The sequence below is a fragment of the Adiantum capillus-veneris genome, chromosome 21 (genome assembly GCF_014529385.1).
Source record: "Adiantum capillus-veneris isolate H3 chromosome 21, ASM1452938v2, whole genome shotgun sequence".
Classification (NCBI taxonomy): Eukaryota; Viridiplantae; Streptophyta; class Polypodiopsida; order Polypodiales; family Pteridaceae; genus Adiantum; species Adiantum capillus-veneris.
Window position 1 is genome coordinate 14,708,222 of NC_140951.1, and position 144,179 is coordinate 14,852,400.

Consider the following 144,179-nt stretch of genomic DNA (forward strand, 5'->3'; position numbering starts at 1 on the left):
AAGGTTGATCTTTTCTTGCTGTTTGCTTTGTGCGTGCATCCTCCTCACCCCTCTCCTTTTGCATCTCTGGTTTCTTGAAAAACCTACGTGCTTTCACACCATTCATAGATACTTTTTGTGGCACTTCATGCATATTTTGCACCTCACCGATGATAGAAACATTGCCACCATGACATCCAAGCGAATTTAGAATTGCTTCAACTATTCCAATGGCTTCCACAGATCTGGAAAGTGGTTTCATTGTGAAAGTGTACTCTATGTGAAGCTTTAACAAGCGATCAAACATACGCATAAAGGCATGCAAAGTGCAAAAGTGTACATTTGTAAGTGGAAAATTGATAATGGGATGCCATGTTTTATCTTTTGTCAACCGATTGGGGACCTCCATGATAGGACACTTCAACACCGAGCACACCCAATCCCTTCCATCATCATCCATTGACCCTGCTGCCTGACTTCCCTTGACACTTTTCTTTGAAGACGTGGAGCCACGAGTACTCTCATTGTATCCTCATACACAATATGGACAAGGAAGAAGTGATGAAGCACCTTGTTTACACCCAAGTATACATTTGATTGTTTTTAGATCTCCTCCTAAGTGCCACTCAACATCAAATGTACCTACTCCATCTACTTCTAGCTTTTCTCCCTCTAGTTGTGCTTTAATAACCTCTGTGATCCACGGGATCATAGGGAAGACCCATGCCAACATCTCATGAGTCTCTTTTGGAACTTCAAAAGCTCCTAACCACCATATTTCTTTTTTCGATTGTACACTAAATGATGGTTTTTGAGAATGATCACCGATAGCATCGACTTTTGCAAAAAACATTGCCTCATTCATGAGTATCACACTCATACATTCCAATCTCCGTCCTTTGACAATTTGACATTCATCTAGCTTAAGAATAAATATGAGCTTCTCTCCAAGTACTGAAACAACACAGGAATTGAATTGTTATACTAAATGAATTCAATACAAATAAAAAATGACATTACAAATTGTATTACCTTGTGGAGACAAAGCATAAAATTTAACCATAGCTCGTTGTAGTCGTTTCAACTCACCAAAAATATTGTTGAATTGATGATAACCAAAAGACTTTGCCCCATTAGGAATAGTATGCCTCTCTTTATATTACCACGTGACTTGGCACTCGTGAAAGAGTACATCATGGATCCTTCAATGTGTTTGTATTCGCCAAGGGATTCCCAAACGAGATCATTGTTTGCTTTTTTTGTAAGTCGGACCCTATGTGGAATAGGAAATAAATTCTCGGTGATGCCTTGCTCTCGTAATGCATCTTTCATCAATCCATGAAGTGCATGGTATGCATTTGTGCTGATCCCAACCTCATCACAAGCTCTCTGGACATCATCCTCAGACACAAGGTTAGAGATATTTTTTAGGATCTCCTTTGTGATGACATCTTTCATGTGTTTGGCCTTTTCACAACCTACGATGTAAAGTATATCTTCCTTTGAGATGCATCCTAGGAGAAGATTGCAACGGTCCTCTTGTCTAAAACTTCCACACACATCTTGTATATATGTCCTATTTCAAAAGGTGAACCGAGTTACAAATTGATGAAAATTATTTGAGAGTTATGAACACTGTGAATTAAAAAAAATACCTGGTTGCCGTGATCTGCTTCTTACGTGCCCCTCCATTAGAGGCTAAGTTTTCAATGGAAGAGAACTCCCTCTTACGCTCACGCATGCCAAATGGAGTGGCTTTTAGGTACATCATTGCAATCTGTAGCTTAGTTACCTCTGTTTCTGTAGCTTTCATCTCCTCTTTAAGATCTTTGAGTTGTTTCTCTGTGGAATGTAGTTGTTGTTGGAGATTTGTGGAATGAATGTGTAACACTTGACATTGTTGTCGAACATATGCCGACGCACCTGCGTGATTGGAGTCCAATCTCTTACAATACCCAAGTTTCTTCTCTCACATATTTGATTAAGCTTGGGAGTGTACGGAATGTTGAATGACAGCCCACGAGCGGATCTTTTGGATACAACCCTCCATCAAGCCACAAGTCAACATTGGTTTCTCCTTGAAACCGTCGTACGCATGCCGGTTGAGATGCTTTCTCGTCGTTTTTTTTGTGGGAGCAAATTCGATCGGTAAACGTAGACTGACATTAGTTGACCTAGTAGATGACGACGCAAGTGATTCATTGGTTATGTCGCGAAGAGACATGGTGGAAAGTTATGATGGGGAAAAAAATTGATAAGATATACTTTTTGGGATAAAAAGACTTAAAAATATATTTTTTCATATATAGGTTCAATTTTTTAGCTCAAAGGAGGGAAATGTTTAAATTTTAAAATTTTCAATTTTTAGGCAAGGTCTCCTCTATGGACATGCCTTTGAAAGATGGCCCTTCTGTCTACAAATGAAGCATTGATTTGGGAGCTCGAATACCCCACGCTCTCACGGATCCCACAACCACATTCCCGAGGTAGTAGAACGACCTTCGAGAGGGTGTGGGTGCCTCGGACAAGAACACGTATTGTATGTATGCCTGTTGCCTTAACAACAATATAAGCTATCATGGCATGGTGTCTCCAAAATGATCCCAATCTTGAAACCTATCCTGGAAAGCAACGGGAGGTACTCTCTGCTCACACAAGGAAAGCATACCGAAATATGAAGGTCTTCCTCTTCAACAAGAACATCAGTGGCACACGGCAAAACCATGGTGCCACTATAAAAATTGAGTTCTAACTGCTCGGACGGCTAGGAGGCTCATCACAATGACCTTGGATGTCATCTCAAAAGTCTCAAACACTATCTGGTAGTAGCCACACCTGAGAAGCTGAACATCAATGATCTTTCCCACCTTTGATAGAAGGTGATCCTAGAGGACGTTGCAAACCTCTCCTCTGCTAGGTTGGGTGCCAATTAGCTTGCCCTGATGTTTACACTTGCAATGCCCTTCTGCATGCCATTCTTGGCTGCAGGCCTACTCGTACTCTCGTCAGCACATCATCGCCAATGTCATTAGCAGAGTTGCTAGTCCAGGCTTTGGCTCTCTTTGACCACATGGATGGAATGGGAATCCAGCGAGATGTCATTACTTGCACTATTCTTATAAATGGCCTCCTAAGGGCTACTCAGCTGAATCCAGCCTTTCAAGTTTTCTTCTCCCTGGTGCATGACATAGGAGCGAACACCATATCCAACACCGGCATGGATGGAATGGGAATCCAGCGAGATGTCATTACTTGCACTATTCTTATAAATGGCCTCCTAAGGGCTACTCGGCTGAATCCAGCCTTTCAAGTTTTCTTCTCCCTGGTGCATGACATAGGAGCGAACACCATATCCAACACCGGCATTATGGATGCCTTGACAAAGGCTAATGAAGTTAGCAAAGACCTTGTCAAACTGATTACTTATTTGAAAAATTGAAAATGCATCCCAAACGTGTGATCACCTACAGCAGCCTGATGGATGGCCTGATGAAGGCCAAGGAAGTCGACAAGGCTCTTGCCGTATTGACTCAAGTGGATGCATCCCAAACGTGGTCACCCAGTACAGCCTGATGGATGGCGTGATGAAGGCCAAGGAAGTTGACAAGGCTCTTGCCGTTCTGACTCAGATGGAGAATATGGGATGCATCCCAGATGTGGTCACCTACAACCGCATGATGGATGGCCTGATGAAGGCCAAGGAAGTCGACAAGGCTCTTGCCGTACAATGTAACAAAATGTTCAAAGGGTAATGTGAATGGGGAGGGAGTAATGGCAGGTGGCAGCAAACCGAGCAGGGAAAGGGCAAGAAGGAGCTCGCCAGGAGCAGCACATAGCTTGGATGAGATCGCCGAAGAAACGAAAGATGCTCAGCAGGCCTTGGCGCTACAATTTGGCCCCGTTCTCATCGGGTTTCATGCAGGTGTCCAGCATTCCCATGCCACATCAGCAAGGGGTATTTCCTGCCCTAAACGAGGAGATAAAATTAGAAGTGGGTATTGCATGCACAAGAGGGGAAAACGGGCACTCTTAAAAAGGAAAGGAGGGGGGGATAAGCCTATGTTAGGGGATCTCTCTCACCATTGAGAAAAAAGACATCATATCTGAAGGGCTAAGCTCCCATAACTCTGGGGCAAGGCCACACCCTCCATAGCCCACTCTAATCCCAAGCTCTCTCACAGGAGAAAATCCATCAAGCTCTATTTCCCCCCCTCAAACTCAAGTCTTGGAGATTTATCTCCCTCCCACTGTCACGACCATCTCTCACTCTTTTCCAATAGCTTTGAAGTCCATCAAGTTAAGGCCAATCTGATTAGCTTGATCTGAATTAAGCCATAACCCAAGGTGTAATCTCTCATGCTCTTGTTGAACCCAAACTTATCAGCCTAAACCTAATTATTCCTATCTAATTTATGTCATCTAAGCCAAGCTCGCGATAGTTTGAAGATCATTAAGCCTTACTTAATCCTTAGACCTTCCTTGACCTTGAAGAAACAAAGGAGGACAACCATATCTCTTGCTCTCTCCTGCTTGGAAGCCACCGGTAAGAAAGAAAAATTGAGAAGGGAATCTCTCTTGCCAGATCTTTGACACCTTGAGGCAACCTTGGCCTTGGGAATCAAGCAGTACATAGTAGAATTTGAGGTTTCTTGCTATCTCTTGACAAAAATTGAGCAAGCAACGAGGGAAATTGAAGCAAGAAGAACAACATAGAGGGAAGCCTTATCATCATCATTAGCTTAAAAACCTTGTTAATCTTGTTGATAAATATTGATGCTATTGACGGCCCACTTTGGTTATAATTGAATTTGTACTCAAGGTTCATTTATGTTTATGATGATTGTTGAAGCATGCTTCTGTTGTTCTCTCTCTCACACACCTCTCACAGCCAGAGGCCCCGCGCCGTCCCGGCTCACGTTTTGAACACAAATCCCTCGACATCTTTGGTGAACCCAACGCGAAACAGGCCGGTTTGGGAGGTGAAGATGGAGATGCTATAACAACTGATGCGGTTTATTGAAGATTTCAATTTAAATGGATTTTATGGGAGCCGAACAATTCTAGATTTGTCAAAGATGATGCAATTGGTTTAGGGATGTTTGCAAGAAGTGAAATCCATGAAGATGAGAAAGAAAATTGATGATGCAGTGGAGATGACACTTGATGCCGTACATGAACAGTGTGGTATTTTTCAAGGGTATATCTAGATGGACTCCTTGCATGCTATAAAGAGGAGATGAAGAGCCGAGGAAGTCTAGCAGATCGGATGATTTTGACTTTTGAAGAAGTTGTAACCTCTGAATTTAAAGATAAGGTTTGGAACTGGCAAAAACATATCCCACACAGTGGGACTATTTTGTAGATGGGTTTTTTCATGAAAGCTGAAGGATTATCCAATTGGCAATGAAGGAGATTATCGAACAAATCCGGATTGTCTTATGCAAAGGTGAAGGGGATCAGATGCAGTTCCTTAACTACTATGATGAATTTTGAGAACACATTTCTGCAAGAGGTAAAGCCAAGGCAAATACGGGTTTGAAAGTAGAAGATTCAGCTTCAAAGGACCATATTTTGAGCAACCTAGCAAAGGTAAACAATGAATTTAATGTTGAAACAAAAATTTATGATTTTTTTTCAAAGATTTCTCGCATGGAAGTTACCTCCAATACTGGTTCCAGTGAAGATGTAGAATGTACATCAAGTGTTTTTTCAAGCTATTGACCTTGGCATGGGATGTTCTCAAAAAGTATATCCAGAAGATGAGCCACTGCAGACTCCTAATGGATCTATCGGCATCGTAGCTGATCAGGACAACATGTTTACTGCAGATGATTGCATCAATAAAGCTATTATATTATACACAATACCTGAAAAAGTGCAAGAGGTTGAAGAGACCACACAAGATCTGCTTAAGGGTATCCCATCAGAAGGGGTGCCAAATGAACCTTTGCAGTGTTATGCTGGGATGTTAATGTCAGGACAAGGGCAAGTCCGGGCTAGGCAGTGTGGAAAGGGAGTCCAACTAGGGCAAAGGGCTAGGAGCCATGCTATATAGTGGGTGGTTGGGAGGTGGACTCTAAGGCACTAGTTTCCCTTGTCTCACATTGGTATCAGAGCCAAGTTCCTATTTTTGGAAAAAGAGAGGCGTGGTGCTTTAGAGCCACAAAAATCTTTGCATGAGTTGCATGCCATGGTCAAGAGAACCATGGAGCTCATTTCCTAGAAGTGGACGACGAAGACGGGACTGCGTGGGCAAGCGCCCTTGGCAAGGAGAGCCACCGGGTGAAGGGAGCTCAAACTGAGCACTCAAGGGCTCAACGGCATCGCGTCGGGCTGCTGGGCAATTCACGACACAGGGCCGAAGCCCGCTTCGTAGCGTATCAACCACCATCTCCTTTCCCACGCTCTCGCGTGCTACTGCTCACGCCATGGCGTTTTTGGAGCTCTGAGTTGACATTTAAAATGCCTAAGGCCCTTGGCCTTAAGACTTTAAATTGGGTACTAGAGGTGATACACACCCCGCAACAAGTAAAGAGCTCCGACCTCCGGAGTTCGTAAGCATAGATCCGAGTGGATCAAAGGCAAGACCGGCGAGTACACGACACACACACAAATTTTCTGCGTACTATCAGCAGAAAATTAGAAAATTGATAAAGCTTCTCAAGGGGATTCATACATGACGTTATTTCTCAAAATTGATTTCAATCGAAAGCAATACCACTCATACACGATTCGGCTACAACGGGTTCAAAGCGAGCACGGCTGAAATTTTGGATCGATTTGGACTTGGACAATATTGATTTTGACGTGATTAGCAAGGCTACTTAACCTTTGCGGTGCTCTCAACATCAGGTATTTTTTTTTACTATTCCTTCCACTACACTGTGTTGCCATGGATTCCAATATCAATATGACTTTTGATTTTGAGCAAAATACACCTGATCCTGTCCGTAATGGCTTGGGGCCGGATGCTCTCAAGGAGAGTGCCCGTGATGCTACGGCAGGTGATGACACTTATAAACTGCTTGATATTCAAGAATTTCGTGCACTTCAAACACGCATACCAGTCATGGAAGGAAATTTTGCATCTTTAAATGAAAACATCACTAAATTATCCACGTTAGTGATACAATTATTGCAACAGCAGTCCAAAGGTCCTGCTGACACGCACATGCACGAGCACATTGCTACACAAGGGCAAGGCCCTTCTAATCAGGGACAAGGTCCATCTGCCGATGCTTTGCACACTCTCACTCCAAAAGAGGTGGATGAGTTGTTGAAAAACACCAAACCACCGACTTTTAAAGGAGAGGACCGAGATCGCAATAAGGATGCAGTGAATATATTTCTCAACAAGTGGGATGGAATTTACGCCTTACGGTGTACCCCAGACACAGTCAGAGCACTGCAAACAATCTTAACTTTGGAAGGCAACGCCTACAAATGGTGGATGTCTCTCAAGGAGAAGAATATCATACCACAGAGTTGGACAGATTTTGAAGCTATGTTTTGCAAAGAATTTTTGCCTACAAATGAGGTAGATTGGAATTGGACGGCTTGGGACGCGTGTTCCATGCGCCAATACTCATCATTACTTGAATATATATCTCACTATCGTGATGTTATCCTCAAGTTGGAAGGCCTAGATAACTTTCAGCAAGTACGTGGGTTTATACGTGGTCTGACACCAGAGCTTAAGAAGCACGTCAAGACTAAAGACCCTAAAACATTTGAGGAAGCCATAGTGAAAACACATATTCACGATGATCCAGATGAAAAGAAATCACATCATAATCATGTTCCTGCTAATACACATGGTAATACACGCACACACTACGGGCATAATAAAAGGAAATTTATAGTAGCCAATTCAGAAGCATCTAAAAAACCCAAGGGGTCCAGAGGTCCTCTCTCTCCTGAGGACTTTGATGAAGCTAAGAAAGAGAAGTTATTTTTTCAATGTTTAGGAAGCGGTCATCGCAAAACGGATTGTCCCAAGGGGAAATCTGCTACTCATGGCAAGGAGAAAGCAATGTACACGGTGCAACTGCTACCTCTTGAGTCTTCCTCACGATTCTCTAGAGTGGAAGTAACACACACCGAGGTGGTGCATGAATGCTGTCTCATAACTTCCATGTGGCAACAGACCTTCGGACCACATGAGTTAGTACGTATGCACGGATCTCTGCAACGGCACAAGGTGTGCATCTTGGTAGATGACGGTGCTACTCACAATTTTATGAATTACGGATTGGTGAAAAAACTCAAATTGCCTCAAACTCCGAGTACCCACCGCTACAAGGTAGCAATGATGAATGGACATGATATCGAAATCTGGGATACTCAAGTTCGAGCTGTTCCGTTGGAAGTACAAGGCTAATCCACATCCTTGGATTTTCAGGTTATGAACATGGAGAGGGCAGATGTGGTCCTTGGTAGGGAATGGTTGCATAGCCTAGGACCATCACTGAAGCATAGCTATGAGCACAACAGCTTGATGTTGAAATCCCATTGCGCACATCTGTTGTTGTTAGGAGAGAAGAATGTACCTTCTTCACCATTAATATGTATAGTTGAGCTTATGCAGCTCGTTTCTGATAATAAAATAGATCAAGTTTTATTGTGTTACTCATTGTCTCATTTTCTCTCTAACATTAAATCTGTTGAACATTCTTCAACACCGCATGCTTCTCTCTCATCTCTTCCACCAATGGCTCCTTCCAAACAAGCACAGGTTGCTAGTGAGTTACAAAATTTATTAAAGGAATTTCACAATGTTTTTCCTAATGATTTGCCACCAGGATTACCGTCGACACGATCGGTGCAACATAGCATCGATGTGGTTGCAGGTAGTAAACATGTCAGTAAACCTCCCTACCGTATGAGTTGCTCTGAAGCTTCTGAGGTGGAACATCAGCTTGCTGACTACCTAGCAGAGGGTTTATCCAACCCAGTTCTTCACCATGGGCTTCTCCTATCCTATTAGTGAAGAAAAAAGACGGCAATATGCGCATGTGCGTAGACTACCATGGCTTAAATGCGGTTACTGTTAAGAACAAGTACCCATTGCCACACGTGGATGAGTTGTTCGACAAACTCACTCATGCTCGTATTTTTACGAAAATAGACTTGCGGTCAAGTTATCACCAAGTCCGTATTCGACTTGCTGATATACCCAAAACTGCATTCCGAACAAGGTTTGGACACTACGAGTTTTTGTTCATGCCCTTTGGGTTAATCAATGCGCCCGCAACATTCATGACACTTATGGATAGTGTCTTGAAGCCATATTTGGGCAAATTTGTCATCATTTTTCTTGGTGACATTCTAGTCTACAGTGCTTCTGAAGAAGAACACTTACAACATCTGAGGCAGGCGTTCGAATTGTTACGAACAAGTAAATTATATGCCAAGGAATCTAAGTGTGATTTTCTGAAAGAAGAAATTCACTATCTTGGGTATGTTATTTCAGCTAATGGGCTATATATGGATCAATCCAAAGTGGATAAAATCCGGCATTGGCCTTCTCCTAAAAATCTGGAGGAGTTACACATTTTTTAAGGATTTGCAGGTTTTTATCGAAGGTTCATTAAAAACTATGCTAATATTGTTGTTCCCATGATGGACCAACTGAAAGGTAAAGGCAAAGCTTTTGAGTGGGGACCCGCTCAACATCACAATTTCGATACGCTTAAGGATGCACTAGCTACAGCTCCCATACTAGCTATTGTAGATCCTTTGAAACCATTCGTTTTGAAAACGGATGCCAGTGGCCATGCTATTGGAGCAGTCATGTTACAAGATGGACGGCCAATTGCATTTGAAAGCAAGAAGCTTGATGCAACACAGCAAAACTACTCTGCTTATGAGCGCGAACTCTATGCAATAGTGTCTGCCTTAAAAACATGGCGGCATTATTTGTATGGTGCTCAATTTGAAATTGTGTTTGACCATGAAAGCATCAAATGATTTACACAACAAACGAATTTGAAGCCGTCAAAAATCCAGGTGGACTAAGATCCTTCAGGAATATGACGCCAAACTCTAGTATCGTAAAGGACGATATAATGTGGTGGCTGACGCTCTATGTCGTATGCTGGAGATCAATTCTCTCTTGTTTACGGAACTTCGTAGTGAATTTTTGGATTCTCTAAAGGAAAAATATGAGCATGATGAAGCATATTCCAAAGTGTGGAGCCATGTACAAATGAGGAATCCTTCTTACTCCAATGATGATAGTATAACGTTAACCTCCACACGTAGTTCTCCTCTATCGAGTGATGAACTACAGCGATGGAAGCACTTCACCATCGACAATGGGTACCTACTTCATAAGGGGAGAGTTTGTGTACCGACGGACACAGACATTCGGCGCCAAATTCTTTATGAATGTCATGATAGTCCAAGTGCAGGGCACCCGGGTATTAGAAAGCCTTATGCTCTCGTATGACAATAATTTTACTGGCCAGGTTTACATGGCTTTGTTCAAGCTTATGTCTTGCATTGCCAAAAATGTCAAGCTAAAAAAGCAGAGCGCCTGAAAGCAAGAGGACTCTTACATCCTTTGGAGATTTCCAATGGTAAATGGAAAAGTATCTGTATGGATTTTACTGTAGGTTTACCAACCACTGTACCAGGTCATGACTCAGTATGGGTGGTCGTAGATCGGTTGACTAACTATGTAAGTTTATTCCAACCAAATCAATGATCAAGACTCCAGAACTAGCCAAGTTATTTGTGGACAACCTATACAAGTTGTATGTTTTGCCAAGCAACATTGTCAATGATCATGATCCTAAGTTTAACAATCATTTTTGGAGGGCTGTGTTCAAACGATTGGGTACACAACTAAACCTCAGTACAGCCGATCATCCAAAAACAGATAGTCAGACTAAACGAGTGAACCAAGTGTTAGAGGATATGCTAAGAGCATACGTCAGCAAGAAACAGTCAGACTGGGAAGAATATTTACCTATTCTCGAGTTTGCCTACAATAGTGCTAAGCATGTCTCAAGTGGATTTAGTCCTTTCATGCTCATGTATGGTTTTCAACCTAGGTCACCTGTTACGGTGGGGTTGGCAACCGAAAAGCTCCAAGAGGTTAAGGATTTTCTCCAAGACCACATGGATATGCTGAAACTCGCTCATCAGAATGTCCGACAAGTGCAGGATCGGTATAAGAAGTAAGCTGATGAGAAACGTCAGCAAGTTACCTTTGAGAAAGGGGAGGAAGTATTTTTACGTGTGCCAGAACATTCAGAAAGTCTGTTGGCCAACACCTAAATTATCTCCACGATATTGTGGCCCTTTCAAAATACTCAAGCAAGTTGGTGATCGTGCCTACAAATTATTGCTACCTACACATTCTCGTATTCATCCGGTGTTTCATGTAAGCCGTTTACGTAAGCGGTTACATGGGGACGACAATGTCATTGACCAACAGATTTTGGTTGATTTCGTTGAACCTCCTACCTTACCGCATGAACCTGAACGCATTCTCGACTATCATGATTTACGTATGCATCATCATGTATGTCAACAAGCCTTAATCAAGTGGAAAGATCGACCTGAGGAAGGCGACACTTGGGAAAACATTAGTATTCTTAAGAAGAAGTTCCCTACTTTTGTTTTCAAGGACGAAAACTCTTCTTTAAGGGGGGAGTAATGTCAGGACAAGAGCAAGGCCAGGCTAGGCAGTGTGGAAAGGGAGTCCAACTAGGGCAAAGGGCTAGGAGCCATGCTATATATTGGGTGGTTGGGAGGTGGACTCTAAGGCACTAGTTCCGCTTGTCTCACAATTAAGTAGCATGGATGCAAATGAGGAAGCAGAGGACGATATTGATGAGTTTGAAGATTTTTTAGATCATGTCGGTTGTGAGCAGGTTATCCATGGGGATTCTACTTCTATGCTTATACAAGGGCTTCATGAGGAGGTAACTCCTACAAATCTGATGAATGGTGAGGCTTTGAAGAGTGTTTTTCCTAAGGGTTCTATGGATGAAGATTATAGGCTAAATTTGATTTCCATAATCAATCTCGAATCCCAAGTAAAGATGCCTCTGATGATATAGGTCCAATTGTCACAAGGTTCTTCATGATGGAAATGAAGCTAGAGGGGACGATGATACTAAATACCCATGGGTACTGAAAAAGGTGTACAGGTTTCTTCATTTCTTGGATAGTATGCCAATTATGGTAGGATTTTGATGCTATTTTTCCTAATGATGCTTATGTCAGTGATGGTTTGGCTGCCAATAAAAGGGAGTCAATGCTCTTTAATGCTTATTGGTAACAAGCTTAAGGTTCCAAGAGTTTATGGGATATGGGTATTGCACAAAGCTTTAGTGATGCTCTAGTATATTGTGGGGCCCATCAATGTTATGTTCTCTTAATGGTATTTGATCCAGGAGATTCTAATGATCTTCAAAAGCAAGTTCAATATGGATGGGTGTTTTTGGGTATACATTGTGGTTTCTTTCTACTGGATCCAAGAATAGCATTTCTGGAGCAAAACTGCTTGAAGTTGATTGATACAGGAACTGTATGCTCATGTGAATATTATGTTGCTCCACTATTGGGGAAATCTATTTTTATCCCATTTGATCCTGGGGGCTACTGAAGTGCAACTTGCAGATTCAAGGATATCAGTTATTTTCTTGTAGCAGGTTACTTGGCACTAGGTTTTGTTTTTGGATTTATGCTATGAAGAAAATCATTTTGGGTTTTGTGGTCAATAAGCTTACATGGCTAGCTTCCAATTGACTTCTTTCGTTAATTGATGAAGTATCTTCATATCTTTTGAGTTGGTTTTGTTGCCAGAACTTGATAAGAAGGACTTGACGGTCATTCTGTGTGCAGATAGACTAAGGCATACTTGAGATTGATAGAGTTTCCTAAATCAAGCTTGATGGTCAAGTCATGTGCATAATTAATTGGAGCACTTGAGTCTGGTGGGGTTCACTAAACAGATTTTTCCTAATTGAGTGCTTTGGAGATAAGACCAATACGGTTCAAAGATTTGTGATGGGATAGCTACCAAATAATTGAACATTGATGATATGGTTTAAGCCTTATTTTGTTTTACATGTACTTACCAGTTATGTGAGCTTGATGTCAAGCAGCTTAAGGTGTTTATAGCAAATACAGATTGAAGACCAGTTGGCACAGACCGGAGGCTCTGTAGGTTCAGAGGGGGTGGATATCGTGCGGCTCCGCTTCCATGATAAGAAGATAAGCAAAGGGATGCAGATAAGGTTTATTTGAATCCTGTATGATTATTCAGTAGTAATAAGGGCTTGACAACTACCCAATTTTAAAGTAAAAGTATGCCAGATGCGGCTTAAAAGGGCCAAAGGTTGTCTCGGTAATGCTAACAAAGAGTATGATTGAAGTGTTCATAGCTGGGAGTTTATTGATTAGAATTGAAATAATTTAAGTTCTCTACAAGCTTATCTTTGCGGCTCGTCAATTGGAGCTACAGATAAGAATTTATGCCAGTTTGAATTTTGAGTTGATAGCAGATTCGTCCCGGATTGGGCAGCTGCTGATGAAGGGTCAAAGTTGATACAAATGCATAGGCATGAAGTGCTCATTTTGAGGAGCGTGTTGGTCTTTTCAATTTGCCAATCAAAGTTTTGATTCTCAAGATATGGACATTTAAGTTTCACCAAGGGCCAGTTCCGTACCACTTTGGTTGCCTCGGTCAGTTCATTATCTGGGAATTTGGAGATTCAACTAGGCTCTGGAATACGTTAGCATAGGTGCTCAAGGAGTATCTTGTTTAGAATTTCAACTCTTGCAGTGTATTCATCGCTAGGTGTGCTTGGCATCACCGCAGTCAAGATGTAAACCAAATAAAATGATCATCAATGTTAAAGCCAAGATGTATGCCAAATGTGTTTTGACATGCAATGCTTTGGTTGATATGCCATGTGGAGCAGTGATTTGGATGATTAATAAACCGAAAGTGGTGACTTTACGCAAGCATATTCAGTCCTTGATGAACTTGAGTCTGGAAATTTTAGCTAGCAGTGCCTTGATCGACAATACATGCTACATATGGTGTGCCTCAAGCTTGTAAAAAAGGGGCCGACCGCCCATAATCACCAAAGGCCAAGGGGGCATGGCCTCCCAAGGAAGAATGGCCACCCAAGGTAACAAAATGTTCAAAGGTTAATGTGAATGGGGAGGGAGTAATAGAGGGCGTCAGCGAACCGAGTAGCGAAAGTGCAAGAAGAAGCTCTCGAGAAGCAACACAGGGCTTGGATGACGTCACCTAAGAAACGAAAGATGCTCAGCATGCCTTGGCGCTACAGTTTGGCCCCGTTCTTGCCGGGGTTTCATGCAGGTCCACCATTGCCATGCCACATCATCAAGGGCTATTCTCCACTAGCGATATCGCTAGTGATAGGGGAAGGAAAACGAGGAGATAAAATAAGAAGTGGGTATTGCATGCACAAGAGGGGAAAACAGGCACTCTCAAAAAGGAAAGAAGGAGGGGGGGATAAGCCTATGCTAGGGGACCACTCTCCTAACCAAAACCCCATCTCCAAAAAATCCTCCCCCTAACATCCTCAAACTCCCTTTTTCACCAGAAACTTGTAGACTAAACCCTACCCTAATAATTGGTAAGCCTATCCATACGGCTTGCAGCCTCTCCCCCACCCTTGCTCATCTTGACCAACCCACCGTATATTGGACCAATGGCCAAAACTTAGGCACTCTTCTAACTAAATCCAAAAACAAGATTTGAATCTAATTTTACAAATGAATACTCTTTATACCCTACCCTAACTCTCACTGCTCATTTTGCAGGTTGATTATCAAAGCCCAAAGTTCATTGGCAACATAGACTCCTATCCAAAAAAACCCCTTTCCTTTTTTGATCTTGCATTCCAAATTTTGTCCCTTTGAATTGTACTCCTGGAACACCATTTTGTGAATCAAACTACTCCCCCTTGCTCCTTTATACTCTCAAATCACCCCCCCCCCCCCCCCCCCCCCCCCGATGTGCACCTTACACCCAGTCTTGTACACTATACACCAGGTTCTGGATCACAAACTCTTTTGGAATCTAATTCAACACTTTTCTTTGTGTTATTCTTAAACCCCTCCCTACCCTCTATCCCCTCCTTTGTTGTTATTTAAGTTCCCCTAAAATTTAACCCCTCCAATACACTTTTTGCTAACCATACAACCCTCAATATCAGTCCACCGATACATTTTTTGAGAGATACAACCCCCTTATTTTGAACTCGACCCCCCCCCCCCCCCCCCCCCCCCCTTCTCTCTCTCTCTCTCTCTCTCTCTCTCTCTCTCTCTCTCTCTCTCTCTCTCTCTCTCTCTCTCTCTCTCTCTCTCTCTCTCATATAAAGAGCATCCTCTTTCCCTTTTTTCTATTCATAATCTTCCCTACTACTACCACTGATGAGCTCCTCAAAGAAGCAAAATGCATTTGGTACCCCATAGCCCACCCCACCTCCCCATAGCCCACCCCCACCGCACCTCCCCTCCTTTTTTCTCAAGAACATAGTGCTTCGAACTCTTAAATATCGTTATGAGCTAAGCTCCCACAACTCTGGGTGAGGCCACACCCTCCATAGCCCACTCTAATCCCAAGCTCTCTCTCAGAAGAAAATCCATCAAGCTCTCTTTTTCCCCCTCATACTCAAGCCTTGGAGATTTATTTCCCTTCCACTGTCATGGCCATCTCTCGCTCTTTCCCAAAAGCTTTGAAATCCATCAAGTCTATATTGTTAAGGCCAATCTTATTAGCATGATCTTATTAAGCCATAACCCAAGCTGTAATCTCTTGTGCTCTTGTTAAACCCAAACTTATTAGCCTAAACCTAATTATTCCTATCTGATCTATGTCATCTAAGCTAAGCTCGTGATAGTTTGAAGATCATTAAGCCTTACTTAATCATTAAGCCTTCCTTGGCCTTGAAGAAACAAAGGAGGACAATCATATCTCTTGCTCTCTCCTGCTTGGAAGCCACCGGTAAGAAAGCAAAATCGGGAAGGGAATCTCTTTGCCAGATCTTTGACACCTTGAGGTGACCTTGGCCGTGGGAAACACGCCTAGGAAGAAAATGGATCCTACCGCTTAACTTTAACTCAATGAAATTTTTCTGCCCTAGATTCCTCACACTAACCTCGTAAGTCTTGACCAAATATTTTGAACTAGAGTGTAGGCAATGTGTGCATACATTCCTTGTCTACTAATACTTGCCACCAAAGACAATCAATTCATTCTTGCATGGCATTCTCATGCCAAAAATGTTCATGGTTGAATTGAGCAATGCCACTCAAAAGCCATTATGAGAATGGTTTGATGGTCCAATGGTATGACTTTGAGGCCCGTTGGCCAAGTGTAAAACTCTTTATGTGATACATGATGGGTTTAGAGAGTAGTATATAGTCAATCACACTATCCCCATTGTGTTTTTCTACATGTAAATCCATCAGTTCCACTCCACGAAGATACACCATTAGCAATGAGCATACCTGTGCTATTGCATGTAAAAGAAACTTTGCATAGTGATCCAGCTCTTTCTCAGCCATTGAAGTACAATCATACAAGTGAACTTCTTCCAATGAACTTCCTCCCACTCCCTTGAAACGTATGGCATATCAAATTGTTGAGTATCATGTTGTAATGTTTTTGTGCACCTGAGCAGTTTGACTTTGCAATTGGATCTCTACAAGCGGTAAGTATAGCTAATGTACTAATCTCTTTGAGTTATTGATTTATCTAATTTGGTTTTGATTGTTGTAGAGTTAGAGCAATCAAACTTATGTAACTCTCAACTATGAAGAGGAAAATGAGGAAGATGAGGACTTAGATTGATACCTTTTTGTTAGTCCTCTTTTACTAGTGCAAATATGGCACGACAAACCCTCATTTGTACATAAAGCTCCTTTCAAAATATTTGTAATTAAATTTTAGGATTGTTCTTTTGTGCTTCAAGTTTGCAAGTAAGGTGTGACATGTAATTTAAAGTATGTTGTTTCAAAGTGAATTTTTATGTACACTGCAAGTGATATTTGATATGTTTTATGCAAGTCAAAAATAAAGTGCTTGTTTGGGATGGCCCAAATGAGCATCTTTATTTTTGAAAAGCCGTGTGGCGACAATATACATTGTCGGAGTGTGTGGTTCTCTAGGGTTGATCGGGAAAGTGCCAGGCTTCTAGCTATGAGACAGTTGATAGAGGACAGAAGCAAAAATAGAATTAAAGGTACAGGGTGTGGCATTATATATCAGATAGTTAATATGAGAGCATGAGTACCATTAGATGCTAATTTTCAAGAGATAAGATTAATAGCATAGATTTAGTAAATATCATAAGATTAATAACAACACATACTGAGTTCCATTAGAGGCTAATTTGTAGGAGATAATATAGATTTAGTACATATCATAAGAACAACACATATTGAGAAACAATGCAAGAGGAGCACAATCCGTTGGATTTTTTGAATCTTATAAACCTATACAATGAAGTGATCAAAACTGACCTGATAACACGAAAACATTAGAAACCTATGGAAAATCCCCACATGAGCTATGGTTTACATTTAGAATTGGCAGTAGCTTCCATTATAGATTATGAAAACCTCAATTGCAATTTGATTGCATACACCATCATTGTATGAACCTCAATTTGTGAACCTAAAATTGCTAGATAAGTAGATTGAGCTTGTCAAAGTAAATACAAATGACAACCCTCTGGATGCTCTTATGAAGAGCTAAACCATGAAGTGACTTTGACATTGCATAAAATTGATGGGTGTGGGGTGAACGAGTTGTTACGGTAACAGTCAAGTAGCCGGTCGGACAACCCATACACACATTTACTAGCACTAAATCTATTCTTCCTTATCAATAGAATAATGAGTCATCGAGAGATGGCTCACTACTCAAATCCACCCACATTGTGTGTCTCTTGCTTCTCCATTGCACACACTACACGCACGCTCTCCAGTATCAAATCAAAAATCAAGTTTTATAAAAATCCTAAGCTTCTATTATGTCATTTTTATTCATGGTGTAAGTCACATTCTTTTGAATTGAAGTAGCAGTTATGCTGCATTTGCACCAATATTATTTTACTTACTAGCTTTGCTTGCATGCTTCAACCCAATGCAATCATGTCATGGAATTCCTTTATGAATATTGACCTCCATGTCACATGTTTTCCATCTCTAAACTTAGCACAAAAAGAAGTAGGCTATATTCCACTTTGCCTTGAAGGATGGATTCTTGTAGGTGTTGCTACCATGTAGAACAAATCCAAGTTTTCAGCATCTCAACCTCCCATGATAGAAGGTAAGTTCCTTCATGCACAATCCATGTCCAGGGGTAGGCCCAGGAGGTCCTACAATTTTTTCATCCTTGTGTTTTCCTCCCTTATGAAGGGGGTATTATTACGAGGCTATCAATAGCTCATGTACCTTCAAACACCCTCCCCCCTCTAACTCATAAACTTGTGTAAATTTCAAAATTCCTCTCTCCTACACTTACGCCGTTGGATAAGTCTCCCATGGGGGTCAATCCCCCAAGAATGGCAATTGCAAGGATGGAGGTGTTTCTAGCCTCACTTTAGCAATCCCATGAATAACAATGCTCTTGAAACATCTTTTTTATTCTTTCAATGCATGTGCATCCACATTCTTTGTTTGAACGAAAACTTGCACGATAGATTAATGGAAAACCGCATTACCCCATTATTTTTTTCCATTTAGAGCTTCATGAGTAGCCAGCTGTGAGTGTGTTGTTGTATTAAACTTATCACATATACAAAAAAGAACATAATGTCCAAAAGACAATTGGCTTTAGATAACTAGACAATGATTTGTACAAAAATGACTTAGTATTAGATTCATTTTTTTACAATATAGTAAGAATGAGGCATCATTTTAATAATCCTATACAAAAGTAATAGAGCTGTGGAGGTCATCGAGGTTGAAGTTAGCAGGGATCTTTAAAGTCAAACAGCAGCTAAGCTAACCATTTTAAGTAAAGATGGCATTCTCACCTATATCCATATAAACAAGACAACAGATTTGTTAGCTTTGAATACGTATTACAAGTGTCAGAGAACCTATCAGTTGTTATCGTTGTCTTATTTAAAATTTTTAACTTAAACTACTATCCAAAAAGTTTTATTTGTATATAGGTTTACAGTATATAAAATGTCATCGGAAGGCCATCACCCCTTCTGATGCAAGTGGCAAAACTTGTCTTAATTGTGTGATAAAACAGTAAGATTTATTTATTGTCTAGAAAGTAAGAGCTAATCTCAAGTAATTTTCCTTATGTTAAAGTTTCTAAGTTAAAACACAATCTCCAAGTAGCATCCTCAAGATCTTTGCAAGCCTTATCCAAAAGTAACCATTTATTCAAACCAAGAAATCTAATTTTGTTTTACCTTAATTATGTTTTCAAAGTGATCTGTGAAGCTATTTCGGTTACTATAACCATTTTGAAGAAACTTTACATTTTTCTTGTAATTCGAGCCATGAACTAGGCCCAAACATTTGCAAATCAATCAATGAAAGCCCACATAAATCTTTCAAAGTTTTAGTAAACCTAATGAACGCCTAATCATTCAAGGTGATTAAGACTAGTCCGAAATATTCCTATATGCATTTATCCTTAGTTTAAGATTCAAGTTTTGGGTAGCACATGCGTGGTTTACAAATTACAAGTTTTAGGCAAAAATTGAAGGTATTTAATATTTGCCACAAATCAAAAAAGAGTACAAGAGTAGTGGTTTTCCCTAGAACAAAACAATCGACTAAGCTTGAATAATATCTATGTCTAAAATAACAACATGTTAAGATCTTAAATGGACTACACTTATGCCAACAATTTTTAGTACGACACTAGCATATTTAAAAGTTAATATCCTTTTTCAAAGTCAACAAATATTTTCATAGTGCATCATACCAGATGAGCAAAACATTATGTGGATAATATCAGAGCTGCAAGCCAGACTTCAAATTTTATTTTCCTTAACAAGAAAAAATATTAACCTAGTAGAACCATTTTTAAGATCACTAGAGTAGAAAGATGTTAGCATATTAGGAAGGTCGGCTTGCACAACATAAGCTAGTTGGAACCAGTCAATCATATCATAAACTTGAGAGACCCAAAATATAGTGTTTCTAGCTGAGAAATATACCCCAAAATAATCCACAATCTAAAGACCAGCACCCAAAAAGTTACATTACCTCAATTTAGTATCAATATAAAAACCTTCAGTTTAGCATCCAGCCAATCAATCAAAAGATCAGATATCCTCAATCGGATTTTAAAGTTCCAGGCGTAGAGTATAAACACAAAACCCCAAGTATAGCACACTATTCAACATTACCATTGACCATAATAGACCACAAAGTATTGCCTGCCAATACCATCAACTTGATCAACCCTCAAGTTGTCAAAGTGGTGCCTGTCACATTAGAGATCAACCTCCCGGTTATCAAAGTCATGCAAGTGATATAGTCAACGAATAGTGAGACTAATATTCACTCCTTAAAACTAGTATAATCATCGCGGCTTATAAGCCCTATTAGCAACACAAAACCATTATGTGACAGTCAAAAACGACAGTCAATAACAGTAAGTGTTGTGCAAACATCATCAGCACGCAGAAAAAGTCACATATATCAGTAACATGAGAGGCATGATAGTGGTTACCATCGTTTTTTTAGAATTTTAGGCTGTAATATATCCAAATCACTATTATTGACAAAGAAATCGCAAGAAATGTCAATGGAATTTGTAGAGGCAGAGGTGGAGCAAGATTTCTCCAGTGAGACACAACAAGTATTGTCGCAGTCTATACTGACAAAGGTAGAGCAGGTATGCAGATCCCTAGAGACACAGGTAGAGATGACAGACATGGAGTTCTTTAATATTTTCATGCTAGAGGCTGATGAGGTTATGCCAGGAAATAGGCATTGAGTCCCTATGGGTGAGGGGGAGGTGGTCCACCAAGAGTCGACACATCCATATGTGACTAGTAGTCCTGATGGTGCACAGTATGCACATAGCGTTGAGGAGGCTAGCACAACCAGAATTGCATGGATTTCGTCAACATTTGGGCGTCTCATGTTCAACATGTTAGTGTCGAGGCCCCGACTAAGCAGTTGTCATGGGAGCATTTACAACTGGTATTGTCAATTCTACGATGATTGACGATGGCATGATGCTTTGTGGAGCCATGCAAGACATACAAAGATGTTTGTGGGATTTGCATGCAAGTTATAGCTTGGATTTTCACGCTTGCCTATCACTAGAGCCGATACAGTTGCATGTAGATCGAGCTTGTGAGCCAGTGGGCGTAGGATGAGAGAGTCTCTTATCTATTTTCTTGTACATAATAGTAGTTTAGCTACTAGGATCCACTTATCGGCACATTCACCTTTAAGTGGGAGTTTGTTGGGGTTAAAGGCAGATGTGCCTTTGCCCTGGGCCAGACATCCAAGGCAAAGGCACATCGGCACATTCACCTTTAAGTGGGATTTTGTTAGGGTTAAAGGCAGATGTGCCTTTGCCCCAAGTCAGACGTTCGATGTCCGACCGTCCACTAACTGCACTAAACATAATAGAATAAGAAGATAGTACTTGCTACTCTATTCCCCACCCACATAGAGTGTCTCTCCTCTTCCCCTTCTTGCATCACGCGTGCACGCATCATGCACTCACAGTCTTGCAGTCAAGTTTGTGGACGGTAGATGTATTATACATGATCTCACTTTTGATGATACTATTTTGACATTTGGTACTTTGTTCCATGGGTTTATAATCTCAATATAGAATTTTTTTCTTATGGGTGAAAACATGTCTGGTTGTAGTGTGGCATCCCCGTTTTGATCGAGGGGGGGAGTTCAATTCAATTATGGATAGTCAAGGGATAAATAGCCAATGTGCATTGCCATATTTCCCTCAGCATAATGGCTTTGCAAAGGTCACTTTAGAAGTTTTCATGCCCTAGCTACATCTATGCTAGGGTATTCAAACATACGGAATAAACATCAATGTAAGAACACATGAGGTAGGTTCAAGGTATCTACAATGTGCAATGCAAGTGAGAGCTTTTATGTGGGTACCTTGACTTTTCTATAAGACATATTGATGTGTATACACCACAAGACATGTAATCATGCACATGAAATGTAGTTTCATATATGCAACAATAAACTCCATACACATCGCATACTCATTACAAGCATATAGACACACATATAGACACACATAAAAGTTTTGCTAACAATAATTTCTACATTCTAATTGTTTTAATAAAAAATTGTTGAAATTACTAACGTCTACATTTGTTTCTAGCCACTATGTAGTTGCATTTTTTGTGGCCAATCGCATGAATCTTTTGGTGATAAGGTCTCTCTCTCTCTCTCTCTCTCTCTCTCTCTCTCTCTCTCTCTCTCTCTCTCTCTCTCTCTCTCTCTCTCTCTCTCTCTCTCTCTCTCTCTACCCTAGCTTTTCCATCACTCGATCCTTCCCCCTCGGAGAGACGTTGCCCTATGGGGAGGCGTTAGCTTCAATGCAAGCCTCCTGTCCCGCAGTAGACAAGGCATCTAAGCAGCGCGCTGGCACTTCCCTGCTCTATGCGACATCACCTCCTTGACCTGTGTGGGCTCCTTGAGTGGTGTGGTGACAGTCCCTCCTTAAGTGGAGCTCCCTTGAGTGGCGCGGCGACTCCAGCGACCTACGCAACATCTAGGGAATCTCTTGGCCTCTAGGGACAATCCCCGTAGGGCACTTGGCCGCACTCTTTTCAACCCTAAGTCAAAATTCAAAAAGGCTTTCCCACCTGAACAATAGAATTTCTTCTACGTCAATCTCCCGCACCCCCAAGATCTTTCTTGTGGTAGCAGCTACACCAAAGAAGGACCCCATCACCCGCCAGGATGCAAGGATCACCAGGCAAAGACACTCTTGAAGAAGCAATCTCCAAGCTCAATGATATTCTCCAACCAGTCAATATCAAGCCAAAAACCGTCTCTTGGATCAACGACACACATAGGAATGTACCATCTGAGCATTGTATTCTCACTCTCAAGGAAAAAGAGGAGCGGTAGAAGCTACTACGTCAATCTCGTCTCCTCAAGGGAAAGAAGCTTTGGATCGCTGAAGAACTGACTCCGAACCAACTCAAGACCAAACCAAGTGGGCTTAAGAAGATGCCTGAAGCCCGCAAATAGGGTAAATGGGCAATCTATCAAGGTGGTAAAGCCGTCATCCAATATTTCCGAACTCCCAAACTGGTTCATGCTCACCTGACCCCCCTTAGGTTTTTTTTCATTTCCATTACCCTCTTGATGGACCCTCATTTCTTAATTGATATGTACATATGCTTCACCTGAAAGCAATCATTGTAATGTTTTGTTTTCGGTCCCATGGGTCATATATGACCTCCATGGACGATAATTCTCTCTCTCTCTCTCTCTCTCTCTCTCTCTCTCTCTCTCTCTCTCTCTCTCTCTCTCTCTCTCTCTCTCTCTCTCTGTGGCTCACAAATCCTAGATTTCTTCTCCATAGTCTCCCCCTAGGAGGTGAGGGGCAACCCTGTGGGCGAGTCTCAAGGTGCAGCCTCATCCTCCATCTAAGCTCAAGCGCATGTTCGGCACTTGCTGCAAAAATATTAAATTTGACCTCCCTCTAGAGAGTCACAAAGAGACAAGAAAATTGTGGTGCATCGGGACAGGATAAGCATAGCCAATCAGAAGCATGACATCCAAGGGGAACACCCCAAGGACTCTCGCAAGAACATGGACATGCTTCACCGCCAGCCTAGCTGGCGCCGCCAAGCAAATTTGATCAAATGGAGCAACTACGAAGCAGCCCTCAATTAGGCCATGGAAGAAACCCATGACCTCAAAGCTCATCTTAGCAAGCTCGAGGGTCGATTTGATTCCATGGTCGACCTTGTTGCCACCAAGGTGAAGGAAGTCAAAGCAAAGGTCAACCAAGCCCATTCAGTGATGCTTGCTGAAGTAAAGACCTACTAGTGATAATGGAGCTTCAAGAACAACGACTCCAAGAAGATAATGCTCTCAAGGTTCGCATTGGTGGGCTACCCTCAACATGGGAAATAACCAAAAATGATTTCTCAGAGCGCTTGAACTTCCTCAACGAGACCCTCAAGCCTGTCGATCTAGACTTCAATGTGATAGAATATAGCAATCATGCCATTCGTTAAGGAACAAGAAAGGTCTTCTTACTCCAACAATCATGTCTTCTGAAAGACACCAAGCTCTAGATGGCAGAGGAACTCACCCCACTACAACTCAAACACCAATGTGAAGAGATTAAGAAAGTACATGCCACACAAGCCAAAGGCAAGTGGGCAGTCTACTACGAAGGGAAGGCAATCAATCATATAGGAGTTTCACTTTCCCAAGCCTTCTACGACACCGCCGAACACCACCCCTTAGTTGTTCAACTTCTTTTCCCTATTCTCCCCTTTGTTCTATTTTGTAATTTTGTAATTTTGAGGTGGTTTCCATCCAGTAACTAAGGATTGCCTAGTTGTAGCAACCTTTGGGTCATTGCCCCAATGTAACAACCATCTCCCTCTCCATGTCGAGAGGAGGTACTCGTTTGTATGGATGTTTTGGTCCCGTGGGTCATATGTGAAATGAACACAAAAGTAATTGAAGATTATGTAAATTCTTGAAGTTTATTGTATTATCCGACTAAAATACACAATTTGAAGTAAATAATCTCTTAAAAGAGGAGTTCAAAGAGGTGCTACTTGACACTCTCACAATGCTTTGAACAATCCATTCACTATCACATTTGAGTTGACAAGGGTAAGGTAGGGTGTAGGATAGTGTTAGGTAATGTGCTTGCAAAGAATGTATGCTAAGTATGATGTTCTTTCTAAGTGCAAAGTGTCCTAGCATAACTCTCTTTCTCATGATATTGCATCATGGAATACTATACTTGTCGGATAAGCTCAAAATATGCAAGGCAAACAAGCTTCAGATTGTTGTCAACAAATATAATGTGAGGGCATTCCTCTATATGTATTGACCTATGTCTGTATCCTGAAGCATGTGTTAGGATGGGATGGTTGACAAGGGAAAGCAAACTCATTATCAAACCTCAAAGGAAGGCTTGTTATATCATATCGTAGTGTTAGTGGATAGTTGGCTTAGCTTTTGTGATGTTGATCCACCTAACACACGGAGGATAAGCAACAACATAGCATCCAAGGTTGCGTTAAGTTAAAGGCATTGAATTACTCTTCCTTGTGCACCTATAGTATTTTCATAATAAGAAGTCCCTCCACCAATGGAGGAGAACCATAAGTACCTCTTCAACACTAGAGGGGATAAAAGCGACACAAAAAGAGCATGTTCTCCACGTGACTATTGATAACATGGACTATGGTGCCAAGTCCACGATATACATGTGTATGGTTTGTATACATGAGGTGTTAATGAAGCATTGAACTCTTGCAAGCAATTGTAGACCCTTGGATAAAGCTCTTGCTTTTTGCCAGATGGCAAGTTAATGATGGCAAACTTGTTTTCTTCCTAAATCTTATATGAGGGGCATTAACTAAGCATCATGTGTTGTACGCGGAGGCATTTGTTCCATTCAACATTTCTTTTCCTATTTCTATAAAGAGGAGGATTAGGTGGTGTGTCACACACACACTCTTTTTCATCTTCTTGTGTAGGCCATCGTGACACTTCACCTTGTTATTTTCTTTAAAAGAGCACAAGCATCATCATTCATGAAATGCATCTCTTTGCACCTAATAAGATTACAATGAACAAAATGCATATATCTACACCTTAAAAGATTATAATATGCAAGTTCTTTTACTTCATACATCCGTTTAATACACATTAAAATAGTGCAGAAAGATCGTAAAGGCTGAAATACATATCTCTACAACTTATAAGATTATAATATGCAAGTTATTTTCCTTCATGCATCCCCTTACTCCACATAACAATAGTGAGAAAGGTCATGGCAGCTTTGGGGAAAGCTTCGAGGAGAGATGCATCTACGCCTCAAGCTATGACACTAGTAGGGTTGGACCCATGTCTCATTAGGTGGAATGTTAGGAGATTCCCTTGATTTAGAGGAGGGAAAGACTACTAGGGAGCAAAAATTGAAATGCAATTCGGGAGTCAACTTATGCTAGGAGAACAAAAAATCTCATTGGGAAGTTGTCGGGTGGCAGCAAGGATGGGGAAGGCGCACACGAGGAAGCTCGCACCGCATCTTGGCGATGACGCGATGGATAGTTGGCAGCAAGGATGATGATCGGTGGGTCCGAGCTGCTCATTTCCTTTTCTTTTTTTTGAGTTGGACCTCTCATGTATTGAGCACGCGAGCTCTAGGAATGCAGTGGTCTAGAGTCTAGACCAAGGACTAGATCTGAAGCGAGGGGGGTATCTCTGAAGATTCTGCCTTGCACCTCATCATAGCAACGGACACAACATGCAAAAATGATCGCGGGTTTGTATGCTTGCAGAGGCCTTGAATGTATGACAAAATGATCAATTGCAATTGCAAGACGGTAGAAGTATATGGCATCTTTGCTGCGGCGAAAATTTGCACTGAATGTATATGCTTCGAGGCATGGTCACGTGAGGTTTGATTAGTAGTAAGCCTCGACCGGGTCTAACCATGGCAAGTACGGCGCTCAGAGTATGACGGGCACCACCGGGTAGAGAGAGAGAGAGAGAGAGAGAGAGAGAGAACGAGGCACAGCAGGTGAGCGAATGCTTGAGCTGACCGGCAACTAACCGGCATAGTTTGAAAACCGTGCCTTTTTTTGGTTTGACATAATGACACAACTTTGCCTGTGGAGCGTGCGCCGCCGTCAGAGGTGGTCGGCCGTTGCAACTGAAAACTAAGCCTCGCGTGACCATAGCCTTACTTCTGTGGATGAGAGTGGGTGCTCCCTGAACACGGAGCCTTCATGGACCCCTGCTCGGGAGTCGAACCTTACCCACGTTCTCTCATTATGCTGCTCTCATGGTTCTGTCGCAGGTGCTTCTCCCGTCTCTTTCAGTGGGCCTGCAGCTCTTCGCTCTTCTTGGCTCGTGACCTCTCCATCTTAAAAGCCTCCCTTACCTGCCCAGCTCGGCTTCCGCACCTGTGGCCTGCCCTGCGCTCTCTGGAGTTGTCACCTCTCCCAGTACCAAGCCACCTTTTCACTACCTTGATTAGGCAACTGGGTGAGACAGGCTTGCCTCTTCCTTTCCACGCCAAGCACCTCTTCCTTTCCATGCCTTTGCTGTCCTGTGCCTGCCCTGATGTTTACACTGGCAATGCCCTTCTGCATGCCATTCATCGCTGCAGGCGTGCTCGTACTCTCGTCAGCACATCATCGCCAATGTCATTAGCAGAGTTGCTAGGCCAGGCTTTGGCTCTCTTTGACTACATGGATGGAATGGGAAATCAGCCAGATGTCATCACTTGCAATATTCTTATAAATGGCCTCCTAAGGGCTGGTCAGCTGAAGCCAGCCTTTCAAGTTTTCTTCCTTCTGGTACATGACATAGGAGCGAACACTATATCCAGCACCGGCATTATGGATGCCCTGCCAAAGGCTAATGAAGCTAGCAAAGATCTTGTCAAATTGATCACTTACTTGAAGAATTGGAAATGCATCCCAAACGTGGTCACCTACGGCACTCCTTGTGTACTAATACTTGCCACCAAAGACAATCAATTCATTCTTGCACGGCATTCCCATGCTAAAACGTTCATGGTCCATTGAATTGAGCAATGCCACTCAAAAGCCATTATGAGAACGCATGACATTTGTTGATTGTATCATTTTCAAGGGCAATGTGCTCGTACCTGCACATTCTAGTAGCCTATAGGAATGCCAATAGTGTGGGTGATGTATACCATGTAAACGCTTTTACATGCACATGGAAGACACGAGTGTGTGCAAGTGGCTATGTCTTTGAACTTTGCGACTAACTCGAGTATTGTAACGAAGAAAAAATTGAAAAGGTGCAAATAAACATGTTATTTAAGTTTGCAAGGAGAGGAAGAAGCAGAATTTAAACATTGTAGGAACATTCCGAAGAGGAGTCATAAATAGGATCGACAAAAACTGATTTATTTTTACAAATAGAAATATACACATGCACTTAAAACATTACTTGTAGCTCGACCATTTGATCATCTTGCAGCTACCCTCAAGAACTTGCCGTCTACGACCTTGTCTACCTTGTTGCATCCAACGAGAGATGCTCAACATAACTCACAATGTCACCCCTTCGGTAAACAACCTCAAGCTTGCAACTACCGTCAGCGACCTTCTTGTCTACCTTGGCGCATCCGAGAAATGCTCAATATAACTCACAATGTCACCCCTTCGGCAAATCAACCTCAAGCTTTAAGTCCACTAAGGCCTACCTATTCATTGTTAACAAAAACACACACACACACAGAGTACACACCTAAAGTCGGTCATTCATACCTCTCACGGTACTAAGCTTTCTTTTGATGGCTCGCTTGCCATCATGTTTACCGTGATAGTTATTGCTTTTGCAAATGACGTGGGCCCTTGGGACATGTATCATGCTAGCACCCACCAAATGCATGCCTGTGTTGATTGCTTCCCAACTCCTTGGTTTTTTCCATCATTGAGACCACTTCCATCTTTTGTACTTGTTCTTTGATGGAGCTAAAATGCCTGCTGTAATTGTACGTATTGCTTCAAGCTTACAAGGATCCACTACCCACTTCACAAAAAAAGGGATAGCTTGCTTTCTCAACTCTCTTGTAGTGTATTTATTTATGGTATGCTACTATATATCTATTGTATGGTTTGTAGGTGGAAAGAATATCTATTGTTATAGAGAGAGATAAATGAAATGAATGAAATGAAATGTTATATTAACGTCTTCAAAAGGCCAAAGTGACCTATGAGACCAGAAAGTTACAATGTGGTGGATCTGATACAAAGTCAGAGTAACAAGATGACAGAATGACAAAATAAAATACTATGGAATCCTAAACTGCTAGGTGTAAACTAAGCAGCTAAACAAGTAGCTGGGATAGCTAGATCACAAGAAATCAAGCATCGATCGCTGGCGAATCTCATCAATCTCCTCCATGGTAAGTAGTCTAACCAGGCGTCGTGCATGTCGAACCAAAGTAATCCGAATCCTCTGATGCAGCCTCCATCGATGCTGTGTAGTCCTCCGCAATCGTGGGCGTCTAGATCTCCCCAGCTCAATCGCTCGGTCGATCAATATGCCTCTAGTGTAAAGCGACGAGCTCTGTTGTGGTAGTAACTCCCCCGGGTGTCCAATGGCAGCTCTAAAGAAGTCTGTGATCTGTCTCTGAGACTGGCTAGCCTCTCCTCTCATCATGCTCTCTCTGTGTCTGTGCAGCTCGAGCAAAAACAAACCCAGGCATCTCTGATCCTCGTACCGCATGACTCTAGAGAATGGTCCAAATTCTTCTCTGAACAAGCATCGGAAGCGACCTCGTATCTCGTAGTAGACGGGGCAATGGCACGTTTAGTGCAACTCTGTCTCAGTCTCGATGTCGCACAAGGAGCATGTCCTGGCTTCTGCTGGTACTCCGTTGTATCTCCCAATCTCGATCCGCAACTGGTGTGAAGATGTGCGTATCTGGCCATTAGCACATCGTATCCCATGAGATAAGTGGGTATCCATGTATTTGGGCCTCGTCACGAAACCATCCTCCGTAAGCTGAAGGAGATGCTCTCTGTAGAAAGCCATCTTCGTGCCCAGCTCCTGTGCTGGCTGTATCCATGTCCTCTTGGTGTCTAGCTGAGTCAAGTCCAAGCGAATGAGCATGGTAATCTCGGACTATGTAAGAGTCAGAGAGGGCGCATCCAATGAGTACTAGAAGGGAGGCAACCCATGCGCCTGAAACCATGATGTCATCTCCCCATACCAACATGCTGTATCTCCCTGCATGGCTAACTGTTGAGAGGACTCAAGTGCAAGGCGTGCATATCTGTCTCTGGGAAGTTCCCACATGCGGTGTATGAAGGAGACAGATCTAGTGAGCGCCTCAACCACCAGGGGGGACAGCTAGCTCTGCTCGTACAATAGCACATGGTACTGAAGCCTTGGCTCTAATGAGCCGCAAGATCATAGAGACCAGAGGCTTCTCCATGTCCCCCCATCCATCACTGCGGCCTGTCCTTCCGTGATGATCCAGTGAAGGTCCCCAAATCTCAGCTCCATAAAGCAATGCAAAAGCCACCAAAGTGTCAAAGTGTCAAAGAGAGAGAGAGAGAGAGAGAGAGAGAGAGAGAGAGAGAAGTAGAAGAGAAGTTTTTAACATCGTAGGAACATTTCCAAGAGATCTCAAACATATATCCAGCAAGTGTTGAACTACGATAGAAAGGTTATTTCAATTTCCTTTTCCTATTAACAGGGGAAAAAAGAAAGAAAGATCTGTTTACGTCTATGAGAGGTCAAAATCCGCCTATAAGACAAAAGATACAAAACAACCACATGATAGTTGAAGGGTAAGGGGGTGGGTAGAGGAGGATGGGGGTTGTGATACAGGGGGAGGGGGATGGAGTTCTATCACTATGGCCACACACACACACACACACACACACAGAGAGAGAGAGAGAGAGAATGAAATGAAATGAAATGTTAATAGTAAACGTCTTCAAAAGGCCAAAATGACCTATGAGACCAAACTGATACAATCTTGGTGGATCTAATGCAATGTCTGGGTACAAAAATAAAATGTGTGTGTGAGTGTGTGCGCGCGCGCGAGCGTGAGAGAGAGAGAGAGAGAGAGAGAGAGAGTCCCGTGGAACCAGATCTCTGACACGTTTTCTAGTCCTGCAACATTCATACACCGCAATTGTGAATGAGTCGTCGAATGACAACCAACCAGCTTTGTCCAGTGACCAGTGTAAATCTTAACAATGAATACTAAAAACATTGTCCGATGAGAAACAAGGTGACTACCTGCATGGAGGAAGGTGGAGCCATTACATACAAAAGATCACTAGCTAACAAGGAGCCATAAAACCATTTTGGAGCTTTCACCTTTTATACACTTGAAGGTTTGTTGCACTTATGCAGCCAAGCATGGCACGCTCACCAATATTCATGCTCTTCACATCCAAAATGGGAGAGCCATGAGCTTTCAAGCGATCCGTGACTGTGAGAGTCTTCACATCCCAAAGCATCAATGCATGAGTCTCCTCATCACCAAACGCAAATACACTTTGAGAATCAGAAGAGCATCCGATGTGTGAGCTAAAAATAAGAGCAGACCTATGCATCCCAACAGGACTGGCATTCCCAAACATGGGATTTCCATACTTCCACCCACAATCCATGCTCGATCCCGCTTCACATTGCAATGTACCATGCGTGGTTTGCAAGTCCGGCCCTGAAGTGGGCGTACATCCACTTTTCACAAGAGGATAATGAGAAGCTCGAAGAGGGTGGAAACCCAAGTTTAGCTGTGTATTGGGTTGAAAGGATGTATGGTTTGGTTCAGAGAATGCGGCATCAGCAGTATGATTCATGCTTCCTGCTTGGTGCACAGATGGCTTATCTCGGAAAGTGGCAACTGCCATGTTTGCAAGATGATTATATGCAACAGCCACACAGATGCCTGAATTATCTGAGCATGCTATTGCACGTGGCCTGTGTAAGAAGATTGTGTGTTAAAAGAATCATTACTCCCTGCAATTCTACTGCCTAGAGATGAATGCAAGACTTGAATAGTACGTACAACCTGCTGTTGTCAAGATCCCGTATGGATGAGTCCCAGAAATAGACTCCACTTGAGCAAGCAGTTAAAACTCCATTCCTTTGTCTGCCTTGTGGCAAGTTACATTCGTTTATCGGGTGAAGCGTATGGACAGGCTGACGACAAAAGCTTTGCAGAGACCTCAAAGGTGATGAAGTTTGCCTCAGGTCAAAGATAGTCAAGGCTCCATCCTGAATTGAACACACCTCAATAACATAAATAACCATACAACAAACTATCCAAGCAAAACCTCAATAACATGAACAAACAAAGAATAAACATTTCAAGCACTTCAACGATGAGCCCATGTACCTGCGAGCCGGCAAACACATAATTCGGCTCATCCGGATCCCAAGCACATGACCAACAAGGGCTCTGCTAATTACAAGGCACATCCATAAAATCTCCAACAACCAGAACACGTGTAGCAAGAAATGGTTGAGGCACCACTCACCTGAAGTTTATACGTCAGAACCACATTATTGCTTTCCAAACTGCAGAAGCATACAAAGACTTAGCAAAAGCATATTGCTTACTCTGTTTTCATGCAACCCTCTAGCCTCGAAATGGATTCAAAACATATTTCCAAAACCTGAAGAGAGAAACCGTCTTTCCCAACGAGGCAACCAGTGCAAGCCTTCCAGGAAGCTTCCCACTGGGTGGGGCAACACGTATATCTCTGACTGCCCCAGTACATGGTGGTAAAGGCATCATCAGTGTGTCAGTTAATGATAGCAAGCTTATCTGCCACAACAATATATCAACGTAATAAGACAGATCAAGAAATGTTTGTTTCAACCTATTTTCAACAAAAGCACTTTGTGGAATTAACAGTCTCGACAACAGAATTTTTGCATGAGTATATTTTGGCCCAAAGTGAAAATGCAGCACTCATATTTTCAGTAATTTTTTGTCACCACTTGATTAAGTTGACAAACCTTTTTATGCTCTGATTATTTGTAATAGTAAAACAGAGTCCTCTCTTTTAAGATACTTGGGCCACTTAAAATCGAAATTAAAATTACCACTTTAAATCATTATTGAATTGTCAAATTAGAACATACAAACCTTCAAAAGTTTCAAGATTATGCAGCATTGGTGCATATCTTGAAATTCACATCTGTTTAAGGCTTTAGTTTGAATGTTAAGCAAAGCTAGCAATAGACGAGAAGGAAAATAGCATGTAAAATCTTATCTTGTCACAAAAATAAGAAACTAGGACAGTAAAAAAGTAACAGCAACAGCCATGGGATTGGTGAAAGTTTCACATGAAAGTTGTTTCCTGCTAACTAGTCAATTCATCAGAAGCTGGCTAACCTCGATATTTGCCAACTTCAACATATAAGAGTTAATCAAATTAATGATCTGGTTATTGGCTTACACTCTGATTTCTCCAAATTCAGCCCTAAGATTCTATATAAATAATAAAAAAATGTTATTTCTGTTTTGTTAGCTTTCACTTCTCTTTTTGTCGTCAGAGGTGCGATCAGGTGACACACGAGACAACGGGGAGAGGGTGCTAAAATGCAGCTCATCCCCTTATCCATCAACAATTTTCGAAAATCGTGCTGAAAGATGCTGCAGCTCATCATCAACAATTCCCAAAAATAATAGACTGTCCATGTCAATGCAGAAAACTAATGCATCACCTTGTGGAGACATGTCACACCATTAACAAGCAAACCGAATACCTTGTTTAAGATGAAAGCTCCATTCACAGCTGTTGACTTTTGAGCAACTAGAAGCATTTGGGAATAAGCATCCATGTCAAAAACTTTTGCTCCTAGAAGGGAAAATTCTTCCTGATAGTCGAGACACATTAGTTAAGTAAATACAATTGCAATTTGAAGTGGGAGAATAAATTAAGAAAAGATTGGTGTTTGACTCAAGCTATGAAAAAATCTGTACTGTACCAATACTTGCCACACGACATATTTACTGTGCGATAAACATAGGGAAATGTATAATTTTGGTGCTTGTGTTTTTGCATTGTGCAACTGAGTAAAACCTGAAACCTTAATTGGTCTGATATGAGCATTTTTTTCAAGGAGATCATCATCCACCCCCTTTGGTGGTGCCTCACTCAATGTAATTCTAGACAGAAGGAGAAATCTACAGTACTAGCCTTTCACTCTGCAAGACAGCCAGCAACAGAATCCTAGCCCTTATTTGGTCCTTAACATATCATTTCTCAAATCCACATTTACAAATTACGGTGTAGGCAGCACGGCGCTGAGCTCGCTGCTGCTGTTCGCTGCCCCCCGCCATCGCTGAACACTGCCCCCTCCTGCCCTCACACTCCCCTCTTCCCTTTGTGCAGCCCCCCTCAGCGCCACTGCCCTCCTCTGCCCGCCTCCTGCACCCCTGTCCTCCTGCCCCTTGGCGGCCTTGCCTGCCCGCCCGCCTCCGCTTCAGGCGGAGGAGGACAACTTGCCTATTTCAGTATGCTTCCCAGGCCAAAGGAGAGAGTATCTCCCCTTACTTCCCAAGATCGGTTCCATGTTCGGGACGGTTGTGGAGTCACCGCGCACTGCAGCTTCAGTTGTGGCCAAGGCCGCAGGTTTGTCTACTGTGCAAGTTCTTGTTCGAGACACACACTCCCTCCCGAAGGTGATACTGTTGCCTCGGGTGATTGGAGGTTGGATTAGGCAAAGTGGAGTATTCGGTTCTCCCGAACCAATGTTTCGTTTGCGGACAGATGGGCCACTTAGCGAAGGCCTGACCTCGCAAGAGATCTCGACCCACAGCGCCTGCACAGCACAAGCCTAGCAGACAGATACAAGGACCTATACGCTGGTACCTCGACAAAGGCCAGCAATCAGCCGGCTAATGGTTGGCAGCAGGTGCCTGGCCGCCGCCGACAGGGACGGGCTCACCACACTGCATCCCTTGGCGGCCGACCTCCTGCAGCTCAGCAGCATTGGGTTCTGACAGAGAACCGTTTTGACCCCCTTCATCAGGACCCCCCTGAGGAGGCTCCCACCACCTCAACTTCGTCGCCTCCCACCCCACCCCCCCTCCCTCCAACCTCAAACGCCTCCGTTCCACCTCCCCCTCCTCTACCCCCACCCCCTCCTCTCGCTCGTCTCTCCCCGATGGGGCCATTAGCCTCATCGCCCGACCCATCCCGCTCTCCTCCTCGGGCGCAGGGGAATGGACACACTTCTGCAATGCGACGTTCTCTTGGTGGTGCTTTCGCTACGAGTCGCATGGCTCAAGAGGGACAGCCCCATCTGAGACCGTCACTTTTGATTCAGACCTCTCCTTTCGCAGCAGTTCCTCGGGGTTGACCAGTTTCGGCATTCACAGGCGTTGGGACTTCTTCAATTACAGCTTCACACGCTTCCTAGGTGATTCTTCTCCCGACCTGAAGGAGGCTTGCTTTTGAGTCCACATCCTCTTTCTTGCAGCCCGAGGCACTGAGGCTTTGAATACAGCGGTAGGTTTCTCCTTCCCGTTGTGCGGCAAGGATCCTACGGAGTGGACCCCGCACACAGTTCTTGACTGGCTTCAGGTCCAGGCCACTGAGTTCTCACACCACACAGGGGACTTAGGGGTGACAGATCTGGTACACACACTTTGGCCTCTGGCCAAGTTCAGTGTGACGCCACCGGATGCAGCAAGTGGCAGCCACATTGGTGCATTTGTTTGCTGACACCCAGAGCCTCCCTTGCTATGTATTTGTACAGAGGATTCTTGGACAAACGATGTAGCCCTACAGGCTACACGCTCTGCCTGGGCCTGTGTAGGACAGTCACTTCAGACACACTTGTCTAGAGGTCGCTCGGATGCGAATTACTCCCCATCCAAACCGGCCGCAAAGATAGCGAGGTTGGCTGATGTGGCAACATCTGTCTTTTCTCACTGGCCCCATGAGGATCGTCTCATGGAATGTACAGGGACTAGGAGAGCCCCAGTTTTAGCGTCAGAGGGGTCAGTTGCGTCAGGAGCTTCAGCGATGCCTTGTGGGAGGTGAGATTGATATTCTTATGCTACAGGAGCATCATCTGTGTGAGAGCCGCATTAGACGTTGTGGTCAGATTTTGTGTGGTCGCTATGAGACGTTTTGGTTGGCTGCATTTGGACCTGGAGGTATCTAGGGAGGGGTATGTATGACTATTGCGGATTCTTGGCAGCAAGCCATTGTGGGCAGAGGTATTATTGTGCCAGGCAGAGCTTAGTGGATTACTATGCAGGTTTAGGGATGCCTCATGGGTTTCCTGAACATATATGCGCCCAATGTGGCAAGTGCACAAGCAGAGTTTTGGTCTCATGTTGTTGAGTCTTTACCGCATGCAGAGCAGTGGTGTGTTGGGAGGGACTTCAAACATGTTGGAGGACCCCTCGGATAGGATTGCAGGTGGCCATGCTACGGTGTATGGGGCTGAGTTGGCAGCCTGGGAGCGGCTACGTATGACTATGAGGGTTTCTGATATTTGGCAGCACTCAGGTTTTGTGAGACCCCAGACAACCTGTCTTTCTCTCATTCTAACCACAGGATAGGAGGAGTGAATCTATCTCAGATAGATCGCTTCTATGCCAGTGACCACATTTGTAACATGGGGGGATCTGTTTGCATCCTGGCAGGGACTACTTTTTCCGACCACACGCCAGTGATTCTCATTGTGACAAACAGATAGAGGAGGGGGGGTGTGATGCTACGCATCCCCGAGAGAATCTTGCTGAATCCAAATCTTAGAGAGCGAGTGGAGGCAGAGAGTCTGGACACACAAGACACCCCTGCTGGTAGAGTGGCCTCTGGACTGGCAGAGCTTAGTCGCTTCTTCCTTCAGGAGTCTGCAGCTCACTCGGATGCAGCCAGAGAGGAGGAGAAGCGTCTTCGACAGGGCATTGTCTCCTTACAGAGGATGCAGGAGCAACATCCAGACAGTCCTTGGTTGGAGGAGCAGATGCGGCAAGCTAGGCAAAAGTTGACTAGCATTGAGGAGCGGCGTCATGAGTTTTCCTTCCATCGACAGGCATCTTGATGGACCCAGGTGGGTGACAGAGTTATTGGAGAGTTTTTTGAGACAGTGGGGCCATGCCATCCCACACCAGTGTTAGTCAGTTGAGGAGACCTTACGGATCAGTTGCTTCAGAGCAGAATATGCGTGCAATTGATACTGACTTCTACCGCGATTTGTTGTCAGCTGAGCCTCAGTCAGAGCACCAGGATGCATGCAGAGAGCAGGTTTGGGCACAGATGCCTTGCCTTGTTACAGAGGAGATGAGACAGCGACTTGAGCTTCCCCTTGAGCTAGAGGAGCTCCATGAGGCCCTCAGAGCACTCCCCCGAGGTAGCTGTCTATGGGAGGATAGCTTGACTCCTAATTTTTTCTTGGAGTACCGGGACTTTCTTGGTTCTGATCTTGCAGCGCATTCCAGTACGTTCTGCACACTGGCGAGATGCCTAACAGCATGAGTGAGGGCTTGATCTACCTGATTCCCAAGAAGGGCGGCTCCTTGGATGAGATTCAACAGTGGCGACCCATTACCATCCTCAACTCATCCTACAAAATTCTAGCAAAGGCTCTGAGCTTGAGGATCCAGCCACTACTAGAGAGCATTATACATGGAACTCAGACAGGTTTTGTCAAGGAGCATAGTATCCTTAACAATATCTTCACTTTCCGTGGAGAGGATTTGATCATACTCCTAGATTTTGAGAAGGCCTACGACAGAGTTCACTAGGACTTCCTGGAGGGCACTCTACGCAGGATGGGCTTCACAGATGCTTGGATCAAGGGTGTGTCAGCTCTCTACAGGCGTGCACATAGTCAAGTGCTTTTGGCACGGGGAAGAGGGGAGCGTTTCTTGCTCACACGTTCGATTTGACAAGCTGCCCTCTTGCCCCCTTCCTCTTTCAGTTCTATGCTGAGGCAATGAGCAAATTTTTGACTTCTCAGCAGGTTGGCTTGCGTGGTCTTGAGCTCCCTATTAGGGCAGATGGGCTTCTAGACACTGAGTTTGTTGATGACTCAGGTTTATACTTGGAAGGCCAGGAGGCCAATCTGCACAGATGTGAGCAGGCTCTTGAGGTTATCCGTTGTGCATCAGGCGCACTGATCAACTAGAGGAAGACAGTAGCTTTTTGGGTTGGCTCCTACGCCTGATTGTCACCATGTGAGGGTTTTCGGTGGATTCCCCCAGGGACTGCAGTTCGTTACTTGGGTTGTCAGGTTGGCTTGGAGTTGTTCCCTGAGCAACAAGCTGCTCCCTCCTTCTGTCCATTCACAGAAAGTTGCTACACTGGAGTTTGGCACGCCTCTCTTTTGCAGGCAGAGTGGTAGTGGCCAACCAGGTGTTGTTGGCTACTATGTGGTACATCATGTCTTGCTGGATCTTCTCGAGCTCCTGTATCAGCCAGTTAGAGAGGCTGATCAGGGACTTTCTTTAGTCAACGACACTCGGTTAGCCCGGGTCAAAGTAGCCTGGCAGGTCATCACTCTACCATGTTCTCGGGGGGGCTGGGGGTCATAGACCCAGCACAACAGATCAGAGCCCACCTTGGGAAGTTTGTTGTCAGAGGACTGCTTCCAGGGGAGGAGCCTGGAAGGAGTTGTTGCTTTAGCGGCTTAGAGCTCGAGTGCCTCATGTAGGAGGTCCTTGGAGTCCTTCCATCAGGTGGATTTTTACAGAGATACGCAGAGTTGGTATGAGCAGGAGACTGGAGGATCGATTTGCTACAAGCCTGCTTCTCTCTTGGGAGCAGCTAGGAGTGGCCTGGAGCAGCACTAGCCCACTTGCACAAAGGAGCGCTTGAGACAGTCCCTTGTTTGGAACCCCATGTTTAGTACTCGGAGAAACTTGGTTGGTAGTCGGCCTCACGTTTCTTGGGGTCCCATGGCAGAGGTCCCAGCCCGCATTCTAGCCGACTTGCTTTAGTTCTGGCAGACCCAGTTGCGCAGTACCCTATGAATGCAGTTATCTTGTTTTCCCTAGGGAAAATGCCTACTGCGCAAGATGTCGGGCAATGGGTTGATTTTCTCCTTAAGCGACAAGCTATCCGTGGTGTCTATTTCGGGGTGCGTGGACTTTATGAAGTTTTGCTCGTAGATATGGAAGCTAGAAATCTTTTGCTTGAGATGTCTTCCCTCTTCTTTAATACGCAGATGACACATGTTCTCCCGTGGGCACTCGCTAAAGACTACCAGAGTCTTATTCGTCACAAATGCCCGGTGTGTCCCCCAAAATTGGATGCGAATACCAACAGGTTTTGCATTCTCTGGGACACTGACAAGATTACCCCTAAAGGTATTATGGTTGATTCAGGAGATCCATGGGTAGGCAAGCGCCCCTTTAAACTTAAATGGGGGAAATTTGCGAATTCATGCATTCGATGTGGAAAATTTGGCCATATGCAATCCGAATGTCCAGAGTCGGGCTTGCAACCTCTTCCTTCTGATGTTCCTTCGTCCACCTCTATCCCTACAGGAAAACCCACAAGTGAAGTCAAGCAGAGTGGAGCCTCTACTGCTAAGGTGGCTTCGAATGTGGAAAAAGAGAAAGGCAAGGTACAGCAACTCACTGATCCTTGGAATGGGGCTGTTGGTAAAAGTAAAAATGTTGGACCTGCTGATGTCAATTCATGGGTGGTGCCAAAAAAATCAGTGAAGATTCACACACCACTTTCTTCTCGTAATTACATTCCTTCTGTTAATGCCAACAAGAATGCATCATTTAAGCAACTTCCATGTAGTGACAATCGCACGTTGATTGATGCATGGGTAAAAGCGATGCACTCTTACAAAGATGTAATCTTTGGTGAGACTTCCACCTCGCCTGTGGACACATTTCCTGCTTTGACTCAGAGGCTGGGTCCTCATATGGATGTGGTAGATGGAGACGTGTCCATGGGCACCTCCACTTGATTATTATGTTTGTTGCTTCTTGTACATATGTTTCCAAATGCAAAGCCACATTAAATGCATCTCATACAATGTGCGTGGGTTATGCAACCTTGACAAATGGCGTCTGACCTGGCACTATGTACATACATGTAGGGTAGACATAGTTATATTGCAAGAGCATAATAACCACGAGTTTGTTGGTCAATGTTCCTATTTTGCCGGTTATTGGATTGCGTACACTGGCTTGTAAGATTTCTCGGGTTTATTGATGTTGGTTCGCCATGAGCTTCAGCTTGTTCTGCTATACAACGATCCATATGGCCGGTGGATGGTTGTACAGTGTTTGTTGAATGGTCGAGTTCATGAATTTGGAGGTACCTATGCATACACGGCCTCTGGGCAAAGAGCTGCTTTATGGCAAGAAATTTCGTCTCACCCCTGGACCTCGAATGCATTTCTTGGTGGAGATTTCAATAATACCCCTAATTTTCTTGACAGGACCACAAAAAATTCGTATATGTTGCTTGCGGAGAAACACGAATGGGATCTTCTTTTTACCTGTGCTCAAATGATTGATATATGGCGTTGTTTGCATCCTGATGCTTCTGGTTTTACCTTTCAGCATGCTGCTCATTCTTCTTATAGAGCACAATTGGATCGTTGGTACTTGCTTAATGGGCAACAATATGAAGAATTGGTATGTGACATGAGGATGGATTATGCCCTGCAGCTATCGGATCATTATCCTCTTTTGTTGTCTTTGTATTTTGAACAGTCTCTTTGTGATCGGCCTCTTCACACGAGACGCTTGTTGCATGTTAATAATGCCTATCTTACTCATGAAGTTTTTCATCACATGATTACCGATATTATTCCCCCGCTGCTGGCTCAAATGCATATTGATTTGGACGCTGCCTGGTATTGTTTTATCATGAGAGTACAAAGTGTAATTTGCGACTATGACACGCAGTATATGCAGTTCATTGGGGGGAATGTCCTTGATGCGAAACGGGTTAGTCAACGACTACAACAGTTGGCTGATTTCCGACCCCTGTCTGACTCTGAAATGATGGAGCTATGCGAAGCTAAAGTGTATTCAGCAAAATAATGAGAGGAAAATTGCTAAATGGCAGACGCGTGCACGTCAACAGGCTTTTATGGATAAAGGTTGTGCTTCGAAGAAATTTTTTAAGCATCTGCATCATTTAAGGGTCTCACAGTCAATTAAGCACGTTATGCTTCCCTCCGGTGCTTGGACTTCTTCGAAGCGGGAACTTGCTGAGGTTATGGTTTCGCATTATCGTCACGTGTTTGCTGCCCCATCTCAGCCATCTTCGGCAGCTTGTCGAGCACTTGAATTGTTGCTTTCTTATGTTCGTCCGATCATGTCTTCCAGGAGGCACAATGCCTTGAGGATCCTTTCTCTGTTTCCGAATTGCATGGTGCCTTGCTTGCATTGGGCCGTTGGAGATCTTCCAGCTAGGACGGACTTACTGTGGAATTTTTCCTCTCCTTTTGGGATGCTCTTAAACAGCCCCTGCTTTTCATGTTTAATGCGGCATGGGAGAAACAGGATCTTCCAGTCTCATGGAAAGAGGGCTTACTTAAATTGTTGCCCAAGCAAGCGCTTCGCGAGCAGTTCTCTCATTGGCGGCCCATAACTTTGATGCCGGTGGTTTACAAGATTTTGGCTAAAATGTTGGTCCACCGCATCAAGGACTGTCTGTTTACAGGCCTTCATCAAGCTCAATATGGTTTCATTCCTCGTCATTAAATCATAGACAATGTGGCTAATGTTATGATTGGCATGGAGTATGCTAAGTACACGCAACAAGATGTGTTCGTCACGCAAGTTGATATTGAAAAGGCCTTTGACACTGTGCAATGGGACTTCATTGTTGCCACAATGAGGTGTCTAGGATTTGGTCCTAAATTGGCCAATGTGGTTTATTTCTTGTAAATGTAATCACCAGGCATTTGGGTTATCCAATTGGATGGAACGTCACTCACACGCAAAAAGTGGACTGGGTTATGCATCGCTTGAATGTTAAACTGCCTTACTAGAAGCTTTCTACTTGGCCACTGCATGTTCGCCTGCGAATTGTTCAGAGTATCCTCATGGCTTATGTTCAGTTCTTTTTGCCATTGTCGCATTGGCCTCGCCATTGTCTTGATTCTCTCATGTCGGCCATTTTGTCTCATTTGTGGCGAACTCATGCTCACAAAACAGGCATGCGTATGATGTCAATGGCAAAACTTTGTACACCGAAGCGCTTTGGTGGTCTGAATATTTTGGACCTGCGTAGGCATGTCCTTGCTAGGAAGGCTATGCTTTTGCCTACACTCACGCAACAATCTCAACCTCGGACTCTTATATTTGCACACTTGAGAAACATGTGGTTACATCCTCATTTGGTCACTAGCAATCATCCATTTGGGAGGTGGTATTTGGCAAGATGGATGGTCATATTCCTGGATGCCCGCTTTCTTCCACCTTGCTCTCTGCCTAGAAACAGGTTATGATTCATCTATGGTGGAATGCTCGGAGGGAAGGAAATTCACTTCGCTTGGAGAGCCTTCATTGGAGTCGGGCCTTTTCTCTTACTTTGGTTGACCGGCGTATTTCCTCTCCTGCTGTGGCATTCGAGTGGTTGAGGATGTGGTGGATGCAGTTGGTTTCACTTTGGAGTTTCCATTTGCCACTTGACGCTTTGGATTAGGCATGCATTATCGCCAATTCTGGAGAGAATTGCAGCAATTTGTTGATCGGTTTTTTGCCCGTTTCAACTTTGGCTAATGGTGATCGCATGTCTCACTGGAATCTTCGAGAAATGCCTTTTTAAGATATTTCTGTCGGCCGGGCATATGCTCTTCTTCTTCCTCAACCATGGCTTGCTGATCATTGCAACGCTATTATGCATATGCAACGCTATTTGGCATATGCATAAATCCGATATTTGGTGGAGAGGGCTTCTATCTGCCTTATGGGAAAGCCATTTGCCATTGAAGGAGCGTTTGTTTCTTTGGCGTTGTTTACTTTGGTGTGGGTACCTTTCTTAGGATGCGCCATATCCGCCCTTCATCCTGTGTCCGTTGCTTATTTGCTGAAGAGCATGTTTGTCACCTCTTGTGGGATTGCTCTGTTACTCGAGATTTCCTTCGTCGGGTATTTGCGTGTATGCGGCTACGTTTTCCCACGACGGTCTTCCATAAGCGGTTTTGGGTTTTTGGTATCTTCTCACCGGCGTTGCAGCGCTTTGCAGTCTTCTTCATGTGGGTCAGGTTTTGGGCGTACCGGAGCCTGTGGCGACAACGTAATGGCTATATGTTCCATCGCATTCATGCAGATCCCATGCCTTTCTTCAAGCTTTCCCTTAGGCAGTCTTTACGGTTCGCCTTGGAAGTTGGTGATATCACTGCTGAGATACATCCGCTTTCCTATGAATGCTTTTAGCTATTTTGTAAAGCCGAACACTTTTGTGTTCCTTTTCTTGTACATCTTTTTGGTGGGTTTTCCAAATTTCCTCTCTTTGAGGTTTCCCACTGATAGATAAATCAAATTGATTTACGAAAAAAGTATGTGGGACTGTCCCATGGCACAGCAGATTTGGGTTCGGGTTCTTCAGCTGATGCCAGCTCTTTCCACAGCACGACAAAACACTTGGGGAGCTGCTGCCTGGTCCACCCTCACGGGCCCGGCGCTACAATTTGAGCTATCATCCACCAGCAGGATGATAGTGATCCACGGGGTCGACCTACACCTCAGCTTGCTACAGAGCTTATCCCCCAAGAGTGGAGCAGTGAGAGAGAGGTGTGTTGGGAGCTCATCTACGGCCTGATACTCTGTTCATTTGGCGGGCCCGTAGCTTCTGCATCCTCAAGGCTCGCCCTGTCCCACCGGCGGAGACTATTCGCGACTTTTGGCTTGAGTTGGTCCATACTCTCAGGGACCAGTTCGAGAGGCTTCGGGCCAGCTCCGAACGCATGCATGAGCGCAGAGAGGCTTTTCTGTGGCTCTAGCGCCCTGGGCCCTTCTTCACCATGGTCCAGGGTGCACCCAGATGGCACTACCGCCCACCTGTGTGGCTTTTCCCCCCTCCCATCTCGTGATTTAGGCCCCATTGTACATATTTTGTTTTCTCATTGGGAGAGTCTCCCCTTGTCTTTGATGTAGCCCTCTCTAGTAGAGGTGGTTGTAGCCCTATGGGCAGTTTTAGTAACTAATGGAAGGATCTTCTTCTCGGGGAAAAAAAATTTACGGTAAGCAAAAGACCTCTAGTGTTCTTTGCCCGTAATAACTACGACCACATGGCGACCATCGGAGGCCGGGAGCCATGGTGGGAGCCGTTATTACAGGGGAAAGAAAGGACACTAGAGGTCCTTTCTCGGCCGTTAAGAGTCCACGGCAGGGGGGTTAAAACAGAGTCCTCCGTTGTCGCCATCATACTTCTTGCTGCTGATGTATCGCGCCATGATGAACTGTAGGCCTGAAGACATTCCAACTGCTGACTTGGCAAAAACCTGAGCCACTGCAGTGGAATTACTGTCTTGAATGGACAGGAGATGTACAACCAAGATCTACTCGCCCCCCTGATCGTGGACCTTGATGGAAAAGAAGAGTCCCAATGTACAGAGCTATCCGGAACAAATCACGGAAAAGAGATGTTCCGAGGTACAGAGCTATCCATAATCCAAAAAGCCCAGGGCTTTAGTGTGCAATCCTGATTGTACAGGCTGACACGCACACAACTCGAATCTTTAAGGGGACTTTCCTGGAGCCCTATACAACTGAGTCTTGCATGCTAACTTGGACATACCTCTTGCCTTTATGGAGCCTGTGAAATTCCTTATTGGACACATCATTTTAATCTTCATTGAAGCTATACTAGATCACCTAACAAGTGCTAAACAATAGAGTAACCACAGAAAATCAATCACAATGATATTTGGTTCAACAAGTCAGATACGTTTATAAAATGCATAATTTGTTATTTGCTTGTCAAGCCATCCGCTAGTTAATATGGTCTTCCCATATTGCAGGCACTTGCAAATCAGAGGTCCCCTAGAGAACATTAAACAGAGATGATTTTCTCAGCCGCCTTGGTTCATCCAAAAATCAAGAAGTCTTTATTTACAAATGTCAAAGAATGCACTAAACGTGGGCACCTTCCTTTGAATCATGCAAATGAACAGAAAAGTTTCAGAATATCTTGAGCTTGCCTGCAATTGGAATTGCTCTGGCAAATTGTTGTCATTAACAGTTACAGTCTTCTGCAATTTGTGGGTGTCCATGCCATAAGTTTGACCAAAGTTGCGCCTCTTTGTTTGATTCTCTACAATGTAAGATTGTCTGCTTGAGCATCCTGAGACATGCTTTAATCAATAAACAGTCAGGAGCAAGTTTCGAACATGCTCAAAACCATACCCACAGTGGCTTAGCAAAGATGCATTCCATCAATTATATGGTCCTTACAACACCTTGTAGGGTGTGAAGAGAACGTTTTGTAAAAAAGTTTTCCTTGCTTCTCGACATATCCTGCGGACGAGCTGCCACCACTGCCTGTAATTGAGAAAGCAGAGTAAAATTCACCTTACTAAAGAGAACCAATTGCCTTGTCCAAGAATAAATTCGTCTTCAGATTGTCACTGATGAACTACACCAGAACTTTTTGTTTGAGAAGGGAAAAAATAAGAACAACTCACATAACACAGCCCAGAGAAACATTCATCGCACCAGCTAAAACACACTACATACTCGTGTACATGAAATCTAGCTTCCTAGAAAGTCATAGACTTAGCTATCTCAAAGAATTACTAAGGAAAGAGAGACTACAATTTTGAAAACTGACCCGGAAACAACCCCCCCTCCCCCCCCTCTCTCTCTCTCTCTCTCTCTCTCTCTCTCTCAACCCTAGCCTAGCCTTGCTCTGCGTTCTTCTGAGTCGGCGAAACCTCTCCAACCCCCCCAAGCCTTCCCATGGGCGAGGGGCTGCCCCTGGGGGGGCGTTAGCCATAGCCCCGCCCCTCCCCTCAACCAGCCTCGTCAAACCACTGCAGACTTCACCTATGCACAGTCGACCTACACAGTTTTTGCTCGCCTCGGCTGCAGACTTCGACTCGGCTGTGCTTGGCCTGCAGATTTTGAACCCGCCACTGTCGAGCCTCTGCAGACTTTTCCTCCTGCTTTGGCCTCGCCTCTGTTCACAGGTCGATGTCCTTGATTCAAACCGACTTTCCAGAGTAAGGCATTTTCGGTGCACCCCTCGAGTAAAGGCATGGCCACACAAGCCTCATCCCGCAATAAACCCACTTTTGCTGGGGTAGTGGCAACACCTCCCAAAACAGACAGCATCAGCCGCCTTCAAGGTGAGGTTGACAAACTTCGCAAAGAGAATGAAGAGTTGCAACGCAAACTCGTCGCCATCGAGAGCCGGCTTACCGCAATGGAGAACCACAAGAAAGAAGAAATGGAAGAAATGGAAACCAAGTTCAACAAAACCAAAGAGGAAGTAGAGACCACGCTCGCAAAGGCAATCAAAAATCAAATGCAAGAGGACATCCTCCACAAGGTTGAAGACCGGGTGGCGTCTACGCTACGAGAACGGCAACGACAACAGGCTATCGCCCTCAATGTTCGCATTGGCGGGCTTCCAAGTGATTGGAAAGGAGAGGGCGACGTCAAGTTCCATGAATCGTTTGCTCGCATCCAAGCAACCACCCACATGATACAGTGGGATCCAACAACAATCTCCTACCTTGAATACGAACCCCGCACCAACCATGCGATCCTCACTTTCAAAACCAAAGTGGACCGAATCAAACTCCTTGAGCAATCAAAGCTTCTCAAGGACACTAAAATCTGGTTTGCAAAAGACCTCACACCAGCCCAACTCAAACAGAAGAAGGCAAAACTACAAAAGGTGCGAGAAGCACGCAATGCAGAAAAATGGGCAATTTATCGAGGAGGTAAAGCCATCATCCAAGAGTTTCGAACTCTCAAAATGGATATCCCCTTATCTACCCCTCCCTAGGCTTTGTTTATTTTATCTTCTCTTTTGTTCATCCCTCGTTGGACCCTCAGTCCTTAACTGAGATGTATTTGACGACCCCTTCGCTTAGAAGGAACCCTCTTGTACTGTGTTGTTTTTCAGTCCCATAGGTCATATCTGACCTCCGCGGACGAGAATTCAATCTATCTATCTATCTATCTCTCTCTCTCATGACGGTGCAAGACCTATGGGACCACACTAAAGATGGCAACCTGGAATTGTAACGGTTCACTTCGTCTTGATGTAGGGGCCTTTGAGGATAGCTTCACAAGGAGAGACATCATCTTCTACTCTAAGACGCATCAAGCCCCTGGGCAATCCATGCCACAGGTGAGCAGATATAGATGGGAGACAGCCTGCAGACAAGAGACCAAATCGGAGCATCGAGGACGAGGCTCAGGGGGAGTGGTAGTTCTATTCAAGGAGGAGTTGCAGCCATTGATATATATAGCATGCAAGGATGAGCATGCCAGGTACATGCGGGTGAGGCTCAAGGCAGAGACGGGCAGATACCTCTACATTGCTATCTGTTACTTTCCTCCTAGTACGTCTGTATATGCATCACCTAGGGGACAATCCCCCTTTGCTATTTTGGATAATGACATATGGAAGTTTTCTAAGGATGGTGACATTATCATACTAGGGGATTTCAATGCTAGGATTGCCCACCACCAGACAATATTTTATGATACTTCCGAGGAAATGCTTAGGGAGCTGCACATTACAAAGATGGGTCTATCCAAATTATCACAAGATGAGGAATACACGGAATATGGCAGATACTTGATAGATATGGGAACCGCACATAGATTGGCCATTTTCAATGGCCTACAAAGATTTTCAATAACTGGAGGTTTTACTTGCTTTCCACACCGACATGGTGCCAGCACAGTGGATTATGTTATGGCCCAGCCAGGTCTCATTCCATTCTTTCAAGATTTCATGGTGGGCAATAGGCCAGTTGGAGTAGCAGTTGATCATGCTATCTTGTCCTTCACCTTGATGTTTCAGTTCAGCACAGCTCCATTAGGAGAGGTCCCTACACACATCCGGTACACCTTCATGAGGGAGACGGACTCTGTGTATATGGATGAGATATACAGGAAGCTATGCACCCAAGAGCCAGGACGGCCACTAGATGAACTCATTCAGATACTGACAGAGACGCTCCATGATGCAGCATCAGAAGTATACCCCCACAGCCAGCCTACATGGAGACGATCTGGAAATATTCCCCAGAACATTTGGTATGATGAGGAGTGTAGAGAGATGAGGATCAAGTTACAGAGGGAAGTGCTCATGGGTATTACCACACATAGACAGTCACGGATTATCTTTCGCCGCCTAGTGCGACGAAAGAAAAGGGCTTATTTATCCCAGCTAGAGCAAGATCTGTATCAGTTATTTATAAGATGGGACTCAGGCGAAGCATGGAGGCTATTCCACGAACATTCACCACCACCAGCGATCACCTCCACTGAGACATGGGGGGAATATGCCACATCTCTCTACACAGCATCACGACAACCACCTCTACCAGACCCACTAGAGCCATGCCCGGAGACATGTTCTTTCTTTACTGCCGAGAGGGTAAGGAAAGCTATTGACAGGATGAAGACAAGGAGAGCACATGATCATGATGGTCTGGTAGCAGAGCACTTCATCCATGCCAGAGATATGCTCGCAGAGCTCCTGGCTATGATGTTTAATCGAGCCATGTATGAAGGCTTCCCTGAGACCTGGAGTATGTCCACGATTGTGCCTATTTTCAAGTCAAGAGATCCCATGATACCCGGGAATCATCGCACCATCATGGTTGGTCACACATTAGCTGGGCTGTATGCATCCATTCTTGAACAAGAGCTGAGTAGATGGGCAGAGCGAGAGGGCATAAGAGCACCAGGGCAAGCAGGTTTCAAGAGAGGTTTCTCCACTCTTGACCAGATTCTGACACTCAGAGCTATTATTGAGGAGAATAGACACCATGGCAAGAGGATCTATTGTAGCTTTGTGGATTTCTGCAAAGCTTTCGACACAGTGTTGAGAGCCAGACTTATACGCAGATTACAGGGCATGGGTGTGCCTACAGAGCTGATTTGGGGGATTCTGGCTCTATACATGACAGTGATGAGGCGGGTACGCACCACTGAGGGAATGTCGGACATGGTCCTCTCCACTATTGGAGTAAAGCAGGGATGCCCCCTATCCCCGACGCTTTTTGGGATGTATGTGGATGAGTTTTCGGACTATGTAGAGAGTCAGGGGGACAGGGGGGCTCAGCTAGCAAGGACATGGATTCCGCCTTTACTATATGCTGATGATATTGTGTTGATTTCTGACTCTCCAGAGGGGATGCAGCGTCAATTGGATGCTCTGCATACATTTGCTCGTGACAGTGGATTGTCTGTCAATCTGGGGAAAACCAAGGTTATGGTGTTCAACACCACACCACAGTGGGTTAGGAGGTCGGCACCCACATTTATGTATGGCCAGGAGACTGTGGAGTACACAAATGCATATACTTATCTTGGGGTAGTCTTCGGTGGACCAGTGTTTTCCCTAATGAGAGCATCAAAGACTAGACTCATGAGAGCATATGCAGCTTTGGAAGGACTGGAGAGGATGTGTTCGAAGGTTCAGTTTCAGGAACCGCAAACAAAGCTTTGGCTTTTTGACACTCTAGTGACTCCAGCTATGCTCTATGGAGTTCAGGTATGGGGACCCTCAGTAGACCACCATGGGAGATCTGGCAACACAGATGGATGGAGGTGTATGGAGAGGCCTCTGGTCTCTATGATCGCTCGGATGATTCGGGCTAAGGCCTCAGTACCACATGAGATTATCCGAGCAGAGCTAGCCCCCCCCCCCTCGTGGTGGAGCCATTGACGAGATCAGTTTCCTTTATGCACGGTCTATGGGATCTCCCCAGGGACAGATACGCTCGGCTTGCCTTGGATGTCATCTCGACAACTAGCTCTACAAGGCGATACAGTATGTTGGTATGGACAGATGACAGCATGGTTTCAGTCGCATGGTCTCAAGATGGATAGATTACCTCCGCTTCAATACTCCCTGGATGCACCCTCCCTGTCTCTCACACGGACAGAGATCACCAGACTCATACGTCAGGATATGATTCAACTAAATACCAGGAGCACATGAATACAGCCGACACAGGAGTTAGGCATGAAGATGGCCTTTTACAGAGAGCATCTTCTCCAACTCACGGTTGACGTCTTTGTGACTAGGCCTGCATACATGGATACACACTTATCTCATGGGATAAGATGCGCTATTGGACAGATATGCACATCCTCACAGCAGCTCCAAATCGAGACTAGCACATTTCGGTGCCGGCGGCAGGAGCTAGGATATGTCACCTATGCAACTTAGAGCCAGAGACAGAGCTGCACTACACATGTCACTGCCCGGCATACTATGAGATACGTAGCCGCTTCCACTGCCTATTCAGAGAAGGGTTCGGACCTTTTTCTAGAGTCATGAGATACAAGGATCAGAGGTGTCTTGGATTGTTCCTGCTAGAGCTGCGCAAACTCAGGGAGAGCTTGCTGAGAACATCAGAGGAAAGATAGTCTCAGAGACGAATCATAGATTTCTTTACACCAGCCAGAGGAGAGCCAACGGAGCAGTCATTACAACAGATCTCAGAGCCTATTCATACTAGAGGTACACTGCCTGATCGAGCCACGAAACTTGGCAAATGTCTCATAGGTCATTTTGGCCTTTTTGAAGACGTTAATATAACATTTCATTTCTCTCTCTACGTCCAAAGTGCAGATGAGGATGGATCTCTACCATATCTCCCCCCCCCCTTTCTCTCATTGTACTACACATTATACTGGGCACCTTTTGTATTAGCTGGCACATCCATACAGTCCCAGCGTGTAGTAGTTGCATTTTATTTCAGTTCTTTTTTATTTCGGACATGGTATTAGATTCACTATGGTGTAACAGCTTGGTCTCTAGGTCATTTTGGCCTTTTGAAGACGTTAATATATCATTTCATCTCTCTCTCTCTCTCTCTCTCTCTCTCTCTCTCTCTCTCTCTCTCTCTCTCTCTCTCTCTCTCTCTCTGTATATATATATATATATATATATATATATATATATATATATATATATATATATATATATATATATATATCAACTCCTCGTCGGCTAGATCTTTACGGTCGCTTGGGACAGTTTCCTACGACGTTAAAACTCTCTTCTGCTTCTTCTTCTCTCCTCTCTGGCACGACACAGGAGCCTTCCTTTTGGATACTGATGTATATGTATATGATGCCCCTACTATCAGAGATCTCCATTGTATCAGCTCCCCCCCCTCGCCCCCCCCGTGTCCCCTTTGTATCAGCTTTCACTTCACCCCTACCCCCCTTTTTCTTTTCAATTCTTTGTACCTTGTGTACCCAGCCCTAGTATTAGATTCACCACATGTAACCTTTTGGTCTCATAGGTCATTTTGGCCTTTTGAAGACGTTAATATTACATTTTATTTCGTCTCTCTCTCTCTCTCTCTCTCTCTCTCTCTCTCTCTCTCTCTCTCTCTCTCTCTCTCTCTCTCTCTCTCTCTCTCTCTCTCATACTAGTGGTATACTAGTGGACAAAGCCACTGAGCTCGAGAGAGCTAGACACCCATGTCTACAAGGGTGACCACGACATCGATGGAGGCTCCATCAGAGGATCAGGACTATTCTAGCACGATATGGGAGACGCCTGGTAGGACTATTTACAGAGGCGAACATTGACGAAGCTCTTCAGTGACCGATACAATACTTTCTTGGACGGCATTGATGATGATGATGACGATTTTAGTCTTTCACTTTACTTTGATTTTTGTACCCAAACATTGGATTAGTTCCACAAGGATTGTATCAATTTGGTCTCATAGGTCATTTTGGCCTTTTGAAGACGTTTAACATTTCATTTCATCTCTCTCTCTCTCTCTCTCTCTCTCTCTCTCTCTCTCTCTCTCTCTCTCTCTCTCTCTCTCTCTCACACACACATCAGTATCCAAAAGGCTATAGAGATTCAATGTCCTCCAAGGTAGGCACTCTATCGGGACGGCTCCTTTGTTGCGCAGTATGGTATGGATCCTCTGCCGCAATCTGCGTCGATGTCGAGAGGGCCCCCTCATCCGTGGCCGACGGGACCGCCCCAGCTCTATCGCCCGATCACGTATTGTGCCTCTAGTGCCTCTCGTGTTGTTATGCTGTGGGGGCTACTCTAACTCCTCTATCTGTGACTGAAAGAAATCTGTAATCTTCCGCTATGGCTGGATCTCTCTCATTGTGCCCCTTTTCAAGAGGTCCTCTCTGTGTTTGCGAATCTGGAGTAAGTATAATCCAAGGCATCTCTAATCTTGCTCGAACTCGTCTGTCTGTGACTGTCCCCTAGTGCTCATTGAAAAGCCTCCATGTCTCACTACAGTCCTGACTCATAAACAACTCATACAGATCATGCTCTAATTGAGATAGGTAAGCCCTCTTCTTTCGTCGCACTAGGCGGCGGAAGATAATACGTGATTGTCTATGTGTAGTAGTACCCAAGAGCACCTCTCTCTGTAATCTGATCCTCGTCTCTCCACACTCCTCATCATACCAACTGTTGTGAGGCATGCTCCCAGATCGTCTACGTGTAGGCTGGCTGTGGGGATATGCCTCTGATGCTGCATCATGCAACGTCTCTGTCAGAATCTGGGTGAGCTCATCTAGTGGTCGTCCTGGCTCCTGAGTGCATAGCTGCCTGTATATCTCATCAGTGTACACGTGATCCGTCTCCCTCGTGAAGGTATACCAAGTATGTGTGGAGGCCTCTCCCAATGGAGTTGTGTTGAACTGGAACGATAGAGTGAAAGACAAGATAGAATGATCGATTGCTACCCCAACCCGTCTAGTTCCCACCACGAAATCTTGAAAGGAAGGAAGGAGTCCTGGCGGAGCCATAACATAATCCATTGTACTAGCACCATGCTGATGTGGAAAGCATGTAAAACCACCAGCTGCAGGGAATCTCTGTAGAGAGAGAGAGAGAGAGAGAAATGAAATGAAATGAAATGAGATGAAATGATATATTAACGTCTACAGAAGACCAAACTGACCTTTGAGACCAAAAAAGTTAAGTGGTGAATCTAGTACAATGTCCAAGTACAACTTTAAAAAAAGGGGGAAGGGGGGGGGGGGGATGAGAGCTGACACAACGGTACAATGGGTGATAAAAAGAGAGAGAGAGAGAGAGAGAGAGAGAGAGAGAGAGAGAGAGAGAGAGAGAGAGAGAGAGAGAGAGAGAGAGAGAAATGAAATGAAATGAAATGTAATATTAACGTCTCCAAAAGGCCAAAATCACTTATGAGACCAAAAGGTTACATGTGGTGAATCTAATACCAGGTCTGGGTATAAAAAGTACAAAGAACTGAAAAGAAAATAGTGGGTAGGGGTGGGGTGAAAGCTGTTACAAAGGGAATACAAAGGGTGAGCTAATATAATGGAGCTCTCTTACAATCGAGGCTCCTCCATTGGTAGTGGAGGCACTCACTCGATCAGTTTCATTTATGCATAGCACCTGGGCTCTCCCTAGAGACAAATATGCTCGATTAGCACTAGAGTCTTCAGCGACAGTTGGCAATGCACGGAGATAGATCATGTTGGTATGCAGAGATGGCATCTTGGTTTCAATTACATGGCTTTAGTATGGACCGGCTACCCCCATTTCAGTACTCTCTGGATGCACCCTCCATCTCCCTCACTAGGACAGAGATTACCAGGCTCATCAGACAGGACTTGATTGAGTTGGATACGAAAGAGGACATGGATACAGCCTACACATGAGCTAGGTACGAAGATGACTTTCTATAGAGAGCATCTTCTCGAGCTCACGGAGGATGGTTTTGTGATCAGACCAGGATACATGGATACTCATCTATCCCACGCGATACGATGTGCTATTGGTTAGATACGCACATCCTCACATCAACTAGAGATTGAGACAGCACATTTAAAGGAGTACCCGTTGAGTCGAGGATTTGTCAGGTGTGCCAAATAGAGCCCGAGACAGAGCTACATTACATATGTCACTGCCCAATATACTATGAGATACGACTCACGAGGCCGCTTTCACTGTCTTTTCAGAGAGGGTTTTGGGCCACTTTCTAGAGTCCTGAGATACCAAGATTAGAGATGCCTTGGATTATACTTACTGGAGATTCGCAAACACAGAGAGGACCTCTTGAAAAGGGGCACAATGAGAGAGATCCAGTGATAGCGGAAGATTACAGATTTCTTTCAATCACAAATAGACGAGTTCGAGCAGCCCCCACAGCATAACAACACCAGAGGTACCAAAGGCATACTGCTTGATCGAGCGATAGAGTTGGGGCGGTCCCGTCGCCCACGGATGAGAGGGCCCTCTCGATGACAGAGGATCCATACCATACTAGCGCGACATAGGAGTCGTCCCGGATACTGATGTATATGTATATGATGCCTCGACTGTCCCCAAGTGAGAAATCCATGCTGAACACCAGCTCTGCTAAGTAAAAAGCAAACTGCTAGCCACACTACATGAGGAGACGAGCATGACCAAAGACAATGTGCAGGTGACTCAGGTAGGCGCAAAGAACAGCGAGTACATAACGGATCATGACCCATAGAAGCTAACCAAGTCCCAACTGGAAGTTCTGTATGTGCAATCATCCACAGGAAAAAAGAAATACGACGAGCCACATGTAAATCCCAAATGGCTGACCAAAACTGTTGTAGATAGGCATGGGAGAGACCTGAATGTAACTAGAAACGCATATGAGTGGGCTGCTCTGGGTGTTGTCTCATCAATGCGAATCTTCCAATTCTGACAATGTACTCAAAGAATGATACATGTGCACCGGTGGGGTTAGAGTGAGGCCAATGCCACTCACCTGGGTCCCGATAAAGCTGAGATAGGGCACGACCCTCCCACACCCAAAGCCTCCAAAGTGCAGCATCAGCGGAAGCGAAACGAGGGTCAACACAACGACGCTTCCCGCGGGAGCCAACTACTCGTATGGCCTCCCATCGAGCGCCGGGGTAGACAAGGTGAGGAGAGGTAGTAGCATATGTCAATCTAGCATGCATCCCCGGAGAGTAGTCAGTATCAACTGTGAACAGCATGGTGTCTAAACGAACTAATAAGAGAGTGCTCTGAGCAAAGAGGCCTTCCCAGCCACAATGTGGAGGCATCTGAACCGTGCCTCGCATGACTGCATCCCAGTGTGAAGGAATGGCAGAGTCAATCTCAAGCAGTCTGTCTATTACCCCGCGACCAATGTCATAATGTTCTGCCACAAAATCTGCATCCAGCATACGTGTCTCATGAAACAACCGCATAGAGGCAGCAGGGCCAGTGTCCCAAGCAGCCCAATCAATGTGAGTCCTCTCTCCAAGCTGACGGGGTGGATTAACCGAAGAATCAAGAACTGCATCATTCCAAATGAGAGGCTGGCGCTCAATCTCCTCACGGCATGAGGGAGGTGAGCGTATGATAGCTCGTCGCATGGATACCCAAAGTTGAAGGAGCGATCGGATGAAGGGTGAGAGAGTGCTGGTGCACAAGGGGGCATCCGTAAAGAGAAAACGATACCCTGTTTGCCAAGTATGGCCATCTCTAGTGCCGAGGCGTGGAGTCGCTGTGGAAAGCGCGGCCTAAAGAAGCATCTTCCAAGGTTCTTGGCTGGGAAAAAGACCCCGAACAATAAGCTTGGTAAGAAGGGCGCGGCTCTGTAATTCTGGATCAATAATGCCAAGGCCACCCGCTGACCTAGGACGAATAATCGTGGACCAGCGAACTCGAGCACGAGTATCAGTAGTCCCATCTGTGCCGCTCCATAAAAAGTTCCGCACGAGTCTGCGGAGCTGAGCTATCACACCAAAATGTAGCATCCAACAGGAGGCCGTATACCATACTGTAGCCAGAATGACCTGGTTGGCGACCAATGCACGGCCAGCCAACGACAGATGACGTGAAGACCAATGACATAGCTTCCTGCGAATAGAGTACGGGTGCAAACTGCTGCTGTGAGGAAACATCAAATCCAACCTGGAAGCCCAGATATCTACATGTCTAACCTGGCTGTAGCCATGTGAAACCATCAGTTACCTCCCAAGTAGGTATGTCATCACTGCCAACCAGTAACCCATAGGATTTATGCCAGTTAATGCGTGCACCACTGGCAATGCAAAAAACCTCCAGGGCTCCCCGCATGGCATCAAGAGCTGCTAGCAAATAGCGCAACATTAGCATAGTGTCATCAGCAAACTCCTGATCGATAAGGTCCGGAGCTGAAGGTACTGGCATGGTCAAGCCACAGAATGCATGACTCTGAGCACGAAGAAAGTCGGACATAGTCTCGCCTACAAACAGATACAGATATGCTGCTAAAGGACATCCCTGACGGACAGATCGAGAGAGCTCAAAACTGCGACTGACACGACCACCAATAGTAATAGCACTGCTCGCACTCCTGAAGAGAGCGGAAATGCCTGAGATCCATCTCAAAGGGAAACCCATCCTGGCTAATGATCCTTCGAGAAACTCCCACTCAACACGATCGTATGCTTTCTCGAAGTCAAGGATGAAAAAAGCGAGGGGTTCAGAAGATGATCTGGCCCACTCTACTGTCTCATAAAAAGTAAAGATATTATCCAGTATGCATCGATCCATGACAAAGCCTGTCTGAGAAGTATGAATAATATCTGGTAAGAACGGTCGCAAGTGATGGCTGATCAGTAACGCTAATATCTTATAGACCGAAGGGAGTAGGGTAATAGGTCTCCACTGGCGGAGCTGAGTGGTGTCACCCCCTTTCGGAATAAGAGATATAAGACCTGAACAAAGATCCGGATGCATATATCCTGATGCAAAGATATCCTGACAACCACGAAGCAGTGGTATATGTAATACATCCCAATAGGTCAAAAAGAAAGCTCTAGTGAGGCCATCCTTGCCTGGACAGGAAGATGGATCTAGACTCTCGATAGCAGCATGAAGCTCTGCAAGTGTGACTGGAGCCAACAAGATCTCTGCCATAGTGTCTGTACAACGACGTCGGGTGTGATGCCAGATCTGCTCACGGGCAAGTAAAACCTCAATAGTGCATACATCAGCAGTGAACAATGCCTCAAAATAATCTGCAGACATATCAAGAATAACATCAGGATGCATATGAAGTGTTCCTTGAGCATCGCACAAAGTCCTGAGGGTGGTGCCAGGAGGGCGCTCTTTATGTGCAGCGAAGAAGTCCTTATTCATTCGATCAGCTTTAGCTATCCAATGAGATATTGAAGCATGATGAGTGAACTCAGACCTAGGCTCCTGTACGCGACGAATTTCCTGTGTGAGCTCTGTCTGTCTAGCAGCGAGATAAGCATCCTGAGGCCACTCCTCAAGCAAGCGCTGTGTGGAACCAAGAGGAATGTGGAGGTCAGACTCACGTACTCTCAACTGACGATGAATATTAGCAGTCTGATCACGGCAGTAAATACTAGACTGAGTAATGCAATGGGCAAGGAACTCTCCAGGGGGACCACAATAAGAAGCACCCGTGGACCACAAGACTCGAATCTGCTGCTGCAAAACATCAGTGGTGAGAACATTGTCAGGGATGCGGCAGCCTTGTCTCTGTGCAGCGGATCTCGTGAAAGAGATAAACAATGAGATGGGTAAATGATCTGAGAGGCTGGTCCCTCGCCAAATAGTAGTAAATCCACCTAGAGCTGCTGCCCAAGGGCCAATGTAAAAACGATCAAGTCGCTTTAATAATCTTCCCTGCTGTCTCTGAAACCCCCACGAGTAATGAAGTGTAGCAGGGTGGTGACCAAAAGAGGGTATGTGCCAGGCATCAACACCTTGAATAGCTAGAAGAAATCGATCCCAAGCTGGCTGCTCATCTGGAGAAATGGATGATAGAACTGGAGGAGTGATCGATCGCCAGTCAGAGTCGCTCTCGACGTTGTTGAAGTCGCCTCCAACAACCCAAGAGTCGACAGCAGGTAGAGCAGCAACCAAGGAGGACCAAAAAGTAGCTCTCTCCCGAGGAGTAGTGGGTGCATATACTGACATAAAACCAATGATAGAGTCCCGAATCCGGATAGAAACATAGACTGCTCTGCCAGCGACAAGGGTGCCATGCTGCTGAACTAATGCCAAGTATCGTGGCCCCACTGAAATGCATACACCGCAACTTTGTCCATGAATGCCCAGAGCACGCTCCCAAAACGTGTGAGCGCCCGAGGGCATGAGATTACCAAAGGGAGTGGCAATCTTATGCTCCTGTACTAGTAATATATCCACAGTGCCTACTACATGAGCGTGTAAATCTCGGCGAAGTAAAAGCTTACGTGAACCTCTTACCCGAGAAGTCTGTAAACCATTAGCATTCCAAGAAACTACATGTAAATCCATAGTCTGCATGAAAGAATTGGTAAAGCATCTAAGTAACTGCGCATCTTCTTGGAGGCAGCTGGGCCATCCAAGGGATGAGCTTCTTGCGGGAGGAAAGCAACCCGCAAGCCCTCTCTAAAATATGGTGTCTCATTGCACCAACTGCGAACCTCAGCTTGTTTACATTGCATTACCGATGCTGCAGCTTTGACACCCCAAATGCACATAGACATAGGAAGCACCACATCTGAGGATACATGAATGATCATAGGCAATGAATAGCAAGCATAAGCATCACTCCATTCCATTGCACCAATAAATGAAGGGAAGTGTGGAGACAATACATCTGGAGCGGAAGTAGACAACCATAAATTAAGCTGAGTCATAGTTTGTGCATGCACAAAATGCAGAACCTGATCCTCGGACCATTCCTGAGCTGCATGGAATGAAAGGAAAAAGGAATGGGTAGGCTGAGAGCGACTGCCTATTAAAGAGGGAACACAACCTGGCTTGTGATGCATAAGGTAGAGCTGTACCCGCAATGGTCCTTCTGAGTCACCGCACATTTCAGCCCGATGAGTGCCCCAGGAAAGAGGGCAAGAGCTGAGAAAACTGCGTGGGACGTAAGTATGAGCGGCTGAGGGAGGGGGTGGACCAGAAGGTGGAGGGGGGGGAATAAGGGCGAGAGGGAGAGGAGGAAAAGGGAGAGGTAGTAGCGGTGAATGATCCATCTGCATGGGAATAGGGACCTCGGGGATAGGGGAAGGAGCGGGCAGGGGAATGGCAAGTGAAGGAGGAGCTGGTAGCAGAGGTAAGTGATCCTGGGCTGAAGAAGAAGAATGGCGAGGAGAAGCTGGGGGTAAGGGAGTGGCGGAAACTTGAGAGGGAGCAGGAGAGTTAACACTGGGGGTTGCATGCGAGGTGGGTTGCTGACGAGGACGGAAGGAATGGTTACGACCTACTGTCTGCCATGCAGTCTCAGTAGGAACTAAAGCTCTGGGAGCACCCTTAGGCTGCTGAGGTGCTCGAGTAGTAGTAGTAGGAACCGTCGGCTGTGGATGCTGACCACGTGGCTGAGCATGGGTGCCACGAGCTGGCTGTTATTGTCGCCAATGGTGTGGCTGAGTAGGGCAATCGCGTGCCAAGTGTATCATCTCGTGACAACGTAAGCACTGTCCTGGGCGGCCAGTGACTACCATTCGGCAAGAATAGTCTCGATCACGCACAGCCACAGTAACTCTATCTGGTAATGAAGTATCCCCAAACACCAGGACCTGAATGCGAGGTGGACCAGATGAGAAGATGCAGGATCCTGGAACTACTGTGCCAAAATGAGCAGCAATCATCTGAAGGAGATGCTCATCAATAAAATGGACAGGAATATCCGGGAAGGAAAGTGTTAGAGGGAATCTGGGAATAAGATGCCGACTGTCAAACTCCTCAGTAGTAAACTCGGGATACCACCTCGTCAAGTATATCATTCTGCGATCAGAGAGTATCGGAGAGCGAGCCAGGAGAGCTGAGGCAATGACGGGATCTGAAAGACGTACCATGAATATGTCTCTGCCAAGTAATGTAAGTTCCGAGACCCGTCCCTGAGTAGTGCCCAATGCACTCTGACACCAATCACGTATAGAAGAGCGAGGTGGAGACTGTCCAATCATCCGGCCAACCAAGGCATGCTGTGCCAAGTGTTGAATTTTGGAGTCAATGCGTGTCAACAGGTCACCAGTACAATCCACGCGACAGGCAAGTGGTGATGGAGCGCCGTGTGTAGCGCTCAAGACCGGCAAAGCTGCCATGAAGAATGGGCGAGACTGGCAAACGGGAAAAGCAAGACCCAAAGTGAAGATTGGACTCTTTCTCTCTCTCTCTCTATGTATTGAAAGAGGAGAAATTTGACACTATGAGCCGGGATGTATCCGACATGAAAAATGTATGCACAAACAAGTCTTGGGCTGATGTATGTGGTAGCAATGTGGTTTCTAATTCCTCACTCATGCAAGCTATGGTTCAAACAAAGAATGTTGAGAATGTGGATGTGGAGGAGTTGAAGGAACGGGAGCGACGTTCCAAGAACATTGTTATTCGTGGAATTCCCGAAGAGAAGTTAGAGACACCTCCTTCTCTTGCCATTGTTATTTAAGATTTCTTCAAAACCCACTTTGGCATGTCCGGAGTTATGGTATATGGAGCACATAGAGTGGGGAAGCGAGGAGCTCCTCGCTCGGGAGAACGGCCAATTGTATGCACCATGCCGGATGAGACCAAGCGAAAGATTATCCTTGATAATAGTTGGATCTATTTGAGGGATACAAAATGTTTTGTATGTGAAGATCGCACTATTAAGCAACAAAATATGCGTCGCAAGGCATATGAGGAAAAGAATAATAAAAACAAGGAGATCTCTCATGAAGAAAATGTGCCCAAGGAGGAGGCAAGTCTCTCAAGCAAATAGGGATGCGTGACCTATGAGACCGAGTTACAATTGAAAATATGCTTTTGGAATTGTAATGGATACCCATGGAATGCGGGGGTTGGCATTGATGAACTAACAAGCAAAGCCGATGTTGTACTTCTTGTTGAAACTTGGGAGCATGATACACAAAGGATTGACGGCTTGGAGGATTACAATGTACATTCATTGATGTGGTCAAAGAATCTCAAGCAACGAAGAGGACAAGGAGGGTTAGCATGTATGGTTAAGAAAGGATTAGAAGATTTTGTATCAATTGTGAAAGATGACAAGTACAAACGTTATGTATGGCTGAAAATTATGACACCAAAAAGAGCACTCATTTTTGTAGCCGGTTGTTACATTCCTCATCATGATTCTCCCTTTTATGCTTGCATGGATAGAGATCAACCATTTTCTGATTTGGAAGAGGACATTGCTTATTTCAAAGGTGAAGGTGATGTTATTGTATTTGGCGATATGAATGCTCGCACAAAAACATTGCAACATGATACTCAACAATTTGATATGCCATACATTTCAAGGGAGTTGGAGGAAAATCACTTGTATGATCGTACTTCAATGGATGAGAAAGAGCCGGATCACTATGGAAAGTTACTTTTACACATGTGTAATAGCACGGGTATGCTCATTGCCAATGGTGTATCTTTGTGGAGTGGAACCAATGGATTTACATGTAGAAGACATAATGGGGATAGTGTGATTGACTATATGCTACTCTCTGAAGCCATCATGTATCGCATAAAGAGTTTTATGTTTGGTCAATGGACCCCGGAATCCGACCATCGTACCTTATGTATTGACCTTTCATGTGGAGAAGCAACTAAGCATGATAATCTCAGCCAAAGGAAAGAGAAGTTATCACTATGTATGGATTTCAAACGGGCACCAATGTACATTGAAATGGTTGAGCAAAAATTATGGATGACAAAGCTTCAATGTGATGCACCATTGGAAAATAAATGGGAAGCTTTCAAAAAAGCTATTTGTTCTTGTGCGGAAGAATGCTTTGCCATAAAGCATCTCCATGGTATCAACAAAGATAGATCACGCAAAAGGTGGTTTGATAAAGAATGTCAAGATGCTCGAAAGTCCTTGATAAAGCTTGATGCAACTATGGACAAAGACAACTATCAAAGTCATTTGCATACATACAAGGCATTGATTCAAAAGAAGAGAAGAAGATGGGAAGTAAAGCAATAAGAATTTCAAGTCCAAGAAAAGGCACATGCATGTGGAAGATTTTGGAGAAACTTGAGAGGCAAGCGGATTGAGAATTTTGGTAACTTGAGTCTAGTGGATATGTACACACATTGTAGGCAATTATATGAGCAAGAAAATACTGAAAAAATAATATTTTATGGTTCACTCCCATGTATGCCCTCTTTTTTTACTATTGAGGATGTATGCGGTGGGCTTGAAAAGTTGGCCACTCGCAAAGCGGGAGATCTTCAAGGTATCAAGCCGGAGATGATCAAATGGACGGGAGATTTTACCCATGAGTGGATGTGTGATATGTTCAACCTTGCACTTCAACATGGTATGCCTTATGATTGGAGTACTAATTGGGTTAAGCCTTTGCATAAAGGAGGGGATGTAAAGAATGTAAGCAACTACCGGACTATAATGATTGGGTCTCTTATGGCAAAGTTGTTTGGGTGCATAATGGAAATGAAATTGAGTGATTGGGCTGAAGAGAATGACAAGCGTGCAAAGGGACAAGCGGGTTTTCGTCGATGCCATAGCACCATTGATCATCTTGTCACTCTTCGTGTTCTCATGGAGGAAAGTCGGTTGAAAGGCAAGCGATTGTATTGTTGTTTTGTGGACTTTAAGAAAGCCTTGGATATGATTCCACGTAACAATTTGTGGAGAAGGATGGAAGAACTCCAAGTGCCAAGTGAGTTTATGCTTGCGGTTTCTCGAATCTATGAGAAGGTGATTTGTCAATTGCGCATGGGAAGAGAAATTTCAGAAATTTTTGTAAGCACTATTGGGGTTAAACAAGGATGTCCATTGTCACCAACTCTCTTTGGTCTATGCATCGATCAATTGGAACAAATGGTACTTGACTTTATGCAAGAAGAAGGCATTGAAGGGGTCACTATTTGCAATGCGGTAATCATGCTTTTGTTGTATGCGGATGATGTAGTGCTTCTAGCACACACTTTAGAAGATGCACAAAAGCTTATGGTTGTCCTTGAGAACTTTTGCTTGCATAGTGGGCTGATTGTAAATGAATCCAAAACAAAGGTTATGCTTGTGAAAACCAACCATAAGAAGAAGCCATGCATTGTGTACAACAACGAGACACTTGAAGTTGTTGAGAGCTTTAAGTACCTTGGCCTTGAGGTTCCATCCAATCACAAGTGGCATGAATGTGCTATGCGTCGTTTGGAAGCGGGAAAGAGAGCATATTATGCATTTGAGAACATGTGTAATGCGGGAAACATCAAGTGTTGGGTTCTCAAGAAGTATCTTTTTGATGCATTGGTGACACCGGTTCTTCTTTATGGAGTTGAAGTGTGGAGCGGGAGCATCTCAAAGTCTACTTGGAAAGAGTTTGAGAATGTCCAAAAGCGTTTTCTTACAAACTTTCTCCAAGTTAAGACACAAACACCATATATGCTCCTACTTCTTTAGTCGGGATCTCTTCCAATTGAGGTTATGGGCATGGAAAGGATTGTGGAGTACATGATAAAGATGCGTCAAAACCCCTCACATCGACTTCCTACAATTGCATGGGAAGCAAGCAAAAAAGTTCAAAAGACGCATAAAAGCAAGATCTTGAGCACGGGATGGATGCAAGACATAAAGAAGTGGTTTGGGAGATGGGATGCATTACACTTGCTACATGATGCTTCAATTGACTCTCAAGTGAATGAAGCTTTTCTACAACGCCAATGTATTACGGCTTGGGAGAAATCCGGTGGGTCACGCTTCATACATTACACCACCTATATTGCCCCCAACTACAAAACCATGTTCTTCGCTGAGAGAGGAAACCGTACTCACACTTACATGCTTGAGCCTATTCCCTTGTCCGCGATACGCACTATTGCAGCAATTCGGCTTAGCTCCCATTTCCTTCGATGCGAGATAGGGCGTTGGGGCAATGGAGAAGAGTCAAATCGATTGTGCACATTATGCTCACTGCAAGTTCGAGAGTCTGAGCACCACACACTACTAGAGTGCTCAGCTTTTGATCACATCCGAACTTGCTTCTCTCACATTTTCAGCCATAACTTAGACCTACACACTTTCCTCTCCCAACCAAAGTGTGGGCTCTCCATTGCGACTCTCATCACTACAATTTTGGAGCATCGAGAGTCACTCATCAGCCATACACATACTACATCACATGTAACTTTGGTCCCATAGGTCATATTTGACCTCCGAGGACGATAATAAAATCTATCTCTCTCTCTCTCTCTCTCTCTCTCTCTCTCTCTCTCTCTCTCTCTCTCTCTCTCTCTCTCTCTCTCTCTCTCTCTCTCTCTCTCTCTTGCAGGCAGTAGAAAGATGCACACGATGAAGGTTTGAAACAGGTAGAGTTGGCGGACTGTTAGGGTTTCGGGGAATTAGGGTTTCAGGGTATTAGGGTTTCACAGAATTAGGGTTGACAGATGGGACTGTTAGGGTTAGGGTTCAAGAAAGTAGGGGTTAAGGAGGGGGACTGCCACGCTATGACGCGCAGGGCAGCTGAGCGCGTGGCGGCGCGGGCTGCAGACAGGAGACGCGGCAGCGGCAGGCTACAGGTAGGGGGGTACGCGGCGGCGGCAAGATGCAGGCAGTAGGGTTCGCGGCAGGCTCTCTCTCTCTCTCTCTCTCTCTCTCTCTCTCTCTCTCTCTCTCTCTCTCTCTCTCTCTCTCTCTCTCTCTCTATATATATATATATATATATATATATATATATATATATATATCAACTCCTTGTCGGCTAGATCTTTACGGTCGCTTGGGACAGTTTCCTACGACGTTAAAACTCTCTTCTTCTTCTTCTTCTTCTCTCCTCTCTGGCACGACATAGGAACCGTCCTTTCGGATACTGATGTATATGTATATGATGCCCCTACTGTCAGACATCTCCATTGTATCAACTCCCCCCCCCCCCCCCCCCTTGTGTCCCCTTTGTATCAGCCTTCACTTCACCCCTACCCCCCTTTTTCTTTTAAATTCTTTGTACCTAGGGAACCCAGACCTAGTATTAGATTCACCACATGTGACCTTTTAGTCTCATAGGTCATTTTGGCCTTTTGAAGACGTTAATATTACATTTTATTCTCTCTCTCTCTCTCTCTCTCTCTCTCTCTCTCTCTCTCTCTCTCTCTCTCTCTCTCTCTCTCTCTCTCTCTCTCTCTCTCTCTCTCTCTCTCATACTAGTGGTATACTAGTGGACAGAGCCACTGAGCTCGAGAGAGCTAGACACCCATGTCTACAAGGGTGACCACGACATCGATGGAGGCTCCATCAGCTTCTAGCACGATATGGGTGATGCCCAGTAGGACTATTTACAGAGGCGAACATTGACGAAGCTCTTCAGTGACCGATGCAATACTTTCTTGGACGGCATTGATGATGATGATGATGATTTTAGTCTTTCACTTTACTTTTATTTTTGTACCCAAACATTAGATTAGTTCCACAAGGATTGTATCGATTTGGTCTCATAGGTCATTTTGGCCTTTTGAAGACGTTTAACATTTCATTTCATCTCTCTCTCTCTCTCTCTCTCTCTCTCTCTCTCTCTCTCTCTCTCTCTCTCTCTCTCTCTCTCTCTCTCTCTCTCTCTCTCTCTCTCTCTCTCTCTCTCTCTCTCTCTCTCTCTCTCTCTCACCAGTATCCAAAAGGCTATAGAGATTCAATGTCCTCCAAGGTAGGCACTCTATCGGGACGGCTCCTTTGTTGCGCCAGTATGGTATGGATCCTCTGCCGCAATCTGCGTCAATGTCGAGAGGGCCCCCTCATCCGTGGGCGACGGGACCGCCCCAGCTCTATCGCCCGATCACGTAGTATGCCTTTGGTGCCTCTGGTGTTGTTATGATGTGGGGGCTACTCGAACTCCTCTATCTGTGACTGAAAGAAATCTATAATCTTCCGCTATGGCTGGATCTCTCTCATTGTGCCCCTTTTCAAGAGGTCCTCTCTGTGTTTGCGAATCTGGAGTAAGTATAATCCAAGGCATCTCTAATCTTGCTCGAACTCGTCTGTCTGTGACTGTCCCCTAGTGCTAATTGAAAAGCCTCCATGTCTCACTACAGTCCTGACTCATAAACAATTGATACAGATCATGCTCTAATTGAGATAGGTAAGCCCTCTTCTTTCATCGCACTAGGCGGCGGAAGATAATACGTGATTGTCTATGTGTAGTAGTACCCAAGAGCACCTCTCTCTGTAATCTGATCCTCGTCTTCCACACTCCTCATCATACCAACTATTGTGAGGCATGCTCCCAGATCGTCTGCGTGTAGGCTGGCTGTGGGGATATGCCTCTGATGCTGCATCATGCAACGTCTCTGTCAGAATCTGGGTGAGCTCATCTAGTGGTCGTCCTGGCTCCTGAGTGCATAGCTGCCTGTATATCTCATCAGTGTACACGTGATCCGTCTCCCTCGTGAAGGTATACCAAGTATGTGTGGAGGCCTCTCCCAATGGAGTTGTGTTGAACTGGAACGATAGAGTGAAAGACAAGATAGAATGATCGACTGCTACCCCAACCCGTCTAGTTCCCACCACGAAATCTTGAAAGGAAGGAATGAGTCCTGGCGGAGCCATTACATAATCCACTGTACTAGCACCATGCCGATGTGGAAAGCATGTAACACCACCAGCTGCAGGGAATCTCTGTAGAGAGAGAGAGAGAGAGAGAGAGAGAGAGAGAGAGAGAGAGAGAAATGAAATGAAATGAAATGAGATGAAATGATATATTAACGTCTACAAAAGACCAAACTGACCTTTGAGACCAAAAAAGTTAAGTGGTGAATCTAGTACAATGTCCGAGTACAACTTTAGAAAAAGAGGGAAGGGGGGGGGGGGGGATGAGAGGTGACACAACGGTACAATGGGTGGGTTGATACAATGGGTGATATAAAAAGAGAGAGAGAGAGAGAGAGAGAGAGAGAGAGAGAGAGAAATGAAATGAAATGAAATGTAATATTAACGTCTCCAAAAGGCCAAAATCACCTATGAGACCAAAAGGTTACATGTGGTGAATCTAATACCAGGTCTGGGTATAAAAAGTACAAAGAATTGAAAAGAAAATAGTGGGTAGGGGTGGGGTGAAAGCTGTTACAAAGGGAATACAAAGGGTGAGCTAATACAATGGAGCTCTCTTACAATCGAGGCTCCTCCATTGGTAGTGGAGGCACTCACTCGATCAGTTTCATTTATGCATAGCACCTGGGCTCTCCCTAGAGACAAATATGCTCGATTATCACTAGAGTCTTCAGCGACAGTTGGCAATGCACGGAGATAGATCATGTTGGTATGCAGAGATGGCATCTTGGTTTCAATTACATGGCTTTAGTATGGACCGGCTACCCCCATTTCAGTACTCTCTGGATGCACCCTCCATCTCCCTCACTAGGACAGAGATTACCAGGCTCATCAGACAGGACTTGATTGAGTTGGATACGAAAGAGGACATGGATACAGCCTACACATGAGCTAGGTACGAAGATGACTTTCTATAGAGAGCATCTTCTCGAGCTCACGGAGGATGGTTTTGTGATCAGACCAGGATACATGGATACTCATCTATCCCACGCGATACGATGTGCTATTGGTTAGATACGCACATCCTCACATCAACTAGAGATTGAGACAGCACATTTAAAGGAGTACCCGTTGAGTCGAGGATTTGTCAGGTGTGCCAAATAGAGCCCGAGACAGAGCTACATTACATTTGTCACTGCCCAATATACTATGAGATACGACTCACGAGGCCGCTTTCACTGTCTTTTCAGAGAGGGTTTTGGGCCACTTTCTAGAGTCATGAGATACCAAGATTAGAGATGCCTTGGATTATACTTACTGGAGATTCGCAAACACAGAGAGGACCTCTGGAAAAGGGGCACAATGAGAGAGATCCAGCGATAGCGGAAGATTACAGATTTCTTTCAATCACAAATAGACGAGTTCGGGCAGCCCCCACAGCATAACAACACCAGTGGCACCAAAGGCATACTGCTTGATCGAGCGATAGAGTTGGGGCGGTCCCGTCGCCCACGGATGAGAGGGCCCTCTCGATGACAGAGGATCCATACCATACTAGCGCGACATAGGAGCCATCCCGGATACTGATGTATATGTATATGATGCCTCGACTGTTACAGAGCTCCATTGTATCAGCTCACCCTTTGTCTTCCCTTTGTTGGGATTAAAGCCCAAGTGGCCTCTTATGCGGATATGGCCGGCCGCCCACCTAACTCACTTACCTCTAACTCTTTGTATATACTAACATATTCTTTGTGAATACTAAGAATTTGGGAGATAACCCTTCTAACATCTCTCTGCGTACTGTACTGTGTAAGCTCACTGTGTGTGTGTGAGAGAGAGAGTCGACCCACGCTCCGCTCCGCGACTTCAATTGGTATCAGAGCCTTGGTTCAGTGCGGATTTGCGCAATCGCGCGCGCGCGCACTTTTCCGGCAGATTCTGGATCCGGAGTTCGAAAATTCACACTCGGCGTTCCGGGAGCGTTTCCACCAGGCGACCTAGGGTTTTACCCCCCTTTCGAAGCCGTTTATGCCCTCAGAATTTCGTTATGAGCACTACAGCAGAAGATAGATTTCAGCCACAAAGAAATCCGTCTTGTGTAGATTGGCAAGCAGGAGGTGGTCGACATCAATATCGACATCGACATACATCACTTATTCGTCTTCAGAGCATCATCTATAGACCAGGTACACATATATATCATCAGATATATATATTGCAGTCTGCATTGCTACTTCTTGTGCTTGCCAGCTTCCAGGAGAGGGCTTTGTGCATTGTCGTGAGTTATTGGGCATTGGATAGATGGCAGCCATGTAAATCTTTGTACATTTATGTTCATAGATTTACAGTTACTTAAAGTGCCACATTGGACTTTAAGTGGGAGGTTGTTGGGATTAAAGCCCAAGTGGCCTCTTATGCGGATATGGCCGCCCGCCCGCCTAACTCACTTACCTCTAACTCTTTGTATATACTAACATATTCTTTGTGAATACTAAGAATTTGGGAGATAACCCTTCTAACATCTCTCTGCGTACTATACTGTGTAAGCTCACTGTGTGTGTGTGAGAGAGAGAGTCGACCCACGCTCCGCTCCGCGACTTCACCCTTTGTATCAGCTTTCACCCCACCCCTACCCACTATATTTTTTTCCGTTCTTTGTACTCTTTGTACCAAGACCTGGTATTAGATTCACCACATGTAACCTTTTGGTCTCATAAGTCATTTGGCCTTTTGAAGATGTTAATATTACATTTCATTTCATTTCATCATCTCTCCCCCCCCCCCCCCCCCCCCCCCCCCCAAGATCAGCTCAGTGGACACCCCCATGTCTTGCAAAATCTGTGTATGAGTCTGGCCCATGGCACTGTATCGAAGGCTTTGCGGAAATCCACAAAGCTACAATATATCCTCCTGCCATGGTGTCTACCCTCCTCAATAATGGCTCCAAGTGTCAAAATCTGGTCAAGAGTGGAGAAACCTCTCATGAACCTTGACTGTCCTTCTGCCCGTATGCCCTCTCTCTTTGCCCATCCACTCAACTCATGCTCAAGAATTGATGCATATAGCCTAGCCAGAGTATGACCAACCATGATGGTTCGATAATTCCTGGGAAGCATAGGATCTCCCTACTTGAAGATAGGCACAATAGTGGACATACTCCAAGTCTCAGGGAAACCCTTGTACATGGCTCTATTAAACATCATAGCAAGAGACTCTGCAAGCATATCTCGGGCATGGATAAAGTGCTCTGCTACCAGACCATCATGATCCTGTGCTCTTCCTGTCTTCATCTTGTCAATGGCTTTCAAGTTTCCTTACTCTCTCAGCAGTAAAGAAAGCACTAGAGTCTTCGCGACAGCTGGCATTGCAGGGAGACAGATCATGTTGGTATGTAGAGATGGCATCTTGGTTTCAGTTACATGGTTTTACTATGGATCGGCTACCCCCATTTCAGTACTCTCTGGATGCACCCTCCATCTCCCTCACTAGGGCAGAGATTACCAGGCTCATCAGACAGGACTTGATTACGCTGGATACAAAGAGGACATGGATACAACCTACACATGAGCTAGGTACGAAGATGACTTTCTATAGAGAGCATCTTCTCCAACTCACGGAGGATGGTTTTGAAATCATACCAGGATACATGGACACTCATCTATCCCACAGGATACAATGTGCTATTGGTCAGATACGCACATCCTCACATCAGCTAGAGATCAAGACAGGTAGATTTAGAGGAGTACCCGCTGAGTCCAAGATTTGTCAGGTGTGCCAGATAGAGCCAGAGATAGAGCTACATTACATGTGTCATTACCGAGTATACTATGAGATACGAGGCCGCTTTCACTGTCTATTCAGAGAGGGTTTTGGGCCACTTTCTAGAGTCATGAGATACCAGGATCAGAGATGCCTCGAATTATACTTACTGGAGATTCGCAAACACAGATAGGACCTCTTGAAGAGGGGCACAATGAGAGAGATCCAGCAACAGCGGAAGATTACAGATTTCTTTCAATCACAGACAGAGGAGTCAGAGCAGCCCCAACAGCATAACAACACCAGAGGCACCAGAGGCATACTGTTTGATCGGGCGATAGAGTTGGGGCGGTCTCGTCACCCATGGATGAGGGGGCCCTCTCGACATCGACGCAGATTGCGACAGAGGATCCATACCATACTGGTGCAACATAGGAGCCGTCCCAACAAAGTGCCTACCTTTGAGGACATTGAATCTCTATAGCCTTTTGGATACTGATGTATATGTATATGATGCCTCGACTGTTAGAGAGCTCCATTGCATCAGCTCACCCTTTGTATTCCCTTTGTATCAGCTTTCACCCCACCCCTACCCACTATTTTCTTTTCAATTCTTTGTACTTTTTGTACCCAGACCTGGTATTAGATTCACCACATATAACCTTTTGGTCTCATAGGTCATTTTGGCCTTTTGAAGACGTTAATATTACATATCATTTCATCTCTCTCTCTCTCTCTCTCTCTCTCTCTCTCTCTCTCTCTCTCTCTCTCTCTCTCTCTCTCTCTCTCTCTCTCTCTCTCTCTTGCTGTGGCGAGGGCAAGGGCGACCTCAGCTGTGGACGAGGGCGAGGACGACCTGCTGTGGCGAGGGCGACCTTTGCTGTGGACGAGGGACAAGGGCGACCTGTTGTGGCGAGGGCGACCTTTGCTGTGGACGAGGGACAAGGGCGACCTGCTGTGGCGAGGGACGAGGGACGAGCAGGCTGAGGCGAGGGCAACTTACTGGTCGAGGGACGAGCTGGCTGAGGCGAGAGCGAGCAGGCTCAGGGCGAGGGCGAGAAGGCTCTTGGCGAGGATCGCGGGCGAAGGTGAGCTGGCTGAGGCGAGGGCGAGCAGTCGCGTTGCCAATCTGCTGGACGAGGGACGAGGGGGCGAGCTCTCTCTCTGCTGGACAAGGGTCCGCTGAACCTGATCAAGGGCGAGTTGCTAGGCCTGGGCGAGCTGCTGGTCTTGTGTCAAGAGGGCGGGACGAGACCAGCCTGCCAGGGCTAGGGGCGAGGAGCCAGCCAGGACGAGGGCGAGTACCTGGTGACTAGGGCGAGGCCAACCAGGGCGGAGGCGAGACCTCCACTGATGGACCAACCAGTTGAGGATGGTGATGCAAGTGGCTTCACCACCCCACAAAAAATGAAAGCGACTTTCAAGCGGAGGAACAGAGATAGTATACTCTCGCCAAGCTCACTGCGAGCAGGGAAAACCGTCAGAGTCCAAGATGATTTAATGATGGAAAGGGTTCAAGTGATGATTAAATCTGAGCTCAGCTTTATGAAAGATGACATCAGGAAAGAGATGTACGCAAACGCAGATAGTTATAAGAATTCTATGTATGCAGATATGAGGAAAGAATTAGATAAAGCAATGCTTGGTAGGCATGATGAGATGTATTTATCTGTGAAAGGGGAGATGCAGGCTCTAATGCGTGCAGAAGTGAATGTAATGGAATGTATTATGCAGAAAAAGTTGGATGAGGCAATTACAAGCTTTGAATCTTGGAAAACCAATATGGAAAAATGGATGAAGGAAAAAGATGCAGTGATTGCAGAGCTTAAAGGGGAACTTGCAGCTTGCAAAATTATGCCCAAAACGGAAGGGGGAAATCAGCCCTCGATGTTAAAGGAGCTCGAAGATATTAAGGAGCAGGTGAAAACTCTGCGCGAAGGAGAAGAACAAAACTCGAAAGAGGCTTCCTCATGGGCGGAGCGCCTTGTTAAAACACAGGAGAAAGTTGATGAAGCAAAAATGGATCGAAGGTGCAAAGAAAGGGAAGGCCCGGATGCCAGAAGCTGCACATACTTCTACCATCATCAATATGACCATTGAGGAGGAACAGGAGAGGAGGACTAGAGCCCTCCATGTGCGTATTACTGGTATCAAAGACACCGAAAATGTAGAAGACGAAGTGAAGGAACTCTTGCAGCGCATGGGCATCCCGGAACCTATGCACACAGGTGCTTGGAGAGTAGGAAAGAAGGGAGTGGATGAGAAGGGAAACGTCAAAGAGAAAGCACTTATTTTGCGTTTCCCGACTTTGGAAACAAGGAAGGAATTCCTGAAGAAGAGACCAGCACTTAAGAAAACTGGAATATTTATGGGGGATGACCTTAATTTAGCACAAATAGCACATATGCAAGAGTTGATGCCAGAGATCAAGGCAGCAAGGGAGAAGGGAAAATTTGCTTTTTACAGAGGAGGGAAAGTAGTGGTTTTGGAAAAACGCACAGCATGACAGTGCGAGACATATGGGACCACACTCCAGATGGCGGCATGGAATTGTAATGGATCATATAGGCTGGATGTGGGTGCCTTTGAAGATAGCTTCAGAGATAGAGACATTGTCTTTTACTCGGAGATACATCAAAAATCTGGACAGTTGATGCCAAGTGTGACTGGCTATTTATGGGAGACAACTTGTCGGCCAGACGCTAGATCCCAGCATGGAAGTCGAGGTTCAGGAGGGGTAGCAGTCTTATTCAAGGAAGAGTTGCAGCCGCTATTACAGATTGTCCGGAGAGATGACCAGGCGAGATACATGTGGGTGAGACTGAGAGCTGAGACAGGCAGATTCTTATACATTGCTATATGTTACTTTCCCCCTAGCACATCAGTCTATACCTCACCTAGAGGGCAATCCCCTTCCTCTATACTTGATGATGACATATGGGAGTTCTCTAGAGATGGAGATATCATTCTCTTGGGAGACTTTAATGCCAGGACGGCCAACTCTCAAACGGTATTTTATGATACCTCGGAAGAGATGCTTAGAGAGATGGATATATCGGAGATGGGACTTGACAGACACTCACAGGATAAAGAGCACACAGAGTATGGGAGATATCTCATGGAGATGACAACTACGCATGGTCTGGCCATACTTAATGGTCTAGAGATTTTTCCTTCGTCTGGGGGATTCACATGCTTTCCACACAGACATGGGGCCAGTACAGTGGACTATGTCATGACTTCACCAAGCTTCATCTCTCATATTCAAGATCTCAGTGTGGGCCCTAGGCCTGTTGGAGTAGCAGTGGACCACGCTCTCCTGACTTTTTCAATCTCTTTCCAATATAGTGTCTCTCAGACACCACGGAGGATTGCACACACACGGTATACTTTTACACCAGAGACGGATTCAGTTTATGTGGAAGAGATTTACAGACGGATGGGGGCAGCCGAGCCTGTATATATAGTGGAGGAGATCACCACTTTATTGACGGAGATCTTGCATGGGGAAGCAACAGAGGCATACCCACACACTCAACCAGATGAGAGAAGACGTTCGGGAACATGCCTCAAAATAGTTGGTATGATGAGGAGTGCAGAGAGATGAGAGTTCAGATTCAGAGCGAGCTTATACTTGGAGTCATTACATATAGACAGTCTCGGATTGCCCTTCGGCGTTTAGTGCGACGGAAGAAGCGGTCCTTTTTAGCCCAGATGGAACGTGATTTGTATCAGCTCTTTTTGAGCCGAGATTCAGGTGAGGCCTGGCGTCTCTTCCATGAGCACTCACCTCCTCCAGTGATTACCTCTCCCGAGATTTGGGGTCAATCTGCAGCATCATTATATACAGTACCTGGGCAACCACCATTACCAGACCCTCTAGAGCCATGTCCAGCCACTAGTACCCTTTTTACCACTGAGATGGTGAAGAACGCCATTGACAGGATGAGGACTAGGAGAGCATATGATGGTTTGCTGGCAGAGCACTTGAGGGACTACCCGAGTCCTGGAGATTATCTACTATTGTACCTCTTTTCAAGGCAAGGGACCCCACGGTACCAGGGAACTACCGTACTATTATGATAGGGCACACATTGGCACGGTTGTATGCATCCATTCTTGAACAGCAACTGAGTAAATGGGCAGAAAATGAGGGCATACGAGCAACAGGTCAGGCTGGATTCAGGAGGGGTTTCTCCACTTTGGACCATATTCTTACACTCAGAGCCATTATTGAGGAGGGTCGGCCACATGGGAGACGGATGTATTGTTGCTTTGTGGACTTCCGCAAGGCATTTGACACAGTGCCGAGGGCCAGATTGATGCACAGGCTACTGAAGTTGGGAGTACCCACAGAGATCATATGGAGGATCATGGCTTTATACGGCTCAGTGACTGGCCAGGTACGCACTCCTGAGGGGATTTCTGACATTGTTCATTCCACTATTGGAGTGAAACAGGGGTGTCCTTTGTCCCCTACACTTTTTGGTATGTATGTAGATGAGGTCTCTGACTACATTGACAGAGAGGGTGACAGAGGCGCTCAGCTGGCAGGGACATGGATCCCTTTATTATTATATGCTGATGATATTGTGTTAATGTCAGAGTCGCCAGAGGGCATGCAAAGACATTTGGATGCATTGCACAACTTTGCAGAGGATAGTGGACTGTCTGTGAACCTTGGTAAAACCAAGGTTATGGTGTTTAACACCACACCACAGTGGGTCAAGAGATCGGCACCTACACTCGTATATGGCCAGGACACTGTGGAGTACACAGATGAATATACATATCTGGGGGTGGTATTCACGGGACCGAGGTTTCCCCTGAGGAGAGCAGCAGAGACTAGACTATCCAGAGCCTATGCGGCATTAGGAGGGCTAGAGAGGATGTGTTCGCAGGTTCAGTTTCAAGAACCACGAACAAAACTATGACTCTTTGATACTTTGGTTGCTTCAGCTATGCTTTATGGGGTCCAAGTTTGGGGACCATCTGTGAATCATGACAGTTGGAGGAACATGGAGAGACCCTTGGTATATATGATATCCCGGATGATTAGAGCCAAGGTGTCACCAGCGTGTGACTACTATCTATCCTTTTTGTTGATTTCTTTCTTATTATCTATTTACTTTCACTTTTTGGAAACACCCCTCGGGAAATCTAACTGCCCTGCATTGCATAGCTAGTGTGGAACTGTACAGAGGGAGTCCAGGCCTGAGGGCAAGAGAGCACTAAGGTTGGACAAGGACTATGGTTAGCCAAGTGGGGTCATTGACTAGCCAAAGTGGAATCCTTTGCTACAGAGGCTACATTTCAGTTCTGGATGTGGCCGCAGTGTACAAAGAGGGTCGGATGACCTAGAAAGATATAATGGCAGCATCTCCTAAAATTTAGGGAACTGCTATTTTGGGACCTGAAAATGTCTTCGCGTCATTACGTGCAGTTTGACATGAGGATCATTTTGTTACTCTGTGGCCAAGTCAACAGAGGCTGCAGGTGAGATATTTTTAGACCCGAGGGTCTAAAGCGGGAAAATGCACAAATGAGTGACACTTGGCACTCTTAGGCCAGTTTACTACTTATAGAGAAGGCAAAAACGTGATTTATAGCTGGGAGGCTCATTTTGCAAGTCTCTGTCACAGGTTAAGAGCTATGGAGTGCTTGCTTTCCCTCTTATGCACAGTGCGGTGCCAGGAGTGATGCCCTGCACGCTACGCACTGCCCTCTCTCTCCCCTTTGGCAGTATGTTATGCCCCTCTAGTGGGCTCTTCATTTGACCAATGTACAGTTGTGTGGGTTCATGCGCGATTGCCGAGGCAAGAGCCTCTTGCACAGGTACTGGATTAGCTAGCGGCTAATCCCCCCGCAGGTACAGGTGAATTCGGAGAGGTTTCACGCCAGAAATCTCGTCCGATTCAAAGGGCAAGTAGCCCTACAGGTGCGGGAGCTCGAGGACTTGCTACGGATGCGACCGGCATGCGAAACGGAGCCCGAAACAGTAAATTACAGCCTGCTGTGTATTTTTGCAGGTTTAGGGTTTTGGCCCTAAACGGACCCTAATACCCCCAGGAGGTTCGGGGCGCAAGGGGACCGCTGTACAAGTGATCTGGCGCATTTTCAGGGCTGAAAACAGAGAATTCAGCGTGCTGCAGATTCTCGCCAGGTTTTGTAAAGTGCCCGTATGCGTCGGGAAAGTCAGTCAATGCGTGGGAATACTGACTGTGAAGGGTTCTAGTACAGTTATGTTGCCGAAATCGGGCTGGAACAGTGGAAATTCAGCCGAGTTTGTGCGGGGCAGCTTGTAGGGAACCACAGCGTTTATTCCCTCTTTTGAACAATAAAGAAATACCGAAAGGGGCGCCTAAGTTAGGGGCCAATCTGGTGTCGGTCTTCTCATACAGGTGCATTCTAGCATCTGTATCCCATTCCCCTCTCTTGTGTCACTATAGCGCAGGTATAATAGACGACTAATAATGGGTGAAAGCTAAATCAAGGTTTGAAGTAAAGTCTACCGCCCTTTTCGGATTGAACAGGCCGGTTTCATGGTTCCATCGACGGGATTAAATCACTTTTTTCCATAGAAGTGAGCCTTGGTCAGTTTTGGGCTTGAAGACACAGGGGATCATAGACGAGACACAGGGAATTGTAATTATGGCTGACAGACCAGATGATGTGACTGAAGAGGTTTCCTCTTCACAGGGTCAACAGACACATGAAGTGGGTGAGTCCTCAAGACCACCACAGACTGATGATGATATATTCAGGACCCAGTTGGCTACTGCTGTGGCTATGTTCACACAAGTAATGCAGAATCCGAGGTTTTTAGCCTTTCTGCAACCTCCTGTTCCGTCTCAGCAAGTTGGGTCACTGGATCATATTCAAAAGCTTGTTAAGGCTCGAGCACAGGTGATTCATACCGCACAGTCAATGGAAACACCTGTACACTTGACGGAGAATATGCAGTCTCCACAACTTATGCCTAAGGTGCAAGAACAGGTGGCTGAGATGCCAGTCTTTCAAACTGTACCAGTTCAGCCCGCCATCTTTCAGCAGCCTATACCTGGTTCTAATGGGCAGGGAAGCAACTTACAGGCTATGCAACAGGTCTTCCCACCACCTTCAGTACACCCTGGCTATTTTGGAGGTAGCAAACACTGGCAATGGTTTGCTCAAGGGAGAAGATTGTGAATTTAACACTGGCGTCAAGGCAGGATCAGGCAAGAAAAATTCAGCCAAGAAGCACGTTCCCAATGAGGCTCCTAAAGGGACTCAGGAGTCAGCCAACGCAGGGAAAGACAAAGCTACGGCTGAATCAGAAAAGGGACCAGCAAAGAAATGGAAAAGACGTTTTCCTCGCAAGTCAGAAGAGCAAAAGAAGGTCCTGAGGACAGAGAACAAATGCTTTATATGTGAGCAGCCTGGCCACATTGCTTACAACTGTCCTACAAAGAAAAGGCCAGCTGATTCTGAAGACAAGGAGGACAGGAAGGGAAAGAAGCCCATGGCTGGTCTAGTGCCAGATATGGTGGGCGACAAGCCAAATTCAGATGCAAGTGAGCTTTGCAGAGCATGGGGAAAGGTTAGGGATCAAACAGTGCTTATCTTCTTTGATCCAGGTGCCAAAGCCAACTTTATTTCCCCAGAATTGGCTTCAAAGTTGGGAATCAGACCTGAAGAGATGGGGTATACAGCAGAGGCAGGTTTGGCATGTCCTGGCCATACAGAGGCTGTGACACCCATCATTGGAAAGTTGCGTCTACATATCCAGTCCTATGTAGATGCTGAAGAATTTTACATCATGCCACTGGACGGATGTGATGTGTTGTTAGGTATTCCTTGGTTATTTCGTGTACAGGGAATCATGGATGCCTACAACAAAAAGATCACTGTACAGAGCAGGGGAAAGACTCACATTCTGGATGTAAAGCTTAAAGGGGAGTCTATTCCTACTGTATCAGCTTCTGCTATTACTTCTGTAATGAAAAAGCATCTTTCTGCGTACTTGGTTTTTGCACGTGAAGTGTCAGATTGTGATGAATCAAATTTATCTGTGCTAGATAAAGAAAGTTCAATGTTTTTACAACAGTATAGTGACTGCTTTTCCGATTCGTTACCGTCTCAATTACCGCCAGAGAGACCCGAGGACCATGCGATAGATTTGGTGCCAGGCAGTAGCCCACCAAATAAGCCTCTGTACAGGGTTAGTGCGGCTCAGCAGAAAGAGATAATGGGCCAAGTACAGGAGTTGTTAGAAAAAGGGCTGATTCAGCCCAGTTCATCTCCATTCTGTTCTCTAGTGTTGTTGGTGCAGAATAAGGATGGCTCATGGCGTATGTGCATCGACTACCGTGCACTGAACAAGAATACCATCAAGAATAGGTTCCCTATACCTAGAATTGATGATATTATGGACAAATTAGAAGGAGCAGCTATGTTTAGCAGGATAGATCTAAAGAGTGGGTATCATCAGATCCGCATTAGATCAGAGGATGTGCACAAGACTGCTTTTAGAACAACGTTTGGCCTTTACGAATTTTTAGTGATGCCCTTTGGTCTCACAAATGCTCCGGCTACGTTCAATAGGATGATGGACAGAATTTTCCGTCCACACCAGCAGTTTGTTGGTACATTCTTTGATGACATGATAGTCTACTCAAAGAATGAAGAGGAGCATAGGCATCACTTGGCCATTGTGTTCAAAGAGCTACGCAGTCATAGGTTGCTCATCAATGCAAAGAAAAGTGAGTTTTTTCTGGAAGAGATTCACTTTCTAGGACACATTGTCTCAAAGGATGGTGTCAGAATGGATCCTGCAAAAGTTGAAGCGATCAAGTCATGGCCAAATTTGAAGACGGTGCATGATGTCCGAAGCTTTTTGGGACTATGCTCCTATTACAGACGGTTTATCCGAAATTTCGCTGAGATTGCTTCACCTTTACATGCTCTTCAAAAGAAGGCAGTCACCTTTAGATGGACACAGAAAGAGATTTTAGCTTTTAATCTCTTAAAGGAAAAGATGACTTTAGATCCAGTCATTGTGTTGCCAGATCTTAGGAAGATGAAACCGGCCTGTTCAATCCAAAAAGGGCGGTAGACTTTACTTCAAACCTTGATTTAGCTTTCACCCATTATTAGTCGTCTATTATACCTGCGCTATAGTGACACAAGAGAGGGGAATGGGATACAGATGCTAGAATGCACCTGTATGAGAAGACCGACACCAGATTGGCCCCTAACTTAGGCGCCCCTTTCGGTATTTCTTTATTGTTCAAAAGAGGGAATAAACGCTGTGGTTCCCTACAAGCTGCCCCGCACAAACTCGGCTGAATTTCCACTGTTCCAGCCCGATTTCGGCAACATAACTGTACTAGAACCCTTCACAGTCAGTATTCCCACGCATTGACTGACTTTCCCGACGCATACGGGCACTTTACAAAACCTGGCGAGAATCTGCAGCACGCTGAATTCTCTGTTTTCAGCCCTGAAAATGCGCCAGATCACTTGTACAGCGGTCCCCTTGCGCCCCGAACCTCCTGGGGGTATTAGGGTCCGTTTAGGGCCAAAACCCTAAACCTGCAAAAATACACAGCAGGCTGTAATTTACTGTTTCGGGCTCCGTTTCGCATGCCGGTCGCATCCGTAGCAAGTCCTCGAGCTCCCGCACCTGTAGGGCTACTTGCCCTTTGAATCGGACGAGATTTCTGGCGTGAAACCTCTCCGAATTCACCTGTACCTGCGGGGGGATTAGCCGCTAGCTAATCCAGTACCTGTGCAAGAGGCTCTTGCCTCGGCAATCGCGCATGAACCCACACAACTGTACATTGGTCAAATGAAGAGCCCACTAGAGGGGCATAACATACTGCCAAAGGGGAGAGAGAGGGCAGTGCGTAGCGTGCAGGGCATCACTCCTGGCACCGCACTGTGCATAAGAGGGAAAGCAAGCACTCCATAGCTCTTAACCTGTGACAGAGACTTGCAAAATGAGCCTCCCAGCTATAAATCACGTTTTTGCCTTCTCTATAAGTAGTAAACTGGCCTAAGAGTGCCAAGTGTCACTCATTTGTGCATTTTCCCGCTTTAGACCCTCGGGTCTAAAAATATCTCACCTGCAGCCTCTGTTGACTTGGCCACAGAGTAACAAAATGATCCTCATGTCAAACTGCACGTAATGACGCGAAGACATTTTCAGGTCCCAAAATAGCAGTTCCCTAAATTTTAGGAGATGCTGCCATTATATCTTTCTAGGTCATCCGACCCTCTTTGTACACTGCGGCCACATCCAGAACTGAAATGTAGCCTCTGTAGCAAAGGATTCCACTTTGGCTAGTCAATGACCCCACTTGGCTAACCATAGTCCTTGTCCAACCTTAGTGCTCTCTTGCCCTCAGGCCTGGACTCCCTCTGTACAGTTCCACACTAGCTATGCAATGCAGGGCAATTAGATTTCCCGAGGGGTGTTTCCAAAAAGTGAAAGTAAATAGATAATAAGAAAGAAATCAACAAAAAGGATAGATAGTAGTCACACGCTGGTGACATACCCCCCTCTTGACAAGGCCTCTGTACCCCATGCGATTATTCGAGCGGAGGTAGCCGCCCCTCCTATAGAGATTGAGGCTCTTACCAAATCAGTGTCCTTTATGCACAGTCTATGGGATACACATAGAGGCAGATATACTAGACTCGCTCTTGAGTCCTCTAGACAGTTAGCGATGCAGGGAGATGCATCATGTTGGTATGCACAGATGACCTCATGGTTTCAGAGGCATGGTCTCAGCATGGATAGATTGCCTCCCTTTCAGTATTCCCTGGATGCACCCTCCCTGCCAGTCACACGGACGGAGATCACTAGACTCATTCGTCAGGATCTTATACAGTTGGACACCAGGAGGACATGGGTAGAGCCGATACAGGAGTTGGGCACGAAGATGGCTTTCTACAAAGAGCACCTTCTCCAACTTTCAGGGGATGGGTTTGTGACTCGTCCGAACTACATGGACACTCATTTATCTCATGGTCTGCGATGTGCTATTGGTCAGATTCGCACATCCTCACACCAACTGGAGATTGAGACGGGTAGATTCAGAGGGATACCACCAGAGTCTAGGATATGTCAACTATACCGTAGAGAACCAGAGACAGAGCTACACTACATATGCCACTGCACTGTGTATTATGAGATACGAGGGCGCTTCCATTGCTTATTCAGGGAGGGTTTTGGACCCCTAGATAGAGTCATGAGGTATAGGACCAGAGATGCCTTGGCTTATATCTACTTGAGCTACACCGACATAGAGACAGTCTGTTGGGGAGACATGGAGTACGACAGTCGCAGAGACAGATCACAGACTTCTTTGGATCGAGGAAGCCAAGAGACCAACCACCAGCACAGGGTTGTACCCGCATTCATACCAGAGGCACCCTCATTGACAAAGCAATTGAGCTCGGGAGATCGAGACGACCACGACCGAGACACAAGAGCACACTACATCGACGGAGACTCCAGCAGAGGATCAGAGGCATTCTAGCACGACACCCAGATTGTCATTGAGGGCCTATTCTACATTTTCACATTTCACATTTCACACTTCATTTCAGTTTTCATTTTTACTTTCAATACTTTTTGTACTTGTACTTCAGACATTGTATTAGATTCACCACTTTGTATCTGATGGTCTCATAGGTCATTTTGTCCTTTTGAAGACGTTAATATATCATTTCATTTCTCTCTCTCGAAAGATAAAACACAACATAGCTTTGGCATTGATTGTAGACAAAAAAGACCACAATTCACAGATCTCCAAAGATCAGGCATTTAGTCGTTTTGCACCTTCAACTTGAATAGACATGCGGTGCCTCCTTCAAGGAGAGGTCGCTGCATAAAGGAAACTGAGGCACTTTTGATATGCTTCCCACTGACGCTCTCCATTAATTGATCTAATGTCTCTAACCTTTTGAATTATGACCCTTGGTATACAAGGTTTTCCACAAACTTTCTATGAAGATTAAGTGAATCTAACCTTCTGCATATCTTGGTATACTGACTATAAACAATTTTATGTATGATATACTTAAGATGAGAATGAGTTACTATCTTTCATCCTGAAAAAATGTATATTTGGCTCAAGACTAATTAATACATGGCTGTCAAGTGGATAATGACAGAGGAGCTTCCAATGTCATAAATTGATGGAAAGGCATGCTAGCACCGGTTCTATAAAGGAGGAATACAGCTAGGGTGGAGCTGGACTAGAATGGAGGACCCAAGTCTGAGGCAGTGGCAGCGTGAAACACTGAATCCCGGCAGCATTTGCAGTCTGACATGGCATTGTACGCACATGTTGGCGTGGCATCAGGGATGCGAGGTAGCTTTCTAGGCACCATTTGGGAAAAGTGTTGACTTTTCCGGTGCTTTTGTGCCCACTTTTGATAGCAGTTTTGGTGCTTTTTACGCTGGTAAAAATAACTATGATTGTTAAAGTCGTTGCAGCAATCGATTGTGGAAGCACCATCTTCTCTTCTTTGGGAGGAGGAATAGGATGAGCAGTCCCAGAACGGAGAGAGACAGCAGCAACTCTGAATGTGGAACGTCGGAGTTCACTAATCATGAATGGTAGTTTGGTCACCCACCATAAGCTAACTCTAATCTAGGTTTCTACTAACCAAGGTTCGTAGTTTAGACCTCATTGATCCTTACATTTTACATCAGGGTTTCCTCTTTATTAGCAATCTCTTCATTTAATTTTCAGTTTAAGTTTAGTTAATCTCATGAACAAAATCTACTCGGCCTTTTAACCTCAATCATTAGGTCTTCTATTCTACATTGGGTGACTACATCAAGGTGCTTGTGAAGGGCTTGGAATTCGAAGGCAATCACGTATTCTAGATCAAAGCTCGGCAAGGAAGACAACTGGAGGATTAGGAGATTGGGGAATCAAGTTTCTCACAAGAAGGTGGCACCATAGCAGTTCACTTCAGCAAGAGTGAGTAGCAAGACTAGTAGGATGAAAGGCTCGAGGAAATCAGATTTTTGGAAAAACAGAGCAATAGAATATCACCACAAGGCTGCCACTACTCAGAAGATAGAAAGGCTTGACACACAAAGGAACAAGAAAGGATCGGCCATAATCTCAAAGTGTTGTGTCGAAACAAGAGCATAGGACAGCTTCAAGATCTTCTTGCAGTAAGAGGTAGTAATTGCTGCCATCTACATCGTCATCAGAGCAAGGTCGCCACCACCAGTGCCAAGGAGAGGTGTGGGATCGTATGAAATGAGCCATAATGCCATGCCTATGTCTAACACGTTGTAGCATGAACGATGCGGCGTCTCTTTCCTCACTTGCCAAAAGTCACTCATGCACTGATTGAGCAAAAATTCCAACAGGGCACGCATGATATAGTGTCACCACGAGGTCAACGAAGAGGGCAAGGAGGGGTAGCATGTATGGTTAAGAAAGGATTGGAAGATTTTGTATCAATTGTGAAAGATGACAAGTACAAACGTTATGTATGGCTGAAAATTATGACACCAAAAAGAGCACCATTTTTTAAGCCGGTTGCTAAATTCCTCATCATGATTCCCTCTTTTATGCTTGCATGGATAGAGATCAGCGATTTTTTTATTTAGAAGCGGACATTGCTTATTTCAAAGGGGAAGGTGATGTTATTGTCTTTGGGGATATGAATGCTCGTACAAAAACATTGCAACATCATACTCAACAATTTGATATGCCATACATTTCAAGGGAGTTGGAGAAAGTTCACTTGTATAATCGTCCTTCAATGTGTGTGATTGGGCTGAAGAGAATGACAAGCGCGCAAAAGGACAAGCAGGTTTTCGTCGATGCCATAGCACCATTGATCATCTTGTCACTCTTCATGTTCTCATGGAGGAAATTCGATTGAAAGGCAAGCGATTGTATTGTTGTTTTGTGGACTTTAAGAAAGCCTTTGATATTATTCCATGTAACAATTTGTGGAGAAGGATGGAAGAACTCCAAGTGCCAAGTGAGTTTATGCTTGCGGTTTCTCGAATCTATGAGAAGGTGATGTGTCAATTGCGCATGAGAAGAAGAATTTCAGAAATTTTTGTAAGCACTATTGGGGTTAAACAAGGATGTCCGTTGTCACCAACTCTCTTTGGCCTATGCATCGATCGATTGGAACAAATGGTACTTGACTTTATGCAAGAAGAAGACATTAAAGAGGTCACTGTTTGCAATGCGATAATTATGCTTTTTGTTGTATGCGGATGATGTAGTGCTTCTAGCACACACTTTAGAAGATGCACAAAAGTTATGGTTGTCCTAGAGAACTTTTGCTTGCATAGTGGGCTGATTGTAAATGAATCCAAAACAAAGGTTATGCTTGTGAAAACCAACCATAAGGAGAAGTCATGCATTGTGTACAACAATGAGACACTTGAAGTTGTTGAGAGCTTTAAGTACCTTGGCCTTAGGGTTCCGGCCAATCACAAGTGGCATGAATGTGCTATGTGTCGTTTGGAAGCGAGAAAGAGAGCATACTATGCATTTGAGAACATGTGTAATGCAGGAAACATCAAGTGTTAGGTTCTCAAGAAGTACCTTTTTGACACATTGGTAACACCGGTTCTTCTTTGTGGAGTTGGTGTGGGGTGGGAGCATCTCAAAGTCTACTTAGAAAGAGTTTGAGAATGTCCAAAAGCGTTTTCTTACAAACTTTGTCCAAGTTAAGACACAAACACAGTATATGCTCCTACTTCTTGAGTCGGGATCTCTTCCAATTAAGGTTATGGGTTGTGGAGTACATGATAAAGATGTGTCAAAACCCCTCACATCGACTTCCTACAAATGCATGGGAAGTAAGCAAAAAAGTTCAAAGATGCATAAAAGCAAGATCTTGAGCACGGGATGGATGCAAGACATAAAGAAGTGGTTTGGGAGATGGGATGTATTACACTTGCTACATGATGCCTCAATTGACTCGCAAGTGAATGAAGCTTTTCTACAATGCCAATGTATTACGGCTTGGGAGGAATCCGGTGGGTCACGCTTCATACATTACACCATCCATATTGCCCCAACTACAAAACCATGTTCTTCACTGAAAGGGGAAACCGTACTCACACTTACATGCTTGAGCATATCCCCTTGTCAGTGATACGCACTATCGCAGCCATTCGCCTTAGCTCCCACTCCCTTCGATGTGAGACAGGGCGTTGGGGCAATGGAGAAGAGTCAAATCGACTATGCACATCATGCTCACTGCAAGTTCGAGAGTCTAAGTACCACACACTAATAGAGTGCTCAACTTTTGGTCACATTAGAACTTGCTTCCCTCACATTTTTAGCCATGACTCAAACCTACACACTTTCTCTCCCAACCACAATGTGGGCTCTCCATTGCGATTCTCATCACCACAATTTTGGAGCATCGAGAGTCACTCATCAGCCACACACATACTACATCACATGTAACTCTGGTCCCATAGGTCATATTTGACCTCCAAGGACGATAATAAAATCTATCTTACAGACTCCATTAGGCTTACGTAGTCTGTGGGTTGGCTCTGGGTCGTTGTAGCATGCCCGCATGGCACATCGAACCCATGTGCACATGACAAAGTTGCTGACCAATCATCTCAGCTTGGCGAGTACCCCCAGATGCAACATCCAACAAGACATACGAAACCAAGCAGTAGCAAATAATACATGTTCTCTCTGCCAGCAAGGCACAAGAGAGTAGAGGGCCAATATGTCAGTCTGCAGTGGACGGACCATACAACAGACAAAAACTACACTGCATCCATGAGGTGTGATACTCAATGAGGCTGAATATGGAGATTTAAGAACTAAAACAACAGTTTAGGATGTTACAGCTGAAACATGCTTAAAAGACATCAGGGTGCACCACAAATTCAAAATTTTTCACCAATTCAAGCTACAGGATGTCATCATCACTTTAAATTTAATATTTTTAGAACAAGAAAACAAGTACGTAAAATTACTTTCCATATTCCAATGAAAAATGGATGTAATGGAAAAAAAACTACCTGCAAATTTTGATAATCTTTCCTCAATTTCTCATTCTGCAGCAAAAGCACCTTAAATCAACACTTGCAAGCCAAAGGAAAAACTCATCTATGCTTGTTACATGAAAGCCAAAAATACCTGCACAACAAGCTCTTTGTTTTTCGACTTTAACACTCCAAGCTCCTGCATGAAAAATACAAACGTTCATCGTCGACTGCAAACTGCAATATGCAAGCAGCTAACAGAACAAGAAACATGAAACTTAAAAATTGCAGAAGACTACTAGAAGCAGAAATTTGAGTTTAACCCTACCTCAAGCAACTGTTGATTTTTATCATCAACAACTGTTAGTGAAGGTACATACAAATTCCGAATGTCTTCAATCCTTGCCTTGCGGTTGCAATGAGGACACTACGTTCAAAAATACACTACGTTATAATCAGTTAAATGATGAATGGATGAGTGTTATACTCCTGCTTCAAGATGTAAGCTTTTAAGTTGTTGCAACTATTGTACATAATGGGTGAAGCATAAACTCTCATTGCCTTCCTCTTGTTTGATAAAACACTAAGGTTAGAGGATGCTTTATCACCCAATCCATCAAGTAAAACAGCTTTTACAACCAATCAATTCATATATTGATCTATTCCTAGCTCAAGAATTTTTGCCTTTGGTATCTTGTAACTTCCAAGCTCAATTTCAAGAGCTTACAAGAAGTTACCCTCAACTTGCATCTTGCATTTGAACTTAAAGAAAGAGCTCCAACCCAAGTGTAAACGCATATTGTATACATACACCATGAAAACTGTAAATTCTACCTTGCTATTCTTCTTTCCTCTTTGGTTGAGCCATCGCCGAATGCAAGATCTGCCAAACAAATGACCACAAGCCAGACAACTGCCAGATAAAACACAAAGAGTTGAAAAAAAGAGTTCTTGTAAGCCAAGCTTCTTCTTAAAGGTGTCGAATTAACTGGCTTTCAATAATTCTTCCTTCGAAATGTTCTAGAAAGGAGCACGATAAAAACTAGTCCTTGGTTGATACAAGTAGAGGTTGAATAGTTAGTGCCATGACAGTGATATTGGCATTTGCAGACAGGTTGGAAACGTGTCAAATCCAAAAAGTAAAGAAATTTGACTTCAAGCAACTAGAGAACCTAGTTTGTGCCCAACCCTCTCTTTTTATGCATGCTGGTGGGAAAAAAGCAGGTATTGATTTGGGGTGCCGGCAGAAAAGGAGAGGGTTGGGAAGTGTGTGGGTGGGTGGGTGTGGTGGTGGCGGTGGTGTGTGTGTGTGTGTGTGTGTGTGTGGGGGGGGGGGGGGGGGGGGGGGGGGGGGGGGGGCCGGGGGATGTTTTCTTTCATGATTCTTTCTTCAAAAGTTGTGAAGAGAGCACCATGTAAACATGTAGAGGTTGAGTAGTGTGTGTGTGGGTGTGGTGGTGGTGGTGGTGGTGGTGTGTGTGTGTGTGTGGGTGTGGTGGTGGTGGTGGTGGTGGTGTGTGTGTGTGTGTGTGTGTGTGTGTGTGTGTGTGGTGGTGGTGGTGGTGGTGTGTGTGTGTGTGTGTGTGTGTGTGTGTGGGGGGGGGGGGGGGGGGGGGATGTTTTCTTTCATGATTCTTTCTTCAAAAGTTGTGAAGAGAGCACCATGTAAACATGTAGAGGTTGAGTAGTGCCGTTAGGTGAAATCAGCTTTTCCATACAAAGTGGAAACACTACAAATCCAAAGAAGTTTGACTTCAAACAAGTGGAGTGTTGGCCTGAAACAGATGCTCACTCTGCACTCATCTATGCACAAACAGTATGAGTCCACAAATCATGAGCATACAACAATAGAAGCTTCAGAGAGGTTGTGTCCAATTCTCTCTATACAACATGCTAGGATGGGTCACGCATTAAATGGCCAAAAACATGGCCACACAGTCACAAGAAACCGTAGTCAGACGATCCAATCTAATTACTTGTTATCCATAACATCTGGAAGCTGCGTAGCTCTTGCCACATATACCTGAACCCGAGGAAACCTATGCAGGTGACCAGTGATCTTGGAATCATAATGTGCAGCAAAAAACACAAGGGATAATGATGAACGGCAAACTAAGAAGGAAAATAGACAGAAAAACTATGTATTGTTTGCTGACATTGAGATTCCTCAACAAAGAAGTCTTGAATAAACTTGGCGAGAACGATGGTGCAAATCCGTCGATCAAAGGGAACAAACAAAGGATAGTCTACCTACAAAGGGCCGCCATCTCTAGACCTCTGAAAATCTCCATGGACCATGTGCAAAGATGTGTGCAAGCACCTGCTGTCACAAAGTGATGGTGTGGCATGTTGTACCCGACCAGAAGAGAGGACCTAAATGGAGGTTGAGCTGGATCAGATGAGAGGACCTGAGTCTAAGCGAAGCGGCGCATTTTGCAGGCACTGACATGGCATCCGTACAGTGCTATTGTGGCAGTTATAGGATGCAGGGCTTCTTTCGCAGCCAGCTATGAAAGCTTTGACTTTTGCAAAGCTTTTGGATGCCAGCTTCAATAGCAATTGCCTATGGGTCACAGTGCATTTAAATATGTGGCCTTGCGAGCTCTTTACACATCACTGCATGGTTACAGACTACAGAGCAACTCCCCAGCAGCTGTGATCTCTGTCTCTATGGGTGATGCTCACTCTCACGTTCAATATTTCTTAATATCACAATGTTTCATGTTTCTGGCTTGGGCTCTAAACTGTATCAATGGCACCTTTGACAAGTTCTCACAAGGTGCCCCATGATATTGCATGGGTTTGGCCTACCTGTGACCACAATCTCCCTAGTACAAATGGTCCCCTTTAGTTCACACGAAATACTTTGAGAGGTAACCTATTTATCAAGCTGTGCTGAGTTCCATACATAAATGTGAATTGCGATTTGCCTAAGCACAATGGGTACTCTACAGTATTTTGGCGGCTCAGAAAAGATATTCTCACGTACTGTACGGGTCGTGACTGTACATACTGTACGTCGTGCTGTATGGATAAATTTTTTAGGTACGTAAAAATACGTACCTTTGTAAAAAATCAATAAATGAGAGGAAATTTAAGAAAATTTTATTTTCCTCGTTAGAGGGTTAACCAATCTATGTCATGCAAAGTACTTGGGGACACATTACTACACACATTATCCACTAGAGATCTCACTCAACTTCAAAACAAGTACCAACCTTCAAGAAACAATATACATTGAACAACGTAAAAACGTTTCTACCTGCTGACAAGAGAACTCAGAACAATGACAAACCTTCGAGCATGAAGCAATTGAACAAAAGGTAAGTTGCTGACAATAAACTCGGAACTGTAGAAACATTGCTTCAAATCGATATCCAGAGTCTAGTAGCCTAAAAGGGCTTTAAATTTTTATTTTTTTTAAATCACCATACTGTACGATCCATACGCGTACTGTACGGATCAGTACAGACGTACCGTACAGTACGGTTCCACACGTACGTATTGGTACAACCTTGGTCTTCAACACACCCATAGGGATCTCATCTTCATCAGATCTGCCAAGAGGTTTCCTGTCAGAGGCCATTCCATCGGGCTCTCTAGGAGATATAGGTGGTACTATTACTGAAGAAGATGTAGCAGCTGAAGGGGATGCAATTTCAGCTATGGAATCACTAGCTATATACCTGCATAATGAGGCACACATAACGGGCTTAAGGATTAGGGTTTATGTGGCTAGGTCAAAGGCACAGCAGATCACTGCGCTTGTATGGTTGGTCACAAAAAAACTCTCCCCCTGCAAAGGTGGCACATGCCAGTCTCCTACTCTCTCTCTCCCTCCCTCCCTCCCTCCCTCCCTCTCTCTCTCTCTCCTTTTTTTTCTTGAAAGGAAACACATCGCTGATTCTCTATTACTTTGCCTTTGAAACTGAAAAAATTGAAACATAACCCCCATAGGCTGGAACAACAATATAACTGAAAAAACCAGGGGAAAAACCCCTCCTAAGAGTGCTTTTTGTTGGCTCCAGAGAATAGGTTTCGATCTCCTGGCTCACTGCTGCTGTTCTCCCCCCCGCCCCCTGCTCGCCATCGCCCTCCCCCCCTACCTGCTCACCCCGCCTCTCTGCCTAGTGTCTGGCCCCTGCCCCCTGCCCTGCCGCTGCCCCGCCCGCCTGCACATTGCCCCTAGTCCATCTCCTCGCCCTCTTCAGTCCTGGTTGACTGGTCTCGACAGCACCTTCGACGTGCTTAGTCCAACAGGAGGTCTCTGTTCGCCGATGCCTCTTCGCCCTCTCTTCACAGCAGCAGACACAGATGGAGGCTCAAGCTCCGCCACAGAGGGATTCCAATGAAGTCTCCCTCGCCCGACCCCGCTAAGCCCACCATTCGACTTGCTCTCTCACCGGCAGAGCAAGCGAGCCTAGCCACAGAGGTGGAACGCCTTCAAGCGACTTCCGTCATCTGCAAGATTCTCGCAACCTGACTCAACAGAGGAAAGCTGCGTGATCTTCTCCAGGCCCGCCTTCTCGCAGAGGTGGACAGAGGTGGAACGCCTTCAAGCGACTTCCGTCATCTGCAAGATTCTCGTAACCTGACTCAGCAGAGGAGAGCTGCGTGATCTTCTCCAGGCCCGCCTTCTCGCAGAGGTGGGCAAGATCTTGGATGTTCAGTTCCTCGGACGTGGCTACTATTAGATAGAGTTCGAGACTTCTGCGATGGCGTCCAAGGTCATCGTGATGAGCCCCTTGGCCATCCGAGCAGTTCGAGCCCACTTTCGACAGTGGAGGCATGGTTTTGATCCAGCTACAGATGTTCTGGTAGAGGAGGAAGACCTTCCCATCTCCGTCTGCTTTCTTGGTTTGAGGAGGGAGTACCTTCCACTTTTATCCAGGATAGGGCTCAGAGATTGGGACTGTCTTGGAGACACCTCGCACGGCAGCCTCTGTAGCTGCCAAGGCGGCCGGCATCCCCTAAGTACGTGTTCTGGTTAGGGACACCCACACTCTCCCGAAGGTCATCCTACTTCCTCGGGTGTGTGGGGGTTGGTTCCGACAAAGCGTGGAGTATTCGGGCCTCCCGAATCAGTGTTTCATTTGTCAACAAATGGGCCATCTTGCGAAGACCTGTCCACGAAGAAGACCCCAACCTGCACCACAGGCCCAGGCCCAACCCTCAAGGGCTAACCAGCACTAGCAGACAGAGTCAATGAGTACACAAGCAGAGCCACCCTCCGAGCCTGGGGCTCAAGCGGAGGGTTGGAAACAGGTTCGTGGTCGACGTCGACAGAGGCCACCGCGCCAGCTTGGCACTCAGAGTGGTGCCCAGGGCCCAAGCTCCTGCCCAACAGCAGTGGGTTCCCACAGGAAACCATTTCGATCCTCTTCAACAGAACGAGGTCCCTGCTCCACCTCAGCCTCACCCTCGACAGCCCCTCCTCCCCCCTCTTCCACACCCCCCCCCCCCCACCTTCTCCCTCTGTCTCTCCATCTCGCCCTCCTTCCTCTGCCGCTCCCCCTTGCCTCCCCTCTCCTCCTCCTCCTCCCTCGAGCCCCCCTGCTCACGCTTCTCCTCCCGCTCCATCCCCGCAGCCATCCCAGGGGGCAGGGCCTTTCTTGGCTGCTAGGAGATCTCTCGACAGCGCTTTTGCCACGAGTCGCTTGGCGAGAGAGGGACAACCTTTCTTGTGACCCCCTCTTCTAGTGCAGACGTCCCCCTTTGCAACAGGTTCTCGTGGTCTGATGAGCTTCAATAATCGTCGTCATTGGGATTTCTTTGCCTACGACTTTACATCGTTTCTCGGCGACCCCTGACCAGACCTTGAGGCAGCCTGCTTCAGAGTTCATGTATTGTTCCTTGCAGCTAGGGAGATAGGGGCCTTGGACTCAGCGGTTGGCTTCTCTTTTCCCCTTATGCGGTAGGGACCACGTTGAGTGGACTCTAGACTAAGTGTTGGAGTGGCTGCAGACACAGGCCCTAGAGTTCTCTCATAACATGGGAGACCTAGGGGTTACAGACTTGCTTCAGACTCTGTGGCGGTTGGCCAAGTTTTCTGTGACACCTCCAAACTCAGCAGGATGTAGACACATTGTGGTTCACTTCTTTGCTGACACGCAGAGCCCACCATGTTATGTACACATACATGAGGACTCCTGGACAGAGAAGGTTGTGTCACAAACTGGTGACGTGGCTGCCCATGGTACACACACACGCGCCTGCTAGGGCTGGCTGAAATGCTGACCAGGCAAGATTTCCGGTTTTCACGTTGCTAGGGTTGACGAGGCATGGTTGTACGCAATCCCGCGTTTTGCGGCGCTTTTTCTGGCAGCAGCGGCAGTTTTTGGGCCTGCTTTTTATCTATGCAATTAGCAAGAGAGAGAGAGAGCTTTACTTTTGCTTTATTTGTCAAGCAATGGCTTGAGAGAGAAATTGCTTTATTTTTATGAAGCTTTTGATTTTCAGCTTTTGGGGCTCTGCTATTGGCATCCCTTGTAAAACCTTTATAAGTGTGAGTATGGGCGCAGAGTCTGAGAGTGAGACCCTCCCACTCCCTTCTACTTTGAGTTGCAGATTAATACAAAACGAAATACCGAAAGGGGCGCCAATCTTTGGGGCCAATATCTCACAATTTTGCGAAGGACCCGAAATTTGCAAAATTTATGACCTAGACCTCCTTCGACGAGGTGCACTCACAGTGGCGGCAAACCACTGAACCACCCCTCAAACCGGCTGAAACCGGCCCGTAGGGCGGTAGGCGTTGGCTTTCACCCGAAATTCTTTACTTTAGACACACACACAGAGCACTTTGCAAAGGAGACTTGTAACAGGAATTAACACTTAATCACACACACGGCTCGGAAGCTAGAATGCTCCGAGCAGACGCCGACAACCTGTAGGCCCCAAAATTGGCGCCCCTTTCGGTATTTCTTTATTCTTTAGGAGGGTAAAGTACAAAGAAGAGTCCTCGGAATCCTTTGAATGTATCCCACTAGATACCGCCTGTTTTGGCCAAATTTCGGTAGCATCACAGCCCCTAAACTTGCGCGAAACCAATTCCCCTGCTAGAACTTGCTTCTACTGTTGTATACCCTCTGATTCTTGCCCAAAAACAGTAAATTCAGCACGCTGTATTTACTGGTTTTTGCCTCGTTTTCAGCCCTAAACAGTCCCCTAACTGTCCTCTGCCAGTGGGGCACGATTCCCAAAGGTTCTGGCGTCCGTATGGCTGAAAAACAGTAAAATTACAGCGCATACACAGCGCTGATTTTGCACCTGTATGGTGAGGTTATGACCCTCACCAGTGCCAGCTTTGGAGTAGCAGCTAGCTACCCCTGTTCCTGCTCAAGGAGGCTCTTGCCTCAGCACAAAAGCATGAACCCACACAGCTGTACATCAGTCAAATGAGGAGCCCTCTTGTAGGGCATCACATAACTGCACGTAGGGGAGAGAGAGCAGTGCGTAGTGTGCACGGCATCACTCCTAGCACCACACTGTACATGAGAGGGAAAGGAAGCACTCCATAGCTCTTAACCTGTGACAAAAGCTGAAATGAGACCTCTCCCAGCTTAAAAACCAGCGCCCATTTTTCTGCAAGGGGAAAGTTCATGAAAATTCGACACTTGGCGCATTTACAAGCATTTGCCCGTTTTGGGTTCGCCGCTTAAAAATATCCTGACCGTTTGCCCAGTTGACTTTGCGGCAGAGTTGTAAAATGTTCCCCTAGTCATACCGGAGGTAATGACGCGAACACATTTCACGGCCCAAAATAGCAGTTCCCTAAATTTTAGGAGATGCTTCCGTTGGGCTCCCACTGGTCTTCTGACCATCTATCCTCATTGGGACCGCATCCAAAAGTGCAATGTGGCCCAACTGTCGGATACTTTTTGTTGGTAATCCCACCTTGACTTTACGACTTAATTGAGTTCACTTCCTAGTATCCACCAACTTGCTAAGTGCGACGGGGGTACCTATATGATCTTGCTCTGAGCCTAGACATCCTCTTACCATACGAATTCCAGTGCCGCCACTACCCATCTGCGGGTGAGACTACCGTTCACATTGGCCATGCAATGTCCGACCGTTTGCTACTTCAAGAAGAGGGTCTCAAAAACAAAACAAAACCCCTTGGAAAGAAACCAACAACTAAAGTTAGCAGTTGCCACGTCCTCGTGACATAGTTAACAGTTGCCACTATGCGTGACATACCCCCCTCTTGAAATCACAAACGTCCTCGATTGCATACCATAAATACACGCCACTGATGATCTTGTGCTATTAACTCTTTTATCATCGCATGTATCCACAAGAAAGGTCATAACATATAGATACAGATGACTTAATGAGGCCTTCATACTTTTGTCATTTCCATCTATTACACTGAATTCATATGTACATTTGATGTACTAGCTCTATCATTACCCCTCCTTTGCACACGTTGGGTTGGGGCATAAGTAGGCTGTAACCCAAAGGCTTCAAGGTAAAGCTACAATACATTTGGTGATTCTGACAGTTCATGCTCTTCCATCCACTTTGCATCCATAGGCGGATAGTTCTTGAACTTCACCAAAGTGTGCTCAACGATATTAAAGGGCTTGCTGCTGCTGCACGCTCCCCCCCCTCTTGCGCCATCGCCTCCCCTCACCCCCCTTCTCTCTCTCGCCCTCGCGCTGCCATCAGCCCCCCTCGCGCTGCCCCCCCCCCCCTCGCCCTCGCGCTGCATCCCCCACCCCCTCCCGCCTTGCGCTGTCTCCCCCTCCCAGCCCTGCCCGCCACCTGTTGCCCCCTGCTGCCCGCCGCCCTCCCCCCCTAGCTGCCCCCTAGCCCACCCGCTGCCCCCCCCCCCCCCCCCCCCCCCCCTTTGTCCGCATTATCCCCGAAGGTTTCTTTGCGCCTGGCTCTGCAACATTTGTTCTTCGGACAAGTGTTCGGCGTCCTCGGTTGCAGATTGTTCTTCTCCGTCCGCCTCTTCGACTCAGCAGTAGACACAGATGGAGGCTCCAGCTCCGCCACAGAGGGACTCGCTTGAAGCCCCCTCACCCGACCCCGCTGAGCCCACCATTCGACTTGCTCTTTCGCCGACAGAGCAAGCGAGCCTTGCCGCAGAGGTAGAGCGCTTGCAGGCGACTTCTGTCATCTACAGTTCTCGGCACCCGTCCTAGCAGAGGAGAGCTGCGAGACCTTCTCCAGGCCCGCCTTCTCGCAGAGGTGGGCAAGATTTTGGATGTTCAGATCCTCGGACGGGGGTACTACCACATCGAGTTCGAGACTTCTGAGATGGCCTCCAAGGTCATAGCTATGAGCCCACTGGCTATCCGAGCATCACGCGCCCACTTTCGACAGTGGCGACATGGTTTTGACCCGACTTCGGATGTGCTAGTAGAGGAGGACAGACATCCCCATCTCAGTCTGCTTTCCGGGTTTACGGAGGGAGTACCTTCCACTTCTCTCCAGGATTGGCTCCGCCATCGAGACTGTTCTGGAGACACCTCGTACGGCAGCATCAGTAGCTGCCAAGGCGGCTGGCATCCCTTCAGTTCGAGTTTTGGTCAGAGATACCCACACGCTCCCGAAGGTCATCCTCTTGCCTCGGGTGAGTGGGGGTTGGTTTCGACAGTGTGGAGTACTTGGGACTCCCGAACCAGTGCTTCATTTGCAGACAGAAGGGCCACCTAGCGAAGGCCTATCCACGGAGGAGGCCACGACCTGCACCTCAGCCTCAGTCCCAGCCTGCCAAGGCTGGGCCGCAGCCTCAGCCAGCGACACAGCGCACAGATTCTGAGCCACCCTCCGAGCCTGGGGCTCCAGCGGAGGAGGGGTGGCAACAGGCCCGTGGCCGTCGACGCCAGGGGCCACAGCGACAGCCTGGCACACAGAGTGGCCCTCAGGTGCCTACTCAACAGCAGTGGGTTCCCACGGGGAACCGCTTTGGTCCTCTTGAGCAGGAGGAGTCCCCTACGCAAGCCTCCACCTCCGCTTCACCCTCGCCAGCCTTCCCACCTCCAGATCTCCCCTCTTCCTCCTCATCCCCTCCTTCGCCCTCTGCTCCCGCCCACTCCCCACCTCGCCCCTCTGTCTCTGTCGCCCCTCCCCACTTCTCTTCTCCTCCGCCCCCCCCTGCTCCTGCTCCCCCTCCTCCTGCTCCAGTACCTCAGTCGACCCAGGAGATTGGTCCCTCGCCGGCGGCTAGGAGATCTCTTGGCAGTGCTTTTGCCACAAGTCGCCTAGCGAGAGAGGGTCAGCCCTTCTTGCAGCCCCCTCTACAGATTCAGACATCTTCCCTTGCAGCTATCCCTCGTGGTCTGACGAGCATTGACCTCTGACGCCGCTGGGATTTCTTCGATTACGGATTCACCCGCTTTCTCGGCGATTCCGCAGCAGACCACGAGGCAGCCTGCTTCAGGGTCCACGCTCTGTTCCTCGCCGCTAGGGGGACAGAGGCCTTGGACTCGGCAGTTGGTTTCTCCTTTCCCCTCTGTGGTAGGACCGAGACAGAGTGGTCCCTCGACTCAGTGGAGGGATGGTTGCATACACAGGTTCTAGAGTTCTCTCACCACATGGGAGAACTTGGAGTTACAGATTTGCTGCAGACTTTGTGGCCACTGGCCAAGTTTGCGGTGACACCCCCAGACTCAGCAGGATGTAGGCACATTGTGGTATACTTTTTTGCTGATACGCAGTGTTTGCCTTGCTATGTATACATACATGAGGACTCCTGGACAGAGGAGGTTGCTTTACGCATGGCTCGCTCTGCTTGGGCTTGGGCCAGACACTCACTACAGGCTCGCTTATCTAGAGGACACTCGGATGCGGATTACTCCCCATCCAAGCCTGCCTCGAAGATAGCCCGTCTTGCTGCTGCGGCAGCATCTGTTCTCTCTCGCTCCCCATGAGGATCGTCTCGTGGAATGTGCAGGGATTAGGTGGGCCCCAGTTTCAGCGACAGCGGGGCCGATTGCGTCAGGAGCTGCAGCATTGCCTTGTGGGAGGAGAGATTGATCTCCTTATGCTTCAGGAGCACCATTTGTCTGAGAGCCGCATTCGGCGATGTAGTCAGATTTTGCGTGGACGTTATGATACCTTTTTGTCAGCTGCTTTTGGACCTGGAGGCATCCAGGGTGGGGTATGTATGACTATTGCGGAGTCACTACAGCAGGCCATTGTGGGTAGAGGGATTATTGTGCCAGGCAGGGCTCAGTGGATCACTCTGCAGGTTCAGGGTGACCTTGTGGGCTTCGTGAACATTTATGCGCCCAATGTGGCGAGTGCTCGTGCAGAGTTTTGGTCACAGATTGTTGAGTCTCTGCCACAGGTTGACCATTGGTGTGTAGGAGGGGACTTCAACATGTTGGAGAACCCCTCTGACAGGATCGGAGGCAGCCATGCTACTGTGCATGGAGTCGAGTTAGTAGCTTGGGAGAGGTTGTGTATGACTTTGAGGGTCTCGGATACATGGCAGCATTCAGGCTTTGTGAGGCCTTCAGAGAGTCTTGCCTTCTCTAGATTGGACAGCAAAGTGGGAGGAGTGAATCTATCACGGATAGATCGCTTCTACACTAGTGACCACTTTAGTGACATGGAGGGATCAGTGGGCATCCTGGCAGGGACGTCCTTCTCGGACCATGCACCAGTGATCCTCACAACGGCAGACAGGCAGAGGAGTGGGAGCACGATGCTTCGCATCCCAGAGCGGGTCTTGTTGGACTCAGCACTCAAAGAGAGGGTCGAGGCTCTTTGGACAAAGGGCGTGGACAGCCAAGCTCTACCGGCAGACAGAGTGGCCTCAGGCCTAGCTCAGCTTAGCCACTTCTTTCTCCAGGAGTCTTTGGCTCGACGGGCTGCAGTGAGAGAGGAGGAGCAGCGTCTCAGACGAGGCATTGCTTCACTACAGAGGATGCAGGAGCAGCATCCAGCCAGTCCATGGTTGGAGAAGCAGCTACAGCAGGCTCGACAGGAGCTTGCTTGCACAGAGGAGAGGCGCCATGAGTTTTACTTTCACCGACAGGCATCTCAGTGGACTCAGGTAGGTGACAGAGTGACAGGTGCTTTTTTTGAGACAGTGGGACCTCGGCACTCGCATGCCAAGGTCAAACAGCTGAGGAGACCCGATGGGTCAGTTGTTTGTGAGCCTGAGGATATGCGTGCAGTTGCTACTGACTTTTACCGTGAGCTATTGTCGGTTGAGCCTCAGTCAGAGAGACAGGATGCATGCAGGGAGCAGGTTTGGGCACAGATGCCTTGTCTTGTGACTGAGGAGATGCGCCAGAGGCTAGAGATACCTCTTCAGCTTGAGGAGCTGCACACGGCTCTTAGGGCCCTTCCTCGTGGTAGCTGTCTCGGTGAGGATGGGCTGACTCCCAGCTTCTTCTTGGAGTACTGGGACTTGCTTGGCCCAGATCTTTGTAGTGCCTTTCAGTACATTCTGCACACAAGAGTGATGTCGGATAGCATGAGTGAGGGCCTGATTTACCTCATTCCAAAGGAGGGTGGCTCCTTGGATGAGATTCGACAGTGGCGCCCTATCACCATCCTCAACTCAGCCTACAAAATTCTTGCCAAGGCTCTGAGTTTGAGGATTCAGCCACTTTTGGAGAGCCTTATTCATGGGACTCAGACAAGTTTTGTCAAGGAACGTAGTATCCTTGACAACATCTTCACTTTCTGGGAGGCTTCTGCCCTGGCACGTCTCCGTGAGGAGGACCTTGTGATTCTTCTTCTCGATTTTGAGAAGGCATACGACAGAGTTGACTGGGACTTTCTAGAGGGCACGCTTCGCAAGATGGGCTTTTCAGATGCTTGGATCAGAGGGGTGTCAGCTTTGTACACACACGCTCACAGTCAGGTGCTTTTGGCAGGAGGTAGAGGTGAGCGCTTCATGCTCACACGATCGGTCAGACAGGGTTGTCCTCTTGCCCCCTTTCTCTTTCTGTTCTATGCGGAGGCGATGAGCAGATTTTTGGTGTCACAGCAGGTTGGTTTGAGGGGCTTAGCACTCCCACGGGGAGATGAGCTTCTGGATGCTGAGTTTGCCGACGATTCAGCCTTGTACTTAGAGGGCCAGGAGGCCAATCTACACAGGTGTGGGCAAGCTTTGGAGACCTTCTGCTGTGCATCAGGCGCACTGATCAACTAGAGAAAGACAGTGGCTTTCTCGGTTGGCAGTGCTCCTGTGCCAAAGTGGATGCCAGGAGAGGGTTTCAGGTGGATTCCTCCAGGGACTGCAGTTCGATACTTGGGTTGTCAGGTTGGTTTGGATTTGGTTCCCGAGCAGCAGATTGCTCCGCTTCTCCTGTCCATCAGGAGAAAGCTGTTACATTGGAGCTCAGCACGACTTTCGCTGGCTGGTAGAGTAGTAGTTGCCAACCAGGTGTTGTTGGCAACTATGTGGTACATCACTTCTTACTGGATCTTCTCGAGTTCTTGTATCAGCCAAGTAGAGAGGCTGATCAAGAACTTCCTTTGGTCAGGACGCGACACTCAGATTGCCCGAGCCAAGGTGGCTTGGTCGGTCATCACACTCCCTTGCTCTCAGGGAGGGCTTGGGATCATTGATCCAGCACAGCAGAGCAGAGCCCTTCTTGGGAAGTTCGTCGTCAGAGGACTTCTTCCAAGCGAGGAGCCCTGGAAGGAGTTCTTGCTGCAGAGGCTTCGTGCCAGGGTGCCTCAGTCAGGAGGACCTTGGCAACTTTCGACCAGATGGATCTTCACAAAGTTGCGCCGAGTTGGTTTGAGCAGGAGATTGGAGGACCGATTCGCTGTGAGTTTGCTTCGTTCTTGGGAGCTCTTACGGCGTGGCCTAGAGCAGAGACAGCCGACATGCACGGAGGAGCTTCTACGGCAGCCCCTCGTCTGGAACCCCATGGTTAGCACCCAGAGAAGCCACTTGGTTGGGAGTAGGCCTCATGTTTCTTGGGGTGCCATGGCAGCAGGTCCAGCACGCTCTCTAGGTGACTGGCTAGAGTTCACAAGTCTGTCAGAGGAGGTACAGGCTGTCCAGCTACAGGGCATGAGAGGGGTTCAGAGCATGTGTCAAGACATCTCAGAGTCAATTCCCGCTGAGTGGCTCACACCTCTCGAGCCAGTAGCACCCCGATGGATGGGAGCCTTCACACGACTGGAGGTTCTCATCTCAGTCAGGGCCTGTTCAGAGACTGTCCCAGCCCTGTTCTTCGAGCTTCAGGGTGGGGGACGATTACAGCGAGTTGCAGTAGAGGCCCCGCAGGTAGCAGAGTGCTGCTTCCAGAGGATCCGTGTTGTGGGCATCTGTGGGAGGACTTGCGTCATAGACCCTGACCCAGCAGCTCTTGAGACAGGGCACTGGAAGCTATGGGCTTGGGAGTGCTGTCCATTGGCACGAGTGCAGTGGGATCCTGGTGAGTGGCTATGGAGGGACCCCTTCTCTTCTGCAGACCGCCTAGGAGTCCCTTTCTTTTAGTACACTGTTCGGCTAGGACGTCATATACTTGCAACGCAGAGAGAGGCCCGCCCCGCTGCAACACGTCATTGGCAGGAGGAGGGACTCACAGTTGAGTTCTTGGCAGCTTTTTGGCAGAGGCTGTGGGACTCCAGACAGTCGAGGCGCGTCACTTTGTTCCAGTGGTTGGTTGCACACAGAGCCACAGCAGTTGGGAGCTGGCTTGTGCATAGTGGTCTCTCGGCCGCATGTACAGCCTGTGACCAGTTGGTGGAGAGTCAGCGTCACTGTCTTTGGGACTGTCCCTCGGCCCAGCAGGTGTGGCTACGAGTTCTTCGGCTGATGCCTGCCCTCTCCACGGCTCGACAGTACACTTGGGGGGCAGCAGCTTGGTCCACCCTCAAGGGCCCGGCACTTCAGTTTGAGCTATCTTCCACCAGCAGGATGATAGTGATACAGGGGGGGCGACCTACACTCCAGCCTGTTACAGATCTTACTCCACAAGAGTGGAGCAGTGAGAGAGAGGAGTGTTGGGAGCTCATCAGCGGCTTAGCTCTCTGGTTCATCTGGCGGGCCCGCTGTTTCCGCATCTTTGAGGCTCGCCCTGTGCCACCAGCAGAGACTGTTCGTGACTTTTGGCTAGAGCTGATCCATACTCTCAGAGGACAGCTTGAGGGACTACAGGGCAGCTCCGACTGCATGCGGGAGCGCCGAGAGGCTTTCCTTCGACTCTGGCGCCCTGGGCCTTTTTACGCCATGGTCCAGGGGGTGCTCAGATGGCACTACTGTCCACCTGTGTGGCTTTTCCCTCCTCCCATCTCTTGATTTAGCCCCATTGTATAAATGTTGTTTTTTCATTGGGAGAGTCTCCCCATCATGCTTGTTGTAGCCCTCTCCTGCAGAGGTGGATGTAGCCCTATGGGCAGTTTTCATTAACTAATAATAGAAGGATCTTTTTCTCGGAAAAAAAAAAAAGTTCTTGAACTTCACCAAATAGCGTCTTGCAACTTGTCCTTAAACTTTTCTGTCCTTATGTGCCAAAACTTGCTCAGGTAGCAGGATCTCATCAAGTTCCTCAACTTCTGGCTGATCCTCATCTGGCATACCTTCTGGCACATCACCCACGAAGGGTCTTAGAAGACTCACGTGAAACGCATTATGAATCTTCCATGCATCAGGCAATTTCAGCCTGTAAGCCACATCGCTGATCTCGTCAAGCACTTGAAAAGGCCCATAGTAACGCATGCTGAGCTTAGGAAACAGCCGTTCCTTGCCCTTCATCTTCTTTAACCTTGCCTTTTCGAACCTTAACAGAACCCAATCACCAGGTGATAGTAGCAATTCACGACGGTGACGATCAAAAGCCTTTTTCTGCTTTGCCTGAGTCTTCTCCAAGGCAACTTTAATCTTCTTATACACCTCATCCATGTTCTCAACATATCGATCTGCCTCAAAGATCTTGTCCTTTGTATGCAAAATGGGAGGAACCTTTTTGCCGTCTTCAACAATCTCAAAAGGTGCTTTGCCAGTAGACGAATGCATCGTATTATTGTACGCATACTCAAGCATAGGCAAATACTGTTCCCACTTGCCCTTATTATCTGACACATAGCATTTCAGCAGATCTAAGACAGTAGAATTAGCCTCTTCTGATTGTCCATCAATTTGTGGATGAAACGAAGACGAGAATTTGAGCGTAGTGCCCATGTTCTCAAACAATCCTCTCCAGAACAAACTGGTCATGCGAGGATCACGATCACTGATAATCGATTGTGGCATACCATGGTACTTAAAACACATTGTACATGAACAAGCGTGCCATCTAATCAGATTTTATCTTCTTCCTGACAAGGATAAAATGGGCCTGCTTGCTGAACCTGCAGATAATGGTCCATATACCATCATTCCCTGTTGGTGTCCTTGGAAGATCAAAGATAAAGTCCATAGCAATGCTTTCCCATGGCTTATCCGGAATCGGCAGTGGTTGTAACAACCCTGGTGCCTTTTGCCTGTCAAACTTGACCTTTTGGCAAACTATGCATGCTCGCACAAAGGCATCCACATCTCTCCTCAAGGTAGGGCAATAGAAGAATGTCTCTACCGCTTTAGCTGTTGCATCAATGCCACGATGCCCTGCATACGGTGGGACATGACTCTCTTCCATGACCTTAAGTCACAGTGGCCTAGTGACACAATGTCTGCCATGCATCATCATAAAACCATCTCTAAGGAGGTAGTGCTCGTGATGTTGCCCCTCTTGTAACTGTTCAAAGATCCTTGCAAAATCTTCATCAGCAGTATATTGTTCCTTCATGTCATCTAACTCATGATGATAAGGAATTGACACAGCTGAAATTTGTGGCTTTCTTGATAACGCATCAGCCACAACATTCTTCTTGCCTTCCACATGCATAATCTGGAAGTGGAACATGGAAAGAATGTTTGCCCATCGCATATGCTTTTCGGATAACTTTGACTGTGTCAAGAAGTATCGCAAGGTCTGATGATCTGTTTGGACAACAAATTCAGCACCTAAGAGGTAGTGCTTCCAGCTAGAAAGCGCATGAATCACGGCCAAGAGCTCTTTCTCATAGACTTGCATAGTCCTCTCTGGTCCTTGCAAAATTCGGCGTTCATAAGCTACTACCCGTCCGTCTTGCATTAGCACTGCTCCGATGCTACTGCCACACGCGTCACGCTGGACCACAAATGACTTCTTGAGATTTGGCAAAACAATAACTGGATCTGAAGTCAACTTTTCCTTTAAGAGACTAAAAGCTGAAATCTCTTTTTGGGTCCACCTGAAAGTGACCTCTTTCTTTTGCAAAGCGTGAAGAGGCGATGCTATCTCTACAAAATTTCTGATAAACCTTCTATAGTAGAAACACAATTCCAAGAAGCTTCTGACATCGTGCACCGTCTTCAAGTCTGGCCATGTCTTGATATGACCATTGTGTTTGAAGAGCTGCGAAGTCACAGGTTATTTGTCAATCCTAAGAAAAGCGAATTCTTCCTTGAAGAGATCCACTTTCTGGGCCACATAGTCTCAAAGGATGGTGTTAAAATGGATCCCACAAAGTGACGCCTATGCTCCTCTTCATTCTTCGAATACACTATCATGTCATCGAAAAACGTTCCAACAAACTGTTGATGCGAGCGGAAAATCTGGTCCATCATTCTGTTGAACGTGGCAGGAGCATTTGTTAGCCCAAACGGCATCACTAGAAACTCATAAAGACCAAATGTCGTTCTAAACGCAGTCTTGTGCACATCCTCTGGCCCTATACGAATCTGATGGTACCCACTCTTAAGGTCTATCCTGCTGAAAATTGCAGCACCCTCTAAACGATCGAGAATATCATCAATTCTAGGAATAGGGAACCTATTCTTGATGGTATTCTTATTCAACGCACGGTAATCAATACACATGCGCCATGAGCCATCCTTCTTCTGCACTAGGAGCACTAGGGAGCAAAAGGGTGAAGAACTAGGCTGAATCAGCCCCTTCTCTAATAACTCCTCAACTTGGCCCATAATCTCTTTTTGCTGCGCCGCACTAACCCTGTAGGGACGTCTATTTGGTGGGCTACACCCTGGCACCAAATCCATCCGATGGTCCTCGGGTCTCTCTGGCGGCAATTGCGACGGTAATGAATCAGAAAAACAGTCACTAAACTTTTGCAAAAATGCTGACCTTTCTTTATCTAACACAGATAAATTTGACTGATCACTATCTGAGACATCACGTGCAAAAATCAAGTACACAGAAAGATGATTCTTTATTACAAAAGTGATAGCAGAAGCAGATACAATAGGGACTGACTCTCCTTTAAGCTTTACATCCAAGATGTGAGTTTTGCCCCTATGCTGTACAATGATCTTTTTGTTGTAGGCATCCAAGACTCCATGCACTCGGAACATCCACAGGATCCCCAACAAGGCGTCACAACCTTCCAGTGGCATGATGTAAAACTCTTCTATGTCCACATACGACTGAATATGCAGACGCAGCTTTCCAATGATGGGAGTAACACACTCTGAGTGGCCAGGACATGCCAACCCTGCCTCTGCTGTGTACCCCATCTCTTCAGCTTTGACGCCCAGCTTCATAGCTAACTCTGGTGAGATAAAGTTGGCTTTGGCACCTAGATCAAAGAAGATGAGTGCCGTCTCATCCCTACCTTTACCCCATGCCCTGCATAACTCACTGGCATCTGTGCTGGGCCTGTCACCCACCATGTCTGGCACTAAACCTGCCGTGGGTTTTGGCTTCTTGCCTTTCTGGTCTTCTTTATCCTCTGAGTCAGCTGGCCTTTTCCTTTGTGGACAATTGATAGAAAAGTGACCAGGCTGCTCGCATATAAAGCATTTGTTCTCAGCCATTAGGACCTTCTTTTCCTCGAAAGCGACTTGCGCACAAAAGGCTTCCTTTTCTGTTTCTTTGCCTGCGCTCCAGAAGTCCCGGCTGAATCCTTGTCTTTGGTGGCCTTTTTTGACCCCTGTGACGCATCAGGAGCCGTTTTCACAAAGGGCTTCTTCGTTGAATTTTTCTTTTCACTGCTCGGAAATCCATTGTCCTCTCCTTTCAACAAGGCAAGACCAGTGTTCGCTACTTCCATAAGCTGAGTAAGGGTAGACACTCTGTTCTTTGTACAGTAATCGCGAAGCCCTTTAGGTAGCCCACAACAGTACTTTTCTATCTGCTCTGTCAATGGCACAAATCTGTAGGAGGTCACTGAGAGTAACGCTTTACAAAACCTCCTATTGTACTCCAGCAAGCTCTTGTACGAAGCTGAAGTAAGCTGGTGCCATCTGTCAAGACGTCGGCTTCAAATTCATTTGATAGCCAAGCAGATGCAAACATTTTCTTGAAGTAAACCCAAGTGGCGGGTGCCTGTCCTTGCATTAACAATGTCGTCCACCATGTAAGCGCATTGTCCTTTAAGAAAGTGGCAACTTTCCTGACCTTCGAGGCCTCTGTAAAATTCCCTCCCGCATAAGCTGTATCAAACTGCTGGAGGAAAGTGAGGGCCTTTGTCTTATCCTCGAAACCACTGAAAGTACTGAACTTTACTGCTGCACCACCTTCTTTGTAAGCTTTCGGCTTCTCTAGTGCCTCCAAGTTGTCATAAGGAATGGTCTGCAACATGGGCACTGTAGTAGGCATGATCGGCACGTCATGGCCATTCACATTTTGCGTCAGAGGTGCGATATCTGGCTGCTGTCCAGAAAAACCAGCCATGCCAAAATGACCCTGTGGCACCCCAAACTGGCCCTGGTTGCAGTGGAAACCTTGTTGCATGCCGATACTACCATACATGGGGTTTGGCATGATGCCTTGCATACCCCCGAACACTGTTCCTAGCATGTGGGCTGACTTCCAGGAGCATAACCAGCCATACTTTGAAACACTGATCCACCCCCGAAATACCCAGGATGTACCGTGGGTGGTGGAAAAACTGAGTGCATAGCCCGGTATCCAGCTCCCTGTCCATTCAAGACAGCATGCTGGCTCTGAAAGGTGGAGAGCTGAACTGGCATAACCTGTGGAATAGGCGTTCTAGCCACCTGTTCAAGCACGGGAGGAATCTGCTTTGGAGCCCCCGACTCCGCAACATGCGAGTGTTCCCTTTCCTCCTGCGCCACATGAAGTACCTGGGCTTGAGCATCAACAAGCTCCATACGTGGCATAGGTTGCCTATTTTGCTGTTGCACTGGTGGCGCTTGCAAGAATTCCATAAACCTAGGATTCTGCACCAGCTGCGAAAAGACATTCACCGCGGCAACTAACTGAGTCTTGAACGCATCATCCTCAAGTTGCCCAGTCATAAAGCCCTGTACTACTGGGGGGACATTCACGTTGACAGGAGGTACAAACTGACGTGGCCGTGAGCTCTCGCCAATCTGAAAAACCATAGGAATCTCCTGCCTGTCCTTTGAAGAGGAACCCTCTTCCATAATTCCCTTCCCCTTGTCGGCCATAGTGTAATCCTCGCGTTCCTGCACTCTGTGTCTTTACCCTAAACAATCCAAGCTCACTCTTTAAGGAAAAAGTGATTGATGTCCCGGCGACGGAACCATGAAACCGGCCCGTAGGGCGGTAGGCGTTGGCTTTCACCCGAAATTCTTTACTTTAGACACACACACAGAGCACTTTGCAAAGGAGACTTGTAACAGGAATTAACACTTAATCACACACACGGCTCGGAAGCTAGAATGCTCCGAGCAGACGCCGACAACCTGTAGGCCCCAAAATTGGCGCCCCTTTCGGTATTTCTTTATTCTTTAGGAGGGTAAAGTACAAAGAAGAGTCCTCGGAATCCTTTGAATGTATCCCACTAGATACCGCCTGTTTTGGCCAAATTTCGGTAGCATCACAGCCCCTAAACTTGCGCGAAACCAATTCCCCTGCTAGAACTCACTTCTACTGGTGTATACCCTCTGATTCTTGCCCAAAAACAGTAAATTCAGCACGCTGTATTTACTGGTTTTTGCCCTGTTTTCAGCCCCAAACAGTCCCCTAACTGTCCTCTGCCAGTGGGGCACGATTCCCAAAGGTTCTGGCGTCCGTATGGCTGAAAAACAGTAAAATTACAGCGCATACACAGCGCTGATTTTGCACCTGTATGGTGAGGTTATGACCCTCACCAGTGCCTGCTTTGGAGTAGCAGCTAGCTACCCCTGTTCCTGCTCAAGGAGGCTCTTGCCTCAGCACAAAAGCATGAACCCACACAGCTGTACATCAGTCAAATGAAGAGCCCTCTTGTAGGGCATCACATAACTGCACGTAGGGGAGAGAGAGCAGTGCGTAGTGTGCACGGCATCACTCCTAGCACCACATTGTACATGAGAGGGAAAGAAAGCACTCCATAGCTCTTAACCTGTGATGACAAAAGCTGAAATGAGGCCTCTCCCAGCTTAAAAACCAACGCCATTTTTCAGCAAGGGGAAAGTTCATGAAAATTCGACACTTGGCGCATTTACAAGCATTTGTCCGTTTCAGGTTCGCCGCTTAAAAATATCCTGACCGGTTGCCCAGTTGACTTCGCGGCAGAGTTGTAAAATGTTCCCCTAGTCATACCGGAGGTAATGACGCGAACACATTTCACGGCCCAAAATAGCAGTTCCCTAAATTTTAGGAGATGCTTCCGTTGGGCTCCCACTGGTCTTCTGACCATCTATCCTCATTGGGACCGCATCCAAAAGTGCAATGCGGCCCAGCTGTCGGATACTTTTTGTTGGTAATCCCACCTTGACTTTACGCCTTAATTAAGTTCACTTCCTAGTATCCACCAACTTGCTAACTGCGACGGGGGGACCTATATGATCTTGCTCTGAGCCTAGACATCCTCTTACCATACGAATTCCAGTGCCGCCACTAACCCATCTGCGGGTGAGACTACCGTTCACATTGGCCATGCAATGTCCGACCGTTTGCTACTTCAAGAAGAGGGTCTCAAAAACAAAACAAAACCCCTTGGAAAGAAACCAACAACTAAAGTTAGCAGTTGCCACGTCCTCGTGACATAGTTAACAATTGCCACTATGCGTGAATGGACACTATGCGTGCAAGTGTATGAGACTGAGAGAGAGAAGAGAGATACGACACCAGAGACGTAAAACCCTCCTCCGAAGTGCTATGATCACAAACAAAGTGAATGGACACTATGCGTGCAAGTGTATGAGACTGAGAGATAGAGAGAGAAGAGAGATACGACACCAGAGACGTTGTAAAACCCTCCTCCGAAGGGCCCACTCTCGTCGGCGAGAGTGATCTACTTATGATTGCACAAAGTGGTACAATGACGATGCAATGGACTGATGCAATCTGGGCCTATGCCGATGACGACGACGGTGATGACGACGACGACTTTAGGGCTGAAATCCGTGGTCTTCTATTTGCTGAAAATCTGCAAATCTTTGGGCTGTTTTGGGTGGCTGAAAATGACTGTTTTGGCTACGTTTTTATGGCTGAAAATGGGGGTCCTTCTGCATCCAACGAAGGATGAACTGTCTACTTCTAAGGCTTGCTGAAAACGCTGTGCATCTGCTGCAAATTGGGCTGAAAACCAAAAACGCTGCTGCTTTCCCTAGCGTTAGTAAAAATGCTGAAAATCTTGTACTCTTGGCGATGGTCTGGAAAAACGCTAGGGCTGAGTGCTGATAAGCAAATCTGCAAGGCTTGATGGCGATCCAGAAACGCTAGAGGATAGGGATCTGCTGCGGTCAAGGATTGCTGAAAACGCCAGGCAGAGGTGGAGTCTGGCGATGGCAAACCAAAACGCTAGGGGTACTGCTGGGGTTCTGCTGAGAAGGTGCCTGTTGAGCATGTGCTCCTGCTGACTCTTCTGCCAGAAAGTGCCAACTTGGGTTTGCTTATATATTAACTTAGCAAAATTGCCCTACCTACTTTTGTTGGAAAGTCACTTAAAAATAATAAGTGAAAAATGTCAAAAATAGGGAAAATAGGCTAAATGCACTGGAAAATTCCCCTAACTCATTCTAATGGATTTTGATGGGAATTCTGATGATCATGCTGTGTGCAACCAGAGGATATACATCTATACTAAGTGACTGGGCATGCACGGTCTACGAATAGACTCACAAAAGTGCCAGATCACTTCTAATCTAGACTTGACTGGATTGACTAAACCCTGATCATGTTGTAGCTTGTCCACGGACACATAGGGTTGGATGTGTCACGTGACAGATTCGGAGGGCTACCTCTTACTTCAAGGGAAATGCTCGAACTTGGTGGTCCACTCTTCTGTTGAACAAGAAAGCACCAGTTAAATGGCTGAAATTTAAAAGGCTTTTTATTTCTTCTTGGTTGACTCGAGAGTACGAACGCAACATACGAATTGCTTGGAACCATCTTCGGATGACCAAAAAAGATTCATTGGACGCATATTGCGAGAGATTCTGGAGCTCTTTTCTACCAACCTCTTCATTTAAGAAGATCTAGTTTAAAGAACAGATTGAAGGGTTTACCTTGGAACTTCCTACAGATATCCGAGGTCACTGCTTAGAGCAAAGTCAGATTCCATTCAAGAATTGATAAGTCATGCGAAACGGGGATTTGCCACTCATTCAGGCAGTTTGAAATCATGACGCAAGGACCAAACAGACTTCGAACAATGAAAGTAGAAAGAAGAAGAGCAACCCAGAAAAAAAAGAAAAGGATGCACGACCCAAGCTCACTCTTCGAGAGAGTGGTCTCTACATCAAAGAGGGAAAGTGCTTTGGATGCGGGAAAACTGGGCATATCTCCGTGAAGTGCCCTAAAACGGCACCGAAAGAACACAACGACAAAGATGAAGACAAGCTTGAGGGTTCAAAAGCAGCTAAGGAACGTGGATGAAAAGGCAAGATGAAAGTAGCACCGGTTCCAGATTGCATGGGTACTGACCCAAGCACGATTGACAAGAGTACAAAACTTTGTCGAGCATGGGGCAAAGTGTGAGACCAAGAAGCCCTGATTTTCTTTGATGGAGGAGCCAAGGCCAACTTCATTTCACCTGAATTGGCGGCGCGGCTCGAGATCACACCCGATCGGATGGGACTGCTAGCAGAGGCAGTTCTAGCGGCACCCGACAGGGACGTAGCCATTACACCTGTCATTGGCAAACTTCAATTGCATTGTCAGGGGTATTTGGGGCACGAGGACTTCTACATAATGCCCTTGGAAGGTTGTGATGTCCTCTTGGGAATTCCCTGGTACCATAAGAACAACGCCGTGGTCGACTTTCGGGCGAGAAAAGAGACTTTGACTACAGAGAAGGGCGAACTATTGTACTTGATGTGAAACTTAAGGGCGAGTATGTCCCTATTGTATCGGCTTCGGCCGTTTCCAAATTAATGAAATCCAGTCTATTTGTTTACTCGATCTTTTTGAAAGAGTTGAATGATGAGAATAGGACAAATATGTCTGAACTTGATAGAGAACGCCAAGATTTTCTCCACACTCATGCCGATTGCTTTTCAGAGGGTCTGCCAGGCAAGTTACCACCAGTTCGTCCTGAGGATCATACCATTGATCTGATACCTGGAAGCACACCACCGAACTGGCCACCTTACCGTGTGAGCCGAGCCCAAAACGAAGAAATTATGAACCAAGTGAAAGACCTTTTGGAAAAGGGTCTTGTCTAGCCTAGTACTTCACCGTACTGCTCTCCAATGTTGTTGGTTTTGAAGAACGACGGATCTTGGAGAATGTGCATCGATTATAGAGCTCTCAACAAAATCACCATCAAGAACATATTTCCGATTCCTAGGATTGATAATATCCTTGACCGACTAGAGGGATCCTCGTGTTTTAACAAGATCGATTTGAAGAGCGGATATCATCAAATCCGAATCGAGCTAGGAGATGTCTACAAGACAACCTTTCGGACGACTTTTGGGTTATTTGAGTTTTTGGTGATGCCTTTTGGCCTAACCAATGCTCCTGCAACATTTAACCGGATGATGGACAGGATTTTTTGATGGTACAGACTATTTGTTGGCACTTTCTTTGACGACATCATTGTTTTCTCTAAGGATGGGGCAGAACATAGAGAACATCATTGTGATATCTTGCATCTGTCTGACTCCTCTCACGCGCTCGCTACTGCTGCACACACCCCCCCCCCCCCCCCCCCCCCCCCTCCTCGCTGCCCCCCGCCCCCGCCTTCCCTTGCGCGCGGCAGCCCAGCCCGCCCACCCCTGCTCCGCGTACCCGCCACTGCCCCCAGCTCGCGCTGCCTCCCAGCCCACCAACTGCCCCCCTCGCGCCGCCTTCAAACCCCCCCTGCCCCCCAACCCCGCCAACCCGCTCACTAGCTGCCTCTTAGGGTCCCGCCCTCGGCCCGCCTTATCCAATTTTCCCCCTCGCCTCCTTCTCTCCGAAGCCTTCTGCACTTGGCTCTGGTAGCACTGTTTTTTTTTGGACAATGCTCGGCATGCTCGGCTACAGAGTCACTTCACCGCCCGCTTCTTCGACACAGCAGTAGACACAGATGGAGGCTCCAGCTCCGCCACAGAGGGACTCGTCCGAAGCCCCCCTCGCCCGACCCCGCTGAGCCCACCATTCGACTTGCTCTTTCGCCGACAGAGCAAGCAAGCGTGGCCGCAGAGGTAGAGCGCTTGCAGGTGACTTCGGTCATCTGCAAGATTCTCGGCACCTGACCTAGCAGAGGAGAGCTGCGTGACTTTCTCTAGGCCCGCCTTCTCGCAGAGGTGGGCAAGATCTTGGACGTACAGATACTCGGACGAGGTTACTATCAGATCGAGTTTGAGACCTCCGAGATGGCGTCCAAGGTCATCGCCATGAGTCCATTGACCATCCGAGTAGCACGAACCCACTTTCGATAGTGGAGACATGGTTTCCACCCTGCTTCGGATGTTCTAGTAGAGGAGGCAGACATCCCCATCTCCGTCTGCTTTCCGGGTTTGCGGAGGGAGTACTTACCACTTTTGTCCAAGATCGGCTCAGCCATTGGGACTGTCCTGGAGACACCTCGCACGGCAGCCTCAGTAGCTGCCAAGGCGGCTGGCATTCCCTCAGTTCGCGTTTTGGTCAAAGACACTCACACGCTCCCGAAGGTTATTCTTCTGCCTCGGGTGAGTGGGGGTTGGTTTAGACAGAGTGTGGAGTATTCAGGCCTCCTGAACCAGTGCTTCACTTGTCGACAGATGGGCCATCTAGCGAAGGCCTGTCCACGGAGGAGGCCTCGACCTACACCATAGCCTCAGCCCTAGCCTACAAGGGCTGGCCAGCACACACAAACAGACACAGCGCACACGTGCAAAGCCACCCTCTGAGCCTGGGGTTCAAGCGGAGGAGAGATGGCAGCAGGTCCGTGGTTGACGACGACAGGGGCCACAGCGACAGCCTGGCACTCAAAGTGGTCCTCAGGCGCCTACTCAGCAACAGTGGCTTCCCACGGGAGACCAGTTTGGTCCTCTTGAGCAGGATGAGGTCCCTGCTCCAGCCCCCACCCCAGCTTCACCCCCAACAGCCCCTCCCCCTCTAGAGTCCCCCCCCCCCCCCTCTTCCTCAACCTCCCCCCCGCCCCTCTTCTCCACCACTCCCCCCTGCTCCATCTCCCCCTCCCTCCCGCTTCAGTTCCACAGTCATCCCAAGGGGCAGGGCCTTCTCCGGCTGCTAGGAGGTCTCTTGGCAACACCTTTGCCACGAGTCGCTTGGCGAGAGAGGGACAGCCTTTCTTGCGGCCCCCTCTACAGGTACAGACGTCCCCCCTTGCAGATATCCCTCAAGGTCTGATGAACATTGACATCCGACGCCGATGGGATTTCTTCGACTACGACTTCACTCGTTTTCTCGGCGACCCCTCAGCAGACCATGAGGCAGCCTGCTTCAGGGTCCATGTTCTGTTCCTTGCAGCTAGGGAGACAGAGGCCTTGGACTCAGCAGTTGGCTTCTCCTTTCCCCTTTGCGGCAAGGACTAGACAGAGTGGACTCTCGACTCAAAGTTGGGATGGTTGCACACACAGGTCCTACAGTTCTCTCACCACATGGGAGAACTAGGAGTTACAGACATGCTTCAGACTCTGTGGCCATAGTTTGCGGTGACACCTCCAGATTCAGCAGGATGTAGCACATTGTGGTTTACTTCTCTGCCGATACACAGTGCTTGCCATGCTATGTATACATTCATGAGGACTCCTGGATAGAGGAGGTTGCATTACGTACGGCTCCTGCTTGGGCTTGGGCCAGGCACTTGTTGCAGTCACGCCTGTCTAGAGACGTTCGGATGCGGATTAGTCCCCTTCCAAGTCAGCCTCCAAGATAACCCGTTTAGCTGCTGCAGCAACATCTATTCTCTCTCGCTCCCCATGAGGATCGTCTCATGGAACGTGCAGGGACTAGGTGGGCCCAAGTTTCAACGTCAGCGGAGCCAACTCTGTCAGGAGCTTCAGCGCTGCCTTGTGGGAGGAGAGATTGATATCCTTATGCTTCAGGAGCACCATCTGTGTGAGAGCCGCATTAGACGTTGTGGTCAGCTCTTGCATGGACAATATGACACTTTTTGGTCAGCTGCTTTTGGACCTGGAGGCATCCAAGGTGAGGTATGTATGACTATTGCGGACTCTTTGCAGCAGGCCATTGTGGGCAGAGGGATTATTGTGTCATTCCTGATGCGTCACAAGGTGGGTGACGGGTGCATTGGAAAGGGGATATCCATAGTCGAGAGGAAATCCGAACTGGAAAAGAGGAATACGGGTAAAGACGCAAGCACAAGAATAAAGATGGGTTCTGAGAAGCTTTTCTTAAAAAGCGGAATATTTTAACGAGTTTTCCGGGAAGAGCAGACGCTTTCCCGCCGAGGAATCTATGTTTGCATTGCATTCGTGCATGTGGTTGCATCCAAGGACACGCCTGGGAAGTGTTGTGAAAATTATTGTTTTAAACTTATAAGGTTTTATTGAGTTTTTGGGCAGGTTCAGATCAATTTTAAAATATGCCGGCCGCCCACTTAATAAGTGGACAGCCACTTAGAAAATAAAGCAACAAAACCAGCCAACGAATTCTCTCTCCTATTTCGGGTAGAGCAACAAAAAAAAAAATGGCCGCGATCTCTACGCGAGCAGCTATTTGTGTCGTGGCGAAGGAGCTATAAAAGCACCACATGCCCTCACTCAAAGGGAGTTACCAACGTCAGCAAGAGAAGACTCTGCCGCCAAATAACCCAAGAGATCGCGAGACTACGAAGCACGAAAGTTGCTTTTCCGCGAAAGAGCGACAGGTATTTATTGTGGATTCGCCATACGAATTGTTGTCGCGTGTCAGCGTGTGTGTTTGCAGGTACTTCATCGTGAAAGAGAAGCGAGAAGGCTTCGGCCTACGCTTGGGAATTCCGGAAACGGAATTCGGAAATTGTCTGCGGAGTCTCAACTCTGAGTACAGACGGAAAAAGGATTGAGAGCTCGTCTCTCCGATTTCCCTTACGGGAAGGAACGACCATCAAGTCAGAGATTTAGAACGGAGGGGTTTTCTCCGGTTCTTGTGCTTGTAAAAAGATTCTCCCTAATAAAGGATTCTCTTCAAGGGGGGGACCAGCCCATCTTCTGGTCTCCAGTACTGTGTCGATCTTCTCAATCTCTCTCTCTCTCTCTCTCTATTTATTTCTCTCTATATCCTTTGGCTTCAGTATTAAGTGATAAATTCTATTTATCCGAGTATATTTTATATTGTTATGCGATCCCGTTTGTGACAGCGGGAGTAACTGAAATTGTGTGGCGTGACAATATGTCACATACCCACAATACTCCTGCTAGATGGGGTCTGCATCTGTGCTGGTAATGGATCTTGAAGAGGTTGAGGTGTAACAAACTTGGACGCTCCAAGTCAAGAACCTACCGCGACAACACAAATAAATACTTCAAAACAGTTCACAGTTAACAATTGATTCGACACTGTCCCGGCGGAGTTCCGTGCCTAGAGATATTGGCCCCAAAGATTGGCGCCCCTTTCGGTATTTCCTTTTGTATTGATTTGAGTTCAACGTACAAGAGTGCGGACAGGCGCTCACACTCAGACTCTGCGTCTAGATGCTCTAAGTTGTGAGGCCTTGCCTGCATATTTAAAGAGTACATGGGATACCAAAAGCAGAGCCCCAAAAGCTTCTCATAAAAAGCTATCCATAAAAAACTGCCCTTAAAGCAACTTTCAATTTTTACCTACCACAAGCACTCTTATGGTATTTAAAGCAAGGCTTAAAAATTTACGTAGCTTTCTCTCTCTCTAATTGCGTAAACAAAACCAAAATCAGCGCTGCATTTTCCCGCTGCTACCGCAAAACGCGGAAATCCATACAATAGGCCACGTGTCAGCTTTTTCCCGCAACTGGCGCCGCAATTCCCGCGCTGCCGTACAGCCAGCCACATCAGCATTCCTGGCAGTCCGCAGCAGCAAGCCAAATGTGTATGTACCAGGGGACAGCCACGTGTCCAGATTGTGAAATACCCCCCTCTTGAAAGCATTGTAATCGCCCTCGATTACGCCTGCAAAACAGACAGAAGCCATAAACTGTCTTAGCAGACACTAACTGTTAGTACCTACGCACTAGAAACACACATCTAGCACATATACCAATCGACAGTCACATCACAAGACATCACTTGACATCACAGGACAAATCACATTCAACATTCATTCGAATCTTATACCATGATTTATCAGCGATGCAGTTAGCAATCGCATCTAGATCCACTCAAGATCTCATAGATGCCCGATTGACTAACCCCTATTCCAACCATGTCTATTCGAGATCATTCAGACCGAAATGCTGCAATCATTTCGTCTATCAATTTCTGCACTTAAACAAGTCAAGAACAAGTCAGTTTCATATTTTTCCGGAATTCCATTTCATAAAGTCATCCAGCAGAATACTGTCAGCTCTTAGTATCCCTGAAGCTCAAAGAGACATCAATGACTTTAGTATTCAAAAATCGAGGCATTTGTTGACAAAGGAGCAAAGTAACTCCCCTCTTGTGCAAACCCACTGCACTAGATCTACGGCCAAGCTGAATTCTGGGTTCCATTTGGAGTAGAATATGCTAAACCAAAAGCTTCAAGGTAAAGATTCACATTTCGAGGAATATCTGCTAGGTCTTCCTCCTCCATTCGCTTCGCATCCATTGCGAAGCAGGTCTTGAGTTTAACCAAGAACCGTCAATTCGCTTTACCTTCTTTCTTTCTTTCTGTGCCAATTTCTGTTCTGGAACGAGTATCTGCTCGTTTTCATCCAATTCGGGTTGCACCTCTAGCTTCCCATCATCGAGTACATCGCCTTCAAAAGGCTTTAAGAGACTCACATGAAAAACATTGTGAATCCTCCAAGTATTCAGGCAGATATAGGAGACGAAGAGACACAAATGAAAAGACAGATCTCTTGGTAAAGAGACATGACTTTAGACGTAAAGACACGTCCTTTCGGCGAAGAGTTGAAACCATTGGACGAAGAGTCACAACCATAGAGCGAAGGGGTGTGACCAGTGGTCGAAGGAGTGTGGCTTTTGGCGAAGAGGCGCGTCTCTTGAGCGAAGGGTCGTGACCATCGAAGCGTAGGGGTTCCCCTTGGCATGGCACTTTGCGTATCTGCAACTAGGAGTGTATGTAATACTGCAACATAGTCACAATTGTGACATTCTTTGATTCTTTGTTGGATGATGATATGCCAATTGCAAGCCATGAAGCGACAGTTTCTGAAGATCACTCTGAAAAATTTTGGGATTCATTATTGGAAGATGATTACAGTCTCAAGCCAAAATCCTCTCCAGTGATTACTAAAGTTGAAGTTACCCCATCTGAAGAGTACCTTGAGAAGATATCCTCTTCCCCAAATATTTTGCAGTTACTGGAAGATTTTGAACCAGAAGTCTTACATCGCATGAAGAATTTTGAAGATCAATCTCTTATTGCAATCAACCTGATTAAGCCAGATTCTTCTAAAAAGTTTGAATAATACAATGACATGGGATTTAGCAGTCAAAGTAAAAAAGCTTCGCAAGAAGCAAAGGTTCAAGACAAAGGTTTCCGATAACTCAAAGATTGAAGATTTTCGAAGATTCAATGCTTTTCCAGAGTTCTATCAACATCAGAAGTCATTTCTTTGACACGGGCTCTCATTTTAAATGGGAGGAAATGTCACGATTGTCACTATGTTAACAGTATTACATCTACTCCTAGTTGCAGATACGCGAAGTGCCATGCCAAGGAGGACCTACGCTTGGATGGTCACATCCCTTCGCCCAAAAGACGTCTCTTCGCCAAAAGCCACACTCCTTCGACAATTGGTCACACCCCTTCGCTTTACGGGTGCGACTCTTCGCCCAATGGTTGCAATTTTTCGCCGAAAGGATGTGTCTTTACGTCTAAAGTCATGTCTCTTCACCAGGAGACGTGTCTTTTCATTTGTGTCTCTTCGTCCCCTATATAAGGAGCCCTTGTATCACACATTCAATCAATCAACACAGAGTCTTCTGAGTCTTGTTTCTAAGTTCAATTCAAGTTTCTTAAGTCTTTATCATGAGTTTAAGTAATTAATGAAAAATCAGCAACTAGAATCGTTACAAAATAGATGAAGCCGTTGAAACGACGAACCATCCAGAGCCGAAGTATAGGATGCACAGCCGAAGTAGAGGATGCACTAATCAAGTCGTACATGGAAGTCGAAAGTAATTGCCAAAAAAGTGATGATGGCTAAAGTGGAGGATGCACTAATCAAGTCGAACATGGAAGTCGAAAATAATGGCAAAAAAAGTTGTAAAAACGGACAAGTCGTGGAAGAAGAGAAAATGGAAGTGCCAAAGAGGAGCGTATCATGGCCATCGGCTAGGTGAAGCAATGGACGAGAAAGTGGTACCTCTTGAAGCAAAACACTCAAACTAAAAGAGAGAGGCTATCAAGATGGAGAAGAAACCGGCAACACTACAAGTCCAAAGAAACTGACATGTGAGGATGGTAAGGTAGTAAATGAAGAGGCTAAAGGGAAATCCTTGCAATCGATCGCTCACCCAGGGTATTGGGAGCAGCAGAGTAGAAGCTGTCTCAGTCACATGCGAACATCACCATCTGCAACTCTGCAAAGCTCATGCCATCTCACTGACATCTAGTTGATGTATGTCCATGTCTTTCACAGTAGGTACAAGTAACATCAAGTCGATTTTGTTCAGTAGCAGTGTCAGGTTGTCCTTTCTAAGGAGCCACGAGCAACTGCTAAAGCGATATTACTGGCAACAGCGTCAAGGGAATCTCTATCCTGACGATGCTGAGAGATTTCCTGCAAAGCAGGTAGAAGGTTCTCCCAGGAGGTGTTTCAGTTCAATACATTGTGTGCTGTTTCATTGCCTTGTCAGTCACTTGCCAGTTGAGCCGGCATAAATGAGGGAACATTCAAAAAACGATGAGACTCCCTCTCCTCCTCTTGTCCACATTGTCGTAAGTGGCACCTATGAAGGAATAGAATGACCCTCAGAATGGTAAGAAGCATGCAGGCTACAGCATTGGTTGTTGCATCTTTAGAGCCTCAAAAGACTCAAGAAGGTGCCCATCATATTGCATCTCAAGCATTGGTTCGGCCTACTTGTGACCACAATCTCCTGAGTACAAATGGTACTCTTTAGTTCACAAGGAATATTCTGACAGGTGAAGTTGTAGTTCCATGTATAAATGTGAATTGCTTAAGCACAATGGGTGCTCTAGAATATTTTGGCAACCTCAAAAAGATATTTCACAGGAACCTGCGCACGCAAGCAAGCAACACACACAGACATTTGAGGGGGGGGTGGGGGGGCGGGTTGGTTCGTTTATGATTCATAGCTTCATTCTTCCGTGATGTGTTGAAGTATGACAACTCTGAAGGAAGGATAAAAGATAGATATTTGCTTACCATATTCTATGAATGCCCTCTCCTGTCCACGGCTCCATACAAATAGGGCAATTCATGCCATCAGCTGTTTCTCCATGAGCCTCTTCCTCGGCCCTGGATGGAGCCTTTGGAGAATTTATGTTGTTCGTTACAGTTTTGTCATCTGTGCAGGGACCAGCCCCCTCAGCAATGCCTAGGGTGGTGCCCTCATAGGGAGAATGTGAAGTTTCGATGGGAACTTCTTCAATGGAAACTGGCTCTGTAGGAGCTTCTCCTTGTTGTTCCTCTGCACCAGTGCTGAAGTCCCTTTGTGGGAGTACATCTATGCCTACTTCTCCAACAGTAGCATCCTCATCATGATCGTGTGATGCAGATGGCACAGGTGCTCTGGAGGGTGTGTGTATTGGCATGTTCAACATCATATCCGCCTCTTGGGGAGAGTCCCTCTCCTCATTCGGACCAACGATGTGAGGGTTTGTTATTGGTAGTGTGTCAGTAACGTTGCCTGGCTCTAAAGCACGCTGCTCATGTTCCTCCAAAGTAATCTGTGCGTTTGCCACCCAGAGGGTTCCTACAACGGTAAGCATGGGACTACTCTGCTCTGTCGCTTCAGTAGCTTCTCCAGAGACAGAAACAGGCCTCGAGATGTTAGAGTTTCTGTATGGCAAAGAACCTGATTCTGCAGGAGCATCATTTTGCAAAAGACTCTGATCTGTACGAGCATCATCATTGCCTGAGCCTTGAGACATTATGGACGGTTCTTAATTTTCCATTTGGAGCTCGAGAAGATGATCTCTCCGGAAGCTCGGCAGGAGTTGCTCCATTCCAGGTATAGCATCGCGAGCAAGTTTAAACATTTGAAGTTCTAGCCTACTGCAGACTCAAGCTTCAGAGCATAATGTATAGCTCCCTCCTTTCCATATGGCTATTGAGGGGATCAAGGGTAAAATCAGGCCGTCGAATGTGCCTATTGCAAATTCGGAACATTTTATAAATTCGAATGTGCCTATTGCATCTGGCGGGCAAAATCAAGCCGTCGAATGTGCCTATTGCAAATTCGGAACATTTATTTATAAATTCGGGGCAGGCAAAATGTAAATTTGGTTTTGAGCCCCCCTCCCCCACCTCGAGACTTGAATCTGCAACACCTCACTCCACAACCCGATGCCCTAACCACTCATCCATGCATGCTTCTTGAGAATAATGGAAATCCTCATGGTTTTGTAAATGTAGGCAAAACATAGATGTGAGAAATTTGGTAAATCTGGGTGCTTAGGTGGCATTTGTAAATTTGAATCTCCAAATCCACCGTCCCAATTTTGCATGTGCCCCATCAAATGCACCCCCACTCTTGATCCTTTCAACATCGTTGTGTGTCATATAGAGAGGAAGGGCCCCCACCCTTGATCCCTTCAATATCGTGGCGTGTCAAATAGAGAACAAGGACGCCCATTTTACAATTCGAGACTTGCTTCCAAAAAGGGGACATTTGTTTTTCAAAATCCAACTTAATGCTTTTTGGCTCTTTATTCCTAGTGTAGATCCCAATGGAACTTAAAAATGAAACGTTAGGCAATTTCTATTTCAAGTTGCCCAAAGATACAATGAACTCCCTGAGAGTACATCTATGTTTGCAGAGTAAATCCTTATTTGAGTCATATGGCAACAATGTCGATGTGTCGGAGGAAATGTAACTTAGTTGGAGTAACGTTATTGTTGCTTCTACAGAAGACATCCCAAGAGAGAATCCATATTCCTATAGATTCAGATACATAAAGGATCCTATATATAGGGGGAGGAGGGCTAGCATATATAAGGAGTTGGTTGGGTGCAAGTTAAGTGTCAATAATCAGTCCAACTTCAAAGCTCGGAGGTAGTTCATCATCCTATCTACTATGTCACTGATAAACAACAAATTTCTGGGTCTACAAAGAAGCGGGGCGCGAGGGGGGGGGGGGGGGGGGGGGGGGGGGGTTTGGGGTTGGGGAGGTTTCTCTCCTTAGATAGCATGCATTTTTGGTGGCAGACATTCTTGTTAACAAGATGCATTAAGCATCCTTCTGAAAAAATTCACACCCTATTAGCATGTGTTGGGATAAAGGTGGTGTGCCTCTTACACCGGTCAAATACGCAAGAGGTGTCCGATCGCCCATCACTTGTACACACCTTATTCTTTACTTGATAGAAGAATAAGGGGCTCTCTCACACACATTGTGGTGAGCTGCTCCATCGCATTCGCGCAATCACATCTGGTATCAAAGTTGAGGCTAAGCTTGTGTGCGCATTACAGTTTTGCGAGCGGTTTTGCTCATGTACACGGAAGCTTCTATGTCAGCATTGTGTGCACGCACATTCCAATGCAAGAGAAGCCTATATTGCAGATCTAAGCTTAGGCATGTGTATTCAAGATGTGGGTGGAGCCACTCACCATGCTTCCGCTGCACCACTTAGGTCCTGTGTTCTCTCTATCTTTCCTTCTCCCTCTCCGCACACACACCGCATTCGCACACTCACAGCATGCTTATTCCCCTCCTTTGTTTGCAGTCTCTAGTTGTAGAAAACACCGCGAGATACCATTGATTACTGCATAAAAATTGGACATCATACTTTTGAAATTTGAACAAAATGGATCTTATTGAGCTTGATTTTTTCTCACGATTACTAATTAGAAATTGGGTAAAAGAGAGAAAATTGAATCTTAAGTATCTAAGACATAAGAAATTGTAAGACTAAGATAGAGGATAAAGAGATTGTTGAGCTTGAGCAGGTTGAATAGCTCGTAAGCCTTGGCTATGACCCCACGTATAGGTCGTACCTGAATTAAGAAACTCGGAGCAAAAAAAAAAAATCATGTGAGATTATTTGGTCCCAGAAGGCCCCATTCCCATGGTCTTATAATCCCCTGAGCTCTTAGTGATAATAGTCATAGGACATATGTCTATCTCCTCTTGAAGAAGAGTTTTCATTCTAAAAAACAAAAGTGGGAAGTCTTTTTCGAAGAGCGAGAATGTTTTTTTTTTTTCGAACCTTCCTCTAGATAGTCCTTTCACTTGATTGAAGGCGGTTGATCTGCTCATAGAATAATCTTATCAATGGAAAACCTTATGATCGCAATCAAAGAGACTACTCTCATATAGAATTTATAGAGCTACTTTCCTTTTGGCCATAAGGACCTCATTTTAATGAAGCTTGCAAATAAAATGCTCACTCCCTTCCTTAATAGCCTCTGAGTAGCCTCTCTATAGCTCTAAACACTTGAAAGTATGGCTAATTCACCACATTTATAATCCCTCAAACACATAAACACATTTGAGGTTCCCTTTGCCCATAAGTAACCTCATGTTGATAAAGGTTGCAAATAAAATGCTCATTCCCTTCCTTAGTAGCGTGTGAATAGCCTCTCTATAGCTCTAAACACTTGAAAGTATGGGTAATTCACCACATTACACATGGGTGAGTGTGTGAGAGTAATGAGTTGAGAAAGAGTAAGAAAATCATGAGAGGCCATCTAGAATAGGAAGAAGAGAGAAAGGGATTAGTGGTCACACATACGCTAACCCTTATGCTAATCACGCAATGCTCTTCGTTGCATTCTCTAATGACCCTTGTAAGCACATCGTAAACACGAGCTCACTTTGTTGCATTCTCTACTCACCCTTTGTTGCATTTTCTACTAACCCTTGTAAGCACATTGTAAACACGAGCTCACCCAAGCTCATGGGATTATGATTAGAGCACTATATGCATGAATCCTACTCTACACACTAATCTAATCATGCACACAATACCATAGTTGAACATACAATAAGCAGCAAAGCGATAAGAAAGAAATTAGTTCTTAATTAACACACGTCAAGGCATCGATGCACAACTTTAATGAAAAGCAAGAGAGAAGCAATAAGATTCAACTTCACTGCATGCATTAACCGATTCGTGGAGAGATTACATGTGGCTCCAACCCTCAACCTCCATAGCCTCCTTCTTCTCCTTCTCTACTCTAGGTTTTCTCACAAAATGATCTCTCCCTTTTCACATGACCTATAATTTACTTGTATGCCTAGGGTTTTAAAAAGAAATGGCCGGCTGCCCAAGGCACATAGAGTAAATTAATAGATAGTCTAGCTCAATTTGGCACTTGTCATGGGGTAGGCCAAAGAAACTATAGGAGATATGTGAGGATATGCAAGGGTTTGTGGTCTAAGGACCGAAATCTGCCTATGTCCACTATAGAATCCATATGCCTGTAATGATTGTCAAGATGTGAGCCAACCATGGGATAAACCATCATGTGTACTTTGGCTCTCAATCCAAACTAGCGTATCATCAATAGCTAATGGTCTAGTCTGTGTCATCATACATGGTACATAAACATGTCTAGTGGCCCTGAGATAAGCTCTCTGGGAAGAGCTATAGGCCTGACATGTCCTAGGCCACTCATAGGTAGTGCTACTCATGTGATATCCTCTACGGTAGGCTCTACCTGATCTGGTGGTGTCTCAAGTGTCATGGTAGAAGTCACTCTAGGAAAACTAGCTTTAAATCCTTGGGTATGACCTCTACTCTAAGGGGGTGACACTCATGGTCTATAAGTACCTTATGTGTCCTTGTCTTGCATGGGGAATCTACATGCTCAATCATTAGTGAATCTGGTCGTGGGTGCCCACGAGCATCTATCTCAATGGTGGTATCTTTCTCTATTGTACTTGTAGGTATCCGAGTCTCTACTGGATTATCAATAAGCGTAGAATTTGGCATGCTATCTATCTCTATTGGCCCAATACTTCTCTGGTGTGGGAGAAATCTTACTAGGCTATACATCCTCTATAGAACAAGTAGCAACCTCTAGAATAGTCATTCTAGGTGGCTCTAAAGTAATGCTCTTTGATGTACTCATCCTGTCGTGAATTTGGGCATTCATCTTCGTCTAATTAATCTAGATCTCAATTGATCAACTATGCTCTGAGGAAAAATCTACCTATGTGATGGAGATTTGGGAGGTGGCCTAGTAGGGGAAGTTTGTCTAGCAGGTGTCTGTGGGCTCTGTGTGGTTATCACTACAAGATCATGGCCATGCTGTGGAGAATAGGGCAATCCAATCATCAGGGAATATCTAGTACCATCTGTGTCCCTGTAAGTCCTATCATGAGGATCTCCAACAAGATATACCATAATGATCATGGTTGGTTGAACACATCCTATGGTTTTCTCTCGTCGAAATCTGAGTCCACAATCATCAACGTAAGTCAATGTGTGCTCTAATCTACACAGCTGCACTATCCTAGATGTATATGGGTGTCCAAAAAAGCGAGAAGTGCCACGTCTACAACATTGTATGGGCTGATCGGTAGGGACATGTATGTGTCCTTGGCTCATAAAGAACTCAATCGAAGCAATGTGACATGTATAAACTCTAACTACCTGTCGTATTGAAGGGTCACTGTCATTGAAAAAATTGACAAGGTGCCTTTGGTGTAAGAATGTCCATCAAGGTCAACAAACCAAGGCATGGCTCCTCTATAGCCTATGAAATGTAGCATGATCTCTGTCTAGTGCTCTATGCTCGTCGTGGCAACTCTATCCTCAAGTGGTATCTGCGTAGTATCTTTTGGTGGTGATACATGTCTCATCAATGTATTTGATGCATGCGATCTAGTAAGCTATGTATCTGGTGTGCTCATGGTATTTGGTGTAGTCTCTACAATCTCTCTAGTACGTGTACTAGTCTTCATGAAAGCTTGTGATGTGGCCGTCTCTATGCATGGTAACTCAGGTGCTGCAGTGGTACAACTCTAACTCCTGCGCTCCATATCATCCCTCACGTCTACCATAATCTTAACAAAGTTTTGTCTCCTAGATGGTCTGGATGATGTGAAAGCTTGTGATGTGGCCATCTCTATGCATGGTAACTCTGGTGGTGCAATGGTACAACTCTAACTCCTGCGCTCCATATCATCCCTCACCTCTACCATAATCTTAACAAAGGTTTGTCTCCTAGATGGTCTAGATGATGTGAATCCTGGAGGTGATCTAACTCATGTCATCTGCGTAGATGATATGGTCATTGGGTCTACTATAGGCTCAACAACATTACTCTGAGAAGGGAAATAGTGTATTCCACACAACAACGCATATGTAGCCTCGTCATAAACGCTCCTATAGGTACCTCGTAAGGAACCTAATGGGATAGCACTAACTTTCTAGGGTACTCTCCATGTCTGGCTATCTCTCTCATGTACATCCTCCAATCCTCATCAACATACAAGGGTCCATCGTGAAACAGGTAAAAATATACAGTCTGTGGTAGGTCAAGGGTGTCTAGGCGATCCTCACAAAGGGCTAATGTGATACTCTTTGTCATGTATTTATATGATGTACCAAAACCATCAAGAAGGTGATCTGAGAATGTTGTGTGTGCTTGGGCTCTCAGCATCTGGAAACTAAGTGTCTGACGGTTTGTGGGTTGAAGCTCAATATACCTCTGCTGGGTGTCTACATGTGTGTATATAGGCAATCCATCTAACTCACCATGAGCCCACAATAGCCTCTCGAATAGAGCCTCAAGATCCACGATAACCAAGATCTATCAATTTGATGTCAAGGAGGTTTATGTGAAAGCGCACTAAAATCAAGCCAAGTCAAAATCTCGTGTGTGAATGTGCTCCAAAGCTCGTCAACATGCAAAGTGTAGGCCAAAATCAAAATATGTGTAAGAGTATGGTCTATGTATGTAGTCTCGCTCAAATTGGGCGTAATATGGCAAAATCAAACTGTTCGGGCGTAGCTAATCTAAACGTGCCTAATTATGCATAAATACATGTATACGGGCTCTACGATGCTTGTGCTTAACAAAGACAAAAAATGAGAGGGAGAAATGATTATTTTTTTTCAGTTGCTAAAAATAAACACGAAGAAAAAGAAACAAAGAAATGCACAAATAAAAAAGAAAAAGTAGCAAAAGCTCAAAAAGAAATATCTTTACAGCTTTTTTTTGGTTTTTATGACTTTTTCTTTTTGTTTTTGTGATTTTTTGGATTTATTTTGAATTTTGAATTCTGAATTTTTATTCTTTGGGAAAAATTTAATTTGTTTGTTATTATGTCTCGAATTTTTTTGGTGTTTTTTGAATTTTTTGAATTTTGGGTGGGGGGGGGTAAAATTAAAATAAAATAACTAAAGGCTAAATGAAATGAATATTTGAATGAAATAAAGTATGAATTTTTTAAAATAAAAATCAACTTTAAAAATGAAGTCAACACAAAAAGCCAAAGGTTGGCCCAGATGGTTAAACGATGGAGAGAGATTTCTGGCGCACAGAGAGGGAAGGTGGGTGCGCAGTCCAGCCAGCAGGCGCAAAGAGGGAATGCGGGTGCGAGGTCCAGCCATCACACACGGACAAGCGGGGAGAGAGAGAGAGAGAGAGAGAGAGAGAGAGAGAGAGAGAGAGAGATTGTGTGCACATGCAATTGTGTGTGTGTGTGTGGTGCACACGTGTTAATGTGTGTGAGTTAACTTTTGTGTGTGTTTTTTTTTAAAATCCTTTTTTGTAAAACCAAAAAATAGCAAAAATTCAAAAAATAAGCTAAAAATAAAAAACTAGCAAAAAAAAACCAAAACAAAGCAAGAGAGAGGAAATGAGATGGGGATGTTGGGAGAATATTTTTTGGCGAGCGCTTTTTTGGAATCCGACGAGGAGATTCCAAAAAGCTTCTTTTCCTCACTCCTCAACTTTATTCTTTCTCTTGAGCCTCCTTTTGCCCCCCCCCCCCCCCCCCCCCCCCCCCCCCCCCCCCCCTCTCTCTCTCTCTCTCTCTCTCTCTCTCTCTCTCTCTCATTTTTCCCCTTGGCAAACACACCTCGATCAAACATCATCATCACCATTGTTGTTACTCCTTTTCTCTCTCTCCTGATCCTTCGCCGGCCTCGGCCTCTCGCTCTCTCTCTCTTGTAGATTTTTTCCCTTGGGCTCATATATTTTTTCCCTTGGCAAACATACCTTGATAAAAAATCGTCGTCACCATCGCTTTTTGCTACTTCCTCTCTCTCTCTCTCTCTCTCTCTCTCTCTCTCTCTCTCTCTCCCCTGATCCTCGGTCGGCCTAGGCCTCTCTCATCTCTCTCATAGATTTTTTCCAAGCAGACTTGATTTAATATTCATTACTTTCTTATTGATGTGACACCTCAATAGCCTCATACCCTATCACACAATCTCTCTCTCCGTTTGCTAGCTTCATTACATGGTGGAAAATGTGTGACAAAATCATGTAATCATGGGACTTTACTCTAAGTTTGGGTATGTGCTTTCACGGCTAAGAGTGTCGTAGACATCTACTTTGCTTAGCACGGGTTGATGTATGCACATGTTTTCATTTTAGCTCAATCCAAGCACTCTCAAGAAAATGAAGTACAAGTACTTGCAAGCCAAATAAGATTTTTTCTTGGCCTCCTTATCTGTGAAATAAGGGCATGTGTAGTAGGGCTCATCCTTTATGTGCTCCTCATACACCCCCACATGTCCGTCTAATGTGTGATGCTCAACCTTGAAGACTTCATGTGCTTTGTCTACAATGCATTTCTCTTCAATCACCTTAGCCTTTAAACAAAGGGCCACACCAATTTTCCTAGGTGTCTCCTCTGAAATGGAAGTCCGAAATTTGACTCTTATGCCATTTCTTAGTATTGAACCACTGCTACCTGCTTTTGTTGAATCGGAAGAGGAATCACCTCCACTCCTAGGAGGGGGCCGCATTGTTGTTGCACTCTCTCAATCTTTTCCAACTGTCTCCACTTGAAATCCTCCTTCAAGCAATATCTCAACTTCTTCATCGGTGAGATTTGTTCCTAGATCAACCGGCCAAATTGTTGGAGGAGGAGATGGCCTCGGTTCTATGTTATGATCCACCACATAGCAATGAATAACATGTATGGGACAGAATTAGAACCATTGTCTGAGTAGCCCATGTTGGATGTTTTCTATACCCCTCATAGGATGGTGCAGGAGACCCTTTACTACATGCTACTATATTTTGTCCACATCTTTTTCCACCGTTGGAGGTGCCACTATATGTTACACGATTGGCGAGAGGGGCTCTTCTGATTGCCCACATAGCTCATTGACCTTTTGATCCAAAACACAAAACTTTGTCGTCTCTTTGGAATCCTACTACCATTTGCTACCCCTGAATCTTCCATGAAAATGATCTTCCTTGGCCATCCGTATATTGTACGGTCACGTGTTTTTGTCTATGTGTCGATTCATCCTCAACATCAATCACAATCGATGTTTCTCACTTTTGCTGACGGTTTCTTTGTCTCCTTGAAGCGGGGTGCGAGCCTTATACATGGGTGTTCCAAATATAGCTTCATTTACTACTCTTATCACTCATGTTGGACTAGAGGAAACTCTTTCGTTGAATCTCTCTAGTGAAGGACCCTTTCCAACATGTTTACCTTGAAAGTAAGTAATTGCCTTCGTGCTTTGTAGTATTGCATTTGCCATATCTAAAGTACATGCATCATACAATGAGATTTGTTTTTTGAACCCTTCGCTTGCAAGCCAACTCCCATGCTTACTCTCAACCAAGTTGGTTCTTGGAGTGTTTGCCCCATTAGGACTTCTCTGTATTGTTGTCATGATGCTCCCCCAATGTGCAATATGCACCTCTCACCAACTCAACCAAGACTCCATTGCAGAGATGTTTTTATCCGTGCAATTTCCATAGCGCCACCATTGTCGAAGGAGATGAGACTCTACTGCAACTGCCTCTCTATAGGGGGCTAAACGCCACTTTTTGCACATGTCGTTGTGAGTTTGTTGAGGTGAAGAGACAATATACTTTGTTGTGTGCCCCACCATGCTTTGTTTCCAATGAAAAAGGCAAGATCGCTCTCAATGTTGTAGAACATTGTCTTTTCCACCATTGAGCACGGTGCGAACTGCATTCCAATTGGCTTGAGCTTCGTCGGCCATGAATCCATGGAATTTCACTCTCTCACATCCATGCCCCTCCAAAACTTCATTTATGCACTGCTAGAAAAAAATTCGTGCTTCCTTGTCTTTCTCTTTCATCTCACAAGTTGCAATAGTGAGGAGATCTTGCATACTACAACATAAAACATTCATATTGTTGATTGTTTCTTAAGATACGCCAATCTTGATAAATATTTTCCTAAACAACAAACCTTGGATTGTAAACGAGGCATGCCATGGTCACCCAATCCGCCACTCGGTGAGTGTGGTCAAATTGCATCCAAGCGTGTCAAAGATCTATAGGTCCATTCGTCGCATTCGATTAACCAAATCCAATCCAAATGCAAGACCAAATGTAGATATCTTGAACACAAAGCACCTCTCCCCTTCCGCTCCTTGCTTGGAAAACCTGCTTCTATGAAAAAAATCATATGTGCAATCCCTTTTTAGCTGCACCAAGGAGTCCACATAGAAGATCTCCTTTGTTGGCCCACTTTTTATTGCTGCCACAGACCTTTGAAATCTGTATTACAGAGTTAAGTTACTTTGAAATAATATGCACAAACAAGAGAAACAAGTAATCGTCCTCACCAATTTTCCTCCACTAAGGGACCCATTTCTTCAACAACATTTACAAATTCTTGCTCACCAAGTACATGGCTAGAGCCCCCCTTTCGCATCAAAGTTGTTGGCACAATTTCCTTTGCCACACACATTGGCATGACATAATATACGAAGCAATCACATGTACGTAAACAAATGGGTGGTTGTCCGTAATAGTGGCAACTAAGCTTGCCTCCAAGTCCATCACAAAACTCGCCCATGTACTGCCATTGAAATGCGTTGTGTTTGACTTCCCAAAAATTAACCAATTTGGGACAACTTTCATTGAGAAACTTTAGGGAACCTGCACACTAACTTTTGCGACACACTCCAGGAAATGTGATGTTAGAGGTTTGTGGTTTGGTCAAGTGTTGTGAATCATACTTATTTTCCTTAGCATCCATTGGATGAACCTTTCCTAAGGTCGGTGGAAACTCAAACACCATGTAACCATTGTACACCTTTGGTATTTACAACACTTGTTTGGTTTCCACTATCTTTGAAAGAAGCTTCATCAAGGTGTTGGGATTCGTCATTGAGTTAAAAAATGACAAAATACTATTTGTTCTCCTTACCTTCGTAGAGTTCTGCAATGTTTGCTCCCCAAAGAGTTGTTCCTTGCTTGGACTAGTAAGGTCTATGTATGGAACATTCACCAAAGGAAGCTATGCCACTGGAATTTGAGACTATGTCATCTTCGACTATCACCATGAACTTTGTAGAGAGAGATTCGTCCACAACATAAAAATCCTTTGGAATTTGAGACTTGTCATCTTTGACTAGCACCACGAACTTTGTAGAGAGAGATTCGTCCACAACATAAAACTCCTCTCCCAAGTGATTTCTTGTTTTCTCTAGTGGCACTGTCAGCTCTTCACTCCCAACCATGACAATTGTATGTAGAGCAATAAATGTTTGTGGAGCAACATGCTCTTGTAGATATTTAACCCCAAAAATAATCTTCCCATTGGTAAAGGGAAAAACTCTTTTGCAAAAAGGGAAGACTATATTGTATGACATGATAGTAGAGTTGAAAAAACAATCACTAGATTGAAAAAATGAGAGTGAAAGAGTTTAATTATGTCTAGGAGAGTTAATGACATTTTATATTAATCTTAGTAGTTATTAGTATTATTTAATAAATTTTTAAAATCCAAATTAAATTAATTTTTCAAAAATTTCATCCCCCCCCCCCCCCTCTCTCGCTCTATTTATACCTTCACAATGGAAACTTTCATAACTTCTTGTCGAAACATAAGAGCATGATGCGCAACCAATTCTTGGATTTGACAAATACGATGTGGACTCTTTGATGTGGGCCAAAAATGCAAAGCGAAGAATGTATGATCAAAAAGGTTTGAAAGATGTTTCCATTGTCTAACAATTTAAGCTACTTATGGCTGAAAATCAGCCCACCAAATGGTCAACTTATGTTTGTGGCTGGTTGCTACATTCCTCACTAAGACTTCAAATTTTATGCTTGCTTAGATATGGATAGAGATCAGCCCTTTGTTGAACTAGAGGAAGACATTTCTCATCACAAGGACCAGCGTGAAGTCATTGTCTTTGGAGACATGAATGTTCACACAAATACGTTACAACATGACACACAACAAGTCAACATGCCGCATGTCTCAAGAAGAATGGATGACTCATACATGTATAATCAAAGTCCTAATGATGCAAAAGAACTGGATCACTATGGAAAGTCACTTCTACATATATGCAATAATGCCGGAATGCTCATTGCAAATGGTGTATCTTTATGGCAAGGCACCAATTACTTCACATGTAGAAAGCACAATGATGATAGCGTGATCAACTATATGTTGTTTTTGAAAGCCACTCTAAAGTGCATACAAATCTTTACACTTGGTGAATGGAATTCGAAATCGGATCATAGGATGTTATGTATTGACCTCAAGTGTGGTAAAAGACCCGATCATGCAGCCTCCAATCATTATGTGAATCGTTTGTACCTACGTCTAGACTTCAAACGAGCACTTATATATGCTGATATGGTGGACCAAATGTTAAGCATGACAGAGCATCAAGAGAGCCCAACATTAGAATGCAAGCAGAAAGTTTTCAAAGAAGTAATTTGCTCTTGTGCGAAGGAATATTTTTTGGTGAAACACATGTCTTGCAAAAGGTTGAAAAAGGTCTAAGAAGGGTAGCACCAAGAAGAAATGGTTTGACATGGAATGTAGTCAAGCCCAAAAACACTTGCTAAGTTTGGATGCAAGCAAAGACAACGAAGTTTACTTGGAACATTCACACATATACAAAGCACTTGTTCAAAAAAAGAGGAGAAGGTGGGAAGTCAACAAACTGTTAGAAAATAAGACGTAGCTAAATAGATTTTTGAGTAGATTACTTAATGGAGAGAGATAGATTTCACATACAAGAGATTCTAGATTAGAGAGAGAGAGAGAGAGAGAGAGAGAGAGAGAGAGAGTACACACGATATACGTGGTTCACCCAATGTGGGCTACGTCCACGGGAAAGCAGCCACTCAATGGCTTTAACACTTCAAAAGAAGAAGTAGTTTACAAAGGGATTAAACCCTTGATAGAGCTCCCGCCTTGCTTCACTCTCACCACCTTTGTCATAAAATCTAATATCTAACCAACCCAAATGATTTTCTCATATTAAATTGATCACTTAATGTGGGAGAATAAACGGGAACAAGTGTTAAGATATAGATATGTGCTTATAGATCTATCTCAACACGAGGCCAATAGTAAAGGGGCCCAAATGGGAGATGGTCTATCAAGAGCAAGGCTAACCAATGGAGCATAAGACCTTAGGGTTAGCTTCATTGAAGACCTCCAATAATGTGTGTAAAAGTCCTTTGACCTTAGGTAAGCTAGGGCTGAGCTTGAGGTGGGAACCCGGCCCAAGCTCGAGGTGCTTGTCGTGCTTGAGGTGCTTGTCCTGCTTGAGGTGCTTGATTAAGATGCTTGAGGTGCTTGACTTGGTGCATGATTAAGGTGCTTGAGGTGCCTTGAGAAGCTTGCCTGAGATGCTTGTGGGAACACCCCCTACTTCAAGTGCTTAGTCATGCTTGATGACTAAGGGGCTTGCTCATCCAAAGTCAAAAAGATCCCTACAAGGAGGGGGGCGAGCCTACAAGGGGGGGGGATGAGAGAGAACACACACACACACACACAAGGGAAGCCCCAGCTTGAACAGGCAGCAAGGACACTTTTCAAGTTCCTCCTCATGTTGCCCTCATGGTGTGCCTGAAGCCTATTGGTTGGCCACCCAAGGGGTCCAATGATAATTTAGGATATTTAATTAATTGATTTTGCATTTATCAAGTCCTCTCTCTCAAAGGGGAAAGGGGGACACTTGTCCCAAGGCTACCCCTGTTGCTTGTAATGGCTCCTGCTTGTGATTGGCTAGGCCTGGAGGGGTCCAATGAGCTTCAAGCATGAGCTACAAGGGGGGGTCGACCCAAGCAAGCTAGGGGGGTGCTTAGGGGGTATACTCACCCACACACACTCAAAAACACTCTCATTGTGTACTATGAAAAGTGCAAGAGCTCCCTCTCCTTCTCCAAGCAAGTAGAGGTTGAGAGCCTACACCAACACCCTTGGCTATGGAGTGCAAATCCATCCAAGAGCCATGCTTCAATGCTTGAGCTTGCCATCTATTTCTTCTTCATTACTATGCTATTATGTATGCTAGCACAAGAGTTATGATAAGTGAGGAACTAGCTCTTTCTCGTATGAAATGTTTCTTCTTCCTCTTCCCTGCCCTCATTCCCTGCTAGCTCTCTCCACCTTCGAAGGTGTTTGAGGTCTTGGGACTGAGGCTTGGTATAGTTAAAGCTTTCTTCAAGTTTAGGTTATGCTATGATGGTGATGCATGAAGCTTTCCATCTTCATTGCTTCACCTAGGTCACAAGGAACACAAAGAATATATTGTAACAAGTCTCTCTTTATGGGAGAAATCATAATACAAATGCCTATTGGAGAGGGGACCGGCTCCACATAAATCCGGTCCTCAACTGTTGTCATGTTCTCTAAATTCTCTCTCTTGCAAAAGTATTGTCTATGCCAAGTTAACTAATTGCTATGATTATGTTGCTATCTTCAATTATGTCTACCCGCTATGCTCACAAAATCATTTCTTGAAAGTACTCTCATTAAATTCCGCTACTCTCAAATAGAATAGGCAAATTCCATTACAACCTCACACTCACCTTGTTGCATCAACTTCACACTAGGAAATGTGTGTAGAAATGGCCTCCTTTTATAGGCCAAAAGGGCTGCCCTCTCTTATGAGAGACAGCCATGTGTAGCCGCCCTTGTGCGAATAAGTCCAAATCGAACCCTCCAATCCGCCCATGTGTGGCCGCCCTTGAGAAGACAAGTCCGCTTTTGAACTCGGCCACCGGCCATTGAATTCTGCCACCGGCCATTGACTTCCGACCACCGGCCATCGGCCAACCGACCGGTTGTTTTCCGACCACTTTCCGGCCGCCGTCCGGCCATAATATTCCGGCGAAAAAGAATATTCCGGCGAAAAAACAAAGTCTCGGGGGCCTCCGCCGCTGAGGCTTCTAAAGTTGCCCCTGATTCTTGTCCATGAAAATTTTGGTTTCCGGTGAGTGATTTTCCTTCACGCACGATGGCTTCTCCTCATAATGGGGGCCTTACAAATGTGCGCTTTTACCACAGAAAACTACAAGGGTAAATCAGGCTCCATACTTAACAATCTCCCACTTGGAGACTGATCTCCAAACCAAACCTGTGACTGCTTTCCATTCTGGCTTCTTATCCTTGAATGCCGATTGAAGATGAGCAAAAACTCAACTTCTCCTTGTTGACCACCTTTGTAAACATGTCTGCAGGATTTTCACTTGTATGCACCTTTCCTAGCTTTAGCTGTCCCTCTTCCAAAAGAGTGCGTATGAAGTGATATCTCACCTCAATGTGCTTTGTCCTTGAATGAAAGGCTGAGTTCTTCACAAGATGGATAGCGCTTTGGCTATCACTGTACAAGACACAATTGTCTTGTTTGAATCCAAGCTCTTCTAAGAATCTGTGAAGCCACAGAATTTCTTTGCTTGCCTCCGTCATTGCTACATACTCTGCTTCCGTGGTAGAAAGTGAAACCACTTTCTGCAGCTTTGAAGCCCAGCTTACTGTTGTGCCTCCAATCGTGAAAACATAGCCAATAGTGCTCCTTCGAGTATCTTTGTCACCTGCCATATCTGCATCAGCATACCCTTCTAGAAAAATATCAGTTCCTCATAAATACAAAGCATTTGTTGTTGTCCCTTTTAGATACCTAAGTATCCACTTCACAGCTTGCCAATGCTCTTTACCTGGGTTGTCCATGAACCTACTCACAACTCCCACTGCATGTGCAATGTCTGGCCTTGTCCAGACCATAGCATACATTAGAGAACCTACCGCTGTAGCATATGGAACTTTAGACATATAGGCTATCTCCTCTTGTGTCTTTGGACACATATCCTTCGTTAGTTTAAAATGACCAGCCAAAGGTGTAGAAACTGGTTTTGCATTTTGCATTGCAAACCTTTCTAGTACCTTCTTGATATAATCTTCTTGAGATAGCTTTATTGTCTTCTTCGTCCTGTCCCTTGATATTTTCATACCAAGTATCCTCTTTGCAGCACCTAAATCTTTCATTGAAAAAGATTTAGACAGCTCCTCTTTTAGGTCTTTGATGTCCTGCATGTTAGCACTTGCAATCAACATGTCATCAACATACAACATTAGGATGATGAATTTCCCATCTCCCAAATTCTTCGTGTAGACGCAGTGATCCGAGTTGCATCTTGTGAATCCATGATCCAACATCCATAGATTAAACTTCAAGTAACATTGTCTTGATACTTGCTTTAAACCATACAAGCTCTTCTTTAATCTGCAAACCATTTTCTCCTTACCTTTTACTTCATACCCCTTTGGTTGAAGCATGTAGATTTCCTCCTCTAAGTCACCGTGAGGGAATGCCGTATTTACATCCATTTGCTAGAGATTTAGATCATGAGCAGCCACAAGGCTTAAGACAAGCCTAATTGAGTTCATTTTTACAACAGGAGAAAATATTTCATTGAAATCAATACCTTTCTTTTGAGAAAACACTTTTACCACAAGCCTAGACTTGTACCTTTTCTTCCCACCTTCTTCTTCCTTCAGCTTGTACACCCATTTGTTTTGAAGTGCCCGCTTACCTTTAGGCAACTCAACCAACTCCCATGTTTGGTTGCGATGTAGTGAGTCCATCTCACTTGCATGCTCTTCGTCCATTCTTCTTTGGATTCACGTTGCATAGCTTCTTCGTATGATTCTGGCTCTCCAGAATCTGAGATCAAGAGATGGTTGAAGGAAGGAACAAACCTTTCTGGAGGTCTACTTGCTCTTGTAGATCTTTGGGGAATAGGTTGAGGCTCCTCATTTGGTTGACGTTGTTGCACATTGTCACCGTTTGCAGTCCTTGAGTCTTCACCGTCCTCAAGCTCCATGTACTCATCACCTGTTTCTTTTGTTTGTTTTCTTTCCAAGTAATCTTTGTACATATTTTGTTCGTTAAAAATTACATCCCTACTCCTTAAGATTTTACCATCTTCAGGATTCCATAGGCGATACCCAAAGTCACCTTCTCCATAGCCAATGAAGAAACACTTTTTGGACTTTGCATCTAGCTTTGATCTTAGGCTTCTATCTATGTGCATGAAAGCCTCACACCCAAACACTTTGAGAAATGCATAGTTCACCGGTTTACCTGTCCATGCCTCTTCTGGAACTCCCCCATCTAATGCCGTTGAGGGTGACCGATTGATTAAGTACACAGACGTACTTACAGCTTCCCCCCAAAGCTCAAGCGGTAGGCCTGCATGTAGCCGCATGCTTCGTGCTCGCTCCATGATTGTCCTGTTCATCCTTTCCGAAATCCCATTTTGTTGAGGTGTTCTTGGGGTTGTCCTTTGCCTTCAAATACCATTGCTAGCACAAAAGCTTTCAAAAGCTTGGCTGCAATATTCGCCTCCATTGTCAGATCTGAGGCATTTAACCTTGGTACTTGTTTCATTCTCCACAAAGGCTTTCCACCTTTGAAATATGGAAAATACATCCGACTTATTCTTCATGACATAAACCCATGTTTTTCTAGTCGCATCATCTATGAATGTTACATAGTACAATGAGCCACCAAGTGATGGTGTACTTGCAAGACCCCAAACATCAGAATGAACCAACTCAAGTTTTTTATTTTTTCTTTCATTTCCTGAATTTTGAAATTTCACCCTCTTTTGTTTACCATAAACACAATCTTCACAGAACTCTAAGTCCACTTCTTTCAAACCTGGTAGAAGCTTCTTTGTTTGAAGGATTTGCATTCCTTTGGCACTCATATGCCCAAGTCGGTAGTGCCACACTGCACTGTCAACTTCTGTAGTTGTTGCACAAGCTGAAGGTTGCGTGCTAACAATACACAAGTAAAGTGTACCGATATTTTCTCCCTTGGCAACCACCAAAGATCCCTTTGAGATTTTCCACCGTTTGTTTCCGAATGCAATGTTGTGACCTTCATCGTCCAATTGTCCTGTAGAGATCAAATTTTTGCGAAGAGAAGGAACATGCCTAACATCTTTAAGCTTCCATTCATTTCCGTTAGCAGTTTTGACAGAAATTGTACCTTTGCCGACAATCTCACAAGCTTTATCATCTCCCAAGTATACATACCCAAAATTACCTTTGGTGTAATCTTAGAAATGTTGCTTGTGTGGTGTCGCATGGAATGAAGCCCCGGAATCTACTATCCAAGAATTAGACACATTGTGTAATGAGAGAATTAGAGCATCTTGCTCTACTTTACCTGCCACATTGGCCTCTGATGTTGGCTTATGTTTGTGTTAAAGTCATTTAGGTGTTCTGCAACTGAACCATTCTTTGCCATCTTTAGATTGAACAAGCGCTTCATAAGAAATACCTTATTGGATGCCGATGGTTTCTCATAGAAGTCGTCAAGTGACTTCATCAAGTCCTCCGTGGTCTTCATCTCCGAAACATTGAAGGCCACCGTTGACGCCAAGCTTAACTGGATTGTTCCCAGTGCCTTTCGATCAAGGACAATCCATGCTTCATCTGCCATTGTTGCGGGCTTCTTCGCAAGACCGCCTAGTGGCAAATAGAGGTCCTTCTGGTAGAGATAGTTTTCAATCTGCATCTTCCAATGTTGGTAGTTTTTTCCGTTGAACTTCTCAATCTTGAGCTTCCCTTCCTCCGCCATAACTCCCACTCAATTCAAGGAATCCTTTCCTTGAGATAATTTAGCTACGAGCAAACCTTGCTCTAATACCAGTTGTTAGGAAATAAGATGTAGCTAAATAGATATTTGAGTAGATTACTTAATGGAGAGAGATAAATTTCACACACAAAAGATGAGAGAGAGAGAGAGAGAGAGAGAGAGAGAGAGAGAGAGAGAGAGAGAGAGAGAGGACACACGATATACGTGGTTCACCCAATGTGGGCTATGTCCATGAGAAAGCAGCCACTCAATGGCTTTAGTACTTCAAAACAAGAAGTAGTTTACAAAAGGATTATACCCTTAATGGAGCTCCCGCCTTGCTTCACTCTCACCACCTCACACTCACCTTGTTGCATCAACTTCACACTATGAAATGTGTGTAGAAATGGCCTCCTTTTATAGGCCAAAAGAGCTGCCCTCTCTTATGAGAGGCAGCCATGTGTAGCCGCCCTTGTGTGAATAAGTCCAAATCGGACCCTCCAATCCGCCCATGTGTGGCCGTCCTTGAGAAGACAAGTCCGCTTTTGAATTCGGCCACCGGCCACCGGCCATTGACTACCTTCACGCACGATGGCTTCTCCTCATAATGGGGGCCTTACAAATGTGCGCTTTTACCACAGAAAATTACAAGGATAGATCAGGCTCCATACTTAACATTAAACTCAAGGACAGATGCCTCAAATTTTTGTGAGACAGTCGACCAGTACAACGCGTGTTGTAAAACCATGGGAGTAGCCACATGGTAATTATCACCGATCCAAACTATATATAGATCCTTGAGTCCTTTAGATCATAGCTACATAAAGACCCTTGTACTGCATGTGTTATAAAATACCACTCATACAGACCCAATCAGTGCAATAGACAATGTTGGAGATCCTCTGGAAGCAATGGCATTAGCCATAGATGTAAAGCACTAAGCCTACTTAAGAGGCTTTTCCCTAATGAATCATTTGCAATTTTCACTTTGTGCTATCTTGGTGTCATTGTGTCCACATGCTACTCTATTGGTGTTAGTTCTAATACATAACTCTAGTCTTAATAATCTACACTTATGCTAGCACCGTGGTGACCTTGAGGCTACACCCTCCATAGCTTCCTAGAATCATTTGAGTTTTGAGCTATCTTGGTGTCATTGTGACTACATGCTACTCTCACAAAGTGATGATGTGGCATGCCCAACTAGACAATAAATGGTCGAGTGGACAAGAGATATTGAAGAACTAAACCTAGAAAAACTTTTGAGCATCGACACGAGGCCTAACCCTAAAAAACCCCAAAGCTTGAACTCTGAGGAGGATTTTTGTAAAATGTGCTGACGTGCTAATGCGGCATACTGTACGGATTGTTAATGTGGCAAAACTATACAAAATCCTGTAATTTGTGCTACAATGCTGACCTGGTAGGCTGTACAAATTTGTATAAATTGTGTTGGTAGCTTTGGGAAATTTTTGGATGCTAGCTTTTGGGAGCAGATGATTTTGGGGTTTCGTCCTTTTTGAGAAAGTTCTTTTGGGACTTTACTTTTGGGCAGCCCTTGTATTGTTTATAAGGACCCTTGGGGCCTTATTCTACAAAGGATCTAGACATAGAGTCTGAGAGGAAAGCACCCTTGGGAGTTGTATTGTTGCAAGCATATTAATAAACAAATACCAAAAGAGGCACCAATCTTTGGGGTGGTGCATCTGGGCACGGAAGTCTGCCATGTCCTGTCGATTCATCTCTCTCTCTCTCTCTAAGCTCAATGATTTTGAAGTTTCTATTTGTGTGCTGCTATTGGAGTATCTGCTCCTTTATGTAGCACATATAAGTTCTCGAGGAGAATCTTACAGAGAAGTCAAGATTCTGTTTGTCCAGGAATCTTTGTGTCCCTACCTTGGAGGACTTATTAGCCACTCGCACCCTTAGTCAATTGTGCATCGATAGCACTCATGTATTCAATCCTCTATCTTAAGGGCCATCAAGCCATGAAAGAACCACAGAGTGGGGGCCACCCTAAAATGTCAAGCATATATAAATTTTTTGACGGGGGAGCTTGACAGAGTGGAGTACAAACGTCAACTGCAGCTTGATATGTCTGTGAAAAGATTAATGAAATACTCCCAAAACCCAAATTATGTGATTCTTTTGAAGACTTACGCGATGGATGATATTCATGTGAGATGGCGAGAGGCCATTGATTCTCCTCTTAGGTTGGGAAGAAAGTTGAAAAGATAGACGTGTTGGAAATAGGGTTGCAGAGAAACACACACAACTTGGAGAAGACGAAGGAAGCTCAAGGCACACAATAGAGAGTGTGTTACTTAGTGTGCAATGGAAAGATAGATAGCCCTAGAGTGATGGGCGTATATACAATGCATGGGGGAAAAAACCTCCTAAAGAGGAAAAAAATGCCCCGGCGGTCCTAGTGTGTTCACACACATCACTACCACATGTATATGGTAACAAATCCCCCCTGGAGTGATGCGGTGAACGAGAGCTGGCACATGAGTAAAGGGAAGTGCCATGCCTTGAGGACAGGATCAATCCACAAAGGGCAGTAAGCCCAAAACTTTGCGGAAAGCTTCAAGCTTCTCACGAGACAATGCCTTTGTGAAAAGATCTGCAAGGTTGTCCTATGTTGGCACATAAGCCAAGCTGATCTCTCCTGCTGAGAGCCTCTCCCTGACATAGTGGTAATGCAGCTCAATGTGCTTTGTGCGAGCATGAAAAACTGGGTTCCTCACAACTGCCAATGCACTCTGACTGTCAGTGTAGATAGTGTTGGCAATGTCTTGTCCAACACCCAAATCAGCCATATGGCGTCTGAGCCATACACACTCAACCGTAGCTGTGAAGACTGCCCTGTACTCAGCCTCACAACTCGAAGTGGCCACAGTAGGTTGCTTCTTGCTTAACCATGATATACATGAACTGTCAAGCATGAAACAAAAACCACTTGTGGGCACTCGCGTGTCAAAACAACTAGCCCAATCTGAGTCCGAAAAAGCATGTAAGTCTGGCGGCAATGATCCCCCCTTGGGATAAAACAAGCCAAGATGTAAAGTGCCACTAAGGTAGTGAAAAATCCTCTTGACAGCCTGCCAATGCTTAGACCCTGGGCTATGCATAAATCTGCTGACCTATGAGACTGCAAACTGAATATCCGGCCTCGTGTTGCATACATAAATGAGGCAGCCACAACAATTTGGTAAAGAGTGACATCAGCAGGATCACTAGCATCATGTAGACTCAAATTCAAACCTGTTTCCATGGGTGTGGCAATAGGTTTGCAATCCTCAAGTCCAAACTTACATAACAATGTCTCTATGTAACTTTTATGACACAAGGCAATACCACCATCACACTGCTTAAACTGTATACCCAAGTAATGATGCAACAGTCCCTAATCTTTCATCTTGAAAGTAGCATTCAAATCAGCCTTAAATTCAGCAATATGTCTCTCATTTGGTCCAGTGATTAGCAAATCATCAACATAAAGAACCACAATGAGAAATACATCATCCTCACGCTTTACATACAATGTGCTTTCTGTTGGACTGTTACGAAAACCTCGTTTAACCAAATGAGTGTCAACTTTCTCATACCAAGCACGAGGAGATTGCTTCAACCCATACAAAGCCTTGTTACATTTGCACACTCTGTCCTCTTGTCCTTTTATGACAAAACCGCGAGGCTGCGTTACATAAACTTCCTCAAATATGTCACCATTCAAGAAAGCAGTAACAATGTCTGATTGATGTACATCCCAACCAAAATGAGATGCCAATGCACATAGAAAACGCACAGTAGTCATACGACAAGTGGGAGAAAAAGTCTCTTTATAATCTATGCCTTTTTGCTGTGCATAACCCTTTGCAACAAGTCGAGCCTTATGGCGATCGATCTCACCATCCGGCTTGCGTTTCAACTTGTAAACCCACTTCATAGCAATGGCCTTTTTGCTAGGAGGCAAATCACATAAAGTCCATGTGTCATTTTCTATAAGTGCATCATATTCTGATTGCATGCCAGCCATCCAATTTTTTGAATTTTGTGCTTCTTTAAAAGTCAGAGGCTCCTCAACATAATGTAAGCTAGACACAGCCAAAGCGTAACAATCTGATGCATAAGATGCATGGCGAGAGCCTGAACGAGTACGACTAGACAAAGGTGCATTCAATTTACTGTCACACAAAGTGTGCACCAGCCATTTTGGCATACCTCTAGCCTGTTCATTTTCAGCCCTTTCCTCATCAAGTACATCATGTACATCTACATCAGTAATAGGCTGATCTAGAACATTTTCATGTACATTTACATCAGTAATAGGCTGATCTAGAACATTTTCAGAAACCCCCATAGGCTGTACATTTGCCTCATTGGAACTTACATTCGTATTTCCACCACTGAAAAGAGGCAACAAAATGTCATAAATGTCCTGTGAGCTTACCTTACTATCTCTAGTACATGACAACAAGGGCTGAATAGAATCTTCCACAAACACTACATCCCTTGAAACCAGAATACGTTTTGTTTGCGGATGATATAACCTATAACCTTTGCTTTCAGCACTATAACCAACAAAAATATATTTGACAGCCTTATCATCCAATTTTCTGCGTTGCACTTATGGCACCAAAGCATATGCCAAACAGCCAAAAACACGCATGTGCTCAATAGAAGGCTTTCTATCATACCATGCTTCATATGGAGTAATAGACTGCAAAGCTTTCGTAGGACACCTGTTAAGTACATAAGTGGCACACATGATGGCCTCAAGCCAAAAAGAATGCGGTAAAGCTTGACTTTTGACCATACATCGTGCCATTTCCGTCAGTGACGTATTTTTCCTCTCAGCAACACCATTTTGCTGAGGCGTATAAGGCACTGTACATTGGTGTTTTATCCCACGACTAGCCAGAAATGCATTAAATTCATGAGACATATACTCCCCCCCTCGATCGGAACGGAGGGTGCCCATAGTACATTTCGACACATTTTCATCCATAGCGAGAAATTGTTTGAAGCACATAAAAACTTCGGACTTCGCTTTAAGCGGAAATACGCATGCATGCCTAGAGTAATCATCAATGAAAGTCACGAAGTACAGGTAATTGCCCAAGGACGGAGTTTGCATGGGCCCACAAACATCCCTATGCACAAGCTGCAACCTGCATGTGACTTGAACTGAACCATCCTTTGGAAATTTAGAACGCTGCATCTTACCCAAAATACAGCCTTCACAAACATGTTTGACAGGTGCTTCAAGAGGCGGCAAAGAAGCAACCATATCAGATTTTTGCGAACGTAGCAAACTAGCAAAATTCAGATGACCAAAACATGCATGCCAAAGTGAGCTTATACAGCCCACGACACAAAAGCCCAGATGCAACAATTTCATCACCAAAACTGAGATCATGAACTGTACATCTGTCATCCACAAATTTGACTACAAGTCCAAGTTTAGCAAGTGCGGATACAGACAAGAGATTCTTCTTGATCCCAGGTACATAAAGTGCATCAACAAGTGTGAAAGAACTGTCATTAGCAGCAGTAAGCACAATCTTTCCAACTCCCTGAACTGGATAAGAGGCGTTGTTGGCACAAGTGACTGAATTCCCATGAGGGTCAGACTCGAGAGAGGTAAACAATTCACGATGTGAGGTAATGTGCTTTATAGCACCACTGTCAAAATACCACACATGTGAATCTGCAGCAACTGACAAGCATGCATCATGGACAACAGGATTGTAAGTGCACTCTGCGCTAAAAACCCATTCTGCATCAACATCAGCAACACAGTCTCCTTTCATTGAAGACTCAACAATGGCTGCATTTGTAGTGGAACCAGCATTTGCAGTGGAACCTTTCTTCTTAGCCTCTTTGGCCTTCAACTTAGGACACGACTTGATCAAGTGATCATTGGCTTTACAATAATGGCAACGCATCTTCTTTTTACCCTTATCACCAGAATTTCCAGACGAATTGCTGCCAACAAAAGCATTAGGAACATAATTTTTGCTACTCGCAGCAGAACCATAAGAAGTGGCTGCATTGCTGTTACCACCCTTTCTTTGAGAAGCAATAAAAGCCTGTTCAACTGCACGCTGCCTAGTCCTGTTTTTTCTGGAAAGTGACTCTTGCAACAGCAATGTGCATAATGCATCAAACTTGACAACTTCTGGATTTCCTTGGGTCATAAGTCTCCAAGTACTAGCAAAAGTCTGGTAAGAATCTGGTAAGGCATCAAGAACATTGTGCACAAGGGAACTTTCTGAAATAACTTCACCTGCAGAAATAAGTTGCTCATTGATATCCTTGATACTAGCAAGGAAAGTGTCCATATCATCTTCCTCATGCATAATCTTCGACTGCAGCTCTTTACGATGTCGTGCTGTGACACGTACATAGTGGGAACGCATGCTACAAGATCTATCTTGTAACTTTTTAGATACATAATTATCTTTCCTATAATGTACATATGCATATTTAAGTATAATAATAAGCCTTCTATTTCATC

At 45.4% G+C, this 144,179-nt stretch overlaps 2 protein-coding genes across 6 annotated transcripts; one reads left to right on the forward strand and one right to left on the reverse strand.

The window, feature by feature from the left end:
• Positions 1-26,514: 26,514 nt before the first annotated feature.
• Positions 26,515-28,319, forward strand: LOC147430572 (uncharacterized). The gene has a single exon (XM_086493171.1). The coding sequence runs from the start codon at positions 26,955-26,957 to the stop codon at positions 27,756-27,758; it is 804 nt and encodes a 267-aa protein (XP_086349297.1). The 5' UTR covers positions 26,515-26,954; the 3' UTR covers positions 27,759-28,319.
• A 2,486-nt stretch (positions 28,320-30,805) lies between these two features.
• On the reverse strand, positions 30,806-119,766 carry LOC147430573 (uncharacterized). 5 transcript variants are annotated; one of them, XR_015185632.1, is made up of 15 exons: positions 118,841-119,766; positions 86,873-86,951; positions 86,367-86,465; positions 86,193-86,237; positions 86,075-86,110; positions 45,088-45,169; positions 44,830-44,972; positions 33,451-33,561; positions 32,352-32,503; positions 32,214-32,253; positions 32,072-32,134; positions 31,745-31,950; positions 31,276-31,653; positions 31,045-31,169; positions 30,806-30,963 (listed from the first exon to the last, which is right to left on the reverse strand). XR_015185632.1 is itself a non-coding variant. In XM_086493170.1 (14 exons), the coding sequence occupies exons 1-14, from the start codon at positions 119,566-119,568 to the stop codon at positions 31,145-31,147; spliced, it is 2,187 nt and encodes a 728-aa protein (XP_086349296.1). In that variant the 5' UTR covers positions 119,569-119,766; the 3' UTR covers positions 30,806-31,144. The 5 variants fall into 5 exon arrangements, 4 of the variants coding, with proteins under 4 accessions (XP_086349296.1, XP_086349294.1, XP_086349295.1 ...); XM_086493170.1 differs by having other exon boundaries at positions 30,806-31,169; XM_086493168.1 differs by having other exon boundaries at positions 31,045-31,653; positions 118,841-119,765.
• Positions 119,767-144,179: the final 24,413 nt, after the last annotated feature.

What these genes read in the sequence shown, in the direction of transcription:
- LOC147430573 (XM_086493168.1), bottom strand. Translation starts at nt 119,568, where the DNA reads ATGTCTCAAGGCTCAGGCAATGATGATGCTCGTACAGATCAGAGTCTT. An exon ending in TTCTCTTCACACCCTACAAG is followed by an intron (nt 44,973 to 45,087) that starts GTGTTGTAAGGA and finishes AGCATGTCTCAG; the next exon opens with GATGCTCAAGCAGACAATCT. An exon ending in CGGGATCTTGACAACAGCAG is followed by an intron (nt 31,654 to 31,744) that starts GTTGTACGTACT and finishes CTTCTTACACAG; the next exon opens with GCCACGTGCAATAGCATGCT.
- LOC147430572 (XM_086493171.1), top strand. Translation starts at nt 26,955, where the DNA reads ATGGACCCCTGCTCGGGAGTCGAACCTTACCCACGTTCTCTCATTATG.